The 119,691-nt window shown below is 43.9% G+C and overlaps 6 protein-coding genes and 1 long non-coding RNA gene across 13 annotated transcripts; 6 read left to right on the forward strand and 1 right to left on the reverse strand.

Annotated features, from left to right (window-relative positions):
• The first annotated feature begins 10,527 nt into the window (after positions 1-10,527).
• On the forward strand, positions 10,528-105,213 carry HOXD3 (homeobox D3). Of its 7 annotated transcripts, none has more exons than XM_039339325.1 (5): positions 49,328-49,465; positions 69,593-69,619; positions 90,338-90,421; positions 97,022-97,629; positions 100,230-105,213. In XM_039339325.1, exons 4-5 carry the CDS (start codon positions 97,101-97,103, stop codon positions 100,982-100,984), a joined length of 1,284 nt encoding a protein of 427 aa, XP_039195259.1. In that variant the 5' UTR covers positions 49,328-49,465; positions 69,593-69,619; positions 90,338-90,421; positions 97,022-97,100; the 3' UTR covers positions 100,985-105,213. The 7 variants fall into 7 exon arrangements, with proteins under 7 accessions (XP_039195263.1, XP_039195259.1, XP_039195261.1 ...); XM_039339327.1 differs by lacking the exon at positions 49,328-49,465 and adding an exon at positions 68,516-68,603; XM_039339329.1 differs by lacking the exons at positions 49,328-49,465; positions 69,593-69,619 and adding an exon at positions 10,528-11,072.
• HOXD11 (homeobox D11) lies at positions 14,533-19,254 on the forward strand. The gene is made up of 2 exons (XM_039339335.1): positions 14,533-15,342; positions 16,328-19,254. The coding sequence occupies exons 1-2, from the start codon at positions 14,724-14,726 to the stop codon at positions 16,561-16,563; spliced, it is 855 nt and encodes a 284-aa protein (XP_039195269.1). The 5' UTR covers positions 14,533-14,723; the 3' UTR covers positions 16,564-19,254.
• On the forward strand, positions 24,702-27,866 carry HOXD10 (homeobox D10). Its single transcript, XM_039339331.1, has 2 exons — positions 24,702-25,786; positions 27,525-27,866. Exons 1-2 carry the CDS (start codon positions 24,961-24,963, stop codon positions 27,800-27,802), a joined length of 1,104 nt encoding a protein of 367 aa, XP_039195265.1. The 5' UTR covers positions 24,702-24,960; the 3' UTR covers positions 27,803-27,866.
• On the forward strand, positions 29,349-35,625 carry HOXD9 (homeobox D9). Its single transcript, XM_039339332.1, has 2 exons — positions 29,349-33,083; positions 33,510-35,625. The coding sequence occupies exons 1-2, from the start codon at positions 32,261-32,263 to the stop codon at positions 33,740-33,742; spliced, it is 1,056 nt and encodes a 351-aa protein (XP_039195266.1). The 5' UTR covers positions 29,349-32,260; the 3' UTR covers positions 33,743-35,625.
• On the forward strand, positions 39,265-42,969 carry HOXD8 (homeobox D8). Its single transcript, XM_039339334.1, has 2 exons — positions 39,265-41,284; positions 42,016-42,969. The coding sequence occupies exons 1-2, from the start codon at positions 40,702-40,704 to the stop codon at positions 42,309-42,311; spliced, it is 879 nt and encodes a 292-aa protein (XP_039195268.1). The 5' UTR covers positions 39,265-40,701; the 3' UTR covers positions 42,312-42,969.
• LOC120306318 lies at positions 47,456-49,216 on the reverse strand. The gene is made up of 2 exons (XR_005556236.1): positions 49,054-49,216; positions 47,456-48,102 (listed from the first exon to the last, which is right to left on the reverse strand). It is a non-coding gene; the product is annotated as an uncharacterized LOC120306318 (long non-coding RNA).
• On the forward strand, positions 72,576-78,650 carry HOXD4 (homeobox D4). Its single transcript, XM_039339337.1, has 2 exons — positions 72,576-74,022; positions 74,463-78,650. Exons 1-2 carry the CDS (start codon positions 73,593-73,595, stop codon positions 74,774-74,776), a joined length of 744 nt encoding a protein of 247 aa, XP_039195271.1. The 5' UTR covers positions 72,576-73,592; the 3' UTR covers positions 74,777-78,650.
• Positions 105,214-119,691: the final 14,478 nt, after the last annotated feature.

The following is a 119,691-nucleotide window of genomic DNA, read 5'->3' on the forward strand; positions in this document are numbered from 1 at the left end:
AGAAACCAGCGACCAGAGTTTTCCTTAAAAGAGGAACAGCAGCAGCACGCCAAGGAGTTTTCCAAAAGCGCGAAGGCGTCAGTGGAAGCTGGACTGTTTTCGTTTTACGCTTTGCTTGAAACGGAAGGCTGGTTGATCCAGTCCGAAGAAAACCTCGGTGAATTAAATGAGGTTATAGTGAAGTAGAAACAGGGAAACTTCCTTTCCCGCCCCCCCCCCAGCGATACGATGGATAATATATTGTTTTTATGTAAATCAGAAAAAAAAATATTTGAAGACAGGCCCATTTTCGGGCTGATGGTGTGTGTGTGTGTGTGTGTGTGTGTGTGTGTGTGTATCAGAAAGAGAGGAAGGAAGAGACAGCGAGCCTGGTGGGCACCTGCACACGAGAAAATAACAAATGAGCACCTACATATTTATCGCACCTAAAAAGCACGCGCATACCACGCACGTGCACAGTAGACAGAGAACTGGAAAGAAGGAAGAAATAACGCCAAGCCCTCTTTTCTTCATTTACACACAGGAAAACGCACAAAACCACCTTCTATTTATAAAACAAGTCACGCTCTCGGAAATTTTCTCCCCTCCTTCCAGCTGGCCCTCTGGCTGCCGGAGCCCCTTACCCTCCGAACAGACCCACAAAGGTGGTTTCTGTTTGCCTCTCTCTCTGAACGCCACCGAAAAGCAGAGGAACCTTCTTCTCCGAAAATGCACTGGCCGCATTCAAACGTGCAGAGATTCCCGGCCTTCCGGTTTGAAAAACAATGGCCGTGATTTATTTGATAAATGATTTGAAGTACGGAGCCGCCGCTGCTAAAATGAAATTGCGACAGAACTTCTGCGACCGGCAGATACGGGACGATTTGTTTTCAGTTCTTCGGCCAGTTTTTTTTCCTTTTAAAGCAGTTAGGAAGCAGGCTCTATTTATTTACCTGGCTATCTCTCTTTCTCCTACAGGCACTCTACTGTCAGTTCAATTTGACAGCGTGTTTCTGATTCCTTATTGCTGGGGGAAAGGATCTGAACGGGTTGACCTGTTACGGACTTGCTCGGAGCTTCTCATTGGCAAAAGGTAAACGTCCCTGGCTGGGTTTGGGCCTTGAAGTTGTTTTGTGGCAACCCTGGGGCTTTTCGCCATGCTAAATTTATTTTTCGTTATTTTTCTGTCTCCCCCCAACTCCCAAATATACTGGACTTTGGGATGTAACCATAGGAAGGAGAGAAATCACCTGGTCCTCTTCAAAGGAGTCATCCCCATTTTGGGCTCTGGATAAGCCAGCGCAGGAATTAGCGTCGCTGAAGCGTTCTGAAGTCCTATTGGTGTCGAGGGGAGCCCCCCCCCTACTGTCCCACTGATATTTCTCGTGCATGTAATTGAGACTTGTAGAAACGCTTTACTTTAGGCCAGGGGTAGTCAACCTTGGCTCTTTTATGACTCGTGGACTTCAATTCCCAGAATTCCTGAGCCAGCTAAGCTGGCTCAGGAATTCTGGGAGTTGAAGTCCATGAGTCATAAAAGAGCCAAGGTTGACTACCCCTGCTTTGGGCAATGTCCCCCTTCCCCCCTCCATAGTGCAGCAACCCAGATAAATACATTTGGACGAAAAGAAAGAATTGTGTTTTGTTAATCTCGATTAGCCTTTAATGCCGAAAGTCTGCAGGAGGGACTGAAGTACCCTCCGGATTTCCATTTCAGAGATCCGCGTGTCCCGCAGGGCTTCCCCCCCACCCCACCTCCACCCCCGAAGGGAGAACAGGTGACTTGGCTGTAAGTTATCATTGTTAGACTGGGGCACGCGGGCGTGGGGCTGTGCCTAATTCAAACCCTCAAGGTGGGAAGTCTTTTTCTACGAGGGCTGTCATCAGCCAGGCTTATCTTTCCCCGTTCCTTTGTTCAGCTGGGAAGCACATACCGCTTCCGCCCAGCGCTTCTCCCTCCGGCTAAGAAATCTAGGAAGTTAGCTGCCGTGGGGGGGGGGGAATTGTCCGTGGGGCATCTTCAAAAAAAAAAGTCGAGGTGGCAGTCACAGTGGTGCCATACAAGCTCCGCCTGTTTTTCTATGTTCGTCCCACCACCGTGGCCGCCATCTTGACTTCTTTGGCTATACCCCGAGGACGCTCCTGGTACTGCGAATCTTTCTGTTTAGATCACTAACTACGGTAGCTTAGTAACTATGCAACTAAAGATTCGCAATCTTTGCAGTGAAGTTTTTAATGAGAAATGTCCGTGTTAAGATAAGGAAGTCAAAACTGTAGATATTAAAGGGACTTTACTGAGAAAAATGAGACGCAGAGTCTTAAGCGAATGCAACCATCAGCTTCCGAATACAATCACTATAGTAAGGTGAACAGAATTTATTCGTTGCCTCGTTGAATAAACTGGGTTCCACCTCGCCTCCAAAATACGCAGCAGCGACTCGTTGACGTTTCAAAGAAATGTATTTTGAAGTATTGCCCCACATCTAGTGCCGGTAATAATAATAATAATAATAATAATAATAATAATAATAATAATAATAATAATAATAATAATAATAAGAATAATAAGAATAAGAAGAAGAAGAAGAAGAAGAAGAAGAAGAAGAAGAAGAAGAAGAAGAAGAAGAAGAAGAAGAAGAAGAAGAAGAAGAAGAAAACCTTTATTGTCATTTTTTTACTGTGGGCAGAACGGCACACATCAAAAATGAAATTTAGTTGCCCGCTCTCAAAGCGAAACACATACATGACGCACACCTAAACATACTATATACAACATATGTATAGACCCGCACCCCTACATATACGTAGCAAATAAATATTAAATACTGTCCATCGTGAATATATAACGGAAGGAGGAAGCTTGAGAGCTCACAAGATAATGTGAGATTCAGACCACAGATCCTCGAAGTGCCTGATCGGAAAAGGCGGCTTATGAATAAAACGCAGAAGCAAGAGGCCAACCCAATTTAAAAGGCGCGCATTCGTCTGAGTTCAGAGTATTTGTGTATTTTCCCAGGAGAAAAACGGGGGTTTAAGGCGAGGTTCACTCGGGAGGACCTCAGTCCAACGAGGGCCTTCAAGGGTCTAAAATATGGAGGAAAACAGTCTCATTCGTAGCCCCGAATGGGAAATTCGGGCCAGCCGGAGGCCGAGAGAGCGCCGCTTCGCCGCCTTGGTGTTCAGGGAGATCGCAGGAGGAACGAAAGCCGCAGCCCGCCTTCTGGCGCTCGGTCAGAAGGAAGATCGACGCACCGGGGATTTGCCATTAGGGTTTTCTCATAGCCCCATCTGGAAAGCTGCTTCGTTTCCCAAGGCGCCCCGGGGCTTGGAAAGCCGAAGGGCAGCCGAGCTCTCCTGCAAGGTGACGGGGAAACGGCGGAGGAAAGACCAGGCCGCCGCCGCCGCCCGAACGGAGACTCCCGCGGAACGGAGGTTTGCTGTGCAGTATTTAAAACACGGAGCCCAGCCTCGGCCTTCAGAGGTGGGTAGAGCTATAGCTTCCGTCAGCCTGAAGTGTGTCCTGGCCGGGATTGATGGAGCGGGAGTCCAACCCGTTGGAAAGGCCCGTTGGAGGGTTTTTGACAGTCCGCGCAACAGACACACACACAGGAGGCTTGGCGGGACGCTGAGTCCTTCCGCGCCTCCTTGTCTGCAGTTCTGAGCAACGAGCGCGAAGGCCTGGCTGGATTCGGTCTTTTTGCGGATGCTTGTTCCGGCCGGTGCCTGCCAACGATAGTTCCCCTCTGTCGGCTTAGCCTTTGGTCGCGTTTGGAGAGAAATCGTCCATCGGGGCCAAGGCGGGTAGTGGACGTTTCACAAAGCATTGGAGGCATTTCCCCCAACAAGGCTCCGGCCGCCTTCTTTATCTGCTTAGGCCCGCCTTTCCTGAGTATGATCTTTAAAAATCCTTGATTTAAGATAAAATCTGTTGGGAACGGTTCCTCCGTCGACGGAGATTGTGCCTGCTTCAAACTATGCTTCCAAGGCGGGTTGGAACAATAATTCCCGTCAGTTTGCTTCAGGAGGTAGAGTGAGTTATGAACCGAAAGAGAGAGAAAAAAACAGGAAAAATTATCTATCCCTCCCTCCGCCCCTTCTCGTCTCCCCGCTGAACAAACCGGCGCTATATTTCTGCCCTTATTTTGGGGCAGTGGTGGAAATGGGGTAAGGGACATTTTCCATTTCCCTAGCATTAATAGTTTGGCTTAATTCGTTTTCCAAACAAAAGGCCGCCGCTGTTTCTCTCCTCCTGCAGCCTCTCCGCTCAGGATAAGAGTTCCAGGACTCAGTGTAGTGATTAGCAGAAACACAGTCTGGGCACTAAAGTTGAGTGTCCCCGAGAAACGATTAGGGAAGTCTGGAGCCGGCGGGGGTCTTTAGCAAGATGGCTGTTTTCCACCCTGATTTAGAATCTTTCTAAAGGACGGCCAGCGATTTTTTAAAGCACCTACAACTCATCGGAAAGAATACAGCTGATATTGGTTTAATAATAATTGAACAGAATCCAGGGACGTTACCGCCCAGAGAAATTGGTCTGGGTATTTCAGCGTAAGTATAAAGCGAAATTCTATTTTTATTATTATTATTATTATTATTATTATTATTATTATTATTATTATTATTGTTGTTGTTGTTGTTGTTGTTGTTGTTGTTGTTGTTGTTGTTAATAATAATAATACATTAAATTTATATCAAGCGACTCTGGGTGCCTTACAGTATCAAAGGTGAGCAATCTCCCTTATCGTGGAACTATTTGTATTAATATCTGCAATTATAGTCACCGATGATATGCAAAAGTGCAATGATCTTTTGTGAGTTGGTTTACAAGCATCTTTTCGATTTGCATACATTTCGATTTCGCTGGGCTATCTGTAAATCTTGGACAGCATCTATCTTCCGCAAACCACGAAAAGCTCGCCTTACAGCTTGCAGTCCTTTGCACACCACCCAAGCAATCAGTCTGCGTTTTGCAGATAGCCAGATAGCAGAGACCCAGGCTTGCATAGCTATGCTGCAGCTAAGTTCAAATTCTAAGTGAACCCAGATGGCCATCATTTGCTGGCCCTTGTGCAGTGGCACACGTATTGGCCCAATCAGGGCAGAAGGGGGTCTGGAGGAAGGGCTCCAGATGGACTGGTGTGGACAGAGCTGTTACTAATTTTGGAAGAGTTCCAGAAGAAGCTACGAGGTAGTCCAAAATAGAACGAGTCTTAATTCGTTTTGGATAAAACCAGACCAGGGCAGCAGGGAGGGGCAAGGAGGAGGGTCTACAGACACCATCTTCCCTACCAAGGCATTTCCCCATCCATTTATCCTTGTGCTGGAAATATCCCTTCCCTTTCCCTCCCTGTGCCAGTACCCTCCCCCTCCTCAAGGCACTGTGGCCCTCTCACCGTATTTCCTGCAGAACTTCTGCAGGAGAGCCGTGCAGGGGCGCCAGGCGGCGTGGGAGGCGGCAAAAGCGGGGTGGGTTGGGAGAAGGTTGGGATCTCTAGCACTTTAGGACTCCATTCTCCGCTTTTAAGGAATCAGGGAAGGCTTCTAGTCCTTCGCTCACAGAGCCATCGCCATTGCAGCATCCGACCAGGAGGCCTCGGCTATCCGGCCCCCATCTTGAACTTGCCCTCGGCTACGGCTCCTTCTACTTCTCCGCCTTGTCTCCTGCGCAGAATTCCAGGATTTGGCAGGACGCCCGCGGTCTGGGCCATCCACCCCCACCCACGCATGTTCTGTCGCCCTCGTCCGGCTTACTTCGGCCGGGGCGGCTGACCTCTTCCCGCTCCTCCGTTTCCCGCAGCAGCAAAACCCGGCCGGATACGCCCGCAAGGCCTTCACCGTTCACCGAAGGCCGTTAAACCCGGAGTAGGACGACCGACGAGGGAGCTGCGAAGCTTCGGCTGAAAACCGCGGCGGGGAGATGACGGCGGGCGGTAGATCCCGCGGGAGCCGCAGGGGTGGCCGGCGGCGGTTCTTTGGCGAGGTATGGCCCTCCGCGCTTGGGGCTTCTGGGTGGATCTCCGGCAAGCCGTCAACTTGAACCTGGCACTACCACTCCAGCCCGCCCAGCCTGGCCGGCGACCTTGCCGGCGCGACGGTACGTTCAAAGGCCCCCGAGGCCATTAAACACTGCTTTGCTTTCGCTTCCAGCGCGGCAGCACCGCCCCCGCTGCCAGACTCCGGCGGGTCGGGTTTCAAGCCCCCCCCTCCACCTCAGTCCACGTCCTGAGCCAACCTTTAGGAGCGCCCGATTTCAAGAAATGCGCTTCTTTCAAGGAAAGGGTTGGGATCCTGGCTCCGTGCTTCATGTTAAGTTCAGGGCGCGCGTATTAGTAGTCAAGGTGGCCTTAGGGCCCGAGAAAGGGTTTTAGTGCATTGGCGTGTCCGGCCCATCCCTCCACTGCTTTCATCCGGAGGCCTCGGCTCCTTGCGCCCCTCTTGTTTCTCAGATACAACGGCTTTCCCCGACGCTCACCGGCGGCAGCCTGAGAGACGGTTCCTTCTGGGAAACCCCGACCCCTGACTCTGTTTGTTGCAGGGTTGCCTCGGATCCTGGTCGAGGAAGGACTCCGAGCAAGCGGCGCCTTACACCAAACAGCAGAGGGCCAAGCTGGAAGGCCCGCTCTTCCTCCAAGAATTCAACAGCCGACAGGAAAGGAGAGGACCGTCTCCCGGACTCGCTCTCGGCGACTAGAGGGTGAAGCTTTAGGTCCAGAACCGGAGGATGTAGAAGCGACGGCGGCGAATGGCGACCGTGTCAACCGCAGGCGCTCGATGGGGACTAGAAGCTTGGCGACCCTTTCACCCGGGAGCTTCCTTCTGGATCTCCGAGCCCCGGTCTCCAGAACCGCGGTTTCCGGAGTAGCATTCCGGTGGGGAGACTTAGAAGGGAGGCAAGGCCAGATCTTTCTTCTTCATAAATTGTTTTGAGGTCCGCAGGTTGGCCGGGCTCGTCTTTGTCAGGTGAGGAAAACAAGAAAAGAAACGCGGACCTTCCCTCCGATTTTTCTTCGACCGATTGGCTCCTTGCCACCCGCCTCCATCTCGTCTTTAATTCGCAGGCGAAGAAACGAAACGGGGCCCCGAAGGATAAAGAGCGATGCTGGTCTGGAACCGACGGCAGTCTGGGCAAAAATAACCTCCTTTCTTTTGCAGAAGGCGGGTGAAGCTCTGGTTTTCCGGCTTCCGCAAAATCAAAAACATTTCGCAGAGCATCCATCGCCCTCCACCCATCCTCAAATTTGCGCAGATTATTTGGTAACCCGGGTATTTGGTTCAGCACCTCCGTTTTCTGTCTGGCGCGATTGCGCTTTAATTTTGGCTTTCGGGGCGAACCTGAGGCCTTCAGGGGCGTCGCGTGATCCTCCCTTCCATTTTCCGCCTTAACCTGCCTGCTATTTCTTTTCCAGGAGCCGCCGAGGCCGGCTAGTGTCCCCGGCTCATCCCGCTTTCCTTTGTCACTTTCTACGGCTTCGGAAGCGGTTTTTCCCCTTTGGCCGAGGAAGGGGCGGCGGGTGCTGGAAGCCTTCATTGCCTTTCTTCTGCGCTCTGGGGAAAAGTCTCGGCCGCCAAACCTCTTTCCGAGCCTAACCTGCTTTCTTCCATCAGAACGCAGTTAAGTCTTTGGAATTCGAGCACTACCCCTAGCTCACACACACACACACTCCCCTTTGACTGTCCCGAACCAGATCTTTCCTGCAACCTGAATTAGGCCTTTTTTTGTTGTTGTTGTTAATCTCGGAATCGGAGCCTTGTCGGAGCGGCGAGACCGGGCAGACGAAGAAGGCTCTTTGCTCACCTGGGTCTGTTCCAGAGTTCTCTGAAATACTGCTGGCGATTCGCAACCTTCGCCTGGGTCCGCCGGGCTCTGCCCAGATCCTCTGGCCCCCTTCCAAATAGAAGAAACGGCCGGGGCAATATGAGGGCCCTGTGTTGTGTGGGATGAATGTGTGGGGAGAGGGGGAGAAGAAGGGGGAGGGGAAGAGAGATCCTCTTCGTTCTCAACAAGCAAGAGCGGGGGGGGGGGGAAGGAGACCCACTCCGCCCATTGTCAAGGGCAAATTCTTTTTCTTTTTCTTCATCTCAGAAGAAAGAGGCTCCCAAACTCTTCCTTATTTTGCGTTTTGCTTCTTCTTTCTTTCTTTTTTTAAACGCGTGCTTCATTCACCCGGCCCCCAGTCCCTCTGACCAACGCCGAGTCACTTTGTCTTGCAAGGCTGTTCGGTTTTTCCAAGTTTTCCCTCCCTTCCTCAACCGTTGCCCTTGGCTGTGCACTCCGCCTTTTTCTTTCCCGCGGGCGTCTCTTCGTGGTTTAGCTTGACTTTGGCCTTGTCCCGGAGCTACAGACAACAAGCAGGGCACACACATACAAAAATCGCTCTCCCTAGTCTGGCTTCCCCTCCCCTCCCCGTCTCTCTCTCTCTCTCTCTCTCTCTCTCTCTCTCTCTCTCTCTCTCTCTCTCTCTCTCTCTCTCTCTCTCTCTCTCTCTCTCTCTCTCTCTCTCTCTCACACACACACACACACACACACACACACACCTCACCCCCTCGCTGCCTCTCAGGCGCAGAGATCAGAAGAATGTGCTTTGATGGATAATCCTGTAAATCCGGTCGCGTTGTTTTCTGAGCGACATTTTAGCGGGATTATTTTAAAAATGAGGGCCGGGGCATGCATTCTTTCCTTTCTTTCACAAAAGAGAGTAAAAGTATTTTATGCAATATGATTGCACTCCTCCCACCGTTCAGACAATATTTCTGCTCTGAACTTTCATGGTTAAAAAAAATTCTACCAATGCCTTCTGTAAGAAAAAAAAAATCTCTGCGATCTACCTAAAAGGAGAAAATAATAGAGGATTTATATTATATATGATATAAATTATACATAATCTTAATTTAATTTGAAAAATCAGTTTAACACTATTTATGCCACATCCCTGCTGAGATGTATTTGATTTTAAATTAGTAAATTATGATAATGGTGGTATGTCGTGTGTGAAGGCATCTATTATATTTTATTTAATGTGGAATTACAAGATTCATTTACTTATGAGATTGCTTTAAACTTTTTTTTTTTAAGGACCGTTTAGAATTATATTTCAGGAAGAATGACTGTGGCTATAGTCATTTTACAAAATACAAAATGCTTTAAAAATACAACAAGCTTCTAAAGGAAAAAGACAAATGCTGTGGTTTGATTTTATATTATTAGAATAGTCTAAATATTTAATGATTTTTAAAACACTGAAATAAAACCCCACCCCAAAATCTGCAAATAGTTGAATTCCAAGAACAAGATTCTACTGGTTTCTTCTGAATTTTATAGTACACATTTTCTGCTATGCTATCAAGGGCCCAATAGATATCAGTGTTTTAGTAAAGCAGTAAAGCCAATAAAAAAACAAGCACTTTTTCATATTAGCCTATACACTCGTAAAATCAATGAGTTCTTTCTTTCATTTCTACAGTTGTAGCTGTAGAAAAATAGCGTTGTAGCCATGTGTTATTTATTTAGCATAATTATTCCTGAGCTGTTGTGGCTTTTGTCTTTTTGCAATATTTATCTTTACCAATATTTGTCCTTAAACTAAAAATAAGGAAGAAGTAGAAACATCGCTTTGTCTAGTATGCATGCTAGGTGATTTGTCTATAGATTTATTTTGATTAAGCCAGCGAACAGAACGTTTATTCATCGAGGATATAAAATGCTTTTTTTTCCTGTATCGCACCCAGGAATATTTGATATACTTGATATATTTGATTTGTATTTCGGTGTGCGATGGTAAGCATATAAAAGCTAATAATGCCAGATTATTTGGGGCTAATTTAGAGATAGCTAGATAGCTAATTGGGAGATAAATTGATAGTCACCTTCTCCGTATTTTCAATCCATATTTTCCTTTTACATGTCGACCACAGATCGTTCCCATAATCCCGACTAACGCAGTACAAACACCTCTCTGTAAGAACGCAGATATTCACGTCTAAGGGGACTTGTTTTTCTTCACCAACATTAAATCAATTTCTCCTCGCTTACCACAAACGCAGCCCTCGCACTTGTTTACTCCAATGAAAGAAAGCTCCGTAATAAAACACAGAGTTCTCTCTCTCCCCCCCCCCCCCAACACATACATACACACAACAAGGAAAAGGACAGACTTATGGCAGCCTTCCCTTACAGAGATCAGAGCTTTCGTTTCGTTTTGGGTTTTTTTTTTGTTTCGTTTAAAAAAAGATTGCGGATGGTTTCCTAAGCGGGCCCAAGGGATAATGATCTTCTTCGGGTTTTTGTTTTTTTTTCAGAAGAATAAATTTGGAACCAAGCCGAATTTGTAACCGTCGGATCTGCGTAATCCGCCGCGGGTGTGGTGTGATGTGGTGTGGTGTGCTGGACCTCTGGGTTTTTGTTGCTAGTGTGCAGTTAAGTATGCCCTCGCGCGGGGAGGGGGGGAGAGAGAGCGTGCCCGCGCGCGCGCGCGCGCGCGCCCCCCTCGGGGCAAAAACACGCCCAAACCGGATTGTCAGGCGAGGCTTCCTCGGCGACAGAGGCGCGCGAACCGCTCTTCTTCCCAAATCCGCATCTGGCTGGCGCGGAGGAGCTGCCCTTCGCTCTGATAGGCTGAGCTGGTGCGGTCCCCGGGACTTTGATAAGACGAGGGGAGGGCAGGCTGCTCGGCTCGCCTTTCCGCGGCGGTGGGCGCTTTTGTGCTTCCGAAAAGCGCATAAATAACGCGAAGTTTGACAGGGAGGAGAGACGCAGACCTGGAGAGGCCATAAATGAAATGACGCAGGATCGCCTCTCCAGTCAGCTTTTACGAGAGGTGCCAGACAGTGTCTGTTCACGTTCTTCACCAGATACGAGGGGCGCCACAACAAAGTTAAGGTCAAGTTAGTGCCTTATCTTGGGTGGCACCGAAATGCGGCTGGGTCTGCTGCGTCTTCTCCTCCGCGCGGAGCGGGCAAAGCCGCGGGACGGGAGCCGGCGGGCCCTCTCCGAAGACCGGGCGACCCGTCCCCGATTCCCCTGGAGGCTCTTCGGAGCTGTCACTCGCCTCACCTCGGCAGGCTTCCAAGACGGCAAACGGTAACGTCTCCGCAGGGTATGCTACCCCCCCAGCGCTCGTTTGCAGCGGATGAGGAGCCGGGGAGGGGAAAGGGGTGGGGGTGGGGTGCAGAGATATATTTATTAAGAGGCGGCCGAATCCCGCAGTGAGTCAGCCGCTTGTTCCAGTTCCGGAGGTCTGAGCCACCCGGAAGACCCCCGCAGCTGCGATCGGTTCCTCGGCTTTATAGGGTGGAAGAAGAGCGGAAGGCTCTTCCTCGGATCGCCCCCGTCGCCCGCCCTGCTTTTTTTCTTCTTCTTTTCTGGTTAGCAAACGGTAGCCGCGTCCTTGAACTTGAAATGGTGGAACCTAGTTCGCTGAAGCGTAAGTCTTTCAAGCGGTTTGGCTTTGAGCTTCGGGTTACTTTCTGCGCTGAGCTGTCGGTGTCCGGATTTTTTATTTTTATTTTTGGTCTGTGTGTGTGAGGGAGGGGGGAGGGAATGGAAAGGAGGGGGGGGTCGGTCGAATGAGAAAAAGTCCTGGGTGGAACCGTCTCGGCGAGATTCACACTTGCCAGTCCGGAGATTACCGGAGGAAGGGTAAACCCAGGAGATCACACCCTGCTTTCGCTATTGCGATTTGGAATACGGGGGCCATTTTAAGCTGCGCCACTGCCGGTGTGGGGAGGTGGGGGCGGATGGGTCCATTGACAGCAGAAGCAGAAGCAAAAATTCTGCGCCTTGAAAAGCGGGAGGGGTGGTTTTCATTGCGAAGGAGGGTGCCGGGCAGGTAGATGATGGTCGAATCTCAGGTGTTTGGTGGATCCAAGGCGTGTCTCAGGTGGACGTTTCCAAGGGAGCAGGAGGCTGGACAGCCTTGAGGCACAGATTAGCTCCCCTCTCCCTTTTCCTTTTCCAAAGAGGGAAAGTGCCTTTGATTTGGCTCTGCTGAAAAGTATTTGTCTCTCTTTCGTTTCTAGAGCAGAATGCAAAGAGGCGAAGTGCGGGTCTGTGTGTGTGTGTGTGTGTGTGTGAGTGTGTGTTGCTGCGGAAGCCAGAGGCATCGCCAGCCTGCAATATTTATGTGTTCCCACTAATTTCATAGAGTTACTAAGATATTGTTATGTATACAATTCTGAAAACTTGTTGGCTCACCTGTTTTGGCATCTGTTGGTAGGTGTGTGGAGCCATAGTAATAGTAATAATTAAATATATTTGCTGTCCGTATCGCGGTTCGAAGCGACCCTGAGCGGCTTGTGTAATATGTATTATATAATTGTGTAAAGGAATATATTATATAATCGCACATACATGTGCAAAATGCTTCACATGCATATCTGCTTAAACACTTTTTAACTAAAACATTTTAAATAGACTAAGACTAGCAGTGCTAGCAAATAATTTCTGGCATAGAATGTTATACTTGTCTACAGGATAGTTTGGCTTTTGTCTTTCCTCATTACAGTTTACAAATTCCCTACCCTTCCCTCTTTCCTTTCTCCACCGTACTGCTAATATTCAACAAAAGAAACCTTCTCATCAATTAACCACCTTTTACAGTGATTTTTTTTTATTGTAATATGGATAATGTCACACATGTTTTGGATTGTTATTGCTAGGATCATCACAGCTAGTTTGCTTTCTAGAGTCTGATATAATTTGTTTAGTGAGATGTAATTTGGAGAAAAGATATAGAAATACATTTGGAATTATATTTCAGTTTGATGCATTTTAAAGATGTGTGTTTAGCAAGGTGTGCTTCATCTGAAAGGCAAAAACAATATCCTGGAGTTAAACTTGACTATGGCAGCTTAATGAAGTTAGGTGAGAAAAGAAACTGCTAGTTGCTTTCTAGAGTGTGATCTAATTTGTTTAATTAGATGTCATGTGGAGAGAAGATGTAGAAATATATTTGGAATTATTTTTCAGCTTGGTTCCCTTAAAAAGATGCTTGTTTAGAAAGATGTCTTTTCGCTTGAAAGGCAAAGCAACATCCTGGAGGTAAACTTGACTATGGCAGTTTAATCAGGATAGGTGGGGAAAGAAAGGAAGTGAAACAGATGGGTCTTCTAGAGACATTTGAATTCTGGAATTCAAATGAATTGTGGAATGTGTCTCTCCTTGCTGGGATTTTCTCCATGGCTGTGCTCTTTTCTTTTCTTTCTTTTCTTTCTTTCTTTCTTTCTTTCTTTCTTTCTTTCTTTCTTTCTTTCTTTCTTTCTTTCCTTTCTTTCTTTCTTTTTTTTCTTTTTCTTTCCTTCCTTCCTTTCTCTCTCTCTCTCTCTCTCTCTCTTTCTTTCTTTCTTTCCCTTTTTTCCCTTTCCTTCCTTTCCTTTCCTTCCTTCCTTCCTTTCTTCCTTCCCTGTGCAGCCCAAGGGCAAGAGGAACACACAGGGTGGAGAAGCTGGGGCTGTTTCAAGGGCACGCGACTGAGATGGAAGGGGAACAAAAGGTACTCCTGCAGTCCCTATTGAAAAGCAGACCCGAAGGGAGGAGAATGTCCTCCTTCTCCTTCGAATGACTTTGACCGGCCGAACAGCCCCTGGACTCTCGAAAAGGAATCTTCCTTTGCACCCGCCCTAAAATATCTGACGCGGAACCCTTTCATCATGCAGATATTCAGGTGTCATCATTTTTTTTTCCCCCACTCTCCACCCTTCCTCTGTGGGTTGCTCTGCACCAAAGTGTATGGAGCGCGCATGTTCCTCAGTGTATGCGAGAGAATAATCGAACAGAAGGCTAGAGAGGAAGGTCTTTCCGCCCGACAGAGATTTGGGGAATCCCTTTCAAAAATAAAAGCGGGAAGAACCATGGGGGGGGAGGGGAAAGGCGCCCTAGGCGAAGAGCCCCACTCTGCTCCCAGAACCTTTGCCACCGAGGCTGTCAGAGGAAGAGCGAGAGCGAGAAAGCAAGAAAGCGAGGGGAGGGAAGGGGAGAAAGAGCTTAGCAACAAGCTAGCTAGCCTGTCACTTTTAATGAAGATGCCATAATCTGATATTAGGGGGTTGGTTCACGGAGCAGGGAAGGGAAGGGAGGGGAGGGGAGGGGAGGGAAGAATTACCCCGGCATACCTTTCTGGCTTTACAGGCTCTCTGGCTGCCTGGTCGGGGGCTGCTTGTGCTCCTAAAGAGAGAAGGAGAGGGGGGGGGATGGCAGAGACAGCCTGGTTAGCGTTGTTTGGCATCCCTGGGTAATGCTAACAAGCCCAGGTGACCCGCCGCCCTATCTACAGGTCGCCCTCGCTTCTGCTTCCGAAGGAGAGGAGAGGAAGGGCGGAGGGGGGGGGACGGAAAGCGGGCGAGAGCTAGAAACGGTGGCTTTAGGGCGAACGCGGTTGGACTCCGTGGAGGCCGGGGTCTTGGTGTAGTAGCGCTCTTGAAGCGAGGAAGGCAGGAAGACAGGCAGCTGGCCTGGGGGTGTGTGGGGGGGTGGGGTGGGGTGGAGGAGAGGCCGATGTAGATATAAGGGCATTTCTCCATCGCCTTCGTCACGTGGCACAATTACCCCCCCCCCCGGAATCAATCAAGATGAATTGCGCGTCAGCCCGCGGCGGGATTGCTTCCTTCTTCTCCGGGGCTGCGCGTGCCCAAAGCCCGGCGGGCACCTAGATGGGGCTTCGGAAGATCCCAAGAGCTCAGCTCCGTGGCCGGCGCTCCCGCCGGCTTCCCCTCTCCCCAAAGCCGGCGGCGGAGGAGGTGAAGCAGCAGCCATGAGTAACTTGGACGACTGCGCCAGCCACGGGGCCCCCGACGTCTACCTCCCCGCGGCCTACTACCTCTCCCCCGCGGAGTTCTCCGGCAAGCCCCCGTTCTTGTCCCAGCCGCCTCCTTCCTGTCAGATGGCTTTGCCTTACGCCTCCGCCTTGCCCGGCCAGGTGCAAGCGGTGGGCGAAGCGCCCGCCGCCTTCCGCGATTACGTTGGAGGAGGTGGGAGCGGCAAATGGGCTTACCGGAGCGCCTACAGCCCGGGTTACTACGAGGAGGTCTTGCACAGCCGGGACTTCCTGCAACCGCCGGCCGGCAGGAGCGACGCCCTCCTCAAAAGCGATCAGCTTTGCGGCACCCACCCCGCGCCTTTCTGTAGCGCCGTAGGCAGGAATGGCGTTCTCCCGCGGGGCTTCGATCAGTTTTACGAGGCGGCCCGCGGCGGCGCCCCTTGCCCGACCGAGGCGGAGCGGGAGAGCAACGGGGACCTCAAGCCTCCGTCACCGCCGAGGACCGCCGGCGGCCCAAGCACCCACCTTCCCGGGCCGAAGAAGAAAGCGGGGAACGAAGGCGACGCGGATTCCTCCTCGGGGGAGGCCCGCACTCTGAAAAGCCACCGCTCAGGTAAGGTGGAGGGTGGCTCGGCCCTCAGCTTCTCCTGGCTCAATAGGGGGAATCGCAGATCGAGAAAGGTGGAAGGAGAGACAGAGAGAGACAGAGAGGGAGGGGGAGAGAGGGGGAGGGGGAGAGAGACGGAGAGAGGGGGAGAGAGAGAGAGGGAGAGACGGAGAGAGAGAGACAGAGAGAAACAGAGAGAAGGAAAAAGAGAGGGGGGGAGAGAGAGGGAGAGACGAAGAGAGAAATACAGAGAGACAGAGAGAGAGAGGGAGAGAGGGAGAGGGGGAGAGAGAGACAGAGAGACAGAGAGAAGGAAAGAGAGAGAGAGAGAGAGAGAGAGAGAGAGAGAGAGAGGCAGACGACAACCCATCAGTTCGTCAAGTCTCAGCTTTTTCAAGTGCCATTTTATAAGCACTTTAAAAAAAAAAAATGCACCCTGTATAACTTCTCCAGCTATAAACCCCCTTTGGGCTTCGCTTCTTCTTCTTCTTTTTTTTTTGGAGGAGAACTGGAAAGAGATTGGGAAGGAAGGAGCTCTGCGAAGACATTTCTGGCCCCTTAAAAAGCCCCCAACCCGACAAAGGAACTCGGCCTTGCTGTTAAAAGGGGAGGGGGGGGGCTATCCGACGGGGCGAAAGGCTGCTTCTGAAGAGAGGAAAGAGTTAGGAAACGGCCTTCGTTTCGCCCCATCCAAATCGCTTTCCGTTCAGAAAAGCCCGAGCCGAAAGCTCCTCCCCTGGGACCACTCCCCATTGAGTTCAGTGGGACTTAAGCCTTAGAAAGCAACTTCAGGGAACTTAAGGAAACCTTTCTTCCTCCTTTCCTTTCCAAGCCACTACTCCGAAGTTATCCGGAGGGAGGGCGGCAGTTGCGGGGGCAGAGAAAGGAGTCGGTTTTCCAGGGAATAATAGCCGGTCCTGAAGTTTTGGGAATGGGGCCGTTGCCCTCACTGCCATTCCTCCTCCTTTCCTTCTTTTTCTGACCATTCCAGCGCTTCCCCAGAGATCCCGGAAAAAGAGGTGTCCTTATTCCAAGTACCAGATTAGAGTCCTGGAACGGGAGTTTTTCTTCAGCGTGTACATCAACAAAGAGAAAAGACTCCAGTTGTCCAGAATGTTGAATCTCACAGATCGCCAGGTCAAAATTTGGTTCCAAAATCGAAGGATGAAAGAAAAGAAACTCAACCGAGACCGCATGCAATATTTCACAGGAAACCCCTTATTTTGAGAGGAGAAGCGGGAGAGGAGAGTGGGGGAGGAAGGACAGATCTCCCTTTATTATCCAACCAGACATCTGAGCGCAAAACCCCCAGAGGTTAACATGCCCTCCACCCTGAGGACATAAGAAGCTTTTTTAAAAAAATTCTTATTTTGGTCTATAGTACTATTTCTGTGTCTCTTGGTGCTCTCTTGGGATTGATAGAGCAGAACCCGCCTAAAAGCCACTGGGGTGAATCCAGCACTCCATCTTAATGCTGTAGCGTTGTCTTTATTCTTTTTTTTAAATCACCCACAACATTCATTTATTTTATTTTCTCACTGGCTTTTCATGGCTGTAACCAGGGACCTTGTGTGAATCTGACAGTTTTAAAACCAGAGGCTTTAAGCATCCTTGGTTACTTGTTTTCCTCCTCTTCTGGGCTTCCAGATAGGAATACATTTCTCCCCTTGCACCACATATAATTGTAAAGGGGATCATGTGCATTGGATCCATAACTTCATGCTGGTTTAGAGAGGGTTGGGAAGTCTGTTGTCATATCAAGGCGTTGGAATGCTGTCTTGTTTTTGTGTCTTAGTGGCTTGCTAGTAAAGCTGAAGAGGTACCTTCCACTTGGATTATCTGCTTTAAATTGTCCATTTCTGAAGAAGCACCACTGTGTCCTTTCTGAGCCCACATGAAACTTGAACCGTAGTGCCTGTGGTAGCGATGCCTTCAGAAGGCCCCATTATCTTATATTTTTTTAATGGGGCAAATCCAGAAAGGGGAATGTTTTCAGAACTGAGGGACGAATAGCCAAACATGTGCAAAATCCACTATTCTCACTGAACGTTGCAAGTATTTTATCCTACGACCCTAAATGGGCTCATAAAAATACCCCGATTAGACTTCAGCTCTAAAGCCATAAGATGAAATTTCGCTATGTCGCGCAACAACCTTTGGAGAAACTCAGCTGTGCTCTCAAATGCATTTTGCTCTTAGAAACTTCCAGCTCCAAAACTTGAACTTATTCATGGGCAGGGGAGAGGAACTACATTAAAGAGAGCGGTTTTTAAAAGGCATTTCTTCCATATTATTGACGCGCACACACGGAGACAAACTAATAAAAGAATTGAGAAAAAAATCTCTGCTTTGCTACTAAATTGCTAACACTTATTTCCCCCCCCCCAAAGGAATTTGATAGAGGTTCTTCTCTCCATTTTGTTGTGGTGGCCTGTTTAAGCTGTTTACAAAACCTTGAACTGTCTAGACAACACCATAAAAACCCGGGGGTTTGTAACAACTTAATTAGGCTATATTGTACACCTTGTGCTGGGTGGGAAAAAGAAAGAGATTTCCACAAGTGCAATAAAAGCAGCAAGTGAGAAACCAGTTTGACTTTTTTTAAAAAGAAAGAAAAAAGGAAAGGGAAAAGGGAAAAAGAAAAGGCAAAGAAACAGTTTGCATTTTCTTTGTGTTCATTAAAGGCCAGATTGGAGGAATAAAATACCAGGAAGTGCACAAAGTATGCCTTAAACTAAGAGAAAGGAAGAAGACTGGGAGAATAATTTTAATGTTTTAATTTAAACCAAAAAAATTAAGTATATGCCTTTGAACTTCCAAGATGTCAAGGTCATCACCTTTAACCTTTCTGAATAATTAGAAGCCTCAAAGCTTTGCCTCTTATATTCAACTACCACCCACCCCTTCTGGGCTTCCCACCCATTCCTCACTTCCTGTTTTCCCCTTTCCTTTTTTCCTGTCTCAAGCTGGCAAATACATTATTCACTCCTAGGTGCATAACAGAAAAGGACTGCCTACCAATTCAAATCAGTGGACTCATCAATCCACTGTATCCCTCAATACAGCCCTTCTCTGTATTTATCTAGAATGAAACGTGCAGAATATTTCACCAGTGCGTGTATTATTAAAAGCCTTTTCAATTGCCCTTTAAATAACAATTTTCTTTTTAAAATGTTGTTATAAGAGGTTTTTCTATGTAAATTATTAACTGCAAAAGCATTATTGCTCTCAGTCTAGGTAAATCATGCCTTATGAAAAAAATGTTTAAAAGAAAGCAACAAGCAAATTGATTCGATCCCCTTAAAATAAATGAGAAGGAATTTTGGATTCCTGTGAAACATTGATTACTTTAAAAAAAATGATACTTTGAAATGCAGATACTGGTCTATGTTTCACAGGAAATGTAAGTAATCTGAACTGTTGCCTTAAGATACTTGAGGGGAAATTACCTTTACATGATGAAAAATATATATCAGTGTCTATCCATTTTTACAAAGAGGAGTTGTATTTGCATTCCTTAATCAATAAATACTGTAAGAATTTAAAAGAATAATTCTAAATATACTGTACAGATATATATACTTATCCTTATATTCTTATTTAACAAAAGAATGAGAACAAAATTGTCAAATGAAAAAAACAAGAAAACAGGGATTAAAAACAGAATGCTCCATATGCTATACACATATATTCCACGCGAGGGCGCACTTATATTCCAGAATATATATATTTGTCCTGATATTCTGGTATTTCCCCACAATAATAATGCCACTAATAAAATGCATAAGCAACTAGAAGTGAGAAAACACAGCAGAATCAAAAATTATTACAGAGATAACTCACAAATATAATACAAACAAACTGATTAAAATGTATTTTGTGTCATTAACACATCAAATACAAACACAGAACTATATCTCCGTGTGTGTGTGTGTGTGTGTGTGTGTGTGTGTGTGTGTGTGTGTGTGTGTGTGTAGAGAGAGAGAGAGAGAGAGGGAGAGAGAGAGAGAGAGAGAGAGAGAGAGAGAGAGAGAGAGTTTGTGATGGGTAATATGAGTCCTAAAGTGTTTTTTTTAATGAGATGATAAATTGAACAATTTGGAAAATATGTAGTCTTAATTAATGGAAAAATGGTTGGCTGACATCTGTGAGTGCTTCCTTGCTGGTTAAAAAAAAAAAAAGAATTATTTACCAGAAAAAAGTTAAACATTTCTTAAATTAATTATTGGAGATCTAAATTTCATTCACAGCAGGTTGAAGAATCACAACAATTTTTCAAAAGATATCTAAGATGTAATTTGTTTTTTTTCCTCAAGAGACAGAGGAATCTGTCTCTGAAATTGGCCAGTGATTTGTTCAGTGCTAAATTTCTCCAAAGATGCACTTTTGAAAAATTATACAGCAAAGGACAAGGATGTCATTTCCCCCACTTTCTCCCTAACAGTCCTAACAACTGAGGGAGAGGCAAAAAAGAAAAAAAATAAGAAACTAGATAGTCATATTTGAGAAATAGATGCAGGATTCTTTGTTTACCAGATAGATTTTTAATATTTAAAAAAAATTAAAAGGAAACCCGTGACTATTCTGGTTACCTAAAACAATGAATTTTTAAAATTAGAAAATAAATTTCAAAAGACACTCGTGAAAAACTGAAAATCTTGACACTGGCCTGTTTGAATAAAAAAAATAAAGAAAACAGAGAATATTCTGAGAATGGACAATGCCAAAACCTGTGGTTGCCTTTCCTTATTCAATTAAAGCACAGGCTGTAAACCTTCACGTGAAGATGACAACAGATTTCTCCCCTGAATCCTTTCTTCCACTGTTTCTGTTCTATTTTTAAAATGTAATATTAACTGAAGGATTTTTGCGTTTATAAGTATCTCCTCTGTCTGTCCTCTGCCTATGAAATTGGTTAAATATTTGTAATATTCGCTTTGTCCTTTGAGGAACTTCAAAATATGAGCCATCCTGGTTATGGCTAGATTTGCTAGATTATTATTTCGTTATTTCTCCTCATGATGGCTACACTCAGCCAGTGAAAAATCTTGTATTTTATTTTGTGGTCTGTCTGTCTATCTTTATCAGTTTTTAAATTATGATGACTATTTCCCCCCTCCCCCAAAGCTACACCGGCTTGAGATTTTAAGCATAAGACTTATCCAGTTACTGGACTAGCTTTATAGCTGTATGTCCTGTTTTTTTTTCCAGGGCTTCTGATGAACAGAAAGACTATATATAAACAGCTATAAGCCAATCCGTCTTTCCAGACCCCTTCCCCCTCCTCCGGCCAGGAAAAAGCTTATAGCATTTGATATGGAACTCCAAGCTTCCCAGTCCGCTGTGAAACAAAGGCAAAATATGAATTTCTCTAAGGGGATCTTATGCACCTCCCATCTGAAAAAATTATTTGTGTAACAAAAATCAGGAAGAATTAAGGGGAGCTGTCCAAACATGATCGGGCTTTACCTGCGAATTTTGGCTTTGCACAATACTGTAATAATATCTCTTCCCCTCACTGCCTAGAAATATTGTGATTGTTGCCTGTAGTGGAATAGGTGAGGAAGATGGAATAATTTAATTCTCATATTATTAAGAGTGGGCACTTTGGTGCTGTTCGGCAGTAAGTTAACGGGGGTCTTAATTAAAAGGAAGCCCTCCTAATGCACCCAGGGAGAAATGTAAGCAAATGGATCTGTTTATAAATTCTTCCTACAGGGAAAAAAATGAAATGAAAAGAAGAAGATCATCTGTATTATGCTTCTGTCTGTTTCTGATAAATTCCAGTCTTTTCATGATATTTAATGATCAAAAGTTCCGCTTTGCGTTTTCACAGTTTGCTCTTTCACCGATTGATGGGATTCTTCCCTTCTGCTCTTTAATAACCAAGGCAAATAAAAGAGAGGAGGGAAAGGAAAAAAACACCAGCAAGAATTCCGGATGGATGGGAGTGAGATTGGGGAAACCCCGCCCAGGTATAACACATGGCATAAATCTGAAGGATTAAAATTAAAATGTTAAGCGACGGCATTCCTCCCAGTCTTTACATTCTATTATTTATTCAGGCAGAAAAGAGTAGTGTCAACATATATTTTACTGCAAATAATCAAGGACGTATAAATGGAGCGTCTAAGACTTTCACTCTTTTGGAGGACAAAAAATATGGAACAGTCAAGAGGAAACCCTTTGCGGTAATGCAGATTGTATATCTCATTTATGGCACAATATTGATTTATTTATTCCTGTTAATTACTACAATTCCAGCTTAATGTGATTTAAAACCTGAGTGACATTAAGCACAGAAAGTCTGAGGAATCAGCCTTCTTAGAAGGTTGTTTATTCACTCTCGGGAAGTGCTACACCAATGTTACCTTTGGATTTATATACCCGTTTCTTCGTTTAAAATCACTTCGCCTGCTCAGCTGAAAACAGGTTTTTTTTTAAAGGAGCCCTTGGCCGTGGCCAGGCTGCCTTAGGAGCAGGCGGGCACCACCCCGATTCATCTTTATCTGGACCCAAATAATTGGAGGTTAGACTTTGTGGCGGTCATATATCTGGCACCCCCAAATCCAGGAAAAAAAAATGCAAAATCGAAAGCAAGTCAACTCCTTGAAGTCTCTCAGGATACAGAGGCGAGCGACTCCTGGCTTACTTATTGTTTTAACGTTACCACTGGGCTACTACCAACGCCCATAAAATAGAATAGGTAAAATAAAACAAAAAAGAAAAAGTCAACCACGGACACTGCTCTCCTGCTAGGGGCCTTCTTCCCTCAGACGACTGCTGAGTACGAAGAGCCCGTTTGGTGGGAATAAAATCCCTGATTAGATTTCACGGCACAATCTTAAAAAGCGCAGGCAAGGCAAAGGGGGTAAACGAGGTATTGGGTTGCTTTAAACTCGGCGGGCCGTCTGGCTTCTTGTTTTCAGAGGGGAGGGGGGGGAGGGAAATGGCTGGGAAGCCCATAAAACCCCCAGCCCCCAAAGAGAGAGAGAGAGGGGGGGGGGGAGGGAGCATCGTGACCTCCACTTTTGTCTGCTTCCCAGCCCGGCCAAACGCTTAGCAATGGCTCTGATAATGATCTCAAATTGAAGGTGAGCAAGCGGGATCTGTCTCTGCTGGCCGCCACCCTAGACGCCGGTGAGGGACCTTCTGTCTGAATTCTCCTCCCCACACCCCACGCAGGACACGGCCAAGAGTCGCCCAACAGGGGGAAGAGTTTTGGCAAAAATCTGGTGTTGGGTGGGAATATAAGTTAGGAAGGTAAAGGAAGACCTCGACTCTCGGATCGCGATGGGTCCTTGCAGACAAAAGCTGTAAAAGGCGCCCGCCGCTCTTAACCTGGCATTGATGTTGTATTTGAACAGCTGCGGATCAGCTTCTCAAAGGTCTGTCTCATTGTCACAGGGAGATTTAAAAAACAAAAAACAAAACCGGGGGAGGTTTGCAGAAAAGGGCCAAGGGAGTATTTTTAAAAGAGAGAGAGAGAGAGAGAGAGGGAGAGAGAGAGGGAGAGAGAGAATCCCAAGGATAGAAAATGATTTTGAAGACAGGAGGCTGGTGAAGGAGCACTTTGGCAACAATAGATGGTCAAGGATGTAGGAACCGACCTTTGAAAGATTTGAGCTTTGTTAGGACTGGGGATTTGCTTGAAAAGAAAGGAGGAGAAAGAGTGGGGACCAATTCAATTAACAAAGAAGAGCCGATGGCCGCAAAATATGTCCAATATTTATTCTTCAGAAATGGAGACTGAGTGTGCTATGCTGGACTGTGCATATCAGATACATTTTGGAAAGGAAGGGAGAGGGCCTTGAGAGTGGAGAAAAGCATATTCGAAATTTTAATGAAAATCCAGACATTTCACAATCATGCATTCTTTAACCTTATTTCATAGGAGAGAGAGAGGGAGGGAGGGAGGGAGGGAGAGACAGAGAGACAGAGAGAGAGAGAGAGAGAGAGAGAGAGAACTTTATCCTAAGCTATATTGAAAAAGTATATTTAAAGACAAAAACCTCTAAATTTTCAAACAGAGGGAATGTTCTATTTTTATGTTGGTCAGTTTATACATCCTTGCCATTTTTGAAAATGTATAAAGTTAGGCCAAGAAAATGATAGCTTTTGTCTAGTTTTATTTTAGGCGAGTTCATGCATTGGTGTTTATCAGTATTATATAAAATTATTGTAAAATACCTTTTAACATAATACCTTTTTTTCTGTTGTACTGACCAAGGCGATATTGTTCACATGTATATTAAAACAAAAGCAATATCCCCCCATTTTCTTTAACCTAATAAAACTAAGACAAAAAAACCCCCCAAAACAAAGTAAGCCCTTATCGTAATGGGCCAGCTTTTATATCTGACAATTTATATTAAAACAAAAGTTGACCTTCTTGGTTAGGAGAAAAAAGGAAAAAAAATCAATGGTATAATTTTCAATAATTCATAACGTGAACACTATTATGCTAAATCCCAACGATTAATCTTACCCTTTACAAAGTCTAGATTGATTTGTTAATAAAATCTCTTCCTTGTGTGTGGCTACAGAGGGAATAACTCTTGAAAAAGCTTCAGAAGCAAGAAAATTACCAACTGGCTGGAGCATGTAGATGAGGAGTGTATTGATCCGCCCTGATTCCTCTTAATCTGTATTAATCAATTCTGTTACCTTTTGGATCTTGTCAGAAGGCAAGGCTTTTAGAAAATCCATAAAAGAACAATGTTTCCCACTTCTGCATTCTTTCCAAACAATGGCACTTCTGGGGGACAAACACCCCGCAGATATTCTCTTTTCCCAATTTACCCTCCATGCCTTTCTTTTGTTAGGAAGACGTTACTGGCTGGGTTCCCCCCCCCCAAAATGAGTTTAATTCTGAGGAGAAAGACAAAAGTGGGCATGGTCTAAGGGTAAGGACAGTTCTTCTGAGGGCACAGTTGAGGTCAGTTCATGGAAGTGGACCACAATGCATTGGGGGGGGACAGAAACTGAACCACGCTCTGCATTTTGCATCATTTCTTTGCCTGTTTGGGTGTCCTCCATGTTTCTCCCTACCCTCCTTTTTACCCTCTGTGTAGCTTATCCCGGCTTATAACCGAAGTAGGTGTTTCTACATTTTTGGAAACGGGCACAACAGAAACTGTTTCAAATTCAGGCTCAGTTCCTACTTCAGAACAGTTTATTACATTTCCTTGTTTTAAAGCAGCACAGTGCACCCGGGTTTGACTTTTTACAAATCCACAACGTCCTTAAAAAAGGGGTACAGAGAGAGAGAGAGAGAGAGAGAGAGGAGGAGGAGGAGGAGGAGGAGGAGGAGGAGGAGGAGGAGGAGGAGGAGGAGGAGGAGGAGGAGAAAGGTGGCAGGGGCCCGCGGCGGGCAGGCTGAGCGCCTGCGTTTCCTCGCGGCCGTCCTAGGTGTCGCTGTTGTCCACCTTTGCGCCGCGGCTCGGCGTGTCTCGGGGAGCACGTGATCGGCGGGGAGGCCGCGGCTCACGGGCCGTTTTCAAATCTCATTGGCTCGCCTGTCATGTGGTCGTGCGGAGGCATCCACAATTACACCGGGAATGTTTTCGTAGAGATGTCAGCCTACAAAGGACACCCTCTCTCTCCTTCCAATTCCTCCCTAAAATGTCCTTTCCCAACAGCTCTCCCGCCGCCAACACGTTCCTAGTCGACTCCTTGATCGGTGCCTGCAGGAGCGATAGCTTTTACTCCAACGGCGCCAGCATGTACATGCCGCCCAGCACAGACCTCGGCACGTACGGGATGCAGACCTGTGGACTTCTACCGTCTCTGGCCAAAAGAGAAGTCAGTCATCCAAACATGGGCATGAACGTGCATCCCTACATCCCTCCGGTAGACACTTGGGCCGATCCCAGCAGGCCGTGCCGCATAGAGCAACCTGTTACTCAGCAGGTGCCCGCTTGTTCCTTTGCGACCAATATTAAGGAAGAAACCAATTGCTGCATGTACTCGGACAAGCGGTCCAAGCTGGGCTCCCCTTCCGACGTTCCTTCTTCCTACCAGAGGTTAGTCTCTGACTCGTGTCCCGTTGAAAACCCCGAGGTCCCCGTCCCGGGGTATTTCAGGCTGAGCCAGACCTACGCCGGGGGAAAAGCCCCAGAGTACCATAACAGCCCCGAAGCCACTTCCACCCTCATGCTGCAGTTAAACCCACGCGGCGCTTCCAAAGCGCAGGTCGCCTCGCAAGTCCCGATGGAGAAGAACACGAGTGAAACTCCCAGCGCCAACGCCGGCGCCGCCACCCCGGGCAACAGCAGCGGCGGCGGCGGCGGTGGCGGCGGCGGCCATCAGCACCAGCACCAGCCGGAGAACTCCGCCAAAGCCTCCCGAGTGTCAAGTCCCGAGTCCAAGTCCGCGCTGCAGGACGAGCGGAGCTGCCTGGCCGAAGCCGCCGTCTCCAGCCCAGAAAGCCAAGAGAAAGAAAGCAAAGGTCGGTATGCTTGCCGAGTTGGGAACGTCCGTAAATAAGGCGAGGAAACCGCTGCTTAAAGAGCGCAGCCATCGTTGCTCAGCAGAAAGGACGCTCTTTCCCTCCCGCCGTCCGTCCCTCCCTCCTTCCCTCCCTCCCTCCTTCCCTCCCTTCCGCCGTCCCGTCCTGTCCTCACTTCGCCCGGTCGCCCTCTTCCCCTCGGTTGGGTCCTCCAGGTCTTAGACGCTCAGGGAAACTGGGGGCAGCTCGGGGTTGGCTGCAGCCTGTGCCCTACTTTTCTTCCCGGCTCTGGAACTTGCTTCCCCCCCCCCCTCACCTCCTTGGTCTGGGCGTTCAAAGAGAACATTCCAAGAATTGTGAAATTACGGTCTGTTCAGCACCCACCCCAGTCCCACTAACATCCAGCTTTTCCTCTGTGGATTTTCATTAATCTCACTGGGGTACAGACACTTCAAAAATAAGAGTGTTCTTCGTTCGGAGGAGATGGCGCAGAACCAGATAAAGTTTGAAAGAGGGAGGCAGTTAGAAACAATCTTGCGTGTGTGGGGTTTTTTTTTTTTTTTTAACTAGACAGGAAGTTCCGCATTTGGATCCAGTTTAAGTCTCCAACGGCTGATTATAGTTTGAAGGAGAATGTTACTAAATACTTAACATACATGTGCTAAGTTCATTATTCTTGAAAAGGAATAGGTGGTGAGCCACAGGAGATTTCATCTCCAGAGGGGTGGAGGGAGAAAAAAGCCCCCTCCCCATTCACAAATAATTTGCAGCCCCTAGTGAGAATTTGACCTTATTGTGTACGTTTAAAATAAAAAAAAACAACGGGCATTGCACACAAATCAAAGATTAAATTCTGCATCTAATGTGAGGATGGAGTGGAGAGAACACTTAAAGGGGAAAAAAAATACCTTTGCTCAATTTGGTATTCATTGTTCAAGTTTGGGGTGAGCTGAGAGTTTGAAATATCCCTGCTTTAATGTTGCATGGCAGGAGTGAGATCAGAAGGTTTTTAACTGAGGCTTACCCTCCAATCTTTTGGTTAGAATCAGTGTTTTGCAAGACTGTGGGCTGATTGTAAAAGTCACACCCATTAAGGTAGTATTGTTGACAAGGCGGCAAGATTGAAACAGTCCCCATGAAATGGTAGTAGTTGAACCAAAATGTGTCTGTTCCCAAACAGAGTGCTGAACACCTTTTTCTCACAATACTGTCTATGTTCAAGTATATATCTACCCATGTTGTATGGCTGTAGTATTATTACCTTCTTATTGTCTTTATTACCCTCCCTTATTGGTATGATGATGATGATGATGATTACTTTGTTGCTTCACATGTACACTGAGAGTTTCAGCACCAGAGACAAATTCCTTGGGTGCCTAATCACACTTGGCCCAAATAAGGTATTCTATATTCTAGTATATATTCTATATGCCACAAAGAATATAACTGAACAGTCCCTATCATGGTAAATTGTGTGTTGCTGGCATTTTAAGAAAGCTGATGTGGAAAGAAGGGGGCTTTTTTTAAAAAAAAAAAAATCACACTTTTTCCTGAATTCATGCAGGCACCTACTCTGGCAACGTTTCATATCCACAAGGCAAAGCATCCTTTCGGTCACACAATGGAAATGGGTTCATGGCCAAGGCTATGGTATAAAAGACTGAGGTCCTTTCTTTTCTGTTTTGTTTTGTCTTGTCTTCCTCCCCCTCCCCTTCCCTTCTCCCTTCGATTTCATTAGAGGAAGCCAAGTCTGATACTCCAACCAGCAATTGGTTAACGGCAAAGAGTGGCAGAAAGAAGAGATGCCCTTATACTAAACACCAAACACTGGAATTAGAGAAAGAATTCTTGTTCAATATGTATCTCACCCGAGAGCGCCGCCTAGAGATCAGTAAGAGCGTAAACCTCACTGACAGGCAGGTCAAGATCTGGTTCCAAAACCGCAGAATGAAACTCAAGAAGATGAGTAGGGAGAACCGAATCCGAGAACTGACTGCTAATCTGACTTTCTCTTAAACCGCACAACCTGGGCTGGCCATAATGCTGTTACCATTGGTTGCGCCATGATTAAGAAAGACCAGCCCAGGTGGTGAGTGGGTGGGTGGGTGGGTAGCTGCGACGGGTACATGCCTTCGTGTTCCATTTTTAAAATTTCTGATAGAATGTGACCTTTTGTTATTATTTTTAGTGATGCAAATGTCCATGTATGTTCCTATGATCTCTATCTCTCTCTCTCCCTCTCTTGGTTTTACAAGTACAGTTTGTTTTCCTTCATCGTAATGCAGGGTAAATTCTGATTGATCCTTATAACTTGGTCTTAACTTATTAGAGCTGTTGACTGTTCGGACAATGTATTTTTTTATGCTTTTAACTAAACAAGGGGTATTTATGTGGGGGTTACTACATGGGCCATAACATTTGGAATATAGACAACAGTTTAACAATAATTGAATAAAATAAATTAATAAATGTGCTTCCCGGGTTTGGGAAGCAAAAGAAAGGACAAACGAGCACATTTGACGATGTAAAATCTCCATCTCCATCCTCCCATGTGTTAGATTTGTGCTTCATGTCAAAGTCTCTTTCATCCACAGCTATGGATATATCCTTCTCTCTCTCCTTGTGGTGCATATGTGGAATCGTGGTCTTTACAAGCAATATGTCTCCTTTTTGTGCATGTCTTGTTTGCATGTATAATGCAATAAATTATGTAAAGTTACTGAGTTCCATTCATCTTTTCAGAAAATCTGAGCAGCCAAGAGTTGGCTGAATCCCTTCCTGCGGGCCTGGAAAAAGACAGACATGCAGGAAAGGGAAGCTGCTTGCCGTTGACTAGTTCCCATTTTGTTTTTCCTCCTCCTCTTTCTCCTTCTTTTTTATGGACCGTTAAGTGTAAGAGCAAATGCAATGGCTAAGCGCTGGTTGCAATGTAGCCAGGAAGCTTTCAGGGTTGACAAAATCTTTGACTTAAGGCCGACACAAGCCTCCTTTCCACGATTACATGGTCAGTGGCTTTAAAAACAAGCAAAGCAGAAACCTCAAACCAAAGTAAGGCAATCTCTGGAGCAGGATAAACAGGATGTTTTGTACATATTGGCCATGGGCAATCTAGCAGGCAAGGGAAACGTAAGTGAAACTTCCCACACATTGTGCTTTATTTTCTTTAAATGTGTGTGTATGTGTGTGTGTTTAACTCTGCAGAGGAACCTGCAATGAGTGTTATTCAGTCGCCTTCTGTAAATCAGAGGAATAATTTTGTCTGTCTATCTGAACATTGTAGCCCTTTCCTCTCCACTTTCAAAAAGTTGCAATGGGTGCGCGGGATTCATGTGGGCATGGATCGGTGCAAATCTGTTTCAGTTTCCCTGCAATCCTAGCCGTTTTGATCCCTCTTGCACCAAATGTCAAGATAATGGAGCTTGGGACTTTTTGCATCCCACATTCCTGCAAAATAAATATTACCAGCAGTCACTTTATCTTTTGTGAAAGGAGGCTGGAGGGAGGGAGGGAGGGAGGGAGGAAGGAAGGAAGGAAGGAAGGAAGGAAGGAAGGAAGGAAGGAAGGAAGGAAGGAAGGAAGGAGGAAAAGGAGGTCGAGAGAGAAAGCTGGGGGCGTTCAGTGGGAGTTTGCAAACGAACGTGACTCTTAAATGAAGTCCAAATGGTACCAATGGAAGAGAATATTTGTAGCTCAGGGGTGAACTCTGGGGTCCTTGCTACTGTCTGAGCATGGTTGTTTTCTTGCAGGCGTTTCATTGCAAAGTAATGTCTGTCTGCAAGAAAACAAGCAAGCTGAGAGAAAACCAAGGACTCCACAGAAGTCCAAATGCTTGGATCCGTGTTCAGCTTCAAAAAGCAGGCGCCCCATTGACCCACCTTGCGTTCTAAGCCGGGACCTTGTCTCTGTCCTTACGAAAATGCTGTATTGCTTTCCTAAGGATACCCGAGTGCATCGGAAAAAGGAAGCTCAAAGCATCCGTTTGGTTCTCTGTTCTGGCTTCCTCCGCTGCTTTTAGTCCGCGAAGGTGGTTTTTTGAGAAGAATTCTCGATCTGGCGAAGGGAAATTTCCTTAGGAAATGGTCTGAGCATTACTAACTTCCAGGGATGTATTGCGAAGACTTTGCCCACGAGTTACCCATGAGTTTTTCTTTGTTTATATGCTGATGTACCTCACACGTTTCTAAACTCATACCTTTCGATCTGGTGGCTCGAGCATGTTTTCTTCCCCTTATACATTACTGGCTGAAATGTCTGTCAGTTTGGTATCCGGACACCTTGCTGCCCATAACATAATTTGGATTTGTAATTATACTTTGAGGGGTGAAGAGGGAAAAGGTGTTTTCAAGAAACACCCAGACGTTGCCTCCTTCGGCAGCGTCTCCAAGCCCGTTTTATTCTGTACATAAATTCTGCGCCAGCCGAGGCCAATGGTTTCCACATTGTTACACCAATTAGGATAGGTACGTTTCTCAGCCTTACGCGTGACTGGCTGGTTGTGCGTGCTTGTGCATAGACACATAGGCACGCAGGCAAGGGCATCCACCTATAAACGTGTGCCTTCACCATAATAGAGGGCTTTGACGTTTGAAATTAAAAGGAATAGGGCTGTAAACACGCCGGCTTCTAGCAAATCTCCGAAAGGAGAGGCCTATGTACCGTACAAGGAAAATGCTCCACCTCGCCTTTCTCCGCCTTTCGGGAGGCAAACGTGCGGGACAGCAGCGTCCGGCTTGTTTAATTGACGCAAGACACTGGATTAGCACGGATCTCGTCCCTCATTCAAGCAAACCCAGGTCTAGCCTTTCTGAAAAAGAAAAAAGCCGCGCGCGGGCGCGCTTGCAAAAAAAAAGAGCGAGAGAGATGAAAAAGGAGTTGAATTACTGAAAGACGGGCGAGACCATTGTTCCTCTAGTCTAGTGCTAAAACCTACAGCCGGAAACTTGGCCTCCACCAGTCCGTAATAAAGGCAGTAAAATACGGGTGAAAGTCCTCGATTTAATTGGATGGTGGGGGGGGGAGCGACTAGAGATGGCCGGGGGCTCCCAACTAGTAAAAAAAAGCATTTCTTCCTGGAAGTTGGCGGGGCGCCGCCATCCCATCCCACCCCACCCCTCTTTTCGACTGCCGTCTTCCAGCGGGCTGGGGCGTAGCAAGGCCGAGGCCGCTCCATTCACTAGGTGCACTCATTCGTTTTTATTCTCTTCCCCAACTCCTGGAAGTTATACTGCCGCTTCTTTGAAGTCCTTGCAGTTCAGACCTCTGGGAAGGGCTGGCATTCAGCTTGATGTTAGCCCTGAAAGCGGAAAGTGGAGACAGGGAGAGAGGGAGAGAGAGAACGAGAGAGAGAGAGAGAGAGGAAGAAAGGAGTGAGGGAGAGACGGAGAGAGAGAGCGAGGCTCCGTGCCACCAGTCCGTTTTACTAGACGACGGAACGCATTAATCTGTAATCAAATGCATCTCATAAAAAATTTATTGAAAAGCATAAAATCATCGCGGAGAGAGAAGGGCTCGACTTCCACCTGTTTTCAAACAAGACAAGGGGCAACCCTGCCTTCTCCCCCCTCTCTCTCTCTCTCTAGCCCCCCCCCCGTCTTTTCCACTCGTTCAAGGCTCCTTTTCACTCGGGCTCTTCTGCGCAGCGGCGCTTCTTGTCTGTTGCTCGGTTTGGGAAGCGATCCCGAGTCTCGCTCCGGCAAACGAGCCCCGCACTGCGCAGTTGCACGAGCTGCTCGCTCTCGGCGTTTGCTTTCTGGGAGGGCCGGGATCGCGCTGGGAGCCTCTCCTGCGCTCCCCGGCGTCTCCCCTTCTCTCGACACCCCCTCCCCAACCTCTGCCCAGCCTTCCCTCCTCCTCCTCCTCGCTGTCTTTCAGGGGCTTCTGCCAGCGAGAGGGACGAGCTCAGCTCGGTCAGCGCTTTCCACTCGTTGGGTATGCGCGGGAACGAATGGCGAAATCCGGACCGAGAAGGCGAAGAAATAGTCCGCCAACTTGCGCTTGGCTCCTCTGCGGGAGGGCCACGCCCTCCGGGCGTCTGGCTGAGGCAGGAGGGCCGTGGAAGGATTCGGCTCCTCTTCTCTCGTTCTCTTTCCCCTTCTCTCCCCCCCCCATTCCCCCTCCCCGGCGCACAATGTCAGGGCCGCGGCTGGCCTTCGTTTTCTCAAGTGCAGTTTGAGGGGGGGTGCTCTTCATGTGTTGCAGATGAGTTGGGGCGGGGGAAGGAGATATATATATAGATATATATAATTTTTTTTTAATCACACCAGCAAACGTTTTCCGAACGCCAATGGAGCGGATTGATTTACTTCGAGTATTGGTAAATATGATCACGTGGGCGGAGGGACCAATAGTTTGAGGCGGAGAAGGTTGCAAAAATCCCAGGGTTGCTTCCCGGACCGGGCGAAAAAATCTCCAGTTTACAGTGTTAACCTTTTTTATTTTTTTCCCTCAACTTCTCTCCCTCCCCCCCTCCGCCCCATGCCGTGCCACGGAGGGAATCTCCCCAACATGTCGTCGGGCGGCACCCTCGGTAACTACTACGTGGACTCGCTCCTAGGCCCTGACACCGAGGAAGCGTACGGCGGAAGAGCGGGCGGTGGCCCCGCGGGCGGCGGCCCCGGCCGGTTCCTACCAGGGGGTCACCCCCTCGCCGCCCCGCGCCTGCCCCCCTCAGGTGCGGTAACCGAAGGGTCGGAGTTTGCCCCGTGCAGCTTTACGCCCAAGCCGCCCGTCTTCTCCTCCTGGCCCGCCGTGCCCGCCCGCTCTCCTCCGGCTCAGCCCTCCACCCCGCTGCCGGGCATCTACCCTCCGTACGTGGCCCCGCCACCCCTTGGAGGGCCGGGCGAGGGGGCCAGGTACGTCCGTTCCTGGCTCGACCCCTACGCTGCCTTTCGCGGCAGCCACGCCGCCGTCTCCGACCGAGACTCCGTCGCTGGACACCTCTACGGGATCGGCAAGCCGGAGCCCGCCGCTGCCACCACCTCCGCTTCGCTTGACCCCCGAGCCTTCGCTTCTACCGTCAGCGGCCCCCCTGCCTCCGCGTCCGCTTCTCCGGCCCCACGGACCGAGAGCTCCTCGCCCGCCGGCCGTTCCCGTGGGCCCGACTACGCCTGCGGCTCCTTTCTGGCAGCAGCCGGCGAACAGGAGGCGGCGGCGGCTGCCGGGCTGGGTCCACCCGCCCTCGCCGCCACCGGCAGCAACGCCAGCCTCAGCCCGGCCAAGCCAGCCTCTGGAGGCAGCCGTAACCCCAGCCCGCTCAGCGACCTGAAGGAGGAAAAACAGGAGCAGCAGCTCGGCCCAAGTAAGTTTTAAAAAAGGAGAAAATTGGGATAGGAAGGAAGGAAGGAAGGAAGGAAGGAAGGAAACCACACACAACCTGATTTATTGCCACAACCTGTAAGGCTCCAGTGTGCAAAAGGGATAGTTTTACTAACCTATAAAAACGTCTAGACTTCTATCCCAGCAAAGCACCAACAGGCACCCATAAAAAGGGAACCCCATAACTACTTCTGTCATCAAGAAGACCTCACTCGGTCAGGCCAACAGACTGGGCTTTTCCAGGCTTTTATGATAATCTCTCCTTAGTTGTGAAAAGCACAGGGATCCTTCTGAAATTAATTTAACAACCTTCCTCTCATTTCCACCCCCCCCCATGGCTGCCCTTCTCCCCTCACCCAATCCTCCCCTCCTTTATTTTCTTCCCCTCTCCTCTTTCCCTCCTTTTCAGATAACCCCGCTGCAAACTGGATTCATGCTCGCTCCACCAGGAAAAAGCGTTGTCCTTACACAAAATTCCAAACTCTGGAACTGGAAAAGGAATTCCTCTTTAATATGTACCTCACCCGAGAACGCCGCTATGAAGTTGCTAGGATTTTAAACCTCACAGAGAGACAGGTTAAAATCTGGTTTCAGAACCGAAGAATGAAAATGAAAAAAACGAATAAAGGAAAAAGAGAATAAAGGGGACTAACACTATGGGTGTATTTCTGTGAAAATATGGTAGCATTTTTTTATGATACACACCCAGATACACACGTACACACAAATGCACATGTGTACAGAGAATTGCAGCAATTAATTATTCTTAAAGTTTTTTCCCCAGGTGCATTAATTCAAACTTTAGATCAGAGGATTTTTTAAAAATGAAAGATATGTGACCCTTGATACTTTAGAATGAAAAGGGATGAGCGGGAAAGCATTCTGGGGCAGAGAAGACTTTCTTGAAAAGCTGTTTTTTCTCCCACCTTTCACTTGGTTTTGATATATAGTGAGTGCATATTATTTGGGGGGAGTTTATTGTTTGAAGTGCTTTGCAAAAGTGACTTAGAAAACCTCACCCCCCCCCCCTTTCCAGTGTCTTGCCCAGAGTTATAGCAAAGTTAAGGAGTTTCACGATAATCCTGAATTTTAAAGCAAGCTGTTTTAATGCATTAGCACGCAAAGCCTGCACTTCCTCAAAGACAGTTTGACTGTTCCCCCATCTCTCTGGGTTCTGCATACTTAGTTTTCCAAGACTCACGTCAGAAAGAAGGATGAGAATGGGGATTATTATGTATGGCTAACCCACAGTTAGATTCACAGTCTAGGACTGGTGGAAATTTAATAATTCAAGTCTTAACCAAGAACCTAAAAATTATTAAGACTTATTAAGGCAGTCTCTAAGAATATAGGCAATTCTAAGCAGAGTAGTTTTTTTTTTCTAAAATTAAGGGGGATTATTATTATTATGGTTACATACCCAGATGTTTTAAAAAAAGTGAAATCATAGTTGCCAGTTATGAGATTGGCCTTCATTCTCATGGCGTTCTTCCCAACCTAGGATGTCATATTGTAATCATAATCCGTATAGTATATTTGTGGATCCAAGCAGTGGCCTTTTATAGTTGACAGATGGAAATTTTGTCACTGAGAAGTTTTCTAAATGCCATCCAAGATGTTTTGGTATGGCATCCAGAGTGCCAATATTATTATTAATATATTATTATTTAAGCACAGCTTCCTTTCTTCAATGCAGTGTATTAAGAGTGGTACTTGAAACTTTATTAATGTTTGTAGGCCTAAAACACTTTGGTTCACAGTCTGTATTTTTGTTTTATTTGTGATTCTATTTAAGAATGAATTATTATTATCTGTTCACAACAATGTGAAGCACAACTGCCAGTTCTGTAGTTGGTGTTGGTGTTAACCTAAGATGTCATAATATATTGGCATAGTATATATGTGACTCAAAGCAATGTGGCCTTTTACAATTGATAGATGGGTATGTTGTCAATGCACATATTTTCTAAGTGTCATCCAAGATTTTTGGATATGGCACCTGGTATGCTGATAACCACTGGGACAACTATGGCTGGTTTATGCCATAATCTTTCAATTTTGATCTTCAGATCCTGATATCTTGTGATTAAAAAACCTCCAATTCGTTATCTTCTATTATTATTTGCTTCTTGTTCCCTGTTTTTTGTTTGTTTGTTTATTTGCTTGCATATCTCCTAGGTTCTGGAATAAAATTTGGGCTCATGAAAACAAAATCTTCAGCTTTTGAAGGGAAAGCAAATGGGAAGACAGATCTCAGTGTGACATAAGTGCCTTTGGCTGCTTGCTATGAGGTCACAGCTTGCCCATTTCTGTCTCCAAAACTGTCTGCAAATCCACGGTTTCTACCAGATCACGCTTAATCTAAAATACAGTGACTCCATTCTTCAAAAATCTTTTCAGTGACTGAAGGATCTTCTTCCACTCCCAACTGGCTACCAACCTAGGGAACAACAGTATTATTCTTGATGGCATCCTACAAACATATTACTTGTTCAGAAAATAAAAAAGTACAAAAGTTTTTGGAACTATTTCTTTTTATGAGGTGGTGAGATTAACAAATCTTTATTTGTCGATCAAAATAAGAGCAGAAATCAAGTTACAATTATTCTGTACCTCCAAATGGTATCTCCTGGAACTTTTTCTCTCTTTTTTAAAAATAAACATAGGCCAGAAAAAAATGATAAATCTCTCCTTTACCTGGTCAGTTGTGCCAATAATACTTAATGTCTATTTAATCCTGGGTTCACGTCAATCAAATATTTACCCAAGTAACTTGTTCTAACTATATTTACATGCCTGTGTTTTTAAAAAGTTTGCTAAAATCCGCCAACTGACTGTGAAGTCCTATTGATTTCAGGAAATCAGATTTAGATAATAGATAGATAGATAGATAGATAGATAGATAGATAGATAGATAGATAGATAGATAATAAATAGACAAAACGGGCATAAGCTCTATGCCAAGTTTAAGAATCTAGAAATACAGCCTTTTAAGGTATCTGAACAAATATTTAAACACAGAGAAATTGCCTCAGGGACTTTGAGGCTTCTTAGATCTGGAGATGGTATCCTACTTCCCTTTCCCCTGCTCCCTGCCCAGCAGCCTGAAGGATAAAGGCCGGAGAAAAAAGTGCTGGATTGCTGCTCTATTCATCCGCCAACTCTCTGCCTATCGTTCTTTTTGAAAACAGGAAGAGCCAGGGTATAATAAAACCATTGAAAAGAGCAGACGTCTGGACCTAATGAGTTTACGATATGGGATGGTACTTTTGAGACCACCATTATTTTGATGTTTGTGGGGTATTTTGGAAAGGGCAAAAACACAAACGCTAACAAAATGAGGTCTTAAAAAGTTGGACCATAAACATCAACTGTTAAGACGCCAACCCTGGAAAAGTTGGGACAATTCTTGGGTTGGGATTGCCATTGGAGGATCAGTTGAGAAAAGCAGAAATCGTTTTTTAAAACAGATTGGGAAGGGGCTAAAAGCAAGTTAAGAGACGTGACAAAATTAGACCTCTCTCAGACTTACCAGACATAGCAATTTAGAGCAAGAAAAAAAGCTATCAGCCTTCGGGGTTGAGCTGAGCTGAATTTAAACTTCCCAGGGTTAATCCAAGTCCATGTGTATTGATTTCAGAATGTTACTAGCTAGTCTGATGGGTTCTGGTTGGAAATATGGGCATCTTAAATCCCTTCCAAGTGGCCTGTTCTTACATGTGCTTGAAAGACCATTTTTAGCATGATGTGGAAGGGAAGGATTGTTACCATAACATCACGCACAGACAGGGAAATGAAGGTTGCAGTCAGGATTTTAAGTTAAAAATCAAGTTCAAAAGGGAAAGCCTATAATATGAAAACAAAAATAAATGTGAAAAAATTCACACCACATTAAATTAGCTCAGACTTCGTAGTGTCTTTAAATTATATTTCCCTCTTAAATAAAACATTTGGTTAAGAAAAAGACCTAATAATGAAATACCTTATATGCTTGCTAATAGAGGACAACACTGAAATTCACAGTTAACTATTTTGCAATCTCTAAAATTGCCAAGCAAGGCATATGCAATAATACTTTATCTTACAATACTGATTATAAAATTGATTGGTAATTTTGTAATAAATGCACACTTTGCTCTAAATTTTGGATTAGATCAATAATATTCATACAAGGAAAATTAGCACAGATGTTTTTTTTTCTTATTAATGGAGATTAAAAGACAGTAGAATTAACTTCCTAATCTTTGTAGAAAAAAACTGATGGGATTTTATTCGGAAAGCCAGTTTAGATTATTATTATTTTTTGCCACTAGAGGGCGATATCGCTCTATTCTCTTATAATTCCCCGGCTTTGTCCAACAGAATAATTGTTTAAAAATATGTATACCCTCTGTTTGGAAATAAACAGAAAAGAAGAAAATACATGGATTTTATTTTATTTTTTTCATCAGCATAAGTGAACATGACTGTTCTTTAGTATGTTTTAATTAATTATGGTGTAAAATAAGCAATTCAGTATTTCTAAAATACTTATATCAATGAAAGTTAATGATTAAAGATTGCATATGTGCACATGAAAAATATGAATTTCCAGGCCATCGTTTTGTATTTAAAGCACAAGTCAGGAAGTTAAGTGTGACCTATAGAAATGTGTACATTGTTGATTTTTATTTTTATCAAGAGGTTAATGTGGATTTTATGGAAACAAAACAGAGCTTGCAGAAGCTTTGCCACCCAAGGGGTTTCAAGGTGCCCTTGGGGACATTTTATTAATTAAACTTGTACCAGTGCCTCAATCCCAGAGGAAACTTAGAGTGGCTTGCATATTAAATTTATAATGGTAAGCAAAAACCATGGCACCCAGTTAGTCATGTGTGAAAGAGAGGGAGGGAGGGAGAGAGAGGGAGAGAGAGAGAGAGAGAGAGAGAGAGAGAGAGAGAGAGAGAGAGAGAGAGAGAGAGCAAAACCTGGTGTCAATTTTTGTAATCTTTTGTTCTTCCATTCTGCTTTCAAATGCAGCAGCTATAATATTCAGTTAAAGCTCTCAGCAGATGGCAGCACTTGGATTAAGCAGGGACACAACTTGGAAGGAACACCATCAGGAAAGCTCAAGCAAAGACCCAGCAGGGGTAGGTTGGGGAGTCCCAGAAAAAGCCAAATGGCAAACCACTCCTGTCTGCTGCTAAGAGCACGGCTCAAATGTGTCTGTGAAGCAACAGAGCCCAGCTTGACTTCTTTCATTCCTGGAAATACACAGGGTGACTGGAAGACAAATAAGGCCTTCTTTAAGCCTCTTGTGTGAGAGAATGGGAAAAAAAAAAATTCCAAAATCTGTCCCGCTATGTTGCCAATATTGTGGCTAGCATGTAATACTCTTGCTGTAAGAGAGTTCAGAATAAAAACACAGACACCGTTACATACCTTAAAAAGAGACAATTTATCTGAAGGCACAGCCCATGACAACTGCTAATCCAGAGAAACAGCATTCATGTGTTAACATAGCTCAGATCTTCTCCCACTTCCCACCCCCCAACCCCAAAGAAGACATACATGATAGAGCCTTTCAAGATGATGGAGCTCTTTTTAAAGACCCTGCTGGGCTGGGACTTGGACTTTATGGCTTGCTCAGTGTGCAGGGTGAAGTGTTGGGGCAAAACGCCTCTTAAACTCACTGCTGTCTGCCAGCCTTCCCAATCCAGGATTTTGATTCTCTGGCCAGGAAGGCACTAAAAGAAATGCCCTCTGCAGGTTCTGTTTCCTTGCCTGGGCACCACACCTTTTCCACCGGGCCAGAGCTGGGGAGTTGCCGGGCCTTACGGTTGAAGGAGGCTCGGCTCGGCAGGAGGGCTTAGAAAGACTTCTCCGATCTTTCTCTCTCTCTCGCCCGAGTCACACCAACTCCCCGCCTGCGCGCCTGCCGGGACGTTCCTCCGAAGACCCTCGGTCAGCCTCGAGAGCAACGCCCGGGCTCCAGAAACACGCTTGGGCCGAAGACAGCCCCCGCCCCCCCCCCAGTCCTCGCCTCCGCTTTCCAAAGGAAGGTATGGGCCGTGCGGGACGGCGGGGTTCGGCTGTTCCCGGACTTCGCCCCCCCCCTCTCCCTCTCTCTCTCTCTCTCTCTCTCCCCCTCCCTCTCTCTCTCTCTCTCTCTCTCTCCCTCTCCCGGGGAACTTCCCCCACCTCCGCAGCGCGCCCCTTCCGGGATGCCGTTCGCTTGCTCGGCTGGGCTAACGACGCCCTGCGAGGGCAAATTGCGGAAAGCGTATTCATGGGCATGATTGCCATTAAGGGCCAATGCACCCGGGAGCCGCAGCGCTGCGTCAAGGGGAAATGGGCATCTCATTTGCCCGCGGCCTACCCGCCGCATCCGCCGCCCTCACTCTCCTCTCCTCCCCCGCTCGGCCGGCTTGGCTTTGCTGCGCGCTCCCCCTCCGGCCTTCCTCCTCCGACCCGCGCTCCCCTAGCAGCCGAGATACGCAGGCCCGGCCGAGCAAATACATTCATTTAAAGGGCGACTAATGTGACCTCGACGACAGCGGTCGCGGGATATCGTAAGTCCCTCCCCCGGGCCCTCGCTGTCGCCCGGGTCCCTTTGGGTGCCTTTGGGGACCCCGCTTGCGCAAGACCGCCGGCCGGGGAACTGCACCCGCCTCCTCTAACCGGCGACGCTTTGGCCTTTGTTTTGTTTTGTTTTGTTGGAGGCTCGGCAAGGCCCTTTGCTCCGAAAGCAGAAGCCCCCTTCCCTATGCAGGCTGGCCACCGCTTTGCACATGTTCAGAGACGCGGCTTCTTGAAGACACGGTTTCAATGCTGAGCGGCTACATCCTTAGCCTAGATCGCAACGGCAGCGCGGCACGACCCGTTTCTCCCCCGGCACTAGGCTCCCCTAGCCGGTCCGGAAGGCTGCCTCCCTAGAAGTCCAAAGGGCCTTCTCCGCTCTCCTCCCCCGCCGGAGATCCTCGGACGCTCTGCCTTCCCCTCCAGCCCCTCGAGCGCTCTGCGTTATCTGCCCTTGATCGCTCTCTCTCTCTCCGCTCGCGCTTTTTGCGCTCGGGCGTCGCAGCAGAGAACCCGGCGCTTACCAGCGGGCGGCGGGGCGGCGGGGGGGGGGCGCAGAGAGTAGAGGCTGCTTGCCAGGGGCATCGAGGGGGCAACTTTAGGAAGTAGGGCAGACGGGCTCGGATTCCCCCCCCCTCCCCTCTCCCTCCTTAGTTCGGGACTTCGTTTTGGCCTCCGGAGGTTGAGCGCGCCAAGCCAAGCCGCTCTCCTGCCTTGCCCTGAACTCTGGCCCCTGTGAGTGAGTGTGTGGCGGCGACAGGGCTGGTGTGTGCCTAATAGGAAATAGTAAAAGCAGTGAGGCAGGTCAGTCGGCCAGCGACTACGGCCCGGCTCTGCTCCACGACGCCAGTGCGTCCGCAAAGGCAGGCAGAGCCGCCGGAGCAGCCTGGCCGAGCAGCTGGGTTATCCGGGCGGCGGCTGCGCAGGCCTCGCTGGTGGTGGCGGCGGCGGGCGCTGCTGCCGCTGCTGCTCCTCTCCTGGACTTGCTGCTGCTGCTGCTGCTGCTGCGGCTGGCGGCGCCTCCGCTCGCCCCCCGCCCTCCGATGAGCTCCTACTTTGTCAATCCGCTGTACTCCAAGTACAAGGCGGCGGCAGGAGGGGGCGAGCCGCCCATCAATCCCGCTTACTACGACTATCACTTTGCGCCCGCCGCCGCCGCCGCCGCCGCCGCCGCCGCCCTGCTCTACGGGAACAGCGCTGCAGCCGCTGCAGCCGCGGCCGCCGCTTCGGGCTACCCCCCTGCGCCGCCGGCTCCCGGGCCCGGCCCGGCCGTCAGCGGCGCGGAGTACTTCCACCCTTCTCCCCAGGCTCCTCTTCCTCCTCCTCCTCCTCCTCCTCCCCACTCGCAGCAACCGCAGCACCTGGCCGGGGGGAGCCCCTCGGCTTACCAGCCTCCCCCGCCTCCTTTGCAAGCCCCCTGCTCCGGCCTGCCTTGTTCAGCCGAGCCGACCAAGTTTTACGGATACGATAACTTACAGCGACCGACGATTTTTACGACACACCAAGAGGCCGAGCTGCTTCAGTATCCCGACTGTAAATCGTCCTGTGCTAATATTGGCGAGGAATCAAGGCCCTTAAATCAGGGCTCGTCTCCTTCTCCAGTGTTTCCTTGGATGAGACCACAAGGTTGGATCCAAACTGATTGCCTTTATTCTTCCTTTCCCTTTCCTTTCCTTTCTCTTTCTTTCTTTCTTTCTTTTTCTTTCTTTCTTTCTTTCTTTCTTTCTTTCTTTTCTTTTCTTTTTTTCTCTCTCTCCTTTGTCTCCTCTCTTTTTGCTTTCTTTCTACTTCTCTCTCTCTCTTTTCTTCCCCTCTTAAATTAAGCTGCCAGTTATTCCGTCAATCCCTTTTTTCTTTCGTTCATTTTCCTTTAACAGTGACATTATACTGTTGTGATAGCGATAATTCCTTGTTAACAACACACTCCGTACAATTGTTTCTGACAATATAAGGATTTCTTAAAACGGCCAAACCACAAATTATTTGAATTGTGGCATTAAAAACCGATATTTTGAAAGAAACCAGAACAAACCAGATAATATTTCAGCTTTTATTCTGAGTGTTAAAACTGCGTTTGGATCACGTACGGTACACTCAAGAGAACTTGGATTTATAGCAAGTTAATTCACTCTGTAAGTTGTAACTGAGGAAGAGGTTTGAATAAACAGCCAGAGCTCATGCTTTGGGCACTGGAAAATAATTTGTTCAACATACTTTACTCTCTGGGACAGGAAAGCTAAAAGCGCCGGGGCTGCGAGCCAAGCTTTTGCTTTTGGTTGTTTTGTTTCCTGGTTTATTTTTTTTCTTTTTTTTTTTTCCTTTTGTAAAGAAACTGCTGTGGTTTTTGTTTCCAACAGCAGCTCCCGGGAGGCGGAGAGGGAGGCAAACCTACAGCCGTTTCCAAACTTTGGAGCTGGAAAAGGAGTTCCTGTTTAACCCCTACTTGACCAGGAAGAGGAGGATCGAGGTCTCCCACGCGCTAGGACTGACCGAGCGGCAGGTCAAGATCTGGTTCCAGAACCGGAGGATGAAATGGAAAAAAGAGAACAACAAGGACAAGTTCCCTGCCACTCAGCAAGAGGGGAAGGAAGGAGAGATCAAAAGGGAAGCCGACAGAGACCTGGAAGGACAAGCCTCGGCCCCAGCAAATTAACATCTTCTTCCTCCTCCTCTTCTTCCTCCTGCTGCTGGGAACCTGGGCCAAAGACTTCGGGGCATCAACGGATGGATGGACAGGCCGGGGGCGCTTGTCTTGATCTCTGCCACCTCCACCATGATTGGACAACTCTCAAGGCACCTTTTGTTTTCTTTGAAACTACCTTCTGACATTTCTGGGCTAGATGAGAGTTAGGCTTTTGTTACTGCACTGGGCGCCTTAGCTGATTCCCATATGGCAACTGCTGCACTTTCTACATTTGTTATTGTCCTTCCTTCCTTCCTTCCTTCCTTCCTTCCTTCCTTCCTTCCTTCCTTCCTTCCACCTCCTTGGACTTTGATACTAAAAAAGCTAGTAGTTTTTTTACCTGCAGATTTTTTACTAAGGATTTCTTTTTTTCCCCCAAGGGCGGAAACGTCCGGCCTCTCCTATTCCTTTAAGAATCAAACCAGCTAAGTGCACTTCTTTAGCTCGCTTAAAATGGTTCAATCCCCCCCCTTTCTTTCTCCTAAATTAACTTAATTAAGAGAGGAAATAATTTGTGGACCGATGAGGGACGTAAGAAAATATTTTAATTAAACACTGATTTTTTTTCTCATTATCGATAATCAAAATAATAATAATAATAATAAAAAATCCGACGTGTTATTTATGACCCGGCTTCTTCCTTCGTGTCTTCGTCTACCGTAGAAGGCAAGCGGACAAGCCGCGGAGGCATTTGGGCCCCGGTTTTCCCAAGGCACCTCGAAACCGCTTTGTTCCGGGGACCCCCCTTCCAGCGTCCCGTTGCCCTCCTCTCTGAGAAAGCTGAGCCTGCCTCGCGAAACCGAGCCGTGAGCCCAGCGCCTGCGACGGGAAATCGAAGTCCCTTCCTTCCCTTCTCTACCCGCAAGTTTCGCGAGGAATGCAGGCCCGTTTGGTTTCACACGGCCCTGCTTCAGGTAAACGCGTTTCGCCGTGCACGGCTGGAAAGAACAGCTAGATTAGTGCTCAGTTGAAGGCACACGGATTAAGGCCGCCACGGCTTCTGCCCAAGCAGGCCGCGGAGTCCCACTGTAAGCGCCAAGCCTCCTAGATTGCAGCCTGACACGCGAGCGCGGAGGTCTGCTTCCCGTTGATTTTCATGGGATTTCAAAGCAAGCGCCGGCTCCTTCTGATTTGGGAGAGAGCGAAGGCCAACAAACCAAAAACGTGGCTGCCGAGACCGTTCTTTACACCTAATGTTTATGGAGACTCTCAGCCATCCAGGTCCCGGTTGTCCCAAAGATGCTTTTTCGCGAGGCAACTGGAGTTTTTTTTTTTCTCTTGGAAAAAGAGCTGAAGAAGGTTCTTCAAAGAAAAAAGAAAGTCCAGTTCCCTCGTGAAAAAGCAACTTTGGACACCTAATGTTGCTTCTGCATGAGTCCGATGTTGAGGATGATCGTTGTATATTCTCATATATATTTTGAGAATGAATATTGTATATTCTCATATATATTGTTGAGAATGAATATTGTATATTCTCATATATATTGTTGAGAATGAATATTGTATATTCTCATATATATTGTTGAGAATGAATATTATATATTCTCACATATTGTTGAGAATGATCATTGTATATTCTCATATATATTGTTGAGAATGAATATTATATATTCTCACATATTGTTGAGAATGAATGGGGGTATATAAATTTAAACACACACTTCTTTCAATTTCTCTTTCTTACCAGTAAAGGAGTCCTTGTAACATTTAGCACAGGCTTATTCAAGGTTAGTTAATGTAGCCATGGTTTACTAAATGAACAAACACAAGGGTCTGCATTTGCATGACCCGCTGAACCATAGACTGGGCTGCTTTTATTAATATGCTTGACTAAAATGAGGTGGGCTAGTTTGTGCTCACATATTGCCACCATCACAAGTTCTGACTGGATCTTCTTGAAGACAAAATACTGGATTTTGCTATCTGAAAAGGCCAATCTAGTTACCCATTCCATGTATTATCCACATACAATCTATCAGACCAGCAGGCACATGGTTTTTTTTTTTTTTACAGTTCAGGATGAAATAGAAGCTTCATTAGAAACATGATTTTATTCAATTTTCATACATCCAAAATCAGTTTTTCCCTATTTATAAACACTTGCTTTTCATAGTCATTCTGAGTACAAGGAGATCTGCTGGGGTTATCTTTAACCTGGATATTTCCAAAATCAGTTATCCCCTATTTTTTAAAAAAATATTTGCTGTTCTCAGCCATTCTGGCTACTAGACGATTTGCTGGGATTGTCTTCCATTTTGGGAGTGGTACTTTCATTTGGATCGATTGGCGCAGCATCTTCTTTCTTTCCTTCCTGTAAATAGCAGCCCAAGCATGCTGGTCTATATCTAGGAAGATATGGAGATGTTCAGAAGCCTGGTTGCGGAATCAGAAACAAAGGAACATTGAGGAGGCGGTCCTAGCAACAGCAAGGACATTCCTACATATCTCTCTGAAAGCCTTACAGCAGTCTTGTTAGAGGGATCAATATGGTGGGATTCTTGTATTGCAGTGTGAAAGGGAGAGACTAGCTTGCCTTAAACCATCTGAAGGCTTCTGGAATAACTGGGTCAAGATTTGAAGGCGATTTATGTTAAAGACAGCAACAAGATTCTGCAGCTCAGGCACTTAACTACCCTGCTGTTGCCATATAAGTAAGGGGCAAACTGCAGTTAGTAACAATTAGGCTCAGGGGTCTGTAGCAGTCCCAGATTTCATAGAGAGAGAAGCCTTTTTAAGCACCTTCAGCAAACTTTCCTCTATGCTGGAGGGTGCATTCCCCATTTGTAGACAATAAATAGAAAGTTCATAGATTCCTTTAGAATTTGTCTAAACCTCTCTCTGGGGAATTTATTTCCTCTCCCTCCTCTGTTTAGGAAATAGAATGAATTTGCTTGTATGCATTTATTACATTTTTATTTTTATTTTTTTGCATCTCGCCTTTATTGTTTTTTTTTTTACAAATAACTCCCCAAAATTTATAAATTACAATAGAATTACTGATAGGGATTGGCCTGCTACCCTGTTTTTTTCTGATTTGTAAACTTGTACACAACTCTTTTATTTTTTACATTATTTTCTCTGGTATAATTCTTGTCACTCACCCGTGGGGGGATCCACCCTCCCCACAATACACGGGGAAAAAAAGAAAGGGCACCTTTTCGTATCTATGACAATTCTTATTCTAGCTCCATTTATTTCAGTGAAATTGTATGATGATGCGGTCCAAACTAACATTTATAGCCTTTAATGAGTAACCGTTTTTTCCACATCACCCAAGGAACGAACCATTAGTATATTCTCCTGACAATTTTAAACAGGATGCTCTTCTGCCTTAAAGATGCAGCTAAGCTAAACAAAGAGCTTTTCTCCATTAAGAAGCCCCTGGTTGATTGTGGTTCAGAAGGCTAATCCTCAGAACGGGCTTTCATTTCACAGCTCCAAGATAATTGTTTAGAATAGCGCTTCCCCCAGCAATTCACAGCCCTGTCTTTGGAATTCCTGCACCTATGATCCCCAGCTGGCAGTGGGGAATATGGGTGTCATCCACTTTATCTAGAAACCAGAAGTTGAAGGAGGTAGGTTTACAACTGATCTCCGTACATAGAGAGCAGCATTCCATACAATGAATCAGGGTTACATCTTACTTGAAAGCACGAACTCACTAGCTAGCCCATAGGAATCTTGTTCTTGTTCCACTGCTAAGTTATTTTTAAAAAAATTGCCACCTCTCTTCATCCTCTTCTCCTCTTTCCTTCCTTCCTCTCTACCCCAAAGGCCAGAAGTCCTCCAGAATGCTAAAAGGCAAGCAGAGAACCTTTGCAATATGCTACACTTTGAAAACTTAGAAACTGAGGGTCACCCAGCCTTGTGTACCATCCCCAACACCATTTCTGCCACTGTTTTTTCTTACCTTGTGTATAGAAGCTCTTTTCTCAACCATATAATTCCCTTTTCTTTTAAGAAACCTAGTTTGGGCTCCAATGAACGTTGCACACACACAGAGTTCTTTGCTCTATGGACTTTCTGCTGAACCATTAGCCTAGCTAGGCTCTTCCTTGGTTCCAAAGGGCCCCCTCCCTGCCTGAAACACACCCCCACCCTATATTTCCAGCATACACTAGCAGGCTGGGAGCTCATCCACGTGAAGGGTCTGCGGCAAAAACTGCAAAGCAGACGGTTTGGTGCAGGAATTTGCATAAATGCGGCAAAAACCGCCTTGCTGGTCATTCTCCCCTTAACTTATACAGGTTAAGTCTAGGAAAATAGCCCCAAAAACCTGGCAAAGGAGAGTCCATTTTGTCTAAATATACATATTAAACAATGAAGGATCTGTAGCTAATATTTTTAATTGTTCTAATTTAGTATTGTATTTTGTAAGCCGTCCAGAGTCCACTGGAATGGGTGTCTATATTAAATCTTTTTTTTTAAAAAAAATAATAAAATAGAGATGAAATATCTCTTGCTGGAGAACAGCAAGACTTAGCTGAAGGTTGCAATGCAGGCTTTGTACAAGTACAGCTGACTTGGAAGTTAAGTTTTGAAAGGTTAGGTGGAACTTCCTTCCAAGTGAATATATGCATGCATGCAGGATTGTTTCAAGGTTTATAGAATCAATGGTGTGGGTGGGACCGGTGTGTCTTTGTCTGCTGTTGGATTTTGGAGATTTCATACAATGGACAGCATCTTAACTGAAGGAGATACCCATTTTTCCAAATTGAACAAAGAGGATGCCTCACTTTTATGCAAAGCTAGTTCAAAATTAAACTAGGGTGCTTTTGAATGAGGAAAGTCCTATTCTTTGCTGTTCTTTTGGTAAACGTAAAGTGTTATTTTCTATAGCATTCAGTAAAATCACCCCAAAAGTAGGCTTCCTCTTCTGGGCAAGTCTAAATATTGGAATCAAAAGCAACACTGCCCTTTGTGTCCTTTCTTTGAAGGCAGCAGCCATTTTGGAAGCAGAGATTATATAGTCCTTCAAGGTGACATATCTGCATTTTAAACACTGAAACTGAATCTATTTGTGTTACTGATTTGGGGGTAAAACCCAAGTGGGCATGAACCTGCCAGGATGGCCATTTGCTTTCTACAGTCCCCTTCATGAACCAATTCCATAATATGAGCCATAAATGTTTATTTCATACAACTACACACAGAGAGAAAGCATTAATGGATTTACAACAAGAGGCAAAAACATTTACTACAGCAGATTTCACTTGTTTGCTTTTCTGGATCTAGGACAGTGAAAATAATGATTTCCTTAGCTTCCATCTCCAGCCTTAATATCTTCCTTAGAAGAAAGTCTTTTCAATTTCAGTCCTACTTTATATCCACATAAAATAGTTATTTCCAACAACCAATTAAGATTTTGCTTTTAGGAGTTTTTTTTTTTCTTTTCGAAAAGAATCATATACCAACCTGTCAATAACTGCAGTCAACAATTGCTAAAAGATTCATTTTACTCCACTGTACGTAAACAGTACCCAATACAGCAAGATTTAGGCAATGGCGATTAAAAAAAGATGAGGCATCTTGAATGGCTAGAGGAACAAGTCACTGTGACCAGTCATATATTCAGGTTTAGCTGAGATTTGGAAAGTCAGTAGTTTCCCTTTTCTGTCTTTTTTTTTTTTTTTTTTTTGGCAATTCTTGGTGCATTCTTCATTCCTTAGAGTTCCACGCTTCTCCATGCTGCAAGGCTACTGGATCCCCACAAGGCCTATCTGTAAGGCCTGGAAAAGTTGGAGAAAGCCGTTTTCTGCAACTAGAAAGATAGTCATGAGAGCCTGGTATTTTTTATTTGTGTCCCCCACACCACCAGTTGTTTAGGCACCACTAGAAGTAGCCCCTCAACCGGGGCCACTGCTCCTCCCTGAACAACAATTTCCAATACTGTACTCCAAATTGAGATAGATAGATAGATAGATAGATAGATAGATAGATAGATAGATAGATAGATAGATAGATAGATAGATAGATAGATAGATGCCCGCGTTTTGATGTGAAGGATCTCCCACTTTTGGAAAACGGGACAAGAAAGGGTTAGAACGGAGTGGGCCGGGTTTCTCCCTTGATAGGCCTGCTAGAGCCGATTAGCCAGGGAGGGAGGGCGGCTGGTCTTTCTGCCCCGCGCTAAGGAGACAGAAATACCGCCTCGCCTCGCAGACAAGCCAGGGATCGCGCCGCTTCCCGCTGGGCCTGGATGAGAAGACTCAGCGTCGAAGGAGACGCCTCTGCAGGCTTGGCTCTACAGGCCTCCCTCTCGCTTCCCTCCCTCTTTCTAACTGCGTAATTCAGGCCCACTCAGCAGACGCTCGCTCAGGCCTTGGACGGGGTTCTAGTGAAGCTGGGAACAGGACGGCGCAATGGCGGGAGCAGGGGGGAGAGGGAGAGAGAGAGAGAGAGGGAGGGAGGGAGAGAGAGAGGAAAACGTATTCTACTGGGGGTGGGGGCAGCTGTAGCGGCCTGAGCTACTAAAAAAAAAAATCCGCAAGGAATTGCAGTAAATTCCTTTTTGTTTGAAGAAAATTTACAGCTCGGTAATAGACCTTTTACGACCGACTTGGGCACGTCATTGGCTGCGCCTGGTCATGTGCGAGCGCTGCTGGCTCTCCGGGCCCTCTTCCCCCTCCCCTCTCCCCCCCTGCTTGATTTCCCTGGCGAATTTCACCCCTGCATTCTCCTTTCCCGGCGCCTCGTCCCCTCTTTTTCCAACCTTTGTCTCCGATGTGTGGCGCATTCCGGCTGGCTAGGCTCGGCGATCCGACCGAGCCAGGGAGGCTTTTGCAAGCCGGCGTCCCCCAAAGCTCCCCCCCCAGCAGTCCGCTCTCCTCGCCTTTTCCACCCCATACGAGGCGCGGAGTGCGGGCAAGACGGGTGGGCGGGGAACGGCGGCGGCGGGGGGGGGGGGAGGCGAGCCTAGCCAGCAGGGCAGCTTGTTTAGCCCTGGCCACAAAGCTCCCTTTCCTTCACGCCCTACCTACCTACCTGCCTGCCTGCCTGCCTGCTTCCCTGGCGCCTGGCGCTCTTCAGGTTATAACTGGACGCGGCTTCCGACCGAGGGCGCCTCGCAATGGATTACTGGGACGCGCCCGGATTCCTGGCCGCTCTGCCGTGGCAGCGATCGGGTAAGGAAGTCCTTTCATTTTTCACTTCAGACTCTCCCCGCGGGGACTTCCCTTTCCCTTTCTCTTCGGCGCTGGAGACGCCACTTCCAGAAGTCATAAAAGAAAGTGGAGTGGGGGGGGGAGCCCGAGAGAAGAAGCGCCCACCGTTCGCCCCGTATTAGTGGTAATAGTAGGGTACTCCCAGAGGGGAAGAAAGGGAGAGGCGAGGGGCTGCTCCGTCGCCTTTTGTCCCACCTGCCTACCTACGGAGGCTACCCTGCCCTTCAGACCCACCCGCGCCTCTCTGCCACGGGGCTTGGGCGGCTTTGTGAAGTGCGCCGAGCCTCGGAGAAGCTCGAAAGGAAAGACATAGCAGCAAACCCGCAAAGAACCAGCAAAACAAAACCCCTCACTGTATTCCCTCCTCTGCGGCTTCCTCTCTTCCACACCCCCTTTTCACTATTTTAGAACACTCCCCCCTTAATGTTTGGTCTACTAATCGTAAAATTCCAGCGTCTAATGAGCAACAGGTGGCTCTCCTTCCCTCCCTCCCTCCCTCCCTCCCTGTCTCATCCGGGTCCCTAAGAAGGGGCAAAGCTGAGGTGCTGCTTGCACCCAGGTTTGCTGCAGGGTGATTGCGCTTCATGCGCCAGCCAGAGAGGTCCTCGGGCAGATTAGGTGCAGGAATCCCACCGTCTCTTTTTCGATCGGACTAGCCGCGCCGAGATGTCTCCACAGCTCGACCCTTCCTTCTCTCGCACGGCAGAAAACGACAGCCCAGGTTGGCGTTATATTTCTGGTGGCTGTTGGAGAGCGAGGGTGGGCTGGGGGGGGGGTGTTAATAAGATTCTCTCCAAACATGCTGGGATTCCTGGCCATTTTTAAAAATTGAATCTTGTTTTTGTTTTTTTGTTTTTTTTTGTTCGTCTGCTCGCTTGAAGAAGGCGTGTATTTTAAGCAGAGCAGTTAAACTGTTCTATAGCATATAACGCTGCACATCTGATTTGCATTTAAAATCTAAATTGATTTCAGTGGTACAGTGCAGTGAGGAAAATGGCACAGGTACAAATGACGTTCGTTATAGTTATCTAGAAATGGAGTACATACATTTAGAATTCAGACATTCATGTGTTGCACAGCCTATGCCTAACTGAATGTACTGTGGGTGGGTGTGTATATGCATGTATTGGGATGATCTGAGGATCTATTGTGTTCATTTTTATAAAGGCAGAATGATTTTTTTTCCAGCTATATCCCTGATATGTATAAGTAAATTATTTCAGTAAGGCTTGTTGCTAAATAAATATAAATATTGCAGACAATATATTGTATTTGCCCAATAATATTGTTTTTACTTTTTACTTTTACTTTTTAAATATTTTTTTTTGCAGTGTATGGTAGATTCTGCATTACTGCCTAGATAAGGAAAAATGTTTTGCTTTTTATATATTCATAAATAAAATTAATACAGTTTCCCCAAAGTCTGTTGTTTATTATCTGATTGAAAAACAAATGTGTATGATGTAATAGCTAGAATTATATTACTTCTAAATCAATTTTGTTTCAGAGCTTTAGTTCTATATACAAAAACCGTAGTATAAAATGTTTAATGGTTCAATAACCAACTAGAGAGATAGGAATAATCCTCTCTTTAATGTGTTTTGGTTTATGCTGAAAAATATAAAGTGCTTCATTTTGTCCTCCTCTTGAATTATTAAAAGGGAATGTCTATTCAGTTGGACCCATATTTTTAATTGCTTTTATAGAACACCACTTTCTAAATATTAGCAACCATTCCAGATGGAAGAATAAAACATCATTACAAACAAGGTGACTGTAGGATTACTGTATATCTTAATGGCTCCCATTTATATCTGAGATTGGCAAAGCACTACAAACAATAATATTCATCTGCTATTGGAGAAGTCCGCCCACTTTTTCTTTTGCTATGCAACATTTCTCCTCCCCCATAACTCCAGCCATTAGAATTGAGTTTAGTGTAGCTGCCTTGATGACACAATACATACCTTAGCCACAGGTATTTAGGATTTAATTCCTGAAATCGTATTGTTCACATCCCTTTTGCAGTGGAGTTGTTCAGCTGGAAATCTGTCTGAATCCATAACCCAATTATGATTAGTACTTAGATAAAAGAAATTCTTATCTAAATTTAGGGGATGAAATATATTGGAATACATAATATGAACTAATTAATAGGCTAAGTTCAAAAGACTCTGGATCAAATTCCTGCTTCTGGACATGTCTCTCCAGTGGAAGAAATTCCATTTCAGGCTAATCTCCCCCCCCCCTTTTTTTTTTTAAAAGCAGTTAGCAAATGTGGCTTGCTTCCACACAAAAGCTTATATGGTCTTCACAAAAGCTTATATGGTATTTGTTAGTTGGAAAAAATGCTATCAGACTCCTTCTGGTTTTAAATTTCATTAAAAAGTGTCTAAAATTATATAAATGTATCTGTTAGAGTCCAGTGCTATCAAGCTCTCTTCATGTTTCAAAGAAAATTCATAACCTTAGTGTATTAACAAAATGAAGCCTTGCTAATCAAGCAAAAATAATAATAATAAAAGAATGGCTTCATCATCTGCCTAAAATTAAAATATGAAAAATGGGGAGAAGAACCATATCAAGAATTTGTGTAAAGGGAATTTGTATGGCATAAAACCACCCATTCTTGACGATCACATGGTTGCAGATGTTTTGTATGTGAAGCAAGGAGGGCGAAAATAACACTTAAACCACTAGTTGTGTGTATATTAATCGTAGGTCTGCAACACCAGTGTGTGTGTGTGTGTGTGTGTGTGTGTTCACACACACACACATTCATTCTATGCCTTCTTATTGAATTGCTTTGTGTTTGTGTGATTTCTGAAAGAAATGTATTTCTGGTGGGCTGTTTTATGAGATCCTGGAGCTGGGATGGTGGGGGGGGGGAGAGATTCGGAACAAAGACAGTATTTCACTCCTTGGTTGGCAGGCAGCTGTTAAAGGTATTTACAGCTCTACTGCATTGCGGCACTGAATGCAGCTATAGCGCGAGTGTTAGAGCTAAAAAACAGGAAGTGAAGGGGGGGAGGAGGAGTGGCCATAAACGCTTCATTTGGTCGATGGGGTACAAGATGGAAAAAATACACCCACCCAGAGATAATAAGAGAACACTTTGCAACACTTTGCATTGTGGAAACTGGTTCTTGCCTAACTAGGAGTTATATTCAAATTGGTACTTACAGTAATTGGGATAGGAGAGAAGGGGGTATTTTTTCCCCTTTCCATTATCTTCTAAGGAGGAAGCAGCACGAGGGGGCAAACTACCCACAATAAAACAAATGTGAATTGGAGGACGTTCATTTGTGTTCCTAACTTGGGGGACAGAATTGAAGGGAAAAACAGGATGGTTTTGAGGAGAAGCAATCAGGCACTGGGCTCAATTCTTTGTACCTAATGCTGGTACTTTCCTTCCCTGGGAAGCACTTTGTTGCTTCTCAGTTGTCTGTTGTGTTGCACATTTTTGGGTAGTTTCACACCTTGCTCTTAGATGAAGTTTGCTTTAACTGCTGTTTGAGGGAACATTGCCGTCTGGTTCCCAAATCACCATAAACCATAAACCCTGGTTTAGACGTCTTGATCATTATGGCTTTGTTTGCACGCAACTCGCACAAAGCCAAACACCTGGTGAAAGCTTAGCACAATGTATGAAGTCAACTGTTCAAGGCAAGGTTAGTTTCCTGAATGGCCAAGACGATCTAAGAAGCAAATTAACAAAAAAAAAAAAAAAATCTCCCAAAATGAGTCCGGAGGTTGTAAGGGGCTAAATAATAATCTGTCATAATGTTATGCCCACCACATTTCAACACTTTCTAGTGGAGTCCAGGAAATTGTGGAGTCCAGGAAATTGAGTCCAGGCATTCAAGATACAGACCTTCTAGATAAGATAAGATAACCTTTATTGTCATTTTTTTTTACTGTGGGCACAAAGGCAGCACACATCAAAAATGAAATTTAGTTGCCCACTCTCAAAGTGAAACACATACATGACACACACCTAAACATACTATGTACAACAGTCTGCAGTCCTTTGCAGAGATTGCCCAGCAGGGGTGGGGAATCTGTAGCCCTCTAGCTGCTGTTGAACCACAATTCTCAGCAAACTCGGCTAGCTCTGTTAATTATGGGGAACCAATGGTTCTCTTTTTTTATAGTATTGTAGGGGGAGCAGGCAAGTGTATCGTTACAGCCCCACCTTGAAACTAGACAAGGGTTTACACTGGGTTTAGGAACATTTGTGAGAATGAAATGGGAACAAGTATCAAACTGGTGCCAATAATAGATACAAGGGGACCAGAAAGGCTTATTGTAGGAAATTTGCCATTCGCTTTGGTATCTTTGATAGCAATTTTTTTTTTAATGAGTTCATCCCAATCTGCCTCAGAAATTGACTAAGCCACAAGATTTCCTTTACTTGAACAAAGGTAGAGAACACCCAGTGGCTGGCACTGAGCAGTGGTTCGAGATCAGCAAACCCAGATTCAAATTCTGATCAATCATGGAGGGCCAGTTCTTATGTTTCCTTTGTCCCACAGTTCCTATACACTACAGGGTTGTTGTGAGAACAAAAGGAAGGGCATAGCAGAGAGCTGCCTATCACCTTGAGCTCTTTAAATGAAAGGTGTGTGGTGTGGTGGGTTGGTAAACGCTGCACAAAAGAGGACATCAGCGAAGCCCAGAATTTGATGTCTTGACTAGCTACACAAAAAGCGAGAAACCCGGTTAGAAGTCCATTGGAGAAGGGGTCCCTCCCTCCTGCCTTTTATTTCTCCTGCAGCTGGGTTCTGCGGGGCGTGCCTCAGCTTCCCCTTCTCTTAAGCAATCGCCAAAGGCTTTGCCTCCGCCTTGACAATCCCACCCAGGCAACAAAGCAGCTCAGACCTGTGTTTCCTTCTCGACCTCTGCTGGGCGTAGCAATTCCAAAGGAAAAGGAGGAGAGCCCTATGGGTACCGAGTCAAGAGCCACCCCCTCTTCGCTTGCAAAGCCCTGTCCAACGTTGCACACGGGGCACTTTTTGAAGGAACCAGAAAAAATGCCCCTTGAGGTTGGAGGCCGCTGCTCTGTGGAGTCACTTTCGCTGCGAAGCTCAAGAGGGCGCCGAGGGGGAACTGTGTAATGCCTGGTGGCAGCCGAAAATCGGGAATGTTTGTGGCATAAGCATTCAGCTACCTCTCCTGATGCAATGGGGGGGGGGGAGGCATGGCACGATCGCTGGTGTCTAAGATGCCACTCTTTCTGTTTTCTCCACCATGCAATTCTCTCCTTGACCGGAAATCTCTCTAGGAATAAGTCTTCCCCGCAATAGTTGCCCTGATTCGAGTTAGGAAAACCGTAGGCGGGAAGGCAGTTTCCTTTCCAGACTTCTAATTATTTCCCCGAAGGGATTCTTCACTGCCGCAAACAGTTGCCAATTTCCTTGCCGCCTCTCCTCCGCCGCCCCCCCCCAACCCGGCACCAGGAGACCTCCGCCCCCTCCCCACCGCCGGCCTTTTTCTCTAAGAGAGTCCCCTCTTTTGTCCAGGAGAAGGCGCTATAGGACAAGCCTGCAGCGCCTGGCTCTGAAGCTTTGCCCTCGCCCCCAGAGAGCAGGAGCCGCGGTGGCCTGGCTCGACGCGGTCACAGGATCCCGCTGACCGCAACAGCAGAAGCAGCGGCTCCTCAAGGGAGCGCTGCGCAGCCGTCCATAGAAAACTGTCTTTAGGCTCTGGCTTCTAAAGAACCGTTCCTCTCCCCAAATATCCCCTCCGCGATGGAGAACAAGGGTCCCTAGAAATCGAATAGGGGGGACTTGATCAAGATGGCATGTATGTTTAGCCCAGGGTAGGCAACTTGGCTCTTTTATGACTCGTGGGCTTCAACTCCCAGCCATGCTGGCTCAGGAATTCTGGGAGTTGAAGTCCACGAGTCATAAAAGAGCCAAGGTTGCCTACCCCTGGTTTAGCCCCTGCAGCTTCATGCTTAAACTACTACCTTTCGAAAACAATCTACGGACCGGAGAATCCTGGGAATCGTAGTTTTATCAGAATCTCTGTTGTCAGCCTTCTCAAAACAAACAAACCAAAAAAAAAAAAACCAACCAAAACCAGATGTAGGTTTATTTCAGAAAAAAAATGGAGAAATTGAGGCAGACGACCTAGTTTCAATCCAGTTTATATTTCTTGGCCCTCATCTGGAGATAGAAGGTTACCCTATGCACACTTACTTGAAAGTAAGGCCTGTGGAACTCTGTGAGACTTGTTGACAGATATAGTCTCTAAATATGCGCCTAAGGATGGAGTCACTAATGATGATAAATGATAAGATTTGCTCCTAGTTTAACATGTTATATGAATCGAGGAATTGTGGTTTCTATATCACTCTATGTTGACTTCACATGTTTATGAATTCAGTTCAATTATGGTTTATTCAACAAACTTGTTAAACAAGCCATGGTTTAATACCAGTAATTGGATTCAGTGCTACTGAACATAGCCCTGCAAACTTTTATCTTCAAGGATATGTAAGGGTTGGGGTCCAAACCTAGAGAACTATGAGAATGAATCCCAACAGCACATGCTTCTTGAGTAAATGCAAATGCATGGATTTTCCTGTTTCTCTGGGTTAAGTCCTAAACTAACTTGCCAAAGAAAGATATTGGACTCATTTTGGAGTCACGCAATTGTTTGTCAATCAAAACTTTATGAAGGTTCCTATGAAAGCAAATCCCATAGGACTGAATTGGGACTAAATAAGACTCTTGTGTAATTAGTAGCCAAGGCAGCCATATTAATAGCCTTCTCAACCTGGCATCTGAAAGGTGCATTGGACTTTAATTTCCACCTTCACCAAACAGTGTACCCCACACCCCATTGCATGACACTCATTGGGTTGATAATTGTTATATAACACATGTGAAGGAATTAATATTGTGTGTGTGTATGTATGTGTGCACGTGCACTCGTGTCTACATATGTGTGTATGTACATATATAATAAAATAATAAATAAAATTAATAAAATTAATAGAATAGAATAAAATAAAGTAAAATAATAAAATGAAATAATAAAACAATAAAATAAAATAAAAATAAAATCTCAAAGTACCAAACATATTTCATACTTCAGTCTCCTGTTTTTCCCATTCAGGTAGATTAGGCTGAGAGAGCGACTGGCCCCAGCAGCTTTCATGCCTAAAGGAGGCCTAGAAATCAGTTTCCTGTTTTTTTAGGCCAGCATCTTCACCACTACCCCCAACTGGCTCTTGATACTAATAGATAAGAATGGTGTAGCTAGATTTATATCCCACTTTCTTTTTTGACCACCTACAAACATGTAGAGTTACATCAGATTCTTTCAGAAAAATGGAGTATCACCCTCTGCCTCACTACAATCACCACAGAGAATCTTAATCATACTATATTTCCAGATCTTAACTAGATCAGTACCGTTTAAACTGCCCCCGGCTATCCTCCTTAGTTCTCAAGTACAGCCTGTTTAATGTGGCTGTATAGATGAGTGCCCCTTTGTATAATGACAAACAAGTGGTCACAGCTAGTTACTCTGGGGATCGTAATCTGCCCGGACTTTGATGTTGTCCCTTTGATTGGAAGTAGCAGTCATTCTTCTTAAAAAGCTTGTCTTTTGCCACAATCATCACTGGGGCAATGGTGCAGAACCTGCACAAAAGAAGGTGATAAAAGCAAATTGCTAGCCCAACTTTCCCTCCTTCCTGTCTGTCTTCCTGCTCCAGTTCCATTCACTGACTTTTTCAAGGTTCCTCTTCCACTGTCATGACACAAGTACTTGCCCTGGCTTGAACTTAGCCACTACTAAAGTCAACCTCTCATTTCACCACTTCCCTTTTGCTAGTAAGTAACTGTCACAAGTGAGATGGATAGTTCACTGCCCTCCTATCATATGTCTAATTTCTATCCACATCATGTTTCCATATGTCTTTAGAATACTGTACCTAGAATTAGACAGCCCATACGGATTCACTGAGATCAGAGAAAGACAGTCTGGATTTGCGTGATTTCATTTTTATTTTTCTAGGATGTTGAGATGCCATACAGGTGTAAGAAAACAAAGGTAAACATTTTCTTATCTCCATGAAACACTATGCATTCTGAGTTTATCTAGGATTCTAACATTAACTGGACAATTGTTAAATTGTTGGCATTTGGGCAATCTTCTGGTACTTTTGCTGATTTCTTACAAAACTTTTTTTGGGGGGGTGTCTTTAAGTCAATACTGACTCTTAGCAACTGCAGGAATTGTAGTTTTCTTGGCAAGGTTTCAGAAATGGTTTGCCATTGTCTACTTCCTAGGGCTGTGAGAGAGTGACCGGCCCAAGGTCACCCAGCTGGCTTTGTGCCAAAAGTAGGACTAGAAGTCATGGTCTCCTGATCTCTAGCTTGGTACCCTAACCTTACAAGTAGCCCTTGATTTACAACCACAATTGAGCCCAACATTTCTGTTGTTAAGCAAGACATCTGTTAAACGAGTTTTATGACTTTTCTTGCCACCGTTGATAAGCGAATCCCTGGTGATACAGCAGTTAAGTGAATCAGGATTCATGACTGTTTTTCACACTTAGGACCATTGCAAACAGCCCCAAAATTCAGATTGATCAAAATTCAGACGCTTGGCAACTGGCTCCTGTTTATGATGGTCGCAGTGTCCTGGGGTCATGTGATCCCCTTTTGTGACCTTCTGACAAGCCAGGTCAATGGGGAAGCCATTTAACAACCGTATCACTAACTTAACAATTATTATTATGAACCGTATCACTAACTTAACAAGCATTCGTTTAGTGACCATTTGAAGCTACTTTTTTCAGTACTTCAGATGGTCCTTAAACAACTGCTTGTAAGTTGAGGACTCCCTATGCACCAAACTGACTCTTACAAATCACCTAGAAATGAACTAAGAGATCCCACCTATTGATCTAAGAAAGCTGTACCTATCTTTTTGACAGCCAAATGAAAAAAACATGATCAGTTTTGTTATCTCTGATTTCTTGTGATGGAAGTATTCTTCTTGAATGCTTTTCTCAAAATTGGTTACCTTCCACATGAGTTGGGCTGAACTCCAATCACCTACTGTGCTAGTCAGTGAATTTAGAACTTGCTATGAAACATATCTGGAGCATCAGGCTGGAAGAAGATGGCTGGGCAGCCTAAGGGAAGAAGCATGCTGTGAATAGAAACCAATAAACAAACCGCCTTCAGTTTGGTGTCTTCAAGAAGTTCCGGGTTTCAATTTTGCTGACCAAAAAGAATACTTTTTGTTAAGTATGAATAGTTTGCCAGTTTCTCCCTGAGCTAATTTCTAGTTCTTGGAATGACCAAGAGCTTTGTAAAAGTTAGCTGTTTCTAACCATGCAATTGGCTACAAAAGCCTATGAAGTATTTCCTGCTTTTGGTCAAAGATCAAGGTAAAACCTCATGGATACAAACAAAATTTTGTTCCAGTTCATCATAGTTGTCAGAAAGGTCCTAAGGAAGGTAGGAAGGAAGGTCCTATTTTTAAGAAAATCCCAACTAACCAACTGATATTTATTTCAGTGGATTAGTTGGGATTTCCTTAAAAATAGATCAAAAGAAAGGCAACTTCAGCAGGACTGGATACTAGTTGGATAGGAGACCACCAGAAAATTTAGGTTAAACTGGCAAGCTGAAAAAAGTTCCTGGAAGATGCAATGGCAACCACTTCTATGATATTGCCTTAAAAACACCCTACCTGGACTCATGGAATCACCAGAAATTGAATCTTACTCTGGCGAGTCTTTATATTTAATAGGCAGCCTCAGCGTACATGATAAATGGGTATCTATCTAAGATAACATGAAAATGTTAAAAGTAGGTGGATGGGTGAGTATATAAAAAAGAATGCAATAATATAAATTTAAGTATGAAGACTTTTGATGCCTTTACTTCAGCCCCAGACAGGATGATCAACAGATTTCCCAGTAGGAGGAGATCCAAAAGCATGGAACACAGGAAACAATTGGACTTTTTCCCAAGAAAATATTACAGTCCCCCTTAACAGTGTTCTCCAGATATATTGGAGCCAGCCTTTTCCAGGTGAACATCAATCGCATTTTCCAGGATGGATGAGTTGCAGTTCAAAGATTTTGAGGTCCCCCCCCGTTGTGGGAAAAATATGTACTTACCTTTAACAAGAGAGAAAGTGGCCCTATATTTTCTCTTTCTAGATTTTGCTTCCCAAATATTTGGTATATCAGTTTATCAACATGGTTTTGACTTAGTCTCTTGATCAAAGGACTATGTGTGAGTTTGGCTTCCTTGCTGGAAAGGCTCTCTTCCATGCCTTTACCTTCTTGGGAAGACCTTCCAATTGCTTTGAACAGAACCCTTAAAAAAAAAAAAAACCCTCCCATTTTTCACCTGAAAACATCCTGCTTCCCCTTACTAATGATGCGGTCCTGACCACATTAATGAAAAGCCACATCAGCTGTTCCTCTAGCCCATTTGCTTTATTTCCTTCCTGTATGATTTTGGAATATTAAACTGTCTGTAATTTCCATGGGAGGCATTTATCCTGAAACGTGGGGATTACTACAAAGGACCTGAGCCCTCTTTTTAGGCCTTGATGTTTTGAGAAATAAACAGGTCATTGATTATGCCATCTCCACCATGATCCAATGCAAGTGTTATTTTGTTTAGTGTAACCCTTGTAATCTGTTTCCAAATACCATTCATCATGCCTTCCATAGGAAGTTTCCGAATTGGATTGCCATTCTCTGCAATTGGAAAACCCTCCCTCCTTCCTTCTTTCCTCCCTCCCTCCCTCCATCCCTTGCAGAACCCAGGGATATAGATTAGGCTAAGATCTTTTGTTCATTTGCCCTGACAATTGGAACATCTGATGCAGCCTCATCTTAGCTCAGACCATGATTGAAACAATTTATATTTTTCTTTTGTGCTCTAGAATAAATGTACCCTACTCCCTACAATAGTTGGTCATTTTCCTATTTCAGATTTCAAGCGCCACCCACCCTTCCTTGTGGATATTCAAACTAATATCAGCATAAAAGGGGGCCTCTAAATAGAACATTCCTATCTGTCCTTGTCTGTACCTCTGACTTCTGCCTGCCCTGTTACTACCCAGATGTGCAAAAGTACTGATCCTTATAGACTGTCTAAGTGGTTTTCTCATCTGGCTTTTCTACTATGCCAGTGATGGCAAACCTTTTAGAGACCGAGTGCCCAAAACCTGCCCCTGCCCCCACTCCACCCCCTGCCCCGCCCCCACTCCGCCCCCGATTCCCTGCCCCGCCTACCCGCAGGGCCACTCACCGTCTCCAGGGCCCACTGCAGATCGCCCAGGCAGCCCAGCAGCACTATGGCGGTCACGCCCTCTGCCCGCGCCCTGCAGCATCTGGGGCAATGGCACGTGTGCCCACAGAGAGGGCTCCAAGTGCCACCTCTGGCACCCGTGCCATAGGTTCGCCACCACTGTACTATGCTTTCTTCCATACAGCCAGTGGGGAAATCTAGTGTGCATGTTACAAAATAAATGAATCCAATCTGAATTTATTGTATAGCTACACAATTTTAGGTGACAACTAATGTTGTTGTGCAACTCTTCATATTGGGATTCTGTGTTTTTATTTTAATTATTTTATCTGCCCTCCTGCCTCATCTTTCCATAAGCCAGTTGGTCATCTTGCAGATTTGAAAGTAACCCATGTCAAGAGAAGTAACCCATGAAAACCTGACTCCCAAACATAAATTAGTTTGTACAGATTTTTAAAATGCAATTGTGTAGCATCAAACAAGTTGCAATTCACAGGAATTGCACAAACAGTCTGTGCACTCCTCCCATACCTTTTTGGAAGTTTAGAGAGAAATTGGTTTCAAACATAGCAAGGAAGCTGATGGATATAAAAGGAACTCAGGAAAGCCAGGAATGAGAGGATAAATGTTGTGAGAGGATTGGCCTGTGATCCAAGGAACAATCATGTCCATCCATACTTATCAACAGGCCCAAACATACTTCTGTCATGCATGCAGCAGGTCATCTAATTTTCCCAAGGTAACAGTAGGTAAAGCATGTTACATAACTTTGGACTCTGATGTGGCTGGGTAGATCAAGATAGAATTAAAAAACAACTGTGAAGCTATTCAATTCATATGCTAGATACAGCAAGGGACTCAAGAAGACAACACTGGTTCTCAAGGTAACATGATAGCAATAGCAATAGCATTTAGACTTATACACCGCTTCACAGTGCGTTAGCCTTCTCTAAGCGGTTTAGAGGCAGCATATTGCCCCCCAACAATCTTGAGTAACCATTTTACCCAACTCGGAAGGATGGAAGGCTGAGTCAACCTTGAGTTGGTGAGACTTGAAGCTGGCAGTCAGCAAAATTAGCCTGCAATGCTGCATTCTAACCATTGTGCCACCATGGCTCTGATGCCTATCTAAATAGAGAAAAGAGTGATAGTCATGTCCACCCTCACTCTGGACATGAAGTCAGGTGACCTACCATAGTTATATCTGTCTAGATGTATTATTAGCTATAGGCACAAGCTCTCTCTTTTAGGCTTAGCCAGCCTCTATGGCTGCTATTTCTTTTCCAGGCCTTGTCCTCTCTGCTAATGCTGTGCTTCCTATTAGACCTACCTGTTTTTGAAATCAGTTTCTCTCTGGGCTTCCAGCAAAGTAGAAGGGAAGCAGCAGAACTCCTTTCCTATTCAATTTAGAAAGAGGATATACAATAATTTGTGCAACTTTTCGCAGCTCTGAAATGGAATCAAGACAATTGTATCAGGCCACCTTTGTCTTCGAACCATATCCTGGAAATAATGATGACCATATTTTATAGATAATTTGCCAGCTTCATTCACTTCCCCCTGAAAAAAAAATAAATTACAGTCTCACCTTGTAGCTTGGCGGTCTCTTCTGGAGCTGTTTTTCTCTCCAAGTGTGTCTAATTATACCTCTGTTAAATAGAATTGTTTGGTGATCCTCAGTAAGTATTAAAGTTTTTGTAAGCACCTGTTTATGATTGGGGGCCATCTTCTTGTCTTTCTTAATTTTGCATTCCTTTCAAGATGCCTAAATGGGACTTGGGAAGAGAGGGACATCAACTACTCTTTAAAAAGGTCTAGATCAAGTTCCAACGTTGAAGCATTGCAGAATAGCGTTAGATCCAGTCCCCATCTGCCACAATAGCCCAATTTATGGATGGATTCCCTCTACTTGGGATGTGCTCCCGGCAGAGAGCAGAAAAGCTAGAAGAGAAAACATACCCACATGCACTCCTACAAACTGGATAATGCCTTTGGGCACTGAGTCACAACAAAAACAAAACAGGCTATATGGGGATTGATGATGTAGACCAGGGATCCTCAATCTTGGCAACTTTAAGACCTGTGGACTTCAACATGGCTAGCTGGGAAATTCTGGGAGCTGAAGTCCACATGGCTTAAAGTTGCAATCGAGAACCCCTGATGTAGACATCAGTGTTATAGTAGGGCTGTTTTCCTTCTGCACCAAAAGGTGTGGCTGGTGCTTTAATTGGTCATGGAAATATGGCTTAAGAGGTAATATGGCCCAAGGTCACCCCGTAAATGATTGTGAAAATAAATCTACACTTGGTTCTTCCAATCCTAGTCATTGCTCCAGAATGGCCTTCCCTGATCTGGCATCGTCCTCAGGTGTTGAATTACAATCCCCATCTTCTCAGTTAACATGGTCATGGAGTCTGGGATGATGGAGCTTGCAGTTCAATAGATTTTGAGAGCACCAGATTTGAAAAGCTGCTCTTAACTATAAACACATTTAGACTGTTCTGTAAAAATTCTGATTCCTGAAATTCTGGTTACAGCTTAATAAATGGCTTTGGTTTTAATTTAAGATAACATTAAAAGAAAAAGCAGATGAAAATACTGTCCTTTTTTGACAGGTTTAATAACTTTTTTGAGAAAACACAGACCCAACTTGTAATGATTTCATGTGTCCTTTGGAACCTTGGAATATGTATTACATAGATCAGGGGTGTCCACCCTTGGCAACTTTACGTCTTGTGTAATTCAACTCCCAGAATTTTCCAGCCAGCCATGCTTAGTCTTAAATCTGTCCAGGTTGGACACCCCGATCTATGTAATACCTACTCCAAGGTTTGGACTCTGGACTTACATTGCTATGCCAAAGGTCAGGGGCAGATTAAATAGGTTTTCCAAATATATATAGAGTGCATCTTCCTAACTAGGACAATAACTCAGAGCATATCTGAGATTAGGGGGAAGAGTTTCTTATAAAAGGGCAGTCCATTTCAAAAACTACTTAACTTTAATTGCCCTTATTACAGTTTTAATAAGGTGGCGAGCCCTAGTGGCGCAGTGGTTAGAATGCAGTATTGCAGGTAAACTCTGTGCACAGTTTGGAATTCGATCCTGAGGTGGCTCAAGTTTTGAGTCAGCCTTCCATCTTTTCAAGTTCAGTAAAATGAGGACCCAGGTTGTTGGGGGCAATAGGCTGACATTGTAAAATGCTCAAAGCGCTATGAAGTGGTATATTAAGTCTAAATGCTGTGGCTATTTAGGTTTTATTGATGGCAAATGAGAAAGATTCTTGTGGGATTTTGCCTCAGGACAAAAGTCTTTGTCTTGCCCTGGGTGCAAGAGGTGGTTGACAGTGATGACATCTCGCTCCAATCAAAGAGTAAACTGCTTTCGAGTAGCATTACATGAAGCCTTCTTCCTACCTCTCAGAAGAATTCTAAATATCTGTCGTGTGCCTTTTAGCCACTGTCTGACACTGATTTTGCACCCTTATAAAGCCTCAGGATTCTTGTTGACCTATTTATCACTGTTGAAAAAAAGACACATGGGCAATTTGATTACAGACAGATAGAAACTTACAAGTACCACACTCTTTACTACACATAAATGTTTGTGCATCAGAGATACTGGATGTCAGACAGAAAGATTATAGATTTCAGTCTTGATGTAGATCTGCAGGAGATTGATTATATTATATCATATTTATTATATCATATCATATTATATCATATATCATATTATATTATATTTATTATATTATATTAAGGATGCTCCCACATAAATAGAGACAATTGTTAATAAAGGGCAGAAATCTTTTTAGTCTTAACATTCTAATGGCACAAACCATTAAAGGCATGCAATCTGGAGCATACCAGAAGCAACTTGGACAAATTTTCCACGGGACTGAAATCACCTTTACCAAATGCTTACCATTCATTTGATAAATGTCCAAATGAAGATCCATGATGGTTCATCTCTGTATTCAGGCTTTCCAGAACTACACAGATGTCCTTCACACCTACTAGATTATAATACTATAATTCCAATTAAGGAGGGATGTTTGCAGTAACAATCCAATACCTAAGCACTCAAAGCAAGCAGAAGCTGGGTTACTTAAGAGAGTCCAGTTGTGGAAGTTTACAATCCATTTAAAGATGAGAGTATACCCCCCAGAATAAAACTTTGGTTTGCAGAACTATTTTGTGATTCAATAACACAATTAAAATGTTTGGAGTGATAAATAGCTAGGTTTGCCACTTTATTAAGGCACAATGTTAATTTTTGGTGCCCAAAGACTGTATTTAAGAGACTGGGGGAGCAATGATTGAAAGACCACAAATCTACTTTTCATCTTCTGTTTCTTTCCTGAAAATAAGGTTTGTAGGCTTGTTTTGTACTCTGAACTGAACTGAGCCTATTTGGGATTTACACTGAAGCTTTAATGTGTTTCCTCCCTAAGAATCTCAAAAAATCCTTCCTCAAAGTTCCCAGGAAAGGGATTTTGGAACCTGCAGTAGAAAATTTCCTGTATCTCATATATGGATATATGGGAACCAGTTTTTCGAGATTAAAAAAACCACGTGACCACAATCTGTGTTATGGAATCAAGGAACATAAAGGCCGTGTGATCTCCCACTTTGAGGTCTTGTCCATAGTGAGAGGGTGTGCAAACTCCATTTGCAGGATTTAAGTTGGGAAAGTGTTCCAAAAATTTGGACAAATCTGATTGAAGTCAGTGGTATCAAAGTAGTGTAAATCTTAAGATTTACCTAGCCTCATTCAAAAGATCAGCTGAAGAGACATTGACTTCGGTGGCTTGACTTTATGTGAGATCAAATTCAACTCTATTATTTTCATTTCATTTGGCTCTTTGCTTTTTGAATTTTTGTGTTAACAGGGTGTCCTCCAAATATTTTGGCTTACAGCAGAGCTGAAGTACTAAAATATTGACAAAATACAGGTAGGAAGCTAATCTCCATGCCAATATATTTCTCTATCATGGCTTGAATTCAGATCAGAACTCTTATGCCCAAACTATGTAATAAAATAGGCTGGTGGCAATAAATCCATTCAGTCAATAAACTGTAGAAAGGTGGTTAGGTGACCTCAGGCCAACTGCTTTCTCTCAGCCCAGCACATTAATTCTTCCAGCCCAACCCAAGCAGACCAATCTCTAAATCTATATTCTTTTACTTCCCTTATTTAGAAGCAAATCTCATTCATTTTGATAGATCCAATGGTCTCTGTTTCCATTCCCTTCTGCAGGAGTAAATCTTACATGGATTTCATTCCAGGTGGTAGGCATATATTGGGTACAGAAGTCCTCCTTTTCTTGAGCCTTCCTTCCATCTAACAATAGAGAAAGGCAAAGAGAGACAGAAGCAGAGAATGGATTTTTCTTTTTGACTGGTATTACCTTATTACTAAAAATTACAATAATACCACGAGAACCTGCCTTTTCCAACTTCTGACCATTTGTTTCATGGTGTTCCTTAAGATATCTCATAAAATAAAATTGGACTTAACAGATGGGGCTGTGAACTTTTCTGTTTCCAAAAGACCAAAAAAAAAAAAAAAAATGGAATGGAATAAACTAAATTGGAATACAGATGGATCCAGAGGTAAATGTAGGTTCTATATATCACAGCATTCAGACTAAGTCATACTTAAAGTAGACCCACTGAAATCCGTGATTAATTTTGGACCCATTCATTTTGGAAGCCCTGCAAGAAAGGAGTCCTTTCCCCATGGAAATCTACTTGTTTTAAGAGAGCTTACTTCTAAACAGGGTCTCTTCGAATATATTGGACTACTACTCAACAATCAAACTTGGAGTTAGGGATGGTAAGAACTGTAGTCCCATATATATGAGAAGTGGCCTGTTGGGGAAGATTAAAGAAATGACCACACACTTTTGAAAACTTCCCCATGCTGATGCTGGCCAGACCAACCTTTTTAAAAAATCTATTCAAAATAATAATAATAATCCTTGGATCTTGAAGGTGTCATCAACATTGTGCTCCCCTTGATGATGCAGAATACCTCCTGCAGAACTAAAAGCCTGTTGAGGGATGGCACTGTGTCTACATTAGGAGGTGGGGGTTGTACCTAATCTAATCTTGGGATCTTGGGATGAGTTCTCAAGGCAACAATGGGAAGAGGAGGCCCCTGGAAACCATTTCCAATCAATCTTTTTGGCCTACTCCTTTTCCAGTGGCAAAGCATATTTGTCCTGTTCTGTTTCATTCTGGGACAAGATTACTAACCTTATTCCACCCACAAATATTGCCTTGTCCAGTTGGAGAACTTGTTCCCTTTTTTTAATATTACACCTATAAAGGAAGATGTGAAGCTTTTCATGCTAAAGCAGGTCTTTCTGAAGGACCTGTAACTTCCTGTGCTCTCCTAACCTTTAAAGTTCACTTTGGTTTACTGCCAACCTCCATTTTGTTCAACATCTTCCCACTTTTCCTCCCCACTAGACCTTTTATTGTTTTACAGCCCTCCCCAAAGCATCAGCTCTCCAAGTTTTCTGCCAGAGGAAGGAGACAGGAACAGTCCTGACCCTTTTGCTTTTTTTTTTTTTTTTTTAACTAATCTTGCATGGTCTTCCTTCTTGTTCTGTTAGAGAAGCTCAGAACATTTCACCCAGCTTTCTGCCTCTGAGAACCACATCCCTCTTGGAAGCACCCAAGTGGTGGTCTATATTTAACTGGTCTAAATCCACCCCCACCTCCAATTCAGAAATATACTGCCTCAGTTTCTTGCAGATTTCAAGCCCCCCTCTTCCCATTTTCTTCCAAGAGACCCATTCTGCTAGTTGCTTAGCAGACGGAAAACCTTATGCCCCAGGATGAAAGAACCACGAACCATTTCTGGGCCCAGCATTAAATGTTTCAACAAACAAACTCATGAACCTTAATGGATGGTTGCCCCACCATAATATGTGAGTAGAAGCCTTGAGCTGAAAAGTTTATGGCAGGGGTCTTCAAACTTGGCCCTTTTATGACTTGTGGACTTCAACTCCCAGAATTCCTCAGCCAGCATGCCTGGCTGAGGAATTCTGGGAATTGCAGTCCACAAGTCATAAAAGGGCCAAGTTTGAAGACCCGTGGTCTATGGGATGGTTGTAGAGAAGGTTTCACAAATGCGGTGGACTTATAAAAATCCTCCATAAAAATCCTCCCCCCACACCCTTTTCCTCCCATCTTCCCTCTAAGGATATTCATCCAAATAAACCTGCAATCGATACTCACTTGCAAGGACATTTACACGTACTTTTCCTCAAGAGCTAGACAGCCACCATTTTGGCCGCTTTCTTCTGCCAAGCAATTATTTTAAAATCCTGGCCTAAACGTGCATACACGTACACAAACACACCCGTCGATTCTTGCTATTTTAAACGGTTTAAATTTGGAACGACCCACTCCGTCCCTCCCCCCTCCCTCCCTCCCTCCCTCCCTCCTTCCTTCGTCTCTTGATCTTTTTCTTCTACCTCTTGTAGGCTCTCTTTATTTAAGTGAATAAAAGTTTAAAGCTGGAGGTTATTTATTGTTCCGTCGAGATAAGTCCTAAGTGGCTCTTTCGAAGCACGTGATTCCAATAAACTTTGTTTTATGGCCTGAGAGTTGACAAGCCAAAATATAATTCCCACCATAAATTAGTTTAAGAGCATACAAGTGCAGATGCTTTCGTTCCTGGAAGCAGCAGTGACAGAAAGAGTGTTTAAGCAGGAGTCCTCTGACTGAAACTGAACTCCAAGCAGACCCTTTTCTCCATTCCTCGTCCCTCTGGGAAAGCTTACAGTAAGTCTCTTCTCCTTCCCCCTAGACAGACGCACGATTTTTGTCTGGAAGCGTGCGTTTGGATGCGGACCGGTCTATTCGCTGAAATGGTAGAATACAAGAATCACGAAGAAGTGACGGGATCAGATTTGTTCCCGTTAAAAACTAGATACAGCTCAATTGATAGCTCACGGTCACGCGGTTGTTTTTTTTTTTATTGCTTCGTTTACTATTATTGTTGTTGCTTTCGTTGGACAAAGCTCGTGGATAATTACCAACTCTTTTATTTTCATCAATTCAAGAAGCTGGCCTGTTATTCTGGAAGTAAACCGGAGGAGTGGGAAGAGAGACGGGATCCCTTGAGATAAAAAGTTACTGCTGCGCAATTATTACTACCCACTTAAATGTGTCTCTGCGTTTTTATAACCCTCTACAGGAATAATGCAAACAAAAGGATGAAAAGTTATAAAGGGATTTTTAAAAAAAGAAAAGAAAAGAAATAGTTTGTTCATTTTTGATGTATTGTCTCTAGATAATGAGTGGGAGAGAACATAGAATTGATGAAAGACAAGATCCTTAACAAGATGCGTTTAAATAAGCATTTTGCTCTAACTTATGTGAATAACATTCTTTCCAGCGAGGATTTAAAGAGAATAGATGATTATGGGTCTTCAGGAATTCTCTACAATTGTAATGGTTTTAAGGAAAGTTGCCCTGTGCTCCTTGGAAAGAAAGCAGGACTGCTATGACTCTCACTGAATTTTACAGATGTGTTTTATTTTTAAAAATCTCACTTGGCTGTCCTCTTTACGCCTTTTGAAAAAATCAGGACAAAGCACAAGGTGTGCTAATTTCTTGCCCCTGTGATCTCAACATTGTTCAAGAATACTTCTGGAGAGTTGTAAGCTACTAAATTTTCTAAATTGTCAATAACAGAAGCAGATGAAATACAGCACAATTCAAGAGGATTTCTTCAACCTCTTTCTCTCTCTTTTTTTAAATTGCAACAGGTTCGGGACAATGGAAAGACAGCTCCAGTAAGTGAACTCTTCCTTTTTGCTAAACCTGTTGGTTTTCCAAATATTGCTTTGCACATTTTGCTGATACAAAGAAATGAATTCAACTTTGCTGTGCTCATGAAATGTATCTCTAAAGTTAGTTGTACTTGAGAGTTTGGAGTGGGGGGGGGTGATCAGTTTGCTTTCTTACATCCTTCTCCATCTCTGTGATGATAGATCGCTGCAAATGGTGATCTCAGTTTCTAGGGAGGTAATTTTCAAGGCTTCACAGGTGTAAGGTGTCATAATCTGCCGCTCATCAATATTTTCCAGCTAATGATTAGGATTAGCATTTTAACTGGCTCAAGCTATATGGTGTCTCCCTTTACAAACCTTGTTAGAAGTGGGCTGGGCTGTTTGTTGACTTCAAAATACATTGTACTTATACTCAGCCTTTGGGGTTGTCTAAGGAAATAATTGGCTCTAAAGGTACCTGGGAATATTTCTTTAGCTTGAAGACATATATCTGGAAATAGGGCCCATTGGTTTCAATGAAAACCTCTATGCCTAGCCACTATGCTTGGAATCGGAAGCATGATGATTTAACGCAGTCTAAAATATTGAAATTAAATGCTAACCCGATTAAATGAAGTGTTTTTGCAATAGGATGATGAACTATAAGAGGAAATGTGATATTATTGGTGGATGAATTTAGGGAAAATTGGTTAATTGTCATTCAGCGTGGAGGAACAAAGAACAGGAGAAAAAGATGGATCTGTTTTAAGAAATAAAGGAGAGAGAGACAGGGGAAGAGAAAAAAGTGAGGCCAAAATAAAGGGAAAGGTGTGTGGGGGGGGGGAGGTGAATGGAAAGGAAACCAAAGTTGAGATTGCTTAAATGTTGCAGAGGTTTGAGGCATAATGAGGTAATCTGTTAATTGAACTACTGAGAATTACAGTGCATTGCTTTTTGTTTGGAAAAAGAAACACATTGGCTCATTATAATAATCAGTTTTTAAACATAATTCTTTAAAGTGGCTGGCTATGACTCCCCCTTTCACAACATTCTTGATTTTTAAAAACTTACCTTATTGCTTTTAAAATTCAAACTGATGTATTGTGTATCTCTACCTTTGTGGATTCCTTTGAGAGCTCTAAACCATTGATTGCATTTTCTCCCCTAGATAAAACCTCTGTATGCTTTGCCTTTGTTTTGGGATCAGTTTTCTAGCCCTATAACTCTTTTTAAAAAAAATTAAAAAAATTAAACCCCCTTTTCATTCTGGCTGTCTTTCCCTTTCTTTTTTTTTAAAGTCTTTCTTAAACTTAGTGTTAGCATACTAATTATGAACCAGCATACAAAAAGGACTGGTGGATCAAAAGAATTTGTAGGGGCAGTTGAGCAGAGGAGGTGAATATTTAACGCTGTTGTCCATCAATAACTCTTTGGCTTTGACCTGTCTGAGCAAGTCTTGCAATAAGGTGAAACGCAGGTCACAGCGTCTAACAAATATGAAAATCTGTGCTATTGCCCAAAATATTGGAGCAATATCTTTTTTTTTTTTTTTTTGCTTCTTTCGGTGATTTCTACCTGACCTTTCCAAGGTGTGGCCTCTCTTGTGCCCCAAAACCACACACACATATAACATTCAAAAAATTGGCTACTTAGTACATTTCAGTATTTTTAACTAAATAGGCAAAAAGGATTAGGGGTAGGAGGAGCCACTGATTTTCCTCTAAAATCATTTTCAGCCAACTCTGGAAATAGATATGGACTGAGAAATTTGTTAAGTTCAATTCTGTTTCCGCAGGGAGAAAAATCATCTTTGGATACAAAAAGCGCTCTGCCTCACAATTCAACACAAGACAAGAAAATAGAACAGTCCTTTAAGCTTACTGATCACAGATGCACAAACATATCCTGATGTTTGTTTTATTTTATATTATTTTGAATAGCCAAACAAGAGAGAGAACTAAAGGGAGATTGACTGCAAGACAGCACTTAGAAATGGGTCAGCCACAATGCATGAACTTTTGGACTCAAGCGTGCTGCTGTCGACAAACTAGAAATAATGAAATGCTGGGATATGTTTGTAAATGGTTTTGGGTGACCTCCGGCCCTGCCCTTTGCATAAATGCAACTGTCTGAAAGCCAGAAGACAGGGCTTTTGTTGCCCATATAAGTATATATCTATTTTAAACAGATGATCTCTGCTTTTAAGAGACTAATGGAATCTTTAAAAATACCCCCCTATTATTAAAAACAAAGCTAAATACCTGTTTTTCTTGTTAGAGATTCTCCCTTTGTACAACACCTTTTCTTTGATGATGAAAGATGATTTATTTATTATTTTGAATACCTTCCTCTTTTTTTTTTTTTTTTTACAAAGAGAAATTTACTTGTCAAATCTTTTCCCGATTCAGATGTGATGCCTAGAGTCTTAGTTCTGTTAGAGTGGCTCAGCTCTATAATTCAGAAATCTGGATATCCTGCTCACTGTTCCTTATCACACCAGTTGTGGGGTTTTTTGTTCGTTTTTCTATGAAATTATATACATCTTTCCCTTCATACCCATGACGCCAGGTCTTTCCCCCAACAGAACCCAGTGTGTATTCCTTGGATGAAAGTCAAAGGGCTGGAAACAGAACAGTGTGGCTGCCTTTATGAAAAGAACAGAATGTTGTTACGTTGTCTATATATACCCTGTAGAACCGAATTTGTGTGGTATTTACGTAGTCACAGATTCGATTCTAGGGGAATATATGGTCGATGCAAAAACTTCACTTTTCTGCTCATGGTTAGGAGATGTAAAGGGAGAAGACCTGCCTGCCTCACGCTAGAACAGGAGCCGCGGTCTTCATCGCATTTTAATTGTCCTTTGGTAGCACATCCCATCTTAAACATGCTCGCACCAGCAGCACAAAGAACCTGGAAAAAGACTAGCCGGCTGGTTAAAAACCTTCTCTTTCGATATCATATCAGCAGCCATTTGCAAAAGGTGAATAAAATGTTGATATTGGCGGAGGGTTTTTTTTTTCCTCTTCACTTACCTACCTTCTTTTCAAACTAATATCGGATGTCTCTGAAAAAATTAATATCTTTGTAACAGAAATGTCCTCTGCTAACGAGCTGATTATTAGATAGAGGTTTCCTTAAGGTGTAGGTTTGCTTTTGATTCTCTTTTGTGACTGTTTTTACAAAGAGAGAGAGAGAGAGAGAGAGAGAGAGAGAGAGAGAGAGAGAGAGAACACTGAACTTCCAAACTTTCAGAATAGTTTCCTGTGCCAGCCGATTTGTGTGTTGCATTTTGACCCAAACCGATTTTTACGCTGGGGACAAGGACTCCGAAGCGAGTTACTCATTGCCTAATTGTATGCCGCCCATCTAGACTAGGGTAATTTTTGATTGACCCCGGCCACAAAGGCGAACCAGGTCCATTGTAGGCGGTGTTGCTCGGGCGTTTGATGCTGGCTCCTGATTTCCTGCCCTTTCCCCGATGTTCAGTGCTCGCCCTGCAACTAACGAACCTTTCTCGCGGTGCCTTACCTTGCGAGGTAGGGAAGGGCATCCAAAGGTTAGAAAAGGCAGGGGAGACAAAAGGCACCCTTCACCTGGGGCAGCCGGCGGGCAGAGAGGGAGAAAGGGGGGGGGCAGATAGAGGTTGCCACGCTGCTGGGGTTGGCCATCAATGGATGCATCGGGTTTTACGGATTCGCATCTCTTTTGCAAAACATGTGCGCGGGAGGAAGGGAGGGAGAGAGGGAGGGAAGCAGCGCACACGACTCGGATAACATGCGGGTCCCCTTGATTACCCGTACATTATTTAGTGAAATTTGAGGAAATTGCGGTGTACACACAAATCCGGTGATCAAGCCCCGCGTCTGCCGATTGGCTCAGCCGGTCACGTGGTCGCCTAACTTTATTCAGTTGACAGCAAGTAGGAGGGCTCTCTGGAAGGAGAAAAAAAAGACAGCGCCAGAAAAAATTAGTAATTTTCTATCTTCCGAAATTAATGGCCATGAGTTCGTATATGGTGAACTCGAAGTATGTGGACCCCAAATTCCCCCCTTGCGAGGAATATTTGCAGAACAACTACCTAACCGAGCAAGGCTCGGATTACTACGGCGCCTCGCAAGACTCTGATTTCCAGCACCAGGGACTCTATGCACGGCCAAACTACAGCGGGCAGCAGTCCTACAGCTGCAGCAATGCCCAAGGCTCGGCGGTGCAGGCGCGGGGTCACGGACAGGAGCAACCCGGCCTGACGGGCCCCATCCCCGGGCAAGGGGAGCACTGCCCCCCGCCCCCAGTGACTGCCCCCAGGACTTGCAGCCAGCATCCAAATCTCAAAAGCCCGAACGGGTCACCCGCAGCAGCAGCAGCAGCAGCCAAGCAGCCAGCCGTGGTGTATCCCTGGATGAAGAAAGTCCACGTGAACTCTGGTAAGCTCCCTTTCTTTTCTCCATCTCCTCCTCCACGTGTCTCCCTCTCCCTCCCTCTCTCTCCCTCCTCCAAAGAGGCCTTTCCAGATTCCACCAGGAGAAAGTTAGGTGGAAATCGAGGTTGTCCACTATTCTTGCCATAAAGGTTTGGGGGTGGATGAAATAGGCCCCTTTGGCCATGTGCCTGAGAAGGAGGGAGATTCTCTTTCACAAAGGTGCTAGGATTTCTGAAGTCTACTCTGTGACTGAGAGAGAGGAAAGGAACGAATGGAAGAAAAGCCCACTGCTAGTAATAGCCATTAGAGAAGAGTTTGCAGTGGCTCCTAAAGAACCAGTAGAGTCTAATGAAAAAAATAATAAATCAAAATTGACTTACAGATATTATTTGGGGCAGCAAGGATGTTAACAACTGCCTTTGATATATTTTTTTCTCCTCTCAGTAAATCCAAACTACACAGGAGGAGAACCAAAGCGCTCTCGCACAGCTTATACCAGGCAGCAAGTCCTTGAACTGGAAAAGGAATTTCACTTTAACCGGTACTTGACCAGGCGGCGCCGGATTGAAATCGCCCATACGCTGTGTCTCTCTGAGCGGCAAATTAAGATCTGGTTTCAGAACCGAAGGATGAAGTGGAAAAAAGACCACAAATTGCCCAACACCAAAGGCCGCACATCCAGTTCCTCCTCCGCCTCCAGCCATCACTTACAAACGGTTTCCAAGGAACACCACCAAACGGATTTGACCACTTTATAGAAAACTTGGAAGCAAGCCTTTTTCCCAGCGTTGGCTTCGGAATTAGGCTGCCCAGGATGTAGGCAGTCAAATACAGGCGCTCACAAACACATAATGACACTAATACTCATCCTGGTGAAAGGGAAAGCAAGGTGTAACACTTTACAACTTTCCAATGGGTCGCCTCCTGCTTTCTAAGACAGTGGAGACAAATGTTACGGGGACCACAGGAGTGACGGAAGTCAACCTAAACATTCAAACAAACAAATTCTGCTTCCAGGTGGTGAGAAAGTGATATACTGTATATCTTATCTGTCTATATATATATGGAAAACATAAATAAATCAAATTAATATTTTTAAATAAAATTCCCCTGGCAGCAGACAGCTGGACGCTACTGCAGACAACCTATTTGGGATTGCCTTTATAATCTACCCGAAAGGGTTTGGGTATTTGAGATTAGCTGTTTTTGCCTGTTTTTTCATTATTCCAGGTTGTGGAGCAGGGCAGATCCAAAATTGACTTGAAAACAGGCAAAGGTTATCTTTTCATTTCTTTGAATACTTTCAATAAACAATCTTAAATTAAAAGCTTACCCAATTCCTCTACCTTAGCAGGAATATCTTTAAACAATGAAGTGAAACGGGTTATTTTCATGTGTTGGTGATATTGTATTAGCCTATGTATTTATTTGTTAGTTAGAAAAAGAAAAAAAAATCAAACCAAAAATATAAATAGAGGTAAAAACAAATCTTACTCTCCCTCTCGCTGCTTGGATTTTGTTTTTGAAAACTGATTTCCTTTGCTGCTTTCCTTTCAGGTTTTTCTGTACATAGGAAATCTTTTTTCAGTTTTTCAGATGAGATAAAAAAAGAACCTGGGATTTTTTTAAAATTTGAAATGGACTAAGTGTTCCCTTTTGTTCATGGCTTGTACTTTAAGCCAAGAGAGGAAGAGGAGGAGGAGGAGGAGGAGGGGGAAAGTGGATTAAATCAACCACAAAAGCCAAGCCTCTCCCCCACCAGTGTAATAAATATTCCACGTGATCTGTGACCCTCAAATTTATTTTATGTTCATCCTAGATTACTATTTTTACTAGCTTCTTTTGATTTAATTTATTGTGTTGGCATTAAAAACAAAAGAACAAAATAGAGAAAGAGTAGATTCTATGGTTTGGATGGAAAGATCAGTGCTTCCTTTTGATTCAGATGTATATATACAAGAAGGTGGATATATTTTAAACAGATTTTCAACATAAGGGCAGCTCTTACTGAGAGAAGAACAAATGAGGATAAACTTTGGCAGAAATTCATGTCTTTTGCACTGACGAGTAAGATTTTTTTTATTCTTTGCTTCTTCTTTTCTTCTTTGAAAAAAAAAATCAGATTTTGCCAAAAGAATTTAAGCTCACACCATGATGATATAAAGGAAGATTCCCCCCCCCCTTAAAATCATTTATTCTTTCCAACCTAATCTTGTGACAGGAACAAAGCAAATGTTTCCCCTCTGCCCGTTTTCAGTTGGAAAAGCAGGGAGAAAGGTTCTGGGTTCAAGTATTAAACTCACAGTCCCTCACGGTAAACTCACAGTTTAAATTTTGTGCTTAAGCATGTTTATTTATTTCCAAGGTAAATTTGCTAGGTTTAATGGAATACGCAATCTCAAATTCTATCAATGGGGAAAGTTTTGAATTCAGGAACCTCACGCTAACACACAGGCATCTCATTTGTTTCTTTCTTTTTTTTCCAGGCAGGCTGATTTCTAAGCGCATCCCTTGATTTAAAGGAAAACAATAAAAATAATATTAGAGAAAGGGAAAGAAAAGGACATTCCCCCCCCCCAAATAATTGACATCCCAGAGATCCACACTTAATGTTAGTGGATCTTAAGGGAATAAACCTGGTAGTTAAATTATACCGCTTGCGGATAGGAAAATTTTAGGATTAATCTCCTAGCGGGCTCTTCCTTTCTCTCTCTTTTGGTGCCAGAGCCCCTTTCTTTGTCCTCTTTGAGCTGAACCTCCTCTTAGTCCCAGGCTCAGCCCCTAGCTCTGGCTCGCTCCGGTTTTTCTGTTGAATATCTGCCCGTCATGATATTAAAGATGGATATTTGGGCATTATTTGTGTCATTGTCTCTATGACAAAAAGCACCCCCGTCCATTCAGGGGGAAGAGGACGCCTCCACGTTGAGAGGCTCAAAAGGTGCTTCTTTGCTCTCGCTCCCTTTTTCTTTTCTTCCTTTTTGTTTTTACTGAAGTTCGGCTCAACTGTAGAAACAGGTTCATCCAGAGGACAAATTTTCTATGCGATTAGCCTGTATTGCAGCCTGGAGGAATGACCTCTAAACCCTTAACCTCTTCGACCTGGAGGAGTCCCCCTTCCTTTTCGGCTGCCTAGCAAAGCCCAAGACTGCTTCAAACCCACTTGAAGTCTAAATTCGGAGGTTCTTTCTTTCTTTCTTTCTTTCTTTCTTTCTTTCTTCCTTCCTTCCTTCCTTCCTTCCTTCCTTCCTTCCTTCCTTCCTTCCTTCCTTCTTTTTTTTTTTGAAAGCACCCGCCTAACTGCTGACTGGGGTGGATTGTCTCTGGATCCTTTTCAAAAATCTCATCCCACAATTGTTTGAATCTGGAGGGAGGGAGAGTTCACATTAGGCCTGGTTTGAACCACTACTGCAGCCCTGTTCTGGCCTGAGCAGGAAACTGGCAGCCTCAGCTCCTTGGCAGCCTAAGCCTTTGCTTACTTACTAGCAGGCAAGTCCCCTCTGCCTTCAGCAGCCTAAGTCTTTTTTCAGTCTTGCTTCTTCTGGAGTCTCTTCTAATGGGGCATTCCCTCAGTAAGAGGTCTCAATATGATTGCATGGGAGGAAATCTGGGAAAGGCGAGGAGGAGAACAAGGGAAACTTCTTTGGGGTTTTTGGGACACAAAACTGTTTCTCCTCCAAATAGCTTAACAAGGGACGCCACTTTGCTGAAGATAGATTTTAACTTAATCTTGTTTAGGACCACAGATCCGAAGCCTAATCCTATCATATTTGTTCAGAAGTCAACTCCAAGGATTAGGGCACTGCAAAGGACCGTTAGCGCAAGCCTTTAAGTCTGCTTTGCGTAACAGGACGAGGGTGAGGAAGGCTGTAAAATTAAACACCCTAGGAAAGCTATATTCCTTCCCCCGCTGCTGCCCCCATCTTCCCCACACACAGTGACACCTATTTCCCAGTAAACAGGTTCTGAAGGGAACTGCTGTTGGGACAAATTTTACTCCACTATATAGCCCATCCCTCCCCAAACCCATGAATTGAAGAGGATGCAGAAGGTGTGAAGAAAACAGTACTGGCCCAAGTCCTTTGTAATGTTAATGTCTTCTTGACAAATGTTTAGTTCAAACTAAAGTTGACTTGAGAGAGTGTGTTTGAGTGCAGGGGAATCCTCTTTGAGCTTTTTTTTTTTAAAAAAAGTCTTAAATCTTGGTGGTATGTATGTTAGCGCACCCTTGAAAGGAAATGATAAAGTGGCCGAGTTTCAAAGGTTTTCTATTTGATGGCTCCACATTGTAAACATTTGGTCAAAAATGTGAATGAAAATGCACGTGGGTGCCCACTGTTTACTTCCTACCATCCTTTTTCACTGTTTCTGGGAGGGAGGCAGCAAAGGAGACTGTTCTGGCTGTGAGTTAAGCTGGGATGGTACCTCCAGCAAATGGAAGTTGAAGTCATTTTCTTTCCGTTCGCATAGGACTATGCCTTTGGGTCCAACTGCATTGTCCAACAATCTCTGTTTACTAGATTTCGCCAATGTTTTGCTGCCTCTGAATAAACAACTATTTATACAAACGGCTTTGATATCATTATTTGCATACCCAGTTTTGATGCACAGGCACACACAAAATGTAAAGACCGGTATTCTGCATCTAGACTTTTGCCCAGGATAGGGAGGGTGGATGCTTGTCGAAGTCTGGTGTTTAGAAAAAGCTTGTCAAAATATGGTTTTTGTTTTGTTTTGTTTTGTTTTTAAAAAAGACAAGATGGTGTCTTCAATCTAAAATGCTCAAATTATGCTTCAAGGAACAAGCAGAAAAAGAGTGGGTGGGATTGTTAGTTAAGGATCCAGTCTCTCTGATTTTAGGAGGTCATATTCCCAAAATAATATGCAAAGGTCTCCATCTTTATGCACATAGAACCACACTTCACATTTCAGTTCTAGGCATAGTTACTTAAAATTAAGTCTGATTCCAGGACCAGCCGCTTCTAAGTAAACTTACTTGAGATTACAGCTGAATATGAGGCTGCAGTCCTCTTCCTGCTTGCCTGGGAATAAATTCTATTGAACCCAAAGGCACTTCCTTCTGAGTAAACATGCATAGAATCACGTTGTAAATCACTCTGTTCAATGGAGCGAAGTCACCAACAGATATGGCCAGGATCAAGAGTTCACTATGTCAGGAGGAAAAAAGAGAAGGTACTTTGAAATATTTCTTGGTTTAGTTTGAAATTTCTTGGTTTAGTTTGAAATTTAGCCAAAGTTATTTCCATTGTACAACTGGGAAGTTTTCAGTGTGCTTTAAAATACTCTGCAACATTATTTACTTTCATTAGGATTATTTACTTTTAGAATTTTTTCCCAGTGACCTTTTAATGGCATTTTGTGTATGTATACTTGTCCTGAATCCTGATCCAGAAACTGTTACTTTGCAGTCTCCTCTTAATCTAATGGATGTTCCTTTCCAGAGAAAGTTGTGATTTGGTCCCAACTCCTTTTAGAAGTGTTTAGAACATCTGCATTAGAATCTGAAGGAAGTTTATATTATGGCTTCCATCTGCTGGTGCAGGTCTGTGTCTGCATGTATGCATATTGTTAAAAGGACAACATTGAATTTGGGAAATGCATTGGCTGTAGGGATGAAGAGAAGGATGCTATGGATCATAAACTTATCCATAGCCTTTTTTTTCTTTCTAAAGGATGTTAGAAGGTCTGGCTGGAATAGTAGTATCAATAAAGTAAACCACTACAGTAAAATTTAAAATGATTAATATTGCAGCTGGAGGCTAAAGGTGAACACTAGCCTATTCATTTCCTAATATATTCTAACTTCTCTATTGTCCAGTCAAGTACTGCACAATTAATTAGTTCTTAAGGTTGAGGTTAAAACTTGACCTGTCTCATGTAAGACCCTTCTTCCATTTTTTCAGGGCAAAATCAGGCTAGAAATTTCAGGTGGCTCCATTTCAGTAAATAATTTCAATTCCAGAATCACTCTTCTCTCCCCCCACCCCCACCTCCAATTTACCCTCTACAGTTTTGCAGGGTCTGCATGTTCCTATTTTTTTTTTTATTCAAGAGAAGGCAACATTTTGAATGAAATTTATTTCTGGATTAAAAACATGCCAAGGTCAGAATCTTTCATCTGCACATTTGGGCTATTTCAATCCAGAACTCTGTTAAGGAAAAAGAAGCATAGAATTTAAATTTATTTGAAATTTCTCCTCCCTTGCGGTTTTTATTTTTTACTTTCCACTTTTTGTACTTTCACCTTTCTAGGGAAGTGGACAAGAATCCACATTCCCCGTAGAAGGAGTTCAAAAATCCGAATGCTTTGGTGGGCTGAAAGGAAGTGGTTGTATCCTTTGGAGTTGTCCACTCAGGCTACAAAGGAGACCGTTGTTTTGCTTGTTTGTAACCTAAGGCTGCGCTTGAGGCCATAGTAGGAAAGTTGAACCCCAGAATGTCCAGTGGCCTTTTGTACAGGGGGCCTTTTTTTTTTTGCAAGGGCCCCCAACCTAAGACTTCAGGCCCAAGTCACTTTCCAAATTTAGATGCAGCCCATAGAGTCTCTGCTAAATGTTTCACAAGTTGTGACTGTTAATGAGCACCCAAAGGGGAACTTGGTATATGCAGGGAAGTAACCATGGGAAGTAACTGTAGTTAATCGAGTGTTAATGACACTTCAATTGCATTTGGGTTTCTGTGGTGGCTCCATCCACTTTTGGCAATGCGGGTCTAGAGCAGCCCACCCTCCCCCCCGCCCCCAAGTCGTTGAGGCCAGACTGCTACTATTGCTTTCCTTCTCATGAGGAAGGAAGGAAGGAAGGAAGGAAGGAAGGAAGGAAGGAAGGAAGGAAGGAAGGTTAAGGAGAAAGCAGAGCGCTGGCAGTGCTTGGCTTTCTTCAGCTGTTTGAAATGGCCCTCATATCTGCCCTTTGGACATGTGGTTGATGGGCCTCGCAGTCCAACCCATCTGGAGAGCGCCCGGGGGAGGGGGAGGGGGGAAGACAGAAGGGCAAGCCAGACCTTCCGGCGGCCAACGCCAGCAATCGGGTGGCCGAGGGTTGCAAAGTTGCTAGAGCCCCTTCTGTCGGAGAACTCCGCCTCCCTTCCGCCATAAAACACCCCTGACAGCCCGGAGTCAAACGTTTCTCTTTCCACGAGGTCCAGGGCACTACAGTATTTATATCGGAGATATTTTGATTCCGCCAGCCAAGCCCGCCCTCGCCCGCCCGCCTCGCACATGTTGACTTGTCTTCTCCCGAAGAGTGCCAAGGCTGGAGGCCAAGCCCCAAAGAGCCAGCCAACCGGGGGGGGGGTGAGGAAGCGTGATGTGCCCTCCCTTTTTTATTCAGGAGTGGCTGAGGGCGCAGTCTCAAGGGTGGGGGGGGAGGGAGGCCTCCTTGCCCTCAACACCCAGCACCTTCCAGGGCACGTTTTACCCGAAGGCGTTCTCCTGATTCTTTTGGGCTGCAGCCCCTCTCCCGTTGCCCCGAGCGTCTTGCCCGGCCTCCAGAGGCGGAGGTGCTGGAAGGCAGCCCCGAGAACAAGGCTCCCTCCACCCGTAGAGTAAATGGGAAGCCTGGCGCTGCTCGCCACGGCTATGTTCGCCAAACCTTCTTGATGTCGTGTGTGTGCGTGTGTGTGTGTGTAATGAAGGGGGGGAGGGCTGGCGGGGAAGAAGGAGGAGGAGAGGGTTAAATATAACGGTGTAGACCCAAACCATCTTGCTCTGGAAGAGTCGCGGCAGACAGCCTCCTGAAGCGCAAAGGAAGATGATAAGAATAGATTTTTCTCCAAGTCCTGACCACGTGATGGGCGAAATAATTAATTCAGCGCGTCCCTTAAGAAACGCGGAGTCGTCATTAATCTGCCAAGCAAAGGACTCTATCAGACTTGAAAACTGAAGAGATCCCAAGAATATAATATACAAAGGGGCGCGCGGGCTCTTTCTATGCACACCTAGGCTCTTTGGCGAAAGCCGAAGGGGGGGAAAACAAAACAACACAAAACTAAATAGATATACATTTTGCCACTAATAAAAGAAAGAAAGAAAGCGGAGCTTGGTATGTACACATTTTCTTTCTTTTCTTTTACATTTCGAAATCCTGAATGAACTTAGCTGTCAGATGCTTGACAAGTCAGGGGCCCTTCTTTTCCTGATTTGTAACCCTGCCCTAGTCCGACGCTGTTCTCGGCGGCCGTGCGTGCGTGTGTGTGTGTGTGTGTGTGTTGGGGGGCGAGACACCCCAATGGGTCGACTCTTGATGGTGTGAGATTAAGAAACGGAGCCTTCCGGGGACCGGCGGTGGAGGAGAGAGGGAGAGAGGAAAGGACGGGGGTTTTTTTGACCAAAGGCTGGGAGAAATAGGGGTAAAAGAAAAAAAAAAAGAAAAAAGAAAAAAGAAAATACTGGCCGTTTAACGGAGAACAATATTAGCTGTCAGGGTATCTGCTACCCATTCTGAAACGGTGAGAAAGGGCCTGAACTTCTTTTCAAGCAAAGGTCGTAAATTTTGCTTTGCGTCATAATAGAAGACTATAAAATCGAGCCGAAATTTTACCCAAGGCAGACTTTAACTAAGAGATAATGAATTCTAAAGGTACTTCTGCACCACCACCTCGCGGGGCTGCCGGCGTGGCTCCATCAGTCCACAAAAGCCCCGGTGGTTTCGGAGATTTCATGTTAGGGCTTCTGTGCCCGGGAGGAAGGCAGACCTGGAAAGGATCTGGAGGACCCAGCTGAAAAGGGAATATTCCCACTGGAGAGACAGAACAGCTTTTGATTCCTTTTGTAAAAGAGATTCTGTTGTAAACAAGCAAGCAAACGAACAAACACGTGGCTTTGTGTTGAAATAACTTTTTTTTTTAAAAAATGGGACTTTTAAATGCTTGATTAATGTAGCTATATATCTGTGTGCGGGCGAGGGGAGAGTAGTCGGATCTAATAAGTAAAAAGGCTTCCGCGTTGCTGTGTGGTAAGGTTTGGGAACAAAGCGATGAAATTTCCGCTGGTTTGGAGAAATCTGTTTGGTAAAACAGCGCCGTCTTTATTAAGGCTCTCTTCGAAACCTTTCTCTTGTCTTCTCTTCAGATTGTTGCTTTTTATGATTTCCGTTGTGTGTCAGGACATAGACGGAGTTTCCTGTGTTATAAATTATACATTCAAACAATAACACATTAATTCAATTATTCGGATATGACAAATGATTTTGCTTCGGGTTAGTGACTAAGAAACATATTTGCTCTTTCACAATCTGAATGCACACACATGCAGGTTGCATATTCTCTCCCTTGGTCCCAGTGAGAACCCAAAATTACCAGGGAGGGAGGGAGGGAGGGAGGGAGAGAGAGAGAGGGAGAGAGGGAGAGGGAGAGAGAGGGAGCAAACCTAAATGGAGAAGGCCCTTTAATGATAACGCTGATTCCTGCATATCGCCTAGAATATTTTATCAGTTTGACAATTGCCGTGTTTGTTGTTATAAATCATCGTAAGTAATTCCTGGAAGGATGCTCCTCTCTCTCTCTCTCTCTCTCTCTCTCTCTCTCTCTCTCTCTCTCTCTCTCTGTGTGTGTGTGTGTGTGTGTGTGTGTGTGTGTACCGGCTTGCGTGCATAGGATGGAGGGGTGGGGTGAAAGACAGAAGGACAGGGAGAGACAGAGAAGGCCCTGCAAGGACTGTAAATCTTTCCATTTTATTGCTCTATGAACAGATGCTTAGAAGGAAAAAAGCCTTAGATCCTTTCTCGAGACACATCTTGGCCAACTGGATTCCTCTCACTCCGACCAGTTTCACACTTGGCTTGTAGGATCCGCAGCTTTACTTTCGTTTGCTCCTCGTTTGTTTGCTTGAAACACAATTTCTAAGGGGCCTGCATGTGCGATTTCTTTTATTACTGCTTCCCCCCCCCCCCGCCTCCCGAAATGATCTTTGCAAGTCTTTTTTTATTATTATTTCTTCTTTTATCTTTTTTCCCTTTGATTGGTGGTGGGTCTTTCAGGCTCTGCTCTACCTAATGGGGAAAATGCAAGAAGAAAATGCACAGCTTTCCTCTCCCGCAAGTGTTAAATTTTAGAGGAGTCCTTCCGTTTCCGATACTGGAAGATTCTTTGGCAGGTTAAAAAGATTATAAAAGGGATTATAAAAGGGATGCACAGGCTCAGAGCTTTCCAGTCTGGTTCCTGTGCTTAGCTCCCTAATAAGATCATTGGGATAAAATTCTATTAAGCCACTTTCTGGGAAGTAAGCTTCACATCAAAAGGACTGACTCCCCTGGATATGTGCCGAAGGCCACTTTCCAAGAGCTGACTGGATTGGGCTCCCGAAGGTGATCAATTCTTGAATAAAAGTTTCCTCTGGACCTTGATGTCTGGACTCCAGCCTTATTCTCAGTCGCTCAGCCCTTAGAAAGCAGAATAATGTAGATAAGTGAAATGAAATATTTATGGCTGAAAAGCCATAAATTTCTGCCAAATTGTCAGATTTTGGATGTTAGAGAAATCTTAGCATATGCTGGATTAGACTGGGCAAGTCCACAACTTCAAAGTTAAACTTTAGAGTGTGAGAGACCCAAGAGATGCATTCCTTCTGCTGGGATGAATAGGAGATGTTGGTAATATTCTTTGTAGGAACAACAAAAAGTGATTGTTTTGTCTAAACCGGCTTTGTGTACAGGCAAATCATCAAGCTTTACCAGACAGGGAGAAGGAAGGAAGGAATTAAGGAAAGAAGGAAGGAACTAAGGAAGGAAGGAAGTAAGGAATTAAGGAAAGAAGGAAGGAATTAAGGAAAGAAGAAAAGAAGGAATTAAGGGAAGGAAGGAAGAAATTAAGGGAGAAGGAAGGAATTAAGGAAAGGAAGGAAGGAAGAAAGGGAAGGAAGAAAGAAAGGAATTAAGGAAAGAAGGAAGGAATTAAGGAAAGGAAGGAAGGAAGGAATTAAGGGAAAGAAGGAAGGAAGAAAGGAAGGAAGGAAGGAATTAAGGAAAGGAGGAAGGAATTAAGGAAAGGAAGGAAGTAATTAAGGGAAGGAAGGAAGGAAGGAAGGAAGGAAGGAAGGAAGGAAGGAAGGAAGGAAGGAAGGAAGGGGATAGATGCATAGATGCATAGTGAAAGCGCCAACACTATAGTATTCTATCTCTGACTGGCCAAACCCAACTTTCTCTTTATTTGTTTGTCTCTGAGTCTCATTCCACTCTGGCATGCAAACAGTCGGATGATTCCATCGGACTGAGAAAGACTTGCAACCCTACAGCAGATTGAACAGAGTGGCTAGGAATCCAGTGTTGCCAAGCCAGGCTTCCTGGATCACCACCCAACGCAAAGAAGCTTTAAGGCAGAAGTTAAGTGGAGCCAAGAGGGAGAAGCCCCTCTTGTACCATTTATATGAGCCCCCACCCCCTGTCTTTCTGCTCACAGATGATGGTGGTGGTGGTGGTGGTGATGGTGATGATTAGGAAGATGGTTAGTCCCATATAGGTACTTTAACTAAGTTAACCTTGGTGGCTTAATTTATCGCGAAAAGACAACAAGGTCTGCCAGCCCTGCATCACTTAGCCGGAGAAAGACTTGACTAAGAAGGATCGCACCACCCAGATGTTATCAGGATTTACAAAGAAGCCTTGAAGTCCATGCTGCGATGCCCCCGTGGCACTGGATAGTGAAAGGACACCGCCATGGAAGTACCAGATTTTCTGAAGAGACCTTTTCTCTGTCGGAAGGTCTGGGGGAGCCTTTGACCAAGTGGGCTCAACCCGTCTGTATGGCACAGACCCCTATCTGAAGGATCTCGGGACTGGATCACTGAGGACAAGTTTCAGCCTTAATCAACACCACCTCCACTCTCAGGATCACGTGAACAAATATGCTCGTATTTTAAGGCAGCGCCTGTATTTCTTATTATACAAGGCTTCCTCCGGTGTCGGAATATATATATATATATATATATATACACATACATATAAAGTATATATATAAAAGTGTGTGTATATATATATATATATATATATATATATATATATATATATATATATATATATATATATATATATATTCATTCATATTCATATAATAACTCATCGCTTATTATTTACAAACAAAAGAAACCGACAAACTGGCATAGTTGTTTTTTTTTTTTTTTTCATTTTATTTTGTGGGCTTGTTCCTGAATGATTTTTTTTAAAAGTATATAATTGCTACGGTATTATGAAAGCCAGCAAAACCAGGGTCCATTCGCTCTCTTTTATTGGAGCTCCAGCAGTGGTTTTTATTCTACCGGGAATACTGGTCTATGGAAATGCCTGGGCAAATCCGCAAGATCAGGTTTAGGAGCCTTATTGTCTCCAGAACAAAGGAGGAAGGATATATTCTCAAAACGGCCAACCTCCAGATTTTGACCTAGAAGGACAGCTTTACAATAAGCAAGGATCCAGGTAAGCAATTGCATGAGTTTTCATGAGCATTAATTCCCGACACTTCGGACTTGAATGCTGCAAGGAACTGCAGAATGTCCAACGTCTGTCCTCTATCGGGATACCTTATTTAAGCTGGGACTGGAGTCTTTGTTGGAAACTCCACGCTTTTCTAAATAACCATTTTCCTCCGAAATAACTTGGGGCTTGGGTAATTTGAGGGCGGGGAGGGGGGAGAACCAGGATTTGTCTTAATTGAAAAAAGGAAAGAGGGAAAAGACAGACGTCTCCTTGGTTTCAGGTAATGGGGTTCACCGGATAACCAAGATCAGGTTATGTAAGTTATTTGGAAACCCCAGATGAAACGGATGCAGCTGCCCGTGGAACTGACTCTTTCTAAAAAGCAGTGACTTCCCATTACTTTTCTTCGGTTTGTTTTGGTTTATTCTGCCAGGTTTCTTTCCGTTTCTCCCCCACCCACCCACCCTCAATAAATCACATGCTGATAAAGCAGGTTCTCTTTATTCCACCCTATTTTTTTTTTAAATGGAGATGTATAAAGTTCATGAATCTTCGTGTCTTTGACCGTTTAAGAGTCACAATCTACCGGTAGGAAGGTGAGAGGTACCTGCTGCTCCCATCGATTCTAATGAGCTGGACAGCCGGCTCTTTTACCTGTCTACTCGCAGGCAAGTCCCGCTCATCTCAACGGGACTCGCTAACAAGGTTTCCTCGGGATGGCAAATAGGGGTCCCTCCTTTTTTTTTGCTGGAAAGTGGCTAATAAGTAAATCGTTTGCAAGCAGCGTGTATAAAATGCTGCTATTCGCCGTTTTCGCTTCTACCGAGCTCCGTGCTCCGTGACGAACTCTCTTTACTGCAAGGGACATTCAACCTTGCCCGATTTCCTTGGACTGGACATAGGTGCTTTCAACAGAACCGACTTCTCTCCCTACTAGAGCAACGCTGTTGAAGCCAGACTGTGTTTTCCTTTGATGTGGAACTGATTTTAAAGTTATGGCCAAGTCGCAAGAAGTTTGGTCCCCGGACCTATTTACCCGGAGGTCAAGCCAGACTAAATTCAATAGGCAAGATTTTTTTTTTTTTTTTTTTTTTTTAGCCAGGAATCTAAAGTTTGCCCGAACTTCATGATACTGATAACCTCCTTCCTTTTATACACACGCTAGCGAAATCACTAACACTGCTGCCAAGCAATAGGAAAGCATTAAATAAAAACGGTGGGGCTTCGGCTTCCTGTTTGGGACCGGTCTCGTCCAGAAACTCCAGCAGCCTCGGATCTCTTCCCCCTCCCCCGCCCTCTTCGTTTCCCGTTAGCTCCCAGGCCTGCAAGCCGGGGGCCTGACAAGTTAGCCCTCTGAATCCAATTAAGGCAAGCGGCATTTCATTTTGTTACTCGACGGGGAACCCTCTGGCAGGGAACTTCACCTAAAATTTCAACCATCTCCTTCCTTCCTTTCTTCCTTCCTTCCTTCCTTCCTTCCTTCCTTCCTTCCTTCCTTCCTTCCTTCCTTCCTTCCTCTCCCTTCCTTCCTTCCTTCCTTCCCTTCCTTCCTCTCCTTCCTTCCTTCCTTCCTTTCTCTCCTTCCTTCCTTCCTTCCTCCCTTCCCTTCCTTCCTTCCTTCCTTCTTTCCTTCCTCTCCTTCCTTCCTTCCTTCCTTCCTTCCTTCCTTCCTTCCTCTCTCCTTCCTTCCTTCCTTCCTCCCTTCCCTTCCTTCCTTCCTTCCTTCCTTCCTTCCTTCCTCTCTTCCTTCCTTCCTCTCCTTCCTTCCTTGCTTCCTCTCGTCTCCCTTCCTTCCTCTCCTTCCTTCCTTCCTTCCTTGCTTCCTCTCGTCTCCCTTCCTTCCTCTCCTTCCTTCCTTCCTTCCTTCCTTCTTTCCTTCCTTCCTTCCTTCTTTCCTTCCTCTCGTCTCCCTTCCTTCCTTCCTTCCTCTCCTTCCTTCCTTCCGGCCTGCAACCACATCCGAGGCCGGCCCTGCTGCGACCTCAGCGCAGATCCTGAACCGGGAAGAAAGAGCGCAGGTTGAGGGCTTCCGAGTGGGATGCGCGGCAGCAACAGGAGGTGCAGCAGGAAGGCGGCCAGGATTGGAGGACCCAGGGCAGCCGGACGGAGCTGCCTTTCCTGTTGGAAGGCGGGCCCCTCCCCAGCCAGCTCGAAACGGCCGGAGGAAAAAGGCTGCAGACGATTCCGCTTCTTCCTCACTCTCTGGGGAGAAGCCACATTTCCAAGCAGCTTCTTTTTCCCCTGCCGGATCGCTGTTTGCTTCTGCAGAAGGATTCAGAAGTCGATCATTAATTAGGCACAAAATGAAAAACTTGACCACCTTAAGCAACCGCCAGCTTTGGCAAATAATGACCCTTCCGACAGACGCTTCTATAAGGGTTCCCTTCCTTTACCGCCGCCGCTTGCTTTCCTGTCCCCCCCCCCGCCCCAAATTAAGCCTTACTCGGCCACTGTACGCAACACCTATTCCTAATGAATTCCCGGGTTTGGGGGGGGAGAAGCGGGGGGAGGGGGCGAAAGGAGAAAAATAAATAAAAGCCCTTAAATTGACGTCCTCCTCCCACGTGTATATATATATATATGTGTGTGTGTGTGTGTGTGTGTGTGTGTGCTGTAAAATACCGGCTGGGCCAGGCCAGGCCTTGGAGGACCTGGGATCCAGGTTTCAGCATCGGGGACGGCCGCTCAGCTCCGCTTTCCCGAAATCCCATAAAATTGAAAGTGGTTGAAGAGGGGAGAAGGAAGGCGGCTGCCTCACAGCTGGCTTTGGCTCAGGCTAGGAGGAGAAATTGGGAGCTGGCTTCGGGGGCCGGTCTTGGAGGGGGTTCCGAAGCTGGTTTTTCACTGAGCGGTGAGTTATTGCTATCCCAGCCAAAGGTCATTTCAAAGGCTTAGGCTGGTGAGACCCTCTCTTTCTAATGACTGAGGCTTCATTGTGGGGGGAAGGCCCCCTCCCGCCCCTCGGCAGTTCTATTAATGTCCTCCAAGTTGGGGGAGCAGAGTTAGGGGTACAGGCGGCTATAGGCACAGCGTGGGAATGGTTTTCGGTGCGCCGGGGGGGGGGTTAAGGTTGATATTGTTTTCAGTTAAAACAAAGCAAATGCTTGCCTAAGCTCTGACTAGCACGCCCTTCATGTGAAATCTGAACGAGGCTGTGCTAAAAGACTGGGTCGGAAGTCAGTCCTGTGGTTGGACTTTTCTTGGGGGGGGGGGGCATAAACTCTAGCCAGCCTTGAGACACTTAACATAGGAGCCACTGAATTAAGCCTGTGGGTGTTGTGATGGATTAGGTCTTTTGGGTGCAATACTGTGCATTGAGTCTCATTTCTCCTTAAAATAGTAGAAACATGGGCCTATCGCTGGGCACAAGATTATGTACAATCAAGCCCCCCTTCTTTCTGAGTGCAAAAAAAGTTACTATTCAACCCAAGTCTAACTTTAGTATTTCTTAAATATCCCTGCACAAAGACAAAAAAAAGAAAAGAAAGGCTCTTCCTCGTTGCAAATGTTCAGCTTAAAAATATTGTGCCTGTGTGTGTGTGTGTGTGTGTGTGTGTGTGTGAAAGAGAGAGAGAGATCAAAACCACAATTTATGCCCAAGGAATACTTTCACCATTATTTGTGTCCTTAAATGGTTAAATATTAGGCGATGATGTTCCTTCATGTGATCAGGTATATATACTCCTGATTGAGAGTAAATCAAAGGAGGCTGCTATTCCAGGCCTGTGAATCTAAGAATAAGACCCATTGTGTTAGAGCTCTGTGAGAGAAATAGCTCTGCCTTACAGATACATTATTTATGAAGTCAGTGGTTCAGAACTGCGGGTGGTGTGTGTGTGGAGGGGGGGGAGGTGAGATAAAAATGCACCCACTGAATGTGCCCCTTTGTTCCAGGTGCATCTCATTGTTTTATCCGAGGGAACCACAAGACCATCCCCACAGCTTTGCAGATAAAATTCAAGAAAAAACGTAAAAGGGGTGAGTTTGTCTGCATTTTTTTTTTACAAAAAAAACCAAACAAAAAACTCCAACGGCTCTGTGTACGTTGCCTCTCTCCTCCACGTGGGTTATTACCGATAAATGTTGTTTCCAATGGAAGAGGTCGGAAAAGAGAAAAAAAAAAGATCAAAAAAGAAAAATATTCTCTCTGCTGTTGCTCCCTTAGGAGCTTTAATACACACAATGTAATGTAAAGTACCTGACTATTCATAAAAAGGTTGATATACAACTGCCTTAAAAACGCACTTGGAGCACACAGATAAAAGGTTATTACTACCATAAACATTATCCTCCACCGTCGGTAGCATTTATATCCATCCCGGGCTTTAGTAGATCATTATTTATTCTTTTCTTTTTAAGGAATGGGGAAAAAGTCTTTAATGGGCCCCTATCACAACGATCCTTGTCGATCCCACAAAATGCACTCTCTTCCTCCATTCTAAACCTCCGTCCTGATCAGACCCAGAACTGGGTGGCCTCGGCACTAGTCCAGCTATTTCAAGCCCCCCCCCCTCCGTCTCCCTGTTGGTGGGACTGGGGAGAGAGCTCCCGAGGTCCCAGACCAGACCAAGAGAGTTTACAAATGCTGAAATCGCCTCAGATCTGGGGAAAAAAAAAAAAAAAGTCCTAGCAATCTGACTGCCTTGCAAAACGCGAGTTAGCGGTGAGAGGCAAGAGGGCAAGAGGAGGATCAAAAGGCGAAGCGGCTTTTGGACGGCTAGCAGGGCTTTCTCCAACGGCGGAGCATTAGGAAACCCCAGCGATACAGAGTAGCGGCGATCGGCTCGGGCCGCCACGGTCCATTTTCATCCATCCCTCGGTTCCTCGCCCGGAAGAAACGTGGGTTTCCCCCCCCCGCCCCTCCCATCTTCCCGGCTGGGCGCTGCAGGCCTGTCTTCCATCGAAGACCCGGAAAGTCATCTCTGGCTGGAGGGGGAAAAAAAGGGGGCATTTTTTTCGAGTTAAAACACGCGGCGGGGCTCCCTGTGGGCGAAAAAGCCTCTTCACCTCCGAAGCAAAAGTACTGCCAAAGGGGAAAAAAAAAAAAAAAAAAAAAAGGCCGGCGCGGTGGCCCTTTTATATAGAGATTCTCCGCCTCGCAGGCACTTTTGGCGGCGTCGGGCGGAGGGGGGGGGAGGAAGCTTTCTTTCTATGGCCGGCCTTTCCCCCCCCCCTACGCAGCTGTTGTGGCTGCTTCTCCTGCTTCTCCTTTCTCCGCTTTCCATTTCTTACTGAAGCGTTTACTGCCCAGCGCCAACAGTCATAAATTTTGCTACACGCCGCCGTGACAGGTGCATTGATATGCGCTGCGAGAACTCGGCTGCTTAATAACCACTCCTCCGGCCTCTCTTAGTGCCTTTTATTTATTCGGCATCATATTAGATATTGATCCCCGGCAGAATTAAGTGGAGTGGGACGCATTGGTCGAGAACTGGGCTTGGTAGGAAGACCTGGGCTAGGCACCGGATCGAATGCAGTTCGTGAGCGCCGGGAAGTTATCAACAGCCCGGCATAGCTCGGGGTTCCCCCTTGGCACGTGGTACCTTTGGGGGTCCTCTGGGGGGAGGAGGAAGAGGAGGAGGAGAAGGAAGCGGGGGGGGGAGGAGAGGCTCTGCTTCTTTTGGTGCCCTTTGGTTTCTAGGGTGAGATGGAGAAGGGTGAGGAGAGGAAGGGATTGCCTAAGGGCACTGCGGTTCAGACAAGGTTAACCTCTGGAGAGGCCTGGCCACGAAGCAGGGTCCTGCATAGACAGGGATCTCTCCACAGCCTCCCACCCCGAAAAGCTGTATCCTCAAATTTGCCCAAAAATTAAATTAAAAAGGGCAGCCTTGCAAAGCCAAACCGTGTGAGGAGGAAGAAGGGAAAGAAAAGAAAGGAAGGAGGGGGGGGGAGTTGTGTGCCTTCACAACTCTGAGTATGTGTCTGTGTGAGATCTAAAAGATGAGCCCCCAAAACAGTAAAGCATTGTCCATGTGATTTATGGCCCTCTGCCTCCTTTTTAGGTTCAAGCAGAGTTCACAAGCAGTTGGTATGTAGAGAAAGAAAGAAAGAAAGAAAGAAAGAAAGAAAGAAAGAAAGAAAGGCTACTCAGTTTGCTGTAATATTCTCTCTGAAGATCTTGTGCATTGCTTGAGAAAACCTGGTTTTAGTGAATAAACCAGAAGGCACCAAGTCATGTGTTGATTCAGAATAAACAAAACCCCCTATGAACTAGTGAGGTTGTAATGGGCTAAGGGATGGACTTTACAATTATGAATAATTATTTGTGAATAAATGCAGCCTTAAAGGCTAATAATACACACATCAGTGGAAGGAAATCCTGGACATCCTCTAGGTAAATTTCTATTTTATTTCAATTTGCTTTTTAATTTGGGCCCCACTTTATATTTTTCTCTTCCTTTTTTTTAGATTCTTGGGAATGTGCATCTAAAAAGCATATTCTTCCAATAAAGATAAAATATGTCATAAAATGAACACTACTTCACCATCTTTTATGTCATTGTAGGTTTATGAAACTTGAAGCCACATGTTTTTCTTTGTTTTGGTTTAAAATACAAATAATATTCTGGAAGCTTATTTATATCTCATTTTCCCTCTCAAAATTCTCATAGTATTTCAGTTATTTAAGGATGCATGTATACATCTTCAGTGTTTTAAAGTAAATAGCAACAGTATAATGCTTCTGTATTTTCTCTCTATAGTTTATTTAGATTTATTTTAAATACTTTTTAAAAAATTAAAATACATTAAAGGAACTTGTGGAACATATCACAATTTAAATAAAGATGTTCCTGACCTCTCTATAAAAGGTACTGTGAACATTGGCCAGGCAGCTAAAGTGTTTTGTATGACAAAGGTGGGAAAATATAGCAAATTTAGAATATTTTAATTATAAATATTTTGTATTATGTCAATCACAGCCATGATGTCCCAAAGTGATACCTGAACAGTTTTTTGAAATGGGAAAGATATCAATATCTTCACCAGGAACTAGTGCAGAAATGCAAAAGTTTCAGAAGAATTAATAACTCCTTTTTTGTGGTCTCTATGTACCACATTTGCAAACCAATTTAAATGCCTGGAATCTGTGATTCTAACTTTGTTATCTGAAAATAAAAATGTAAATGATCACAAAAAAACTAATCATTTTCCCTGCTTCAATTTGAACAGCAACAATTCTTGAGTTTATTTGGGGACTCAACAAAACAATGGAAAATGCACTTTAGATTCAGTGGCTTATGTGTTCAGCACTTAATGAGATTATATGTAAACTATATTAGGGCCATGTCTGGAGAAACAGAACTTTAGAGCATTAGGAATGGAGACTTTATAGTTACGATCCCTGTGGTGCAACCTCCCCTACACTTTAGCCATGGATTTATTCCATTGAGCCCAGTAGGCCTTCTGAATAAACAAGGCATAACACCAACTGCATGATGCTTATTTATAAGTACAGTTATACAGTAAATCTAGTTTCTAAAGTATTTACCTGTTTTTCTAGATTGTTGATGCTACTTTTCTTCTTATGAAATAGGACACTTAGCAAATGTATTTGAGAAGATTTGGACTTAAACAGTTTGCTTAAAACTAAATTCATGGGTTTGACTTCTATGCAGATGCATTGTATATTTGAAACCAAGCATCAATTAACACGCATTTACTTATTTATTAACGTACTTAGCCTGATTTCTAATTTTCTCCAAAGACATCTATTAGATAACTTCTGTTCAGATAGACTTGTGGTCCCAGGGTCACAGAGTGGATGAACAGAAATGAAAAGTCTGCCCTTGCCAAGCTAAATCCATCATTCTCTCTCTCTCATTCTCTCTCTCTCTCCCTCCCCCCTCCCTCCCTCTCCCTCTCTCCTGTCCCTCCATCTCTCAAGATATTTCATGTCATTGGCCCATATAGAGCTAAAGAGATATAGAGACACCCCTTAACAGTGAGAAAGGAAATCCTAATGTTTCTTCCAAACATCAAAGGCCGTGTTTATACACAGAAGGCCGCACAGAAATAACAATGCACAGACCATTATGAATATTTGAGAAAAAGAAACCTCTCTTCTGTATATGATCAATTCTTTTTTTTGTGAAACAGAAATGGGGTTTTCTGCGTGGCAATAAACCCACAGAACAGCTTCTCGATGCAGAGCATACTCTGAAAATAATCTCTTATAGTTTATGTAGTTTTTAAGTCAAATTGCTCTACCACAAACATCTGCTGAAATATGTCTGAAACAGAAAAAAAGGTAGCTGACATAGGTATTTTTTCTTTAGATTGCAAATGAAAGGTACTGAATGCCCTTAGTTACACTTTAACTTCTTAGAACTCTTCCCAGGAAAAACAAAACAAAACGCTAAGAGTCAGGATTTACAATACAGATTGACTTTTCTCTGGTTTTTCAGGTTCCAGTTCTGGTTCAATCCATCATGTCACCCTTGGCTATTAATGCACGCATGCGCAACCTGAGGGGGGAAAACAAAACAAGAGAAGGGGGAGAAAGAGAAAACGCAACAACAAAAAAATGTTGGTTAATATTTATACCAAAATAGAATAGCAGTCAAGCACTGAGGATACAGATATACTTGAATACAACAAGGTAGAGAAGACTTTATATTTCCTAAAAAGAATTAAAAATGATACACACAGAAGCAGTAAGACTGCATTGTGAAACTACAGGATGAAATGAAGACAAAGTTTAAATCAACATTTCATTTTTAAAAGCAGATTGTTATATAACAAGGCAGACTAAGTGGCAACAACTCTTCATTCTTTGCTAAAAGTCTATCATCTTTTAAAGTAAGCAAGTAATTAAACACAGTTTATAATAGACATTGGTTATCTTTTGGGGAGCCTGGGTGATGGAGTCTTTTGGACTTCCCCAGGAGATTGATTTGTGCTATAAACTATCATCACTTTTGAGGACCAATGATATTAATCACTATATTTAAAGCAGCTTGTTTCCCTCTGTTGTTGCCCTTATTTTCCTTTGTTGTTTCAACTGATAAGATATGATGCCATCTGGGTGGTGAGGGAAAAAGATCAAGATTTAATATACTATACTAAGATTGACTATCAAATATTATAATAAAATGCAGGCTGCTTATTTAAGAGGGGTGGCCAGCAAACTTCACCCTAGATTTACATGTTTATGTATAAGAATTATTTCAAAATTACCTCTCCCCTATTGCCCAATGTGACCAATTCTGAGACTCACTCTGATATTAAAATAACTTGTCCAGCCCCTTTTTGGCACTAAATAAGCCAATATTAAATTCAAGTGTATACCTTTCCAGGAAAGCAGTGAGGAATACTGTATTTCATCTTATGTTAGCTTTTAAGGACTGGCATCATACCTTATCAGTCTGTAAGATTGTAATTCTTCTTTTATCCTACCAAACAGAGTGGGCATGTTAGGTATTCTAGATTAAGACCTTTGGAAAGTATCAGTTTAGGCAAAAGAAGGTATCACCCAAACATTGTATGGAAACATTTGTGCCTTTTTGCTTGCCTGAGGTTGATGAAGTTTATATTTCTACTTTCCTGGATTTTGTAAAGGCACACTTCTATTTGAATGGGAGTGCAAGAGTGTAAGTCTCAGGCTTTGACTGAATCAGGACTACTCTCTGCATATCCCGATTCTCAGTATTCATATTGGAAGAGAAAGCAATTAATTTTAATGGCATTTGTGACATGTAACTTTGTTTAAGATGGGGATGTAATCTGTGAATAGCTGACTGCCAGGTATCTGCTTAGATGGGAGGGAAAAAAGGAGAAAGTAAGTTGGCAAGTGAGGCCAATGATGAAATGTGTGAAATGCTTGGATGGCTGGCTATATGTGTACTCAAGGGTGAACATGCAAGTATAGAGCACAGCAGCAGAAATCACCCATAAATGACAGGGACTTCCTTGCTGTGGAGGGACAGATAAGTCAAATGTTAGATTAGAGTCTAGACTACTTTAGGTCTGTGATGATTAAAGGAAGAAGTGACCTAATGGGATTCTGCTGTTTGAACCCATGCTTCTCATTGGCAGGTTGTGCTCTACAAGCCAACACCATGGGGTTTGTAGTTCTTTCTGTATTGTGATGAGGTACAGAATTTGTAGACAATCAAGTGTTCTTGGCAGCACAGACGTGGGTTTAAAAGACCCCAAGATAGCTTTCTTCTGGAATTAAGTTTCTTGTCCATAGACAGTTGTGCTACTTGTTAAGGCAGGAAACACCTTGGGGACTATTCCAATGGCCAAAATGACAGGAATCGTATTTATCCTACACTTCCATGTATCAGAGTGAGAATAACATTTCCAGGTGATAATCTCCTCTGCTTCTCCTTTGCTTGGTTTTAAAACCACGGCAAATGTGCTTCAGTGCTGGGTTGTGTCAACATCATGCTGGCCTGTCACTGGGTGCCTGGATTAAGGTAACCAAGGTGGGGTGAGAGAGTGACAAGAGTCTTGTGCATTAACTCAAAAACAGAGCAACGTCATGTCTGAGGAAAAGGGAACACGGCCCAGTCACGCCTTCAGACATGTGCGCTCTCCCGCCTCAAATGGCTTCTCGTCTCCCCTGTCCTCCAGGTGTTTCGCAGGCAGCGACTGGCCGGAGCCCAAGACGTGAGGAAGCAAAGGCCGAGCGACGGGAGGGCCGTGGTGGTCAATGTTGTTTGAGCAGGCGCCCGAGGCCTTGGCGACCGCAGAGCCCAAGATGCAGAAAACCGCCTACTACGACAACTCGACGCTCTTCGGGGGTTACGGCGGCAGCGGCGGCTACGGCAAAGCGGACGCCTATGGCTACACCACAGGCCCGCCCCAGCCTTACGCCCAGCCCGCTCTGGAGACTGACTATCCCGGGTCGGCTTGCTCCCTCCAAAGCGCCGCCCCCATCCGAGCGCCCCCTGCCCACAAGAGCTCGGAGCTCGGCGGAAGCTGCATGCGCCCCGGCGGAGGAAGCCAGGCGGCCCCTCAGCCGCCGCCGCCGGGCCTGGGCGACCAGCAGCCGCCTCTGCCTCCTACACTGCCCTCTCCCTCCCCGCCTAACAACGCCGCCCACGCGGGCTCTGCCAAGAAGGGCAAAAGCGGGCCTAATTCTTCCAACGGCTCCCCGGCCACGATTAGTAAGCAGATCTTCCCTTGGATGAAGGAATCGCGGCAGAACTCCAAGCAGAAAAACAGTTGCCCGCCAGCAGGTATCCGGCTCGCTTACCTGGGTACCTATAATGGGTGGGGGTTCTTCCTCCCCGGCTCCATCTGAGAGGACGACGATGTCGCATGGAAGTCATTTAAACATAAGAGACCCTGCCAGGGCAGCAGACCCAAAGTCTGCCCGCATCCGCTGGCTATTAAACTGATACTCAGGGAAAGTAATTGGCCTGCTTTAGCAATCTGCCTCTGAAACGGAGACACCATTTTGGGGTGGCTCCTGACAGCCATTTCTGAAAGAAAGAATGCCATAAAAGCAAATAAATAACTGCATAAGCATAATGAATTCTTTTATTGCCCTTTTAGAGCCATTTGTTGAGCCATCAGTCAAGGCCACTTCTTATAACTGCCAGAGAAAGACATAATTTCTCCTTCCACATTTGGTACCTTTTGGTGGGACTGGTTGGGCATGATAGGAATTGCAATCCTACACATTTTAAGAACACTAGTTTGGATTGGAAAACAGCCTTAAATTAACTGGATTAGGATTCAAGATTCTGCCCCCAGGTGAATCTTGAAGGAACTTGGTGAAAAGACTTGTGTCACATCCCAATTTTTGAAACTTAGCTGTCTGTCCTAGGCCTACAGCTGAGTGGAGATGTCTAAGCATAGCTTGTAACATCAACCCATTCCTGTTTAAAATGTATTCCTCTTCTAGACTTGATAATGCAGAATTCCTCATAAGTTCTCTACTGAAACAAAACTTTAAAATCAATGCCACTTTTCGTGTAAGAACATGTACCTGAAAATGTCCTATATAAACCTATGGGATTTAGTTCTTACATGGCTGAGTTTGTAAATTGAACAGAAATGAGACATTTGAGGAGCTCACTCTCCATGTTACAGTATTTCAAAGTTGAGTAACTCACTGTATTTTTCAAAATAGGTTGCCAGATGTTCTTTATTTTTAAAACACACCTTTTCTTTTTCAAAGAGCCTTTATGCTAGCACATCACAACTCTGAGCTAAATATTAATCATGCTGCTTAAAGCTTATTTTTTAAAAATAACAAGTAAGCTTTACAGCCAGGACTAGCTAGTAAGGTCCTTGCTTGAAGCCAAGGACCAAATTATACTTGCCCAAGCTCTGTCCAAGTCATAGTATGTTCTACTCAAAATTAGACAACCAATTATGGTATAAGAAAAAGAAATCCCTCAAGTTCTTCTCTACACCACCTCATTACAAAATAAATGATAAACCACTGCCCTTTGTGATATGCATAGATCTGTAGCCTGGAGCAGTTGCCTTGCTCAGCCTAATGGTAGGGCTGGCCTTGTTCCTATGGTGTCTGTCTCTAGCAGATCATCCCTCTCAGTTTCTTTTGCTCTTTTTTAGCGAATCTACAAAATCATCTGAGCATCTACTAAATGCTAGTTATTCCAAAGTGGTTAATGAAATGAGAGATGAGACTGTGGCTCCAACTGGGTGTGGCCTTCTCAGAAGCCACCCTGCTGACCTTCTAATCCAGCAGGAGGAAGTGCTGGGACTTTACTTGATGGCCCCCACATTCCTCTCCTTTTCAAAATTGCCTGATGTGCAGAAAGAGGGAGGAGCAGTGGAGACCAGATCCTGATAGGTGGCTCTTTCTGATTTTGAAATTGCTGTTCAGTTGGGTGAGGGAGAAAGGTGGGGGGAACCTAGATATTTCTCAGTTTTTCCCCATGGGAATCCCCAGCTCAGCAGCCTTCCCAATAGTTAGAGTACTATCTCAGAGATAATCAGCACACTTGGGACTCTCTCATTAGCAGTTAGCAGCCGCTGCTGCATTGTCTTCAGATTTTGGAGCCTGGGTCTTGTACGGTTTGGATCCCTTCGACAGGACCTTCCTGTGTTTTGTCAGGGGATCAATTGATTTCTCCAATTAAATTAGATGATTTACAGCTCTCTTGCCAGAAACTGGAACTTTCTTATCCCTTTGAGGCCCCTCCCACCCCACCCCCCAGCATCCAGCTTCAATCACTTGCTATCCAAATAGGTAAAGAGATGAACCTAGTTTCTTGCTATCCACTTGGTGGAATGGGTGGATGAGATGGGGTGGGAGACTAAGAATTTCAGTGGTAGGTCTGGTGAGAAGGGAAACACCAAAGTGATGTAAGGCTTTGTTGGAAGTGTCCATTGGCAGGCATTTTGCTTTTCCTGATTATGAGGCAGGGGCCTTCACATATTGATTGCAATTGTGCAAAGCGCTGAGACCTGGGTTCTTTTGAATTTATTGTGAAATCCAGCTTCAAAAGGAAGGGAAGGGAGGAGGGTAGGAATTAAGGGAAGAGAACACAGCCTTCCTGAAACTGCAGTGATGGTGGTGCTGTTAGTGCTCTGCATTGATCATCTACCCCAGAGACTGCTCTGAAAGTCACTGAATAGTGTCTGTTCAGAGTGCAATGTGAATGGCTGGATTTGAACTGGGCACTCAGAGTTGTTCAGGCATATTTTTCATATTGGCATTCAGCCCACTGCAGCTTTGGAATACCAAAGGGTCTTCCATTTCCCATTCTACAACAACCTCTGCCCACATCTGCCAGGGTACTCTGCAGGGTGGATGCCACCCACAGCCCATTGACCTATGTCTTTTCTTTCTTTTTGACAGGAGAGAATTGTGAAGACAAGAGCCCGCCTGGCCCAGCTTCCAAGAGAGTCCGCACAGCCTATACCAGTGCTCAGCTGGTGGAGCTGGAGAAAGAATTCCACTTCAACCGATATCTCTGCCGTCCGCGCCGGGTGGAGATGGCAAACCTCCTCAACCTGACTGAGCGTCAGATCAAGATCTGGTTTCAGAACCGTAGGATGAAGTACAAAAAGGACCAGAAAGCCAAAGGGATTATGCACTCCCCGGTTGGCCAGTCTCCAGACCGAAGTCCACCCCTAAGCGGTCCCAGTCATATTGGCTATACCAGCCAGCTGCCCAGTGTTGGGACCCTGAGCTACGATACTGCCCCATCACCAACCTCCTTTGCCAAGTCGCAACAAAATCTGTACGGCCTGGCTGCCTACACAGCTCCGCTCAGCAGCTGTTTGCCCCAGCAGAAAAGATACCCTGGAGCTGAGTACGACCACCACACCATGCAAAGCAATGGGGGTGGTTTTGCTAATCCTAGTTTGCAGGGTAGCCCCGTCTACGTTGGAGGGAACTTTGTGGATTCCATGCCAGCCTCTGGTCCGATGTTCAACATCAGCCATCTCTCTCACCCTTCTTCTGCTAGTGTGGACTATAGCTGCGCTGCTCAGATCCCCGGCAACCATCATCATGGACCTTGTGACCCCCACCCCACCTATACAGATCTCACTTCTCATCACACATCTCAGGGAAGGATTCAGGAAGCCCCCAAACTAACACATCTGTAGTAGAATGGAACGTATGGAGAGAAAGAGAGGGAGAAGGGGGGGGGAAGAGAAAGAAAAGAAAAAAGAAAAGGAGAGAAAGAAAGAAAGATCCTCATGTTTCAATTACCTCACTTTTTCCTGATAATTATTTTTCAGAATCTTGAGTGTTAGTGGATTGTGTGTGTGCGTGTGTGTCCAGTAGCAGCTAAATTATCTTGTTTATTTCATTGACAACTCCTAAACTCTATGGTTTTGTTTTCCTTTCTTTTTGAATTAAAAAAAAGTTTTAAAGCATGACAGTGCAATATCCTTTAAAAATAATTCCCACAAGGGAATATTAATTGGTAAAGATGTACTGGAAAGTAAGTTGTAGAAATTTGTTAGTATTAGCAAAACATGAGTACTGATGAGGAGTTTAAGACATTTGGGACCAAAATGAGGACCTTATTCCAGAGAAGTTAATTTATGGAATCCTTCAGCAATGTGGACAATTGCTTTGGACTTAAATAAGATGTATTTATTATTTTAATAACTTTTTAAAAATTACTCATTATTTAATCTTGGCCTTCAATGTATTTATGTGGATATTTGTAGAATTTCTTCATTCCCTTCTCCCTAATTTTGAAAGTTTAATTCAGGTCTTTGATAACTATACATTTTCACCTATTTAGTATATTTGATCTGAAATAGAAAGAGTAGTTTTGAACAGTTGTAACAGTGACTGGTGTTTGTAGTTTATGTAAGGATTAAGCAAATTGTAAGTCAAGTCATAGATTAATACAAAACTGAAGCATTATCACAAACAGCTGTTACATTTTAAAACATATAAATATACAACATTTTAATTTATTTCATGATTGTTTGGTATCTTTTTACTTTTAAAATGTTTAAAAATATTTAGGGTGGGAGTGCATCTTATTTAAAATAATCCTCTCCTCTGGCAATTTGGGTTTTGGCCATTTCTGACATCCATAAACTGTCCAGAAACTATTAACTTATAATGCAGTTCCATACTTATTTTCTCAGAAGTAAGCCCCATTGAGTTTAATGGAATTACTTCAGTTACGAGTGTCTCAAATGGCATCTTTACTGTCTATTACACAGACCATTTTGTCTTGTTTTAACGTAAAATAGCCAAAACCTTCAGATAGATTAGAAACAATATAATACTATTGATGTCATTTAGTAATTCATTTAGTAATTCCGCAGTAATTCAAGTTAAGAATTATCCCTTTCAGTTGTTGTTGTTATTATTGTTATATTATTTATATGCTATTTATGCTAATCATAGATCAATTTTGTACACCTTATCAGAAACCAGAACTTACTTTTGCTGATTAAAGAGGAAAAGGAGAAGACAAATTTTGAATGAAATATTGACAATCAAGTATATACAAAGGAAAGACTGTACAAGGGTGTAGGGAAATCCAAATGGCTTTTGGGATAGGACATTACTAGATCTATCAATATTTAATACAGTTGTTTGTAGCAGGCATTGATGCAATTCTCATGTAAACAAATGTTTCTGCTTGAAGCCTAAAATGGACAAGGAACACATCCTTCCCGGGCCCCCACTTTATTTATATGTTGTATTTAATCTCTCCCTGGATTTATTATAAAGTGTTCCTCAGCATAAAAGTGACATTAGGTAGATGTTAGAAGCTACAGCTGTCCATTCATTCAGAAAGAAGCATTTCTTACTGTCTTCCAGACTGCTCTGTTAGGATGCAGATCTTTGGAAATGCCTTGGACAGGGGCAGAGTGAAACCTCCCATTTCGGTTTGACTAATAGTGCCATTCTATTTCTGTGCATCCTGATGGCAGCTCCTGCAGATCTTTTTGTTGGAAGAGGATTTTCACTCTTACATTTGTGTCTGGCTGGACAATGATGGTGACAGCATATTTTTAAAAAACCATGTTATTGCCCCTCATTCTTTTTTTTTAATATACCATGTTAAACAATGAAGATGGAATATGTATCCTTTTGTTAAATCTCACTTTTATCCAAGTGTTGTAAATCTGTAAACAAGACAGAATAAACAGCTTCGAATGAAGAAATATTTTAACCATTTCTGGATCTAAAGTTGCTTTCTATGACATTTTGCTTTTTTCTAAAATGCACACACATAGAGCTACTATAAAACCATAATATACTCAATCAGTGAGTTCTAATTTAAACAAGTATACAATCCATAGAAAGTCTTCCAGGAAATTCCTGGCTATCAATCCGTTGATAAACAAATAACATCTATCTAATTTATGTTCCTCATAGAAGGACATATTCAGTGCCTATAAATCAACTAAGCATATGTTAGGCCTTTCTAGGATGTCCTGATATGATCCACAGCTTCATGTTTTATGGGCTGAACTTCAAATGGCATCTGAATTGTTTTGTATTATTTTTCTTCCCTGAACTTGTATGAAGTGAAAGCAAGTTATGAACCTTCTGGGAATGGGGGAGAGAAACAACTATTCATACACATAGATAAGCACAACTCATCTTGGCATAGAGATAACGTTATTTTCAAACTTTTCATTGGGAAAGCTTGCAAATCAAGTCTGGCATTTTGGTAATTAAACTGATCAAGCTTGTTGCACAAAGCTTTTTATTTCATTTGATTGAAGTCAAGTCATGCCTGAAAGACCACATGTTTAGAATCATGTTGGTGATGTAAGTTGAGATGAGAAAATCATAAATCAATTGGAAATAAATCTTGCCTTGGCTCTATTTCTGGGGTGGTTTTTTTTGCCTGACTGCAGGGGGCCAAGAACGCCACTACTCAGGGGTTAAAACAAATTACTTGGCAAAAAGCCTCTCTCTGCTCCTATTTCACTGGCATTTACTTTCATATAAACAAGTGTGGGATTTGGGTCCAAGAAGGAAGAGAGATGGAATGCCATTTTTTTCAATGGCAACATTTTATTTATTATTCCATTTCTACAGTTGTGCATAGCAATCCAATTGACTCTTGCTCCTGGTTGTAATGTTGTCTTATAATAATAATAAAAAATTTCTGGTTCAAAGTTTCTCCTGTTATTTAGGTTTCAGTAATGTAGGAATGAGCCATTTCCACTTATAAAATCTGCTTTGTCCCTGAACTATTGCCTTATCTGAAAGAACTACAGCACAGGGGAATAGGGTCTAAGATCTCAGCCTTTGTCAAAAAGCAGCAGCTATATTTCCAAGTTATTTCCAGGCTCTGTGATTTTCAAGGAGAATACACAAGGACAGCGGAAGACATTTCCATTTAACTTTACAAAATCATAGCAACGCTGAAAATGCATTTCTTGAAGATGTGCCTCTTTTTAATTATTTGAAGTTTAAGGACCAACCATGGGGCCTAGTTTCTTTATTTAGCTATCTCAGGTCCTAAACCTGCACCAAAAACAAAATGCGATCAGATTTTGAAATAGCCTTTCTCAAGTCTGTAGTAGAGCAACTTTCATTTCAGACTTACCGTTGTCTCACCTTAAAGTTTATTATCGATTTTTCCCCTTGTTTACTGCAGCATGTGGGGTGGGAAGAAGAGCAGCACTAAAGATTACATTTGTAGTATAGGAACCTTTTTGAAACCATTCTCTCTTCTTTTGAAACCATTCTCTCTCCCTTTACGGCTGCATGCCTAAGCCTATTTCTCGGCAAATAAATCTCAGTCAAATGTACTGGGCAGAATTACAAGAAAGCTTGTGTGGATGCTTCTCCATAATGCCTAAACGGAGTAAGTGGGTGTATATATTATCTCTTCTTTTCCAGCTATAGCCCACTTTCCCCTCTTTGTACGCAGGATTACCGACCTTCCTAAAGCTGGAAACAGATCTGTATGCATCATCCCTCTACCGATTACTGGTAAGTACAGTAGTCAGATAACAATACAGTAGCTTTAACAACAGCAATAGCAGCAGAGTAATAATTTTGGGGAGGGACTTTGAGTTGATCGCGAACGCCTTTGCTCCCTCTCGGATTGTCCCTGTGATTAAAAGAAAACATCCACTGCTTGTCCTGCCTGCCTGTCTTCTCCCCATCCTTTTCCTCGCCCCCTTTCCTCCATTCTTCCCTTCTTCACCATCGGCGGATGAGCTCGTCGAGCTGGCCAAGGCTGGGTCATGCGATCTATTCTACTCGGCTGAAATCGGCAGCAGCAACCTGCCCGCGCGCCGATTCCTATTTCCCCGCTGTGTTGGGACCCGCGGGGCTAAAAAAAAGGGGCGGAGGGGGGGGGAAGCAGCGACCACCTCCGCGCGCCGAAGGACCCTGGAAGGGTTTTCTGTCTAGCGCGAGGCTTCGTTCCAAAGGGCAGCGCCGCGGAGGAAGGGCTCGGGGCGCTCAGGGGATTCATCCTCCCACACTTGAGAAAATTGCCGCCGGCGTCCTCTTCCCTCATTGGCTTGGAGCAGAGCCGGTAGCTAAGCAACCTCGCTTGGAGAGGGCACCACTAGGCGGGGTCAACGGGGATCGCTGAGCCGAGTTCTGCGCCAGGTTGCAGAGACACCCTGGCAGCGGCTTGACGCGCCTGGCCTCTCTCCTCTGCCTGTCTTCCCGCTTTCCCGCCTCTCCTTTCTCTTGCCTCTCACGCTGCCGTGTGCGAACAAAGGGCCCTGGTAGCCATGTTTTTCTTGTAGTCTTCCCTTAATGCAGAAGTTGCCCGATGCGACCCGTAGCCGCAGCTGCTGAGACACGACCCGGTTGCATCCGCGCCCCTGGATCGAAGGCCCTGGAGGCGGGGGAGAGATGAGAGAAAAATATTTCAGGACGAGAGGCGGCTCCTGTTCTTGCGGGAGCCCGAAATGCTCCCGCAAGAAGAGGCTATAAGTTACAGCAGCCACACTCAAGCAAGGGGCATCCCTCAACATTAGCTCCAGCAGGCTCATCCGGTGCCTCTAGGAATGGAGAATAGGCCTTGTGGAGTATAATGGGAGCTGCTATGCTTTTGTCTGCTGTTCGGAGAGCATTAGTCATTGTACATTTACTTGGGAATTTTTCCTCCTTTTCCTGAGGTTCCCCCCCCCCCAAAAAAAAACAATAGGTCACTGTGTACCATACTAGCTGAAGCAGTTCCCTTTAGTTGAAACAGTAAGATGTAAAGGGTCAGGAAAAGAGTATTGTATCATTTTTAAAAAAACAAAGAATGGCAACTCAAAGCAAGTACTGTAGTTCTGTTGGAAAAAACATCTTTTGTCTTTTATCCATTCAGAGATTCAGCTGAAATATATGAATTTGAGATGACTTATGTCATCCTAAATGCTAGCACTGAATTATAAGTGCATACTAGATCTTGTTTAAAGCAACCAATGTATAACCAAGTCAAAAACACCTTAGTGAAATAGAATAAAATAATGAAATACAGCAATGTCTTTATATAATTAAGCCACTATTCAATCTTTTGCAGCTTTTCTGAAAAATGCTGAACGATATTAGAAATATTACACTGTGTCCAAATGAGGAGATGGTTAGGACTAAAAATAACAAGGACTTACATATTTAATCCATACAGGGAGCCCAAAATCGAGTCTGAAGGAACCATAGCAAATACAATAAATACACTTATATTCAAATGATGGTGAAAATCTGATGAAGTGGACTATAATCCATAAAAAATTATGCCATGCTACATGTGCTAGCCAGTATTGTACAATAAAACTTTGTTGCTTTAGGAAATCACGGCTTGTCCTGTTCTGCAATTGGCAACATTTGAAGGCCAGCAGAATTTCTGCTATCAGACAAGGGCAGCTGCTGCTGCTGTTGGGGACAATGATAGAGAGCAGTGCTAAAGAAAGGCAGAAGGAAGAGGAGAGCTGGAGAAGCATCCGGAGATGAGGCACCCCCTCCCCCTAATTAGGATCTTGTACATTGTAAAGAACTGAGAAAGAGACAGAGAATGATCTCCAAAATGAAGAGGAAGAGGAGATGGGGATGACAAGAGATGCAAGGCTGCCTTTTAAATTTGGAATTGGAATCTTATAACTGGGCATTTTCCAGTGATAATTCTGACCTGAAAGATTTTTCCTGGTTGATATTTCCTTGACCATTTTACTACTGCCACCCAAACATAGCCTGGAAAATGGAAAACATTTTTGAGTGAGATTTCTTCTCTCCAACAGCCAAAAGAGAAATGGCCTTTGAGGAACAGTTTTAAAATAATAATAATAAATAATCAGCAAGTTGTCTCAGAGCTGGGGCAAGAAGGCCTCAAGGCCTCATGGATAAATGGAGATGGAGGAGCAAGATTTCAGAGAGGTTCTATTGTATGTATGTATGCATCATATTTATGTAGCTGCCCATATCACAGATGTAGAATGAGGGAAAGAACTGGGTATTCAAACCCTAGACAAGAGGGGAGATATGCAGACAATATTCCAAAACTTGAAAGAGTAACCTGCAGAGGACGGGGGGGGGGACCTTTCTCCATTGCTTTAGGGAGAATACAGCTGTTAGGTGAAAATGATAGAGAAGCTGATGTCAGCTTAACAATAGAAGAAGCTCTCTGAAAGCACAAGCTGTTCAACACTAGAAAGAACTGATTTATAAGGAAGCAAAGACTCCGCTGCTGAAGATATTTAAGCAGAGACTGGACAACCAGCCATCAAGGATGTTTTAATTGAATTCTATACTGTGGATCCTAACTGGCAGGAGATAAAATAGGTGACCCTCATCCATTTCTGGTTCTATAGTTCTAATGAATTATTTGAATAGTTAATTGCAAATTAAAGATACACTTCTACCCTCTATCAGCAAGCAAGTTCTGTTAGCACAGGGATAATTTAAATTATTCTAAATAATCTTATAATAGAATCATAGGGTTGGAAATAACATCAAAGAATATCTAGTCTAGTCAATCCTTTACTAAAATAAGGCATAATTCTAATCAGAAACTCTAATGAAAGAAATTCCAATTCCTTTCTAGTCATTCTGTTCAACTGCCAAACAGCTTCTACCATTAAGTCCTAGTTAATGTTTAATTTTATTGAAAATTGTACTCATTGGCTCAAGTCCTATCATCCGGAGCAGCAGAAAGCACATTTGTTCCATCAGTTATATGGCAGCTCTTCAGCACTTGAAAATTACTATATTTCAGACTCTTAGTTGTAATTTAGCTTGTAGTAAAGCTAAACAAACCTAACTCTAGCAGTATTCCCTCAGGACTTTGTTTTTAAGGCTTTGACCAACTTTGTTGCTCTCATTGGATCATATTTAATTTTGTGGAAATTCTTATTAAATGGTAAGCAGTCTGGGTCAGATTTTGTCAAAATCCAATAGGCTGGCTCATTTATTTTTAGTGTCTATAGCATACAGTACTTTTGTCGACTACATTAGCCCTAAATACAGAACTTTGGATTTTTTTATGTTTGGGGACTTTAATTTAGTTTATACTTTGTCAAAATCATCTTGAACTTTCTATTTGCCTGGGTAGGAGTGAACAAACTTTTCTGGAGGAAAGAATTAAATTTTTGGAGCAAGGAATTAAATAAACTTTTTTGGAGCATTTTGGAAATTAAATTTCTACCCTCTTCTTTATTTTGCTTCCAGTCACTTTTTGAATGTATCCTCTAGCATGATTCCCAAAGCCAAGAATGTTTCTATCACAAAAGTGTTTAGCAGCAGCTTTCACAGGTTCTCAGGAGAACACATGTCAGGCTTTGGGATAGTATGGCTCTCTGCAAACGTATCATATACAAATATATAAATTTGACGATCCTCTGCTTAGTCCAAATCATTTAAAAAGATAATTTTTAAAGCATTTATTGCAATGATATGATTTTAGGAACACCTAAGGTTACTTATCAGAAACATAAACATAATTATATGAATCGTTCATAAATTTATTAAAACAACATTGGGAAGATGCTCCAGGAAGCCTTTTATTCTTAGTGAAACATTATCTTTTGATTGGGCTTAGGTAGATATTAATGCAAGTATCTTATTCTGTTTATTGATTTTGTTCAACACAAATGTCCATTGATATTTACATTCCATTTTTATTATTACTATATTATTCAAATAATGATTCAATAATTGCATTATTTGAATAACATTTCTGAGACATTACAATATTTAGTCCAGCCTTTCCTTTTAGACAATTTAAGATAACTCCCAGCCATCATAGCATAACAAGAGGCCATCACACAGGGAAAGTTGCTCTTCATAGTGAGGGAACTAATGTTTCTGACTTTAAAAAAGTTATCTCATTGAAATCAGTAGGCTACAAATGGTAAAATAGCTATTTTAAGTACAAATCTGTATATCTAAAATGTGATGGGAACACTAATAGCATCTTGAAAATAGGCCGTTCCACAGGTTGGGGCTTCCTTGTAAAAAATCTGGCTATGAGTTATTGCAGAGCAATGAGTGTTCCCACTATGAGCAAATGCATCATATGGCTCATTCAGTTTGGAGGAGGTGGTCCTTAATATACCTAGGTGCCAAGCCTCATAGGGCTTTGCAGATGTAAATTAACACTTGGAATTGTAGGGAGAAATATGCTGAATCCCAGGACAGTCTCTATAATACAGATGTAATATGTCTCTAACAGCTGTTACCCACTGATTATAGTTTCTGAGTAGTCTACCATGTCAAATGAATTGCTGTGGCAATGATAATGTACTGTCACCAGGACTTCCTGCTTTAAATGATGCAACTGTAACTGATTAGCAAAAGTCCTTCTGGCCAAAATTTCCATCTGGAAATCTAACAACATCAGCAAGACCAGGAGGACACTTACATGATAGATTTCTTTCTCCTGAAGAAATACCACCCCACTCAAGAGTTAAAACCAGAACAACCACATAGCATGATGATTTCTGCTGTGCAGAAGCATCAGTTCCACCTTATTAGGATTGAACTTCAACCTGTTCTGTCCCATTCTGGCTCTAGAGCATCCAGAAGAAGGATCAAGACCCTGAAGAGTTGCACAAGAGGGCTTGAATGGGATGAGCCCTGCCACTGATTGGTACTGTCAATTTAGAAAGGAGTGAAATCAGTATGAAGCATTACCCCAACCACTGACTCTCACAGGTAATCTAGGAGAGAAAATGCCATTGTCAGTGATACAGGACACAAATCTGAGGTCAAATGGGATTAGGAGGGTTGCTCTGTGTGCTCCTGCCATTCAGTCTCAAACAAGGTTGTCTACCAGAACAACCATGCTGTTTCTGTTCTATGTACAAATCATTCAGTTCTGCAGAATGAATACACTTCCTTAAACATATGAGAAAATTCACCATTGAAACCTTCATCTGTGACGTGGTCCTCAGTGCTAAGATCACCAGATGAGAGTGTATCATTAAATGGAATGTATGTATCATTAAAATAGATTGGGCAAAGTAATTTCTCATTTTCTAATTTTACTGACTTCAAGTACTCTACTGAGCACAGGAAGCTATGTTCTTTTATACTTAGTTGTAAGAACTGAAACTGAGGTCAATTGAGGACATTTTTACCAAGACCAATCAAATATGAAAGCAAGCACTATCAAATTCTATAGATTCCGTCACCGTGAAGATGCATAGAACAGGACAGGTATGATGCTTTCCTCTGTCTAAATCAGATGCAATGGTTTAAAATGACACGGGAGAATGTTATGTCCTGGTTATTTCCAGACATCTGCAAAAGTCAAACTTGCAGGAGAGCTATGAGCCCTTCCTTAATCTTTGATTTCTGATCTATCTATCCTTATACAAGTAGTCCTCAACTTATGTCAGTTCATTTAATGACCATTTGAAGTTACAACAGCCCTGAAAAAAGTGACTTATAACCATTTTTCACACTTATGACCGTTGCAGCATCACCGTGGTCACATGACTTACATTTGGATGCTTGACAGCTGACTCACATTTGTGACCGTTGCAGTGTCCCGGAGTCACGTCATCCCCTTTTACGACCTTCTGACAAGCAAAGTCAATGGGGAAACCAGATTCACTTAACCGTGTTATTAATTTAAGAACTGCAGTGATTCACATAACAGATGTGGCAAGAAAAGTCGTAAAATAGGGCAAAAATTTGGGCTCAGTTGAGTTCATAAACTGAGGATTACCTGTACTTGACAGTCCTATACCTCAGTAATGGGGAAAGCCCTTTGGTATCTGTGTCAGAGCAGATTAACTCTTCTGTTAGGATCAATTAAAATAGTAAAGTGTGCTTTCTGGATTTCTTTACCAGGGTTTTGTATCATGTAATTTGACAACATTTGAAGAACTCAAATGTCTGTTTTGGTCCTTCCTCACTGCTGAGTTGCTTCTCATCCATCCCTGAGTCTGGGGAAACTAGATTGGCCTGAAGCTGCTGATCCTATTGCCAATTCCTATATTGCCTCTGATGCCTGTTTCTGCGGGTGAGTTGAAGGCAACATTGGGGCTCACACAGGGGAAAAAAAAGTTGCCAGGCCAGATTTGTGTCTCAATTAAGTGCACCTGAAAAAAGGGCTTTTGTGTCATTTGGTAATTAGGAATGCTTTGCGTGCTTATAGTACTTTCTGTTCTTCTTCATGGACCAGCATGGCTATCTTTTTAAAATTACAGTTGGAAACCCCAAGTCGACTTTTAGTCCAGTTTCTCCAACCTGTCTTTCTTCAAGCATATAGGAAAGCATCCAACTGCAATGGCCATAATAAACATGGGGTCACTGGGAATGATGAGCGCCATAGTGCAAATATTTCTGAGAGTATCTCAATAGTAAGCCTGATTTTGAGTGAGTGTGCATGCGTGTGTATGCAAATATTGTCTTTGAATCAGTATTGATCCTGGTGGCAAGATTTTGGATGTGATTTTGCCCTTGTCGCCTTCCTAGGGCTGAGAGAAAGTGACTAGCCCAAGGTCACCCATCTGGATTTGTGCCTAGCGTGGGAGTAGAACTCAGAGCTTCCTGATTTCTAACTTGTTGCCTTATCCACAACATACTTTCTCTTTAAGCCTGCTTTAAAGCAATGTAAGTTTTCTGATTAATAATGGTAAAAGTTCCTTCAACCAAGCTTGACTCCTGGTGCCTTGACGGATATATCCAGGTAGTTTTCCAGACAGCAGAACATAAGTGGTTTCTCACTGCCTTCTTTTGAGATTTTTGTTTTACTTACTCATCTAGTCTATATTCCTGGGATTCCTTTCTCCCATTTACTTACTTAAACAACTCTGACTCTACTTAAATTTTGAACCGGAATGAGCTCATTGTAGTCCTGTCATCTTCTGAGATCTTGAAATACCCATACGCTGCAGAACACACCAAGGCTAACATTCGATTCTATTTATACAGAATCCTGTAAGGCAAATCTGTATGGCTTCAGCCTGAAGCAAAACAGCAGTAAAGATGGGATTTAGACTGTCTGCTCTTTGGAGCATCTGGCCACGTTCACACGTTGGCCTACATACTGTATTGGTTTCTACTTTTGTGCCCGAAACAAAACTCGAGCTCAGGGATGAGCTGACTCTGCAGTCAGCTCTCACTGTGGACAGCAATGCCAGGTAGTAACCATTCTGGAGAACAGCGCCACCAACAGGCCCAAGAGCAAAAAGAAACCGGGACCGCCGACAGGCGAGCCACCTGGCTCCTCCTCTTGCCCCCGACCGGCTGAGTTTAGCCAGAGGGGACGCTTTGTGAGGCTTGCGTGGAAGACCCGCACCGCCCCGCATGTAACCAAACCCGCAGTTTTAAAAAGACGCAGGATCTGGTGCGGGGTTTCGAAGGATCTCCAAGGGAAGCGATTCCCTCAGCGAGCAGCGCGTCTCCACTTTAAAACCGAGCAGTTGTTTTCACTGGGCGCTGGCTGGGAGCGCATGGCTGGGAGCAGAAGCAAACGGGGGGAGGGGTTTATTGAGGGCTCATCAATCACGCCGCGTGTGTACCCCCCGCTCGACAGCCGCCCCTCCTCTGTCCGCTCCAGTCCGGGACCAGCTGGGACCCGGCCAGAAGGCACCGGTCCAGGGATAGAGGGAAGCCAACACGCCCCCTAAGTCTCCTCGGCTAACTTTCGAGTAGCCCGCAGAGAAAGTATATCAGAGAACTACAGAGAAAGAAATTTGCTGCGTTAACAGCCATCCTCCGCTTGCTTACATTCATCATCTAACTACCCCCTTGCTGCGTTAACAGCCATCCTCTGCTTACTTATATTCTTCATCTAGCTACTCCCCTACTCGTAAGTAGCGACTCTTAGGGAGCTTGCAGAGATCGCGCAGCGAGAGACTAGTACGAGTCACAGATTTCAAGCATCTTTCTTTTTACACCGCCTGTATATTAATAAGAGGGTGTAGAAACCGTGGTGTCGGCCAGATTTTCGAATAATAACTTCTAACTTGGAATCGTCAAGTTCTGGGCTGTTGGAAATTGTAGTTCTGAAGATCTGATTTACCTCTCTGTGTGTGTACATTTTATTCTATCCAACATGCTGGGGTTTTTTTCAGAAGGTCTTTGGATAGGTCTGCTTCTCAAACCAGCATGTTAACCTTTTTATCTTCACCCCCTTCACCCCAAAGTGCAAAGGAGGAAGAGGGTGATCTTTGTCCCCCCCCTCCCAATATTGTCCCAGATATAAAGCAAGAAATTTGCAATAACTGGTTCACCCACAGCAGGTGCTAGAGAGTTAATCTTTTCTGCCTCTTCCCCCCTCTCAGAATTAGAGATAATGCCTTCTCAATTTTGGAAATTATTTCTTCTTTCACAAGATACTCCAGCTTTCATATGAGTCTGTTTGGACACATAATAAAACAGACATTTTTCAGGTCATAGATTTTTGAGAGTCACAATTAAATTTAGGTATATCCTACTTACCAAGAAGTACAACCTACTTCTAGGTAAGCTAGACAAATGTGGGATAAACAGCATCACCACCAGATGGATTTGTAACTGATAAATCACACTCAACGTGTAGTTCTTAATGGAATTACATCTACAAGGAAGGAAGGAAGGAAGGAAGGAAGGAAGGAAGGAAGGAAGGAAGGAAGGAAGGAAGGAAGGAAGGAAGCAGTGGGGTACCACAAAGTTCTGTCTTAGGCCCAGTACTTTTCAATATTTTTATAAATGATTTACACGGAATAGAAGGGGAACTCATCAAATTTGCAGATGACACCAAGCTGGCAGGAATAGCGAACACCCTAGAAGATAGGCTCAAGATCCAGAAGGATCTCGACAGATTTGAACACTGGGCCCCATCTAACAAAATTAAATTCAATGTAGAGAAAAGGAAGGTTCTACACTTAGGCAAAAAAAAAAAAAAAAACTAAGTGTACAGGTACAGTTTAGATGAAACTTGGTTCAATAGCAGTAACTGTGAGAGGGATCTTGGAGTCTTACTGGACAATCACTTAAATATGAGCTACTAGTGTGCTGCAGCCACCAAAAAAGCCAATGTAATCCTAGTTGCATTAACAAAGGGATAGAATCAAGATCACATGAAGTGTTACTACCACTTTATAATGCCTTGGTAAGACCATATTTTGAATATTGCATCCAGTTTTGGTCACCATAATATAAAAACTATGTTGAGACTCTGAAAAGAGTGCCAAGAAGAGCAAAATAGATTATTAGGGGGAGTGGTGGGATTCAAATACCTGAACAACTGGTTCTCTGCATGGACGCCGCTTCTGGAAGTCCTCTGAGGCCCAGAGGTGCGGTGTTCTGGGCCTGAGAGGCCTCTCCCAGGCTTCTGTAGCTCAGAACAGACTTCCGGAAGCGGTGTCCATGTACTTCCGGTGGACCATTCTGGGCCTGGGAGGTTTCCCCCAGGCCTCCAAAGCTCAGAACAGACTTCCAGAAGTGGCGTCTATGTACTTTCGGCAGTCTGTTCTGGGCCTTGCGAAAAAGGACTAGGGCTTCAGCCAGTTTGCTGAAGTCAACAAAAAATTAGCTACCGGTTCTGCCGAATCAGTGTGAACTGGCTGGATCCCACCACTGCTTAGGGGGCTGGAGGCTAAAACATATAAAGAATAGTTGCAGGAATTGGATATGTCTAGCTAGTGAAAAGAAGGACTAGGAGTGATACGATAGCAGTGTTCCAATATTTGAGGGGCTTCCACAAAGAAGAGGGGGTCAACCTCTTCCAAAGTCCCAGAAGGCTAGACAGGAAGCAATGGATGGAAACTAATCGAGGAGAGAAACAACTTAGAACTAAGGATGAATTTCCTCACAGTTAGAACAATAATCCAGTGGAATGGCTTGCCTTCAGAAGTTGTGGGTGCTCCATCACTGGAGTCTTTTAAAAAGAAATTGGACAGCCATTTGCCTGAAATAGGGTTTCCTGTTTGAGCAGGGGGTTGGACTAGTCACTAGATAGAAAACCTCCAAGGTTCCTTCCAACTCTATTATTCTGGTCCTAAATAAGAGCTCTCTGGACTACATCATAGAAACAAAAATCTGAATCAAAGTTATGTTCCTACCAGTCCAGACATACTATATGTATGTCTACATATAGAAAATTTTAGAGCAGTTTTAAATATCTGACTTGATTGCTGTTAACCTAGGAATAATATCTATTGAATTAAATGACATTTATTTCTAAGAAATAGAATTTTACTGTTGGTTGGTAAAATGTGGATCCAGCATGTTGAGGGCAATATGCTATGTAAACTGCTTAGAGAGGGTGTAAAGCATTATGAAGCAGTATATAAGTTTAAGTGCTATTGTTATTGCTATTTCGGGTTTCACAGTTCTGGATAAGTTTCCATATAAGTTTTTAAGGTAGTTGAGTATCCTGGAAATGCTTAAACTTCATATATCCTGCCTTAAAATGTGATATTAGGATCCATATGTTAAATTCCTTTCTCAATATGGTTAGGCTCACACACTATGTTTTTGCCATGGATAAGGGAACCATTATTTATTAAATTAACCTAGTTTCTAAATTTGAATAATAGCACATACATTAACCACTAACCTAGGTTCACACAGCACATAATATGGTCCATGTTCCACAATATGCCTGATCCATCCCAGCCACTAATCCAATCAAACTTCCTTACAGATGCTTCCGGAAATCATTGTAACTGAGTCAAAAGTCAGTTTTGGAGTTACCGGTAAATGGCAAAGGTTGAGATGGTGATGGCCATTTAAATTGCCTTCTATCTAATATTTCAAAGTAAAGATACATTAAATTTTGAGTAGCTGAATCTTTTCCAGAGACTGAGAGAGAATAGTGGGGAAAACAAGAATTTCTGTGAAATAACTCTTAAAAGAAATATTGCTGTTGCTAAGAAATCAAGGCCCAGTTCCAATATCTAAAAATAAGCTCCTCAATTTGAAAGGTATCTTAGCTTTGATAGGAAGAACAGCAAACAGCTTATATTCTCTAAGTATGCAGGCCAGTCTTTATGTTTGCTTCTGGAAAAGCTGCTGCTGCTAATTATTTGGGGAAGTGTTCATGTTTTCAGTTTTGTTACAAACATTGGTTGTACCCTAGAGCAAGTCTCCATTTACCTGGCTATGTGCGCTTTCCTCCCATCTCACAGTGGTTCCTTTTGCAGTGCGCTCAAGATGGACTCTTTCTGGAGTGACAAGTATTGAATATTAGTATACATAGACAACAGTCGTTATCACAAGTGCTAGCTCTCCACTTTTTGGGCTGACTTGGTGCTACTACAAGATAATCATAAACTTATGACCATTTGTTTAGTGACTGTTCAAAGTTAAGATGATGCTGAAAAAGCAACTTCTGACCTGTGCCTGCAGTTATGTCCATTGTAGTCATTGGTCATGCAATTGTGAGTTGGATGCTTGGCAACTATTGTGCATTTATGATGGCTGCAGCATCCCACAGTCATGTGATTTCCATTTGCAACTTTCCAAGTAAGTTTCTGATAAGCAAAGTCAATGAGGAAGGGAACAAGGACAGGGAAGGTTGCAAATTGAGATCACATCATGTCTTTCATAATGACTACAATGATTCCCTTAACAACCGGGGCAAAAAGGCTGTAAAATCGAGTGCAGTCACATGATGCCTCATTTAATGACTCCATTTCATGACAAATTTTCCAATCCCTATTGTGATCGTTAAGTCAAGGACTACCTGATCCCTCTCCACTCAAGTCTTCAATGGCTCTCAGTTTCTTGCAGTGCCTAGATCAGGGGCCTGCAGCCGTGACAACTTTAAGACTTGTGGACTTCAGCTGCCAGAATTCCTCAGCATAGCTGGCTAAGAAATTCTGGGAGCTGAAGTCCACAAGTCTTAAAGTTGTCAAGGTTGCAGACTCCTGCCCTAGATAGATGCAGGTCCTTGGACTGGGTGTGGATGATCACAGCAGCTGTTCAGAGAGGCAATGGTGTTACTATGAGAAAGAAGTAGGAAGGACATCAAGGTAGGGCCCAGAAGTAGGATAAAAAATAGGTTTTCTTTTCTTTCTTTTTTTTTTTTTGCACAAGAGGTTGATATTCCTCTGAGAAAACAAAAAAAGGACTTCAGTTTCCAGGGACACCCTGATCAATCTGGCAGCCAAATGAGAAGCAGCTGTGGAAGCACAGAGTATCCTGGCAGGATAGGAGCAGGTAAATTGGAGCTATACAGGTCACTAACCTCCCTTATGTATCATAGAATCTTTGCATAGGGGTAGGCGTGTTCATTTTCCAAATGAAAACATTGGTCTCCTGTTGAGCTCTTTGATCTGCCTTAGTGACAGGCTGAGCCCAAGATGAAGGCCTTTTTAAGGGTATGTCATCCACAAACTCTAAGCAACCTATTTCGGCACTGTGATGTTGTGTGGGCAAGACCCAAGTGTCAAATGGTATCCAAATGCTATTGCAAATCACCTTTCTTTAAGGTTAGTGAGAGTGAACTTCCACAAGTATAAATTTCTACCATAGAGAAGACTATTAGTATAACAGCCAGTTTGGTGAAATGGTGAAGATGCTGGACTAGAAACCAGGAGGTTTCTGGTGAGTTCTAGCCTTTCCTTTGAGTTCTAGTTCTGCCTTAGACAATAAAAGCCAGGTGGGTGACTTAGGGCCAGTCACTCTCTCAGCCCAATCTATCTCACAGGGCTGTCTTTGTGGGGAAAATAGGAAGTGTGCGTATTAGTTATGTTTGCCACCTTGAGTTACAGTATATATAAAAAAGATGGGATAAAAATATAATAAAATACTCAAACAACTTTTCAGCATTTAAAACGGGAGCAAAGCCAACTTCAAAACTCTTTCATAACAAAGTTAGTTTCCTGGGCAAACCATTTTTTCTGAGACATTTGTAAAACAGGAATAAAGTTTTACATGTTACTTTATATAGAATTAGAATAAAGCATGTTTTATGTTATTTTTATTAATGATGGTACAGTATGCAATTTTATTATACCTAAGAACTAGGAAAGAAATCATGTAAGTTGGATAATGAATCTTAAAATCTTGCTCAAAAAGTGTTATAGTATTCACATGCTGTAACAAAAATATCAGAAAGTGCTGAATATCTTGAGGATTAGCAGTTTGTATCATTAGATGCAAACTGTGCACTTGAGCAGGAGAATAAACTAATAATTTGCTTATGATTCCCACCATTAGCCAATCAGTTACCTCAAATTAGCTTATGGTGGGAATTGTAAGTAAATCATTAGTTGTATCAAGGAGATTCCTGCTTTTGGAGATCTGGTATCAAAAAAATTTGGCATATTATTCATCCTAACTTATGTGAGTGATAAGGAGACAGCCATCATTTGCTTTTCTTTGGGCAATAACTTATTTTGGACTGTCTTAGCCATAAGGTTCATTAAAACATTCCTCTTCCAACATAACAGAGGCATCCTTAAGCTTTTGCTTTTTATCCAGAGTAAACTGGATCAATCTATAATTACTTTTGATTAAAAAAAAGTGATATTCCCTCTGCAAAGGAGCAACTGAATATGGAAAACAGTGGTTTTGGAACTAGTATATTTCAGCTTCTGAAGACCACCGAGAAATCACTCAAGAAATGAAAACAAAATCTAACTCAGATTATATGAAGGTGCTTAGCTAAAATTCATCAATGATTTTGATTCTGTTAATTAAAACTTAATCAAGGCGATGGGATTCTTGCTAAAGGCATTTAGTCATATAAAGCAAAATTTAGAAGGATTTTGTTAGCAACATATCATAAATGTACCATTTCTTGCATTTTTCAGACTTTGGGATCCTGTAGTTCAACCCACAGGATTGTATGTGCATGCATGCACATATTTGTGCTGTTCACCTGAGAATAGCACTCCACTGATGAAGTGTAGAAGTCAGTTCTAGTTATGAAGAATTGTCAATCTTAAAAAAATTAATAGAAGAGATTGTATGTATATATACAGTATTACAGGTAGTCCTCGACTTACCACCACAATTGAATCCAAAATGTCTATTGTTAGGTGAGATATTTGTTAAATAGGTTTGCCCCATTTTACGACCTTTCTTGCCTCAGTTCTTAAGTGAATCACTGCAACTGGTAAGTTAGTACCTGGCTGTTAGGTGAATCTGGCTTCCCTATTAATTTTGCTTGTTGGAAGGTTGCAAAAAGTGATCACGTGACCTTGGGACACAGAAACAGTTATAAGTATGAACCAGTTGCCAAACATCTGAATTTTGATCACCTGATCATGAGGAAGCTGCAAAAGTCATAACTGTGAAAAAGTCATGTCACTTTTTCAGTGCCGTTGTAACTTTAAACCTTCACTAGATGAACTGTTGTAAGTCGACGACTACCGGTATATGAAGTGTGGAGTATTTGTGCTATCTGAGCTTGATTGTTTGCTTGCAGATGTTTCACTACCCAACTAGGTAACATCATTAGATAATGTTATCTAGCTGGGAAATG

Source organism: Crotalus tigris, unplaced genomic scaffold (genome assembly GCF_016545835.1).
Source record: "Crotalus tigris isolate CLP2741 ecotype Arizona unplaced genomic scaffold, ASM1654583v1 scf7180000017733.2605024, whole genome shotgun sequence".
Classification (NCBI taxonomy): Eukaryota; Metazoa; Chordata; class Lepidosauria; order Squamata; family Viperidae; genus Crotalus; species Crotalus tigris.

What these genes read in the sequence shown, in the direction of transcription:
- HOXD11 (XM_039339335.1), top strand. Translation starts at nt 14,724, where the DNA reads ATGAGTAACTTGGACGACTGCGCCAGCCACGGGGCCCCCGACGTCTAC. An exon ending in TCTGAAAAGCCACCGCTCAG is followed by an intron (nt 15,343 to 16,327) that starts GTAAGGTGGAGG and finishes TGACCATTCCAG; the next exon opens with CGCTTCCCCAGAGATCCCGG.
- HOXD10 (XM_039339331.1), top strand. Translation starts at nt 24,961, where the DNA reads ATGTCCTTTCCCAACAGCTCTCCCGCCGCCAACACGTTCCTAGTCGAC. An exon ending in CCAAGAGAAAGAAAGCAAAG is followed by an intron (nt 25,787 to 27,524) that starts GTCGGTATGCTT and finishes CGATTTCATTAG; the next exon opens with AGGAAGCCAAGTCTGATACT.
- HOXD9 (XM_039339332.1), top strand. Translation starts at nt 32,261, where the DNA reads ATGCCGTGCCACGGAGGGAATCTCCCCAACATGTCGTCGGGCGGCACC. An exon ending in GGAGCAGCAGCTCGGCCCAA is followed by an intron (nt 33,084 to 33,509) that starts GTAAGTTTTAAA and finishes CCTCCTTTTCAG; the next exon opens with ATAACCCCGCTGCAAACTGG.
- HOXD8 (XM_039339334.1), top strand. Translation starts at nt 40,702, where the DNA reads ATGAGCTCCTACTTTGTCAATCCGCTGTACTCCAAGTACAAGGCGGCG. An exon ending in TCCTTGGATGAGACCACAAG is followed by an intron (nt 41,285 to 42,015) that starts GTTGGATCCAAA and finishes TGTTTCCAACAG; the next exon opens with CAGCTCCCGGGAGGCGGAGA.
- HOXD4 (XM_039339337.1), top strand. Translation starts at nt 73,593, where the DNA reads ATGGCCATGAGTTCGTATATGGTGAACTCGAAGTATGTGGACCCCAAA. An exon ending in GAAAGTCCACGTGAACTCTG is followed by an intron (nt 74,023 to 74,462) that starts GTAAGCTCCCTT and finishes TTCTCCTCTCAG; the next exon opens with TAAATCCAAACTACACAGGA.
- HOXD3 (XM_039339329.1), top strand. Translation starts at nt 97,101, where the DNA reads ATGTTGTTTGAGCAGGCGCCCGAGGCCTTGGCGACCGCAGAGCCCAAG. An exon ending in AAACAGTTGCCCGCCAGCAG is followed by an intron (nt 97,630 to 100,229) that starts GTATCCGGCTCG and finishes TCTTTTTGACAG; the next exon opens with GAGAGAATTGTGAAGACAAG.